Source organism: Choristoneura fumiferana, chromosome 6, assembly GCF_025370935.1.
Source record: "Choristoneura fumiferana chromosome 6, NRCan_CFum_1, whole genome shotgun sequence".
Lineage (NCBI taxonomy): Eukaryota > Metazoa > Arthropoda > Insecta > Lepidoptera > Tortricidae > Choristoneura > Choristoneura fumiferana.
In genome coordinates, this window is record NC_133477.1 from 8,650,763 (window position 1) to 8,786,742 (window position 135,980).

The 135,980-nt window shown below is 36.0% G+C and overlaps 1 protein-coding gene across 4 annotated transcripts; it reads left to right on the forward strand.

The window, feature by feature from the left end:
• Positions 1–38,980: 38,980 nt before the first annotated feature.
• On the forward strand, positions 38,981–89,176 carry LOC141428973 (cell adhesion molecule Dscam2-like). Of its 4 annotated transcripts, none has more exons than XM_074089068.1 (34): positions 38,981–39,191; positions 44,421–44,625; positions 57,454–57,596; positions 67,367–67,525; positions 68,772–68,897; positions 69,580–69,685; positions 71,479–71,683; positions 71,954–72,173; positions 72,269–72,416; positions 72,504–72,670; positions 72,748–72,838; positions 73,284–73,462; positions 73,531–73,676; positions 73,754–73,889; positions 73,986–74,105; positions 74,785–74,967; positions 75,170–75,314; positions 75,723–75,880; positions 76,830–77,064; positions 78,361–78,500; positions 79,139–79,209; positions 79,287–79,533; positions 80,021–80,202; positions 80,295–80,418; positions 80,582–80,711; positions 82,541–82,725; positions 82,952–83,128; positions 83,205–83,434; positions 83,514–83,826; positions 83,904–84,132; positions 85,695–85,801; positions 87,501–87,635; positions 88,118–88,201; positions 89,019–89,176. In XM_074089068.1, the coding sequence occupies exons 1-34, from the start codon at positions 39,185–39,187 to the stop codon at positions 89,042–89,044; spliced, it is 5,259 nt and encodes a 1,752-aa protein (XP_073945169.1). In that variant the 5' UTR covers positions 38,981–39,184; the 3' UTR covers positions 89,045–89,176. The 4 variants fall into 4 exon arrangements, with proteins under 4 accessions (XP_073945169.1, XP_073945171.1, XP_073945170.1 ...); XM_074089070.1 differs by having other exon boundaries at positions 88,118–88,189; XM_074089069.1 differs by having other exon boundaries at positions 88,121–88,201.
• The last annotated feature ends 46,804 nt before the right edge of the window (positions 89,177–135,980 follow it).

Below are 135,980 nucleotides of genomic sequence, written 5' to 3' on the forward strand. Positions count from 1 at the left end.
ATCTATCTATGTTAGTAATCACGCTAAAATTACCTCACAAGTATCATTATATTATTATGTTGCTAAAGAGTAGGGCTCTTCTAACACTAGATCTTTGTGTATTTATCTAGATAAATACTCAAAGCACTAGATATTTATAGATATAATACCTATAAAGTTGTACGGAACCCTCGATGCACGAGTCCGGCCCACACGTGGCCGGTTGTTTGGTATCGAGTTTTTAACTGTGAAATTCTTCAAAGAAAATCTTATTATTTATTATTTTACGATCATCATCTCATCATAGGCTTAAATATAAATTGATTTAGTGTAAAAACAAAATTTAGGGTTGTTCTATCATAAATCATATCAGAGAAGTCTCTCATGAGCCATAAAATTTCACTGGCGCTACGCCGTAGCCGTTATCTACGCCGTAGCTGCTATCTACGCCTCGTAGCACAGCACGTAACGTGTTTAGCCCCGCTTACTGCTAAGCAGGAGATAAGCGAAAATACCAAATTTCATAGCATAGATAGTCAAACGAGTATAATTTTGGCTCCTTTCCTAGGAGTTTAGCTATATTTATTTAATAAGGGGTGGTTTTGGCTAGAGTAGGTTTTTGGAGTATATCCGCTAGCAGATTAGGGCTCATTACAGGGATCCGAGTTGTTCATTAACCCGATTGAGTTTAACAGGGCTAGCAATTTTAGCTTTTTTAGACTCCAAGTGCCAGTCAAGCACTAGCAGATGTTCCTGCGCTCCGACTTCTGGCTGGAAGGTGTGGTGTTCCGTCGCTTTGGGAAACTAAGATAAAAATCCATGAAAAGTGAATTACTTTTTTTATAGTGATTTATACTTTCGTGACTTTCGCTCATAATTAATACCACAGTTAAGTTATTATAACAATCGATTAATTTGTTAACGCGATAACGACCTTTTTTAATTTTAATGCAACTTGTACGTTTTCTTTTGTTTATATTCTTTGTACAGAATCAATATTTTATATACCGGGTGTGACCTGTAATACGAGCAAAAAATTTAACCGTCCGTCCTCGTCAAACAACATTAGTTCAGCGACTTTTAAAAATAATGGAGTCTTTGAATTTTTCTTTTTTTATACAAATTAAACACTGCCAATCATGTACGCCATCCCAGAACACACTCCGACGTCACCTGTCACGATACAAACATCAAGCATTTTGCTTTACATTGCTTCTTCGAATAAACTTTAAAGTGTAATAAAAATTCAAAAACTAATTATTTTTAAAAATCGCTAAACTAATGTTGTTCACTTTGACGAGTATGATCTATGTTTTAATTATTTGCTACACCCGGCCACACCCGGTACCATTTTAGTCTCACCTTGCTTTGGTTTTTACTATTATCCTCTGAAATTTATTAAAACAAGTAAATACTAAGGCATAATAGTCGCCATAGGACTCACGACTGTATAGATTTTAAACATTCTCGTTAGACAAACATAGTCTTCGTTGAATTACTACAGAGTAGTTATAGTACGGTTAGGTATAATTTCACTATAAAATCGGAAATAACCCGTTATTGTAGTATCAATAAACTTTTTTTTAAGTCAATTATTGTACGACGAATATAATGCCAACAGAAATTATATAAATAACGCGTCCAGCAAAAACCACACAGACACGTGCTCGCTGAAATGAGTCCGCATAATGTATGTAGTTTAAGGGTTCCGTAGTATCTTTATGTAAATTTAAAAAAATCTACCAATTTATTTTGTGTTGAATAAGTCCATGCTATCTTTACGTGGGTACGGGGGTCGTAAATTCAAGCCCGCAGCAGTTGAGTTTTTCAGGATTTATGTAAAAAATAAATTTTAATTTGACCATGAGCTTTGCGGTCTCTGTTGATTTTATTTGATTATCAGTTATTGCATAAACGAGTATACAATTTGTCACATAAAATATCAAGAACCAGTGTATAGTGACAAGAAGCCCTTAATCTTTTAAACGAACCCCAGTTAACATCCCGACTTGTTCTTAGCCGATTTTTTATTGTTTATGTGCTCTCTTGCAGGCCATTACAGCACTTTGCGTGTGAATTATTTGGCAACACTTTGCGGCCCATTAGACGATTTATAGACTTGCTAGTGCCGTAGCTAGGTCAGCTATAACGCCCGTACGTTGGTAATAAAATAAGTTTTACTTGTATACCATTCTTTTTCTATATTAGACATAAACATTGACTAACAATAAGCTGCTTCTTAATATTATTAGTTTTTTACTGGGTAGCGATACGTTTCTTGAAAGAAATGTAAGTTTTTTAAAAACGAAACACCCGTTGTTGAACTGCACTCCTTAAAAGTGAAGTGTGTTTAAAAGGAACACGGGAGCCGTGGTGGCCGAGTGGTATCATATGACCTATGGTCTCTCAAGCAGAGGATCGTGGGTTCAAACCCCGTCGCACCTCTGAGTTTTTCGAAATTCATGTGCGGAAATTCATTACATTTGAAATTTACCACGAGGTTTACGGTGAAGTAAAACATCGTTAGGAAACCTGCACAAACCTGCAAAGCAATTCAATGGTGTATGTGAAGTTTCCAATCCGCACTGGGCCCGCGTGGGAACTACTGCCCAAGCCCTCTCATTCTGAGAGGAGGCCTGTGCCCTTCAGTGAAATGTATATAGGCTGGGATGATGATGATGATGATACAGTTTTGAATATGTATATTACTACTGAAGCAAAACGTCGAAATTAGGGATAATGATTATCCCTATAGACTTTTTCGATGTGTGCATTTGGTATTGCACTTGGCGCGTATAGGAAGAAGATGCAGACTCAAAACCAGTCCGGCGCAAACTTGTTTATTATTTATTTTTTATCTACGAAGCTTTTTATTACTAATGTAAATTATTATTGTTTGTATTTTTTTTCCAAAAGCAATATTGGCACTTTATCCGCGCTTGTTGCAAATAACGGACACTATTTTTTAACCCCCGATGCAAAAAGATGGGTGTTATAAGTTTGACCGCTATGTGTGTCTATGTGTCTGTATATCTGTGTGTATGTCTGTCTGTGTGTCTGTCTGTGGCACCGTAGCTTTTAAACGGGAGAACCTATTTAAGTATGTTTTTTTTATTTGATAGCAGTAAGGCAGAATTTATATCAAAATCGGTTCAGCCGTTTTCGAGATATTGGAATTTGAAGAGAGAGACAATGTCGGGGGTTTTCCAAGTTTTTGTTGGTTACGTTATTATTTCGCTAAACTACGGTATACAATCACCAGTGAAATGTAAGTATTCGTTTTAAAATACGCTACTAAAATCCATAAGAACGGCCGCTAAAATTGCCGGCGCATGAGGTGATCTAACTTTTTTTATACTGCGATGGGACTTAAAATGAATCCGAGAAATTTCCTTTCAATCAAATATTCCAATGAAACTCTTTAAAAGGATATCTAGTCAAACTATGTAACACAACCAGCCATCTGCTAGAATATTTCGGATCCGGTTAATCTCACTAAGCAAGTTTATTTATCGAATATTTTAATAATATATATAACAATAAAATTGACACAGTTGTAAATCACCGTTCCTGAATCAACATTCATACAACAAAACCGTGGACACGTAATATATGCTAACGGGCGTAACCGACCAAAATGACAAAACACCCTGCGTCTGTCACATTTCTATCTGACAAAAGTCAAAGATATTTTGGTCGAATATGATAGATTGAGGATTTAGGCAGGGTTGCAACGTCACGGGCGATCAACCTGCCTTGTCACATGACTGACCTACGTGATATTGCAGTGGCAACACTGCAAATGCACATAGGAATGCATATTAACAGAGAATATGCGGTATTCAGCTATAAGTCGTTAGCTGTTGCACTAACGGCCGTGCACTAAAATGCATCGTTAGGAATTCCTAATCTATGGCATCGCTTCGTTATTTCGGCTATATACACGATAACTTTACTCGACATTGTTTGTGTATTAATTGCTGTATTGAAAATGTAAATTGAAACTTTAATTAAAATAAGGTACATTCAAGTGTAAAAATATGAACTTACTAGCATTTGCCCGCGTGGAATTCGGTTATCGCGAGCTGTTCCCTCGGGAACTGTGCATTTTTCCGGAATAAAAAGTAGCCTATATAACTCTTTGGCCCATAAACTATCTCTATGCCAAGAATCACGTCGATCCGTCGCCCCGTTTCGACGTGAAAGACGGACAAACATACAGACACACAAACACACACACTTTCACATATATAATTTTAGTATGGATTCAAAGTTTCAAAAATAAGTACCACAGACCCTTATTGCGATGCAAATAAGGCTGTATTATTTTATTATTTTTGAGTGGTTCGAATAGATACTTATTTTTGCACTTGTCTGTACAAACCATTTTAAGCAGAGTGATCCTATAAGGGTTCCGTCTTTTCCTTTTGACAAGTATAACACAAGTTTTGCTTACTTTGGGACAAGGTCCATTGGTGTCAAGTCTCCCGTGATATTTATTTATTTATTTTCGGAGAACCAACAGCTATAACTTATAGAATATAGGTGATATAGCTATAGTGTATTGTATAGGCCTACCTACCGTTCTCCATCACAAGGATTATTCATTCCTAGTTACGTAGTCCAGTTTGGCACAATAGCACTGGTTCTGCCTCTGCTGGTTACGGAGAGTAGCCATAATCCGTTTTCCATTATCACGCAGTGACCCGAGCAAATCTGATTCCTGATGGACGCTCGCCGTTGTGAATATCCTTTCAATTCGCCAAATAGGCAATTAGTTTGCAAATCTTCCGTCTAAGCTGCACTGCGCTTGATTGGTTGCGACATCGTTGCGCGTTTATAAGCTAAATATATTGAAAGTGAAGTGTAGTAAAGGGTCGTTCATCAATGTGAGCTAAATAAAAACCAAAAGGTTATGTCACTCATTAAATGCAAGTTTGTAAGTATTTTTTTTACATAAAATTTGAACGTGATTGACCCCTATCTCACCTGATCTCCTGATCTGGTCTGTTTGTTTGTTTGTCACCTTATTACGTCTAAACCGCTGAACCGATTTAGATGAAATTCGAAAACTCAAAGATGCGAGCCTACGAAGTTTCGGACCCACGATCCTCTGTTTGAGAGTCCATAGGTCAAAGTCACTAGGCCACCATAGCTGAAGCAACTTAGATTTAATGTTACTAGGTAAATCAAATGTATGAAGGGTAAGGTTCGTCGTTGATATCACTGGGACTCAATCGCGCGCGATGGCGGTTTGGGTAAATTATCATACGTGACTTCGTTACGATTCCCTACTGACTCATCCTCGCTCAGCGCGATTATACTGACGACTTTAATGATGCGGTATGATGTGACATTCGTAGAACTAACTACGTGGTTTGGAAATATAACATTTAAATCTAACATATTAAAAGGTATGAAGGGTACTTCAAATTAAATTACTGGAACATTCCCTTTGAGCATTCAGATCATTCCCTTAAAGATCTAAGAGTATATCCATTTTACCATTGTTGGCATCCCACTAATATTATAATTGCGAAAGTTTGTAAGTCTGTTAGTAAGTTTGCTTGTTATCTCATCACGTCTAAACTACAGAACCGATTTCGGTGAAATTCGGTAAAAAGATAGTTTGAATCCCGGGAAAGGACATACGATAATTATTATCCCGGAAAATTGCATAGTTCCCGTGGAATAGTGATAAATGAATTTTACGCAAACGAAGTCGTGGGGATGCTAGTCAAAAATAATTAAGCTCTTTTTTAAGCTATGTTGTATAGTGTAATCTGATTTTGACAAGGTTCCCACTTAGTTGGAAATAGGTACTATATTATATCAAAGTTAGACATTGTAGTGTTTATGAACGATTTTTTTAAATATCGACTGACTGACTCGTATTCACGAAATAAACGATCATTCAAAATTGCTAAAATTTATAAAGCACATGGCATCACGTGAGGCTTTAACGTAGGTGAGCCAATCATCTTTTTTACCCACACTAATCTGTCCGCGACATTTTTCAAACAATTGCAGATTTTTGTAAGTAAACATTTTTTTCTGTAATTTAATAGATGGTGTACATGAATACATGCCACCTACGTAAGTTCAACCTATTAAACCGTGAAATATCTTGTTGGAAGTACGATTTTTTGGTAACGCCAGAGACAATTTTGGTAACGTAGGAGACGCCCAAAGTATGGGTAAAAAAATAGTTGATTGGCCCAGGTACTACCTACTTTTACTTAGGTATACCTAAGTAAAATATAGTTGTTTGATATCGCAAGTTTATAAAAATATCTCCTTATTTAGATATTTCTCATCTGTAACAGTTGAGATACACTAATCTTTCATAAAATCCGCTCATTTTCAAAGGGTAGCATTACTGGCAATAATAATTTCGCTTCTCTCGACTGGAGTGATTTGACGCAATTTTGGTCAATCTCCCAATTTTCCCGGCCATCTCCGAGGCCCACTTTCCAAGACCCATCTAATCGTTATCCAGGAAACGGTCTCTAGTTCGGCATCTTCGGTGTAACGTGGAAACTTTGGCGAAATCATACTTTGGTATTACATTCAAGGCTCAGAACGGTTTTTGGAGATTTCACACTAAAAGTAATGTTGCTGTTACTGCCGCTCGATTAAAAATGTACATAAGTAGCCTAAATTATTAAAAGCCTTATCTAAAATGTGATAAAATGAATTATTTTTGTGTAAGTAGCTTACGACATCAGATAATTTCTGTCTGTTGCTAGAAAATGTGAAAATAATTCATGTTTTATCTTGACAGTCCAGAAGTTTTGTGTACGTAATTTAATATTTTCTGGAATTAGAATAAAGTGACGCTTACGTAGAAAAGTAGGTACACTGGTAAGCAAGAATACCTGATTACTTTTCAGACAACATTTTGCGAAACATGTTATATTATTTGTGCTAGTCTGTTAATATTTTATACAAACTTTTAAATCAGATTATCTTGCAAGAATTAAAATCGTGAAACAACACATTCGCGTCGTTAAAAGTCATAAATCCTATGTTTTTGTCATGAAGAGGCTCGGCGGAGGCTACGCGGCTGAATAGAAGGGAATCGACTCAATGTCTCATCGATTTCATATGCCCAATGGCTTGGAACTCACCGCGTATTGTTCCACTCACACATGGAAATGGACGAGCATGTGAACACTGCCTGGACTGCTTGTGGACAGATTACGGCCAGTACGGGGCAGAGAGTTTGAATACTTTTATGATAAAAGTTAAATAATCGTAAAGTATTAAATTGTGGCCTTTCGGCGCGAAAAAAAGATAGTCGTTCTCCTCTTCCTCCTCCTTTAAATTATATTGTCTTTGTACTATACCTGCATTCTTCGTCGATACGTTTTGTAAGTACCTACATACCCCCTAACATAAATATCCAGTTTTCTATTCAACTAGTATGAAAAAGTGGATACATAAGTTAGGGAACCGACCGTACCTTGAATTGCAAAATAAGACCTCATAATAATTGGCTGTTTCCATACAGAATGATTTTACAAAGTCACACGTCCAAGAGTGCTTCCATTTTGGGCACAATTTGAAGTTGCGAACAGTTTGGGACAGTTTATAATCAACTGTAAATCCAGGATTTTGCTAAATTCCCGGAAATTCCCAAAAACTACTTACATCATGATACTCGTATTCATGACACTAAACCCAGCGGATGAGATTTCAAAATTTGATCTCGATTCCGTAGAAATATCGGGATAAAAATAGCCTACGGCTCATTCTAGATGTCCAGCTATCTATCTATATACCAAATTTCATCCAAATCCATCCAGCCGTTAAAACGGCTAAAAGGGTTAAAACGTAAAGGAGTGTTACAAACATACACATAGCCATACAAGTTTTCGCATTTATAATATTAGTAGGAGTAATTAGGCACTACATGAAGTAAGAGCAAATGAGTTGTAGGTATCTACAACAAAACAAACAGAACAGCTCTTTTCAAATATTAACATTTTTATACCTATCCTTTGATTTCATTTCATGTGATTAAACATCACGCAGACTGTGATCGAACAATGTGCGAGGGCCATTACGCACATCAAAGAGCAACTACAGCACAAAGCCGGTCGCTACAAAAGCGTCACCAACAAAGTTCCGACGCTATCCCGCAATTATCTAAATGCGTGGCTCTCTGGAGGTGTCCGCACAGAGGCTTGCCGACAGATGCGACAGTATTTTGTTAGTAATGAGATTAAATTCTGTTTTTTTCTCCGATATTATTAGTATCGACGTATGCTCAATAATAAAGCTTGTATTACGAATTATTTGATGACGTAAAAATGACGTAATCTTGCACACAAGATGATGTTTTTATTTAAACTTCCGTGTAGTAACAAAGTAGCATTAATGAAGTAACAAAATAATCGTAAATAATGGATGGAAGTCAGTGAATAAAATAAAATTCATATCGTTTAATAAAGAGGTTGATAAATGATAAGTGATAATTGTTTATGAAAATCAAAAATACTATTTGAAATCAGCCTATAAGTGGTTTGACGTCATCGGCACTTTTTGTCCGACCCTTGATTATTACTAGCTGTTGCCCGCAGTATGAAAAATACTTTACATCCTATTCTCAGACCTACCGAATATACTTACACGAAAAACTTCATAAAAATCGGTCATAGTAATCGGTAGTATATCTTGTACAAAATCACCTAGCTCTGTTTTTTTATCTAAGAACAGCAAACAGATACTTTTTCATTTTAACCTCCAAGTTTTAATGCAGTTAGTTGAGAGAAAAATATTTAGATAAGATATAGGTACATAGTGGTATATAAAGTGTCGCAACTGCCGGTCGCGCTAATTCTGCCCGTGGGGCCAAATTATTCTGGCGCCCTTTTAAAATGTGCTCTTAGCGGTTCCTGTAATGTAGCGTCATTTGCGCAAATTGTAATGGTTTAGGATTATCCAAATTTATGGCACGTTAAGTGTGAAATGTTCTTGAATTAAATTCATCATTGACGCTCATCTGTTTTTGTGACAACTTTTTTTGCATTTATACTTTAAATTCAATATCATTGTATGTATCAATTTGATATAATTAATATTTATTTGAAAATATTAAGATTTTCCTAGACAAATTCTTTGTTTTTGGGTCTATTTTTAAAATAGGGTTTTTTGAGTTGAAAGTGTTTTTTTTGTTGTACCCACGTTTTTTAAGTAGAAACATCGTGATCAAGGGCTTCAATTTACCTATAGTCAAGATTAAAAATAACTTATATTCTGATTTTTGTCTATGTCGGCGTCCGCCATTTCATAACATGCCTAGGAATTTCGTGATCTGGCGGATTTTAAGATCGACCGCTGACATCTACACCAATTGGGCTAACCTCAAATTAAGAACACTAGTTCACACAATGGAAAGCGTTGTTAAAATGAAGCTAGATACCATTGTCTATTTTCGGTCAATCATCATAAACAACAAGCAATACCTACGAGTTATAACAGAGCCAAGACCCGTTCCCAACGGGTTATGCAGGAATTCAGCAGATTAAACCTTCATTACAGATGTTCGCTAACTTGCCAGGAATGCTCGGGCTCAAAGCGAGATTTACGCTGCCTCCATCGAGATTACGCAAATCGGAACTCGTGTAGGTATATAGCGCGGAATATGACTTTTATGTAAATATACTGAGCTCGATTCTTACCTAAGACGAAAAACTAGACGTTGTAGTTAAAAATATCATTTTTAATAAATATAGCTTTTATGCTGACTGTGCTTTTTGTTGACTGTACGTATTTTATTGTTATCTTAGCTACATTATGTTACATTACTAAAACTTATGAATAAAACTAACACTTCTGTGTAACTACTTCTAGTATTTTGGAGATTAATTTCAAACCAAGAAAAAAAAATATTGATAGATATGGAAATACTACGAATAATACCAGGATTCACAGCAGACACATTTCTTCAGGAACGCTGTTTTAATTGACAATCTGTCATAGACAATAAGAACACATCAAATATATAAGTAGGTACTTACACACTTTCTTACTTTAACATATTTACTTTACGTTGTAAAAGGTTGCCCAGAAGATATGGCTCTGAAGCGATAAGGTCGCCTATAATATTGCTTACCTTACGTATTTTTTCATATAGTTACCTGTTTTACTGTTTTTTTTTCTATGTAATGTACAATACCAAAACAATGTATTTTTAAATGTATAACATCAATCATAAAATGAACTATCACGAGCAAGCTTGAAATTTAATGGTGCAAATAAAGCTTCTACTCCGTTTCGGGTACACGTGGGAATTACAGCTCAAGCCCTCTCATTCTGAGAGGAGACCCTATTTTCAGTTGGAACTAGCTCGTTTGAGAATCGTAATAATCATCGTCTTCGTGGGTTTCCACGACACTTATTTCTGGGTTCGGTCTTCAGTCGTGACTATAAAACTTTAAGGGGCTGTTTCACCATCCATTAGTTAGCGTTAACCGACGGTTAAATGTGATGCCGTCTCCGTCTATTCGCACAAAACAAATAGAGACGGCATCACAACTAACCGCCAGTTAACACTAATTAATGGATGGTGAAACAGCCCCTTAAACTTACAAAGCAGCCTTTAAGAGGCCAGCCGCTAGACTGCTTATAAGTAAGAACTCTGGCACCTTCCGCCCAGTGCGAACTAAGCGGCAACTAAAACTTGCGGAGTTCAAGCTCAATAGATATGTCAGATTTCTTGTACATAAATCTTATACGGCTTTTTTAATGTTTCGTTCTTGATTTTACAAGATTTTTTACTTGTGTTAGTTATGGGTCAAATCTTGAATGTTGACATTTAAGCCACTTCGTTTTCGGATTGTATTTTGTTTAAAAATTTATGTACGTAAGTTAAATGACGATGCAAGTACAGTCAGTAAAAAGTCAGTGCGATTTTTAAATTTAATACAATTTTTTATGGCTAAATTGAAACTGATCGTGTTACGCAATATTTTAGTTATATGGAATGGTTAATATGGAATGTTTTGTAAGGCGTACCTAACCACTTAGCGTATCTGCAATGAACTAATTGCCCATTTCAGCTATCCTCAAGAAACTTGATGAAAAGAAGTAATATGTTTTAGCCAGCTGGGTTCGACAAGCTATCATTAGCATTATCTAAGCATAATTACTGAAATGTTGCTAGCCACGTACCTAATCTTCATTAGGTATGTACCAGAGGCGTGTTTGTGTGGGATTAGTGTGGTTTCGTAGCTCAGAGAGATAGATTGCATTCGTACACACAAGTACGTGGAAAATGGAATTACGCTGTGCTTCATTCAATCAGAATCTAAAATCTTATTTTTCTTTGTTTCTGTAGAAGGAAAGAATTTTAATTTTAAAACAAACTTTAGTAAACTACAGTTTTTGATCGTCAAATTTTAAAGCCTGTTTTAAACTTATTATGTCATGTATACCGTTTTTAGGGTTCCGGAGTCAAAATGGCAAAAACGGAACCTTTATAGTTTCGCCATGTCTGTCTGTCTGTCCGTCCGCGGCTTTGCTCAGGGACTATCAATGCTAGAAAGCTGTAATTTTGCACGAATATATAATGTAAACTATGCCGACAAAACGGTTTAGGGTACCTCCCATAGACGTAAAGTGGGGGTGACTTTTTTTTCTCATTCAACCCTTTAGTGTGGGGTATTGTTGGATAGGTATTTTAAAACCATTAGGGTTTTGCTAAGACGATTTTTCGATTCAGTGATGCGAAATATTCAACTTTAAAGTGCAAATTTTCATTAAAATCGAGTGCCCCCCCCCTCTAAAATCTAAACCGGTGGGTGGAAAAATTTGAAAAATATAATATATAATATAAAAATAGTAATATAAATATAAATATTACTTATTTTTTTCGTAATGGCTACGGAACCCTATTTTGGGCGTATCCGACACGCTCTTGGCCGGTTTTTATTCATAATTATACATATCAGTGGAAAGTCACTAGCGTATTATTAAGGCCTTTTTTCTTTGCGAATTTACTATTTTTGCTCATAAATATTCATTAACCTCCTGGGTCCTTACATAAAATTTCTGTTTTCACGATTTGAACCCAAAATCAATCAAGTAAAGTTCAATTTTTTTTTATGTCCTCAAGTGACGACCGAGGGATCCAAGAGGATAACTAAGGTTAAAGTTTCACAGTGTATGCAAGCCACTTCCAAGTTCCAATCGAAGCAACTGGAGATCTATGGGGGAGGCCAATGATGTTGATGCAATGACTTAGTGATTTACCACTTTATCATAAAATTTGCTTAAATAAGTATTAAAACTATGAATATTTTCTGAAAAATTTTAGATTGCTCACCAGATAATTAAATTAATTGATTAATAAAATACGATTCAATTCTGATGCTATTTTCCAGTACAAAGGGTCAATATAACGCGCTCAAGCAGGTTGGTATCCGACGCTTTCAGTTGCTCCTTGGCGATTAACCAATAACGTCAAGCAGAAATTTAATTAATACTCTGTCCGTAATTATACTGATTAGTTTGTTATTAAACATTATAAAACGACAATAAAACACCGCTAAGTTGAGAGAAAGACATCGTTATGTTTACATATCATCATCATGTCAGCCGTATGACGGCCACTGTTGGATATAGGCCTCCGCTATCACGGTTACACAATATAAATCAAATATTATTATATCAATTCCAGTCGAATATGCTATCTGTAGATATCGTTTTAATATTTTACCCGGGATCGTGTCAAAATAAATAAAATTAAAAAGAATAATGGTCAAAATCTTAGAGCAACGCGGGCTTCCTATCGGAAGGGAGCAGCTTTAAAATAGTTCTAGCGTTTGTTGCGGGGGGGGGGGGATGTGCACACAAGTGCAGTTCAGCACACTTACCCATTTATACCCATATAAATCCATAATGAACCTATTCATGGTATAAGCTTTTATGAACGTGTAATCTATACGTACAGATTGGTTTAGGTTTGGTTAGGTTTATTTTATAAAAAATCTGTGAAATTGACAATTTCTGAAAAAAATGCATTATATGAAATGACCATTATTTATTTCCTCCATTATTCTTTATAAACTTTATACATTTTAATACGTACCCTTTGCCTGCCAGAAATGAATTTCACGTCGTTATTTTTTATAGCTCACGTCTCTTAGCTAACCTGCAAAAATGTCCGAATTCAGTTTGTGTAAACATGTTTGTTGACGACTTCGTTCGGGGGGTGTATTCCATTGTCTCTATATCCGTGCTGACGACAATATGAATTTCAAATGAGCCCCTTGAGCCAACTGCAGGCATAGAGCGGGAATCACACACTCAGCTATTCATGCATTCCTTATAAATTAACTATTATTGCCATCTCGCTTATTATATAACAGGGATATTATGTTTAGGGGTTTCTTCCTCGTGTAGTTAGGATTCGAAACGTTGGAGTGCTCCTAATTAATACGATGTGGATGTTTGACAAATACAGCTTAGGTGATGTTGTAGTGTGGGCTTGACTTGGGGTATTAACATAAGGGATTGAGGTGTATATTATTAATTTATGAGCGGAAACTTGCTAACTGCTTCGCGAATACAATAATGTTGATTAATATCTTCAAATTTTATTAGTTTGATAATGGATTTATTTTTTGATTAAACAATGGTATTCAAGAAATATTTTCTTAGTTTTTCATTTAGTTTGAGTACTTACCTCCAAAAAGCAGTTATAGAAATAAATTCTAGGTTATTTTAAGATATTATCTTTTAGTATCGTTCTTTATGAGTTTTATGTGCTTAAGTAAAGCCTTAACATTATTGTCTAAAAATTATTATCATCATTATTATTACTTAAATGCTGTTCGCTACTACAGTCGCTGTACTGAAATATTTTTTACCTTAGTATATTCAAATTATATTTAACAACAAAAAATAATGTTTGAAGTTATAAAACCACTAATTATTTAGGTAGATATTCATTTTTTTCCGACTGGATGGCAAACGAAACACAACAGTGCAAGCACTGCTGCTTCACGGCAGGATTAGCGAGCAAGATGGTGGTAAATAGCAATCCGGGCGGACCTTGCACAAGGTCCTACCACCTGCAAATCAATCTGCAAATCAATGACCAAATTATTTCAAAAAATTATCAAACTAAACAATTACCAAATCTTTATAAGCAAATTAATTATTATTGCGTTGCTCGAGTTGGGTCCAAAGAGTTTTAGTACCTATAGATAAAGTTGCGTCTCTTTTAATAGGTTAGTTTAGGTTAGAGTTCCGTCAAGGCACGAAGCGCCTAAACTACGCAGAAATAGCACCCGTAGTGATTTATATTCTTTGAAATCAAATATACTTAGTGCTTAATTATTATACCAATGAAATAAACGTAAATGTACACTAGCACGCAAACATCGATCGACAACGAGGTGTTCGTGCGTGCACGGCCTTGTTTGAGTACCGCAGATGAATCGATTCAATCGACTGAATGATTCGAATGCATCGCTCGCAGCTATATGGCCGGCCGATTCAATGCTCGACGCTCGGCGAAAAGCACTGTGATTGTGTTTCATTGCGATTAAATCTATCATTCGTCATCGAATTGAAACTTCCGTTATCACCTTCCGGTTTGTTTTGGTTTGAAATGATGGTGTTTCTATCATTACTCAGCATCATCATTATCATATCAGCAGTAGGATGTCCACCCATACACATAGGCCTCCCCCATAGAACTCCAGTTGCTTTGATTGGAAGTGAGCTGCATTCACCGTGAACATGCAGCTTTAACCAGGTCATCCGTCCATCTCGTTCGTAGGAACGCTGCGCTTGCCGATCTGAGAACTTTTCGGCCCCAATGCCCATTTGTTCTCTGTTCTATGTATGTCGATCAGTTTTCTATGGAGTTTGGTTACGCAACACTCGTCGGTACCTACTAAGTCCGATGCATATATGTACTTACAGAACATTCTCTATCTCATAAAAACCATCACCACCAACACCACAACCACATCCAGTCGGCCGGTACAAGCCCCACTGCAAAATTTATAACCAGATTATCTGCTTCGCGCATTTAGCCGTTTGTTGATAAATTACCATTAACTTAATATTATATTCCGTGCTAACTCCGATTCATCATCATCATCATCATGGCATGATGATTTGACTAACTCCGAGTAATCTTCCAGAATTTTTTTGCATCTCGTCGCCATCCAATCATTAACATACAGTCAGTAGAATTTCGCGTTAATTTAAACAATAGGTATAAGAATATTATCTGGTGGCCATTGATTTCGCAACCTAACCTAACCTAATCTTCCAGAATATTCTCTATCGCCGTCTCTCTCAACTTGGTCTTATGTCGATAAATCATGGTATGGGCTTGCTTACTACTGACTCAGGGGCCTCTTGAGCCTTTGTCGCTGCAATCTGCAAGGCATGTGCTCGGCTAATCTCTAGGCTTTTAGTGGGGCCTTGTTTCGTTTAAGAGGCCTTATTTAATTGCTACCACGAAGTTGAACGTTTTGAGGTCGAGTTTGAAACTTCGAACGGACAGGTTTTTTAGCGTTATGATACTTTAGATTTCTGAATTTGAAATTGGTTTGGTACAAAAAAAATAGAGAGGTATAAAAACACATAATACTCCTAGCTATAAATTTAGTCAAATAAAAGTTTTTCCTAACAAAACCTACAACCAACAATTTCGATAAATTCACGTTCTGATAATTAGTTTATTACTATAACTAGTCTTTAGTGTCTTTACCAGTGGCTTCGCTTGCGTAAACTATAAGGTCAGACAATGAAATAGAAATTTCACCTTCTGGATTTTCACAAAGGAAACCAACCAACCCTTAACATAAAAACCAGAAATATATTCGTTAAACGTAAATGAAATTAAAGTGAAACATATTAAAATAAAGTTAAATGCACGAACACACACCACACACACACACACACACAACACACACACACACACACACACACACACACACACACACACACACACACACACACACACACACACACACACACACACGCACGCACGCATCCTGAGATTGGCAACCCAAGTTATTTGTTTATTACGATATTTTAAATTGTTATATACTCATTTTAATTTTTAGTTTTTAAGTGAAAATTTGTGTAAGTAAATAACTTTTAAGATGTGGAAATATATATTTTTTACATAGAAACTTCATTATTTATACATTTGTAATATTATTTAGTTGATATTTCCGAAACCATATTTTTTTACTTTTCACTCGGCCATTCAGTGGCGAAGTTTTAATATTTTTTAAATGGAAAACCCCAGTAGAATGCGCAACTTCTCTGCACATTAACCTGTTAAATATTTTATTAACAACGGTCTGGATTTTGATACAGAAAAATAAAACATATTTAACTTTTATGCTTGAATTCACCGCAAGCACTTAACTCAGTATGGTAATAAAAAGTACCGTAGCCCGACAATCATTAATGGAACAATTAACAACAGGATTGCATTTTGTATGGACAAATTATGCTATGTCAAAAGAGACAACTGCTGAGAAAATGAGCTTCAAAGATTACATAATATATTTTAAATTGTCGCTAAGCCGGCTTATTTCGTGTTATGAGTATAGCGCATACTACATCAATGGGATCCTATGAAGGCTGCATTTGCGTTGCGAGGAATGTGATTGTCATGAACCAATACATAGAATCGCTTCATTTATATTCGCTTCGTTTTATTGTCTTATTTAGGTGTGTTTTTCGCAGGGCTGTATCCTTCAAAACGTAATTGGTAGAGACTATAAAACAAAATCATCTTAACAACAGATTTATTTATGGGAATTCAAAATTTAACGGGATTTAAACAAAAAATATAGATTTTTTGCTCGATCATTGCTCGTACGCTCAGTCTTAATAATAGCAACCTTTGATGTGCCTTATGCGAATTTGTCTCATCCTAAGTCTTTTTCTGAATATAATCTCTTAGACTATTCCAATACAAAGGTCAATATTCATGAACTGGTAAGTAAACGCGTGACAGGCTCTTGTACTGTGGAATTTATCAATCATTATGTACAATGTCAAACTTGTCTGAACTAAAATGATGCGTCCCTCGCTCAACTAAATCAGTTCATTATAATACTCGTATACAACAGCCACCTGAGTCTAACAGGGACCTAAATCCGAAGAAAAGCGGTTATTGTATGATTTGCTGTCTAACTTGTCATAATGAACTGATTCAGTTGAGAGTCGCGTCATTTTAGCTTAGGCAAGCTCTAAATCATGATTGAAACTGAGATTTTTTTATTTTGAGTGGCTGTGTTTAAAAATATGAACTAAGACGAGGGTCTATAATTGCTTATTCCCAGCCTGTTGTCAGTCTCTTGTTTGAGTGCTGGAGTGCGTCGCCCCCGCGTCTAGTGGTCTCTCCGTGCCAAGTGACACTCGCGGTAAACAGCCTGAGTTATAAAGGCATAGTAGACCGAAAAGAAAAAAAAACACGAAAATTAACTTAAAACTTAGCGCTTTACTTTAGAAAGTGGCATCGTGGTATCCACATAAATGTAACAGTACAATACAATACAATTCAATGACTCTTTATTGAACACCAACACATAGTAAGCAGTAAAGAAAACACAGGTATATTATAAGATTTTCCAGGACAAGCATTAGGCTGCCTTATCGCTTCAGAGCGATCTCTTCCAGGCTATCTTTACAATAGACAGTAGTACCGATAGATTTTAGCAGGTGGTGCAATTTACCATAGGTATGTTCCACTCTTCATGTAAAGTTATATTTGAACTAGTCTTGTAGGTTAAGTTTGTACAGTCGAGTTCATAAAGTTGTATGTAAATTTGATTAAAAATATTATGTGAACCACGACTCTATTGTTAACGACGTAGAAGCGTGTGCTGATATTTTTGAATGATTTTTTGCTCACAAGTATAAGAACTAGACTGTGATGATACCTATCTAGATAGCTACGTTTGATATTATTCATTACTAAGCTACAAACATTCGTATTTGTCACATAAATAATGATGTCTGTTAAAGATATTGTTACACGTACTAACACCCTTTGAAACCCGGTTACTTTTTAGGGATCCGGAGCCAAAATGGCAAAAACGGAACCCTTATAGTTTCGTCAAGTCCGTCTGTCTGTCTGTCTGTCCGTCCGTCCGTATGTCGCAGGCATTTTACTTGAAAACTACAAGATGTATATCAATGAAATTTAGAGTACAGATGTCTTGTCAAAATCGCTATTTAGTTTTGTAGTTAAATTACAAAAATAAATATTTAGAGAGGGGGCACTCCATACACGTAACAGAATTGATTTTTTTTAACTCGCATCAACGTGTGGCACATAGTTCGACAGCTCTTTTGAAAAAATAGTAAGGTTTTTAAAAAACTTTTTTTATTAAGTGAAGATTTCCGGATATAATCGCTCCCAAAGCAGCAAAAATTGTGTCCCCCCGCCCTCTATCTTGTAAACTGTTTGTCCAAAAAATATGCAAAAAATATGGGAAGGTAACGCTTAATAAATACTTGCAACGAAAATTAGTTTCAACATGATCGGATATACCGTTTTTGAGTTATTGCCGAAAAACTGCGCTTCTCAACAAAAGAACGTAAGTGCCGTGAAGATACGCTCTTTTTCTAATAATAGATTTTAAGAGTGTAGTAAGTGTTTTAATTGTTTTATATTATAACGCACATAATATTACTTGATTTTTTTCGTAATGGGCGTTTCCGACCCGCTCTTGGCCGGTTTTTTTTTACATTAGGTAAGTCCTTCTATTTTTTAGCACATTCATCGCTCCGTGGTGGTACTCGCTACGCTCGCAACCGATAGCAGCATTTTTCCGCTTTCCATTGAAACTGCCTGCGAATAGAAAAGCCGACTGTTGGGTTCTTGACCTAAATGTGTTTAAGTAAAAATTCTTTGTTGGGCGCCATTTTTGTACGTGCCAGAATGCATTGCTTGGCATGTAGGTACGACCTTGTAAGTAAATGCATGCCCGGTTGGTTCGCGGTCCCCATTTTATGACTTACTGTATAGTAATCAGGGTTTGCTTTATGAGGTTGTACTTTCTAGGACGTTACAATAACTGCACTCTTTTTTATTCTGTGCTTAGTTTTTTAAGGTTTAATCGAATGTCAGAACTACTCAGAACGCAAGCAGGTAAGCGCAGTTATGTTTTTAAATTACTTAACACTTATGTGTAAGTAATCTTCTAACTGAATGCTTTTTTTGTACAAATTAGATATTTTATCCATAAAGATGAACTGCGAACGGTCGAGGAAGTAAGTAAACAATGCAAAACAATCTTCGGGCTTAGTGGCTCTCCAAACAAAACTGATTTTATTTGATTGACATTTCGGAACAAAAACAATGGCCTATTTGATTGGATTCAATTGTTAAATCCGATACGTAGCGAACAAAGCTCTCGACAATCGCTACCTCACGTACACTCTAAGTAGTAACTACAATCAAACGACTATTGAAATTACTTGTGTTTGATTCTTGTGTTTCATTGTTTGTTATAATAATGAACATTTTCAGTTATCATTTTTAATGCAAAAGGGTTTTTACCGACTGCAGTGATACAAAATAAACGTACGTAGTTGTGTTTATTGAGCATTCGGTATATAAGCACATCATAATAATTTACATATTAGGTACATGTCGAAAGTGAATAATTTATGCTAAAATGACAATGAGTAGGTACACTGTGGAAATCTTTAACGCTACCAATAGGGAAAGTACTCTCACTCAATACTATAATAGATAGGGAAAATGTCACAAAATAAATTAAAAAAGAAAACAATTTAAATTAGGTACCTAAATTCTCCGCTAGAATTTGTCAAAACTGAAAAATAAAATTTAATAACAAATAAATTAACCAAAGAAACAGGATCGGCAACGTGAATTTCTAGATACAAACTTTAGATTAAAAATATTACATACCTGCATACTTACACTCTTTCACACACATCTTTCACATCCTTCACTCGCTTAAGCCACGGTTATATAATGTACCTGACGATCGTTTTCCCACTTCCATGTGCTTCCATTGCTATTATAAGGCGAGCGTTTTGGGCGCGCAATGAAGAGAGAAAATGTCACTTAAAAGCGGTGAAAGGCATAGGTACAGTCGGAGTAAAAAAAGGTTCGTCACCCTATGATCTATTTTCCTTTGCTCAGTATGAGCGCTAATCTGCTTTACCGATTGAGTTGGACATACTGCGTCAACCTGTCAACCTGCTAAACATAACTACTCGTGACCACGGCAACTATAACGTTGCCGAAACGTCGAGGTAAATATTACTTGTGCAATAATAGCGTGATAAGTCCCGTTTGTGGTATTTTGACTATGAGTGAGAATCATGAAAGTTTAAAACGTTATAATCAGGTGACCATAGCAATCCTACCATTACACCTTGGCACTGACAAACACTGACAATTAAAAAGAGCATTATCTGATGGAACCTTTTACGAAGTTGTTTATTAAAAAGGTTTTGTATTGATATGAAACTAGATATATGTTAGAGGTGTATAGTATTTTGACCCTCGTCTGTCTTGTTATGTCAAGTAAGTATAATTTGATCTATGACTTTGTAAAGGAATCAATTTAATAACTGAAGAAGGTTTTCTGCCCCCACTGTACGTTAAGTCACATTGCTTGACTGGATAACGGCATAAAATTGTGTTAATAATTTTAGAAACAAATAATAATATTTCATGCAACTGTACTAACTGAATTTAATTATTTTAATTTGTTCTGGAGCTGATTAAAATGGTGTCTGTCATGTGTAAAATTAAAATTGTTTGTACAACAATAAAGAACAGATATATTTTAAAAAATGGCTAGCTTTCTAGAGGAATCATTACGAAATGACACACATTTTTATACAAGTAGCAAAATTAAATTTTGAAAAACATACCATCGTAAAGAGGAACTTACCACAGAATAATAGAATGCCCAAATGTACAACTTTACATATAAATGAGGTTCTGGTAACTCAAATAGAAGAAGCACGAAGTAAGCTCCTGCAATGCTTTTACTTTAACCCATAAACCTAACAAATTAAACTTTGTATTTTTATAGTCCCCAGTGTGTTTAATTATGGGATAGGTATATTTGTTTCTACCTGGGCTGAGCCAGCAAACACTCGACGGAGTCTTATTGTAACAACCGAGAGGCAATTAGCTACCGGCATCTCCTTCCGCTTTGGCCCCGATGTTTGCTTCCCGTGAAATAATTACAATTCTCGTTTAAACTCCATAATTAGATGAATTTTTACTCGCGCCGTTCCGCTTTTACCACGAGTGTTTTATTTTTAGCCAATTAGACGGTTTTCCTGTAGCTAAGTGATTACTGTTTTTTGCTGATAGAAAGAGCGAGCTTCGTGACAGATTGCTTAACGAAAGTGGTTCCAGAACTATCCGAGTGCTGGTTTTTAGGGTTCCGTATCCAAAAAGTGTCAATTTACTGAGTGTAAGCGGTCAATCCTGCTTGTCTTTTTTATGTCATGGGACTTTATCATTTGAATTGTGATAGGTAGACATTTAAATTTTCATAGAGTGTGTATTCTATGACCGCTGTAACACCAATTATACCTACAACAAAATTTCAAAAATCATCAGGGAAATGTGCAGTCTATAATATTATGTACTATCTATATTTATGTCGATGGTATTATTGTGCGAGAAACACGTCGAGCGTAGTCGGACTCGGTTTTTTATGCTAAGTAATTATAGTAAAAGGGTTTTGAATAAATGGTGAGTTTGCATATTACTTTTAGGCTAGGTTCATACGGCGGTTATTCGATTCGATATTTTCTCGCATGCGGTTTTACCGTATACGAGAGGGCCTTTCACACGGTGCGAGGTCCATTCGGTTTTGTCACGTATGCGCCCCGCCCCGAGAAACTAGGCCCTATACGAGCCCCAATGCAAAAGAGTTCGTCTGCAATATTCGAACTTCATATTATGTATGTTGCCGTTCCGCTGACGCTTATTTCATTTAATACGCGAGTAAAAGGGACGGTGCGATACGAACTTCGATTTTCGAGTTTCGTAGTAGCCCCTCAGTTTATCCGTGTGAACGAAACAACACTAAGCATCGCATTCGATGAAATCGTTTCGAGAATCTCGCATTCCCGGTGGCAAGACCCTACGGTATACGGTAAAAAATATGTCTCGAATACGCCGTGTGAACGATGTTCAAAGTTGCCATACATATTTTGTTGTCACTACGATGAGTCCCACTGAAAAACAGCGTTGTGGCTTGCCGCAACATTATGCTGACAGGGACCCAATTTATACTATTCCATGTTTTTTTTTAAATATTATTTCTTCCTAACGTGTTTTTTCTGTGTATCGATATGTGTAAATAAATCTCTCTCTCTCTCTCTCTCTCACTCTCACTCTCTCATTCGATTAAATCTTGTGTACGGTATACGGGTGAAGACCGAAAAGTTGCACACCGTTAAAGCACGTTAGCAGGTAGTTACAATTTCCATTCACTTTTTACATTGTGACACGAAAATTAATCATACATTTGTATGGATAATTTTATTTTTTTTAACTACCTGCTAACGCAGCTTTAACGGTGTGCAACTTTTTGGTCTTCACCCATACGGAAAAAGTTGCGCCGTGTGAACCTAGCCTTAGCGTTTGTTTTAAGCTAACGTAATGTCGAATATGTACATATTAATTTAATGAAAACTTGATTAACTCTATTACGGAATTAAACATGACGCGCTCAGATTTATTAAACTCATACGTGCTTACTATTTTGCTATTGCTAAAGTGGCGATACTTCTAAATACTATGCGATAGTAAATTTCACTTTCTCGGGATCACAATCAAGTTAAGTTTTTTCATACAAACATTATCCTGACATTAGCAAACACAACGATACAAGAAATAGCCAATTAGGCGGAGCCGTTCTGAAGAGTCGCATAAATACGGCGTTTGTGTTTTATCTACTTTACACATTAACTTCATAGATATAGATTAACTTTGTCCTCATTTTTGATGCGGTGTGTAGGTACCAGTCATCAGCGCCAATATCGGACACAACAAGGCACGCATAAATATCTGATACAACTACTTACGAGATAAAAAGTCCCGATAAATTAATAGAAAAAAAAAAAACGGAGCCAAGTGGAGCAGAGTCTATTGAAACGCAACGTGCCGTATCTACATCGCGCTTCGCGACTCCCTGTTGCTGATGCCAATTAAAATTGAAATTATTTTATTGGAGCAAATCAAAGTGCCTTTGTTATATTGCCTTCCACTTCTACCGCATACAAGGTGCTCATTCATCATCATCATCATGTCAGCCAAAAGACGTCCACTGCTGGACATAGGCCTCCCCCAAGGCTCTCCACTCAGACCGGTCTTGTGCTTTCCGCATCCAACGCGATCCTGCGATCTTAACCAGGTCGTCGCTCCATCTTGTTGGAGGCCTGCCGAGAGCTCGTCTCCCAGTCCGCGGACGCCATTAGAGAATCTTCTGACCCCATCGCCATCAGGTAGGTGCTCATCAAGAATCAATCAGTAATACCTACTAATAGTTTAAAGCAAGTTTTGTTTTTAATTTTAATGAACTCTAAATATTTAGGTGCAAAGTACTCCATCTCCACACTGTAAGAACACATACAAATCACAAAACCCGACTATATTTATCACCACATTACACTGACACGTTTTGAACCCAACCACAGTTTATTCTCAGAGCAACACAACCGTTCATCATGCTACCAGATATTAGTATAACACCTAAGTAACGACTTTATTATCATTCAGTCAAATTGAGAAAAATCATTTTTTTCTTATGTATTATAACGTCACAGTAATTTTTTAACGTTAAATTTAAAAAATCATTAACTTGCCGAATGGCATTAACGTTATACATAATAGATAGGTAGATACGTCAAAAAAAACTTTTTTAACGATTTATTGCTGAATACGTGTGATTTAAAAACACTCAAATGACCTCTAAAAAAAGACAAGAACCTTTACACTTTTTCATTGCGCTTTTTAACATAATGAATGATCTTAATTTTTGATTATCATTTTTAAACAGTAAGAGTTAAGACATTAGTGTCTTGGAGAAATTAACTTCATTTCACCTGTTGAATGTTCCCTTAGAGTTAACGGAAATTAAAAATAGCATATCACATTTAATGTGTAAATTACTTTTTACTTCGTATCTCCATATTCCTGTACAGGAGTCAAAGGATTACTTCATGATTACGAGTAGTTCCTGCGAGTTTCAGTACGCTCCTCGAGCACGCGTGAATGAGCCTGTATGGGCACTAAAAGCACCCTTATTACAACTTCCACTTCTCCTAATAACTCCCACACATGCTCCCGGGGTGCATATTACATAATTTTGCATATTTTTGCGGTTTAAGTACTCTTCAAAAGTAATTTATGTGTATTAAGTTTGAGCCGGAAAAACGCTGAATGGCTGGTTTCGTAGTTTTTCAGCGGAGTATATGTATTACGCAATACGTGGCTTTCGTCTACGTAGTACTGTGATGAAGTTGAAATGCGACTAGAGCGGGAGAAAAATACCGCCCCAATCTATTTTTATCACAAATACAGATATTCTTTATTACACTCTACAAATCAGTACAAAAAATCTATATATTACACATATATTCAGGGTAGACAATAGGCAGTCTTATCGCTTAAAAGCGATCTCTTCCAGACAACCATTAGGGTACATAGATCTTAAGATTTACGTTTCACAAACTAAAAAATATAATTATAATTGTTATTATTTTGCAAACAGATTTTTTTAAGGATATCTCCACAGACGTGTTAATAAATTGATCCCCAGAACGCGGTACAGAGTGGATACGCAGAGCTTAATACACGGTATTTTAAAATTAATCCTGAATTAAACAGATGATTGGAAATTTTTCAATATTTTTTATGTTCAAATGAATCCGCGAGACTATAGATTTTGAACCGATGTAAATAACGTTATTATAAAACTTTCCTACCTTTCAAATCCGAACTAAACTTAATACTTAAACTTAAACTCTTATTGTACGATTGACTAAGAAACAACTAAATGTCATCACTAAGTTTTTCATAATTATAATATCTTCATGAGTCTTCGCGTGCTTCACAAAGAACAAATTACTTAACGCTAACAATATTTAAAGCAACTATAAAGCTATAGTACCGGGTGTGGCCTGTAATATGAGCAAATAATTTAAACATAGATCGTATTCGTCAAACTGAACAATATTAGTTCAGCGACTTTTAAAAATAATGGAGTTTTTAGATTTTCCTTTTTTCATACAATTGAAATACTGCAATCAATGTACGCCATCCTAGAACACAACTGACGTCGCCAGTCACGCTACAACATCAACCATTTTGCTTTAAATCGCTTCTTCGAATAAACTTTAAAGTGTAATAAAAATAAAAAACTAATTATTTTTAAAAGTCGCTGAACTAATGTTGTTCATTTTGACGAGTATGATCTATGTTTAAATTATTTGTTCATATTACAGGCCACACTTGATATTTTAAAAAAAAACAAGCCAAATCTAAAGCACAAAATCGTTCATTAAGTAAATAATTTTAAAAATATTGAAATAATATCCAAAATAACAAAGCTGGTGACCCACGTCTAGGTATAATCTGCTAAAAAAGTAAGGATCAGGAGGATATTAAAATTACTCGGATAGAAGAGGATTCCGTAACACTTTTTTTTATACCGTATAGGCTTGAGTTTGGCCACAATCACGCCTGATGGAAAGCGAGGATGAGGCCTACGATGGAGCACGCTTGGCTAGTAAATGCTCATTCACCCTGGACTTGAAAGCGGCCAAATTGTAGTGTTCAGGAAACACAGTCGCAGGCAGGGAATTCCACTCTTAAATAATAGGTTCTCTCTATAATAGGTTAGTATTAAGAATGACGTATGTAGTTATGAAATGCCATTTACTTTTATCTAACAGCTATTTCCAACGTTGCTCGTTGTCAGGCAGCCTAATTAATTCAATTCGCGTTGAATCAAAGGAGCGCCGTTTATTCAGCGTCACGTGGTATGCTAATCGGTCGCTGTGACCCGAATTGAGTATTGTACATCGGCAATAATAGCTGTTCTTATACAATGACATTATTTGTTGGTTGTTAAATATATTTAAATACTAATGCTCAAAAAAAATGTGCCATCGACGACGTGTCGAGCATTTTTACCCGACTGCGAAGAAGGAGGGTTTATGTATCTGCCTCGTATGTACTCGTATGTATGTCTATTCCTATGTCCTCTCGTAACTACTCAACGGCTGAACCGATTTTGATAAATGATACGTCATTGCATTTGTCTTGATGACGCGAGAGACACTGGGTCTATGAAATTCTTGAAAAATCAAAATGGCGGATTTTGGCGCCAAATTGTGAGCTTTCAAAAAAGTTTTTTATTCAAACCTATCAAGTAGGGTACAGAATGAAAGCTAATAATTAGCGCATTCTAAATATATTTGGGTTATAATCGTTTCAATCTACCATTTTCACAAAAAATCCAAAAAAGTGTAAAGTAAAACAATAAATTTAAAAAAATAAAAAAAACTGACTGCCTTAAAAAATACTAAAAAGAAGAAAACAAGTCTAGTGGGCTAGAACTCTATTTAGTAGTTAACTTAAAGTTCAACAGTCGGGACTCATTCAAATCTTGACCAGCTCAAAATACTCTTAGTACCTAATGGGTCACGACTGTTGAACTTTAAGTTAACTACTAAACAGAGTTCCTGCCCAGTAGACTTGTTTTCTTCTTTTTAGTTTTTTTTACGGCAGTCAGATTTTTTATTTTTTAAATTTATTGTTTTATTTCTGTCTGTCATGTTAATACTGTGCGTAGCAGTCGTCGTTGCTGGCTCAATGAACAAAAGTCTCTCGCCGTGCCGTTGGTCGGGCGCAGTAGTAGCCAACTTGTAAGTGATTTAAGAGTCAGCGCATTGTAATATACATACATACATACATACATATGTATTTAAGTATGTATTTATCTATATAAGTATGTTTATCCGTTGCCTAGTATCCATAATACAAGCTTTGCTTAGTTTGGGACTAGGTCAATTGGTGTCAAGTGTCCCATGATATTTATTTATTTAATATGTCTCTACTCTCTAGACAAATACGAGTACAACGTGTTGATTAGGGTATTTCTAATATTTACAAAGCCAATAGCAAAACTCCGTAGTATTAACGGAAAAATTATAGATTTACGATTTAAACTTCAGAACAGCCTGTATGTGGATACATAATAAAATATATACTTTTATATTCATCTAACCAAATAATGTATTAACGCTATTAGAACATTATACCAGAGAAGGAACGCTACTCGGAATTTCAATCATTGTCCAGAAAGTAGAGACACGTTGTATATGGTATTATGATATGAAGTAGGTATATTAGTAAAAATAAATAAATAATGGAATTCAATCTTTTTTATTTTGAACATTTAACATTTCCAGATACCCGATAATTTCACCGCTCTCACGGTGCAAAATAATAGACTAAAAGTATTGAAACAGACGTCTCAATCTACGTACCGATGGTACTTCTAACACACTGCGCTTGCCGACAATGCACTACTCAGATATCGATGTCGCGGAGTTTGCACGGTACTGCACGAATACAGTTTTTTATTTCGCTTTATTTTATTCCTTCGGATAGCGTCACCACTTAAGAGTAGCGCGGTTTTAAGGTACCGTTTTATGATAGGAAATTCTCGTCGGTTGAAGCTCCGATAAATTCTACTCACTAGATCTGCCTTTAGATTTTTCTTAAATGGTACAAAGAGGATATGAATGAAGATAACATATGCACAGGTATATTGCTTTTATTTAATCGTCTTTGAAACACTGACGCAAAATGATGCAAAGCGAGTTAATAAATACATACTCGTATCTGTGATTTGATTTTAGAAAGAAAGATTTCTGTTCCAAAACCTTTCAAATTGTCAACAGAAATAGTCAAATATTCAGTCAAATTATGTTTATTTTGCTACTTTGTACAACTTTATTCTATAAACTTACTATTAAATCCATGATCCCGATATTCCGTAACCTTTCTACGCCCATTCGGGGAAACCTTCAAACTATTTACATGTAAGTTACTTATTGAAACCAAGCCTTGTAGCCACTTGTAGGTTAAATATAACTAACGTGATAGAGTGTAGTAGGTACGCATTGAATGAAAATCGCATATATCATTTCTTTCTGTAAAACGGTAAAAGATGAGAACAAAAAAAAATAACCTACTCCAAAAAACCATGAAAATAAATTTCTACCAGTCTGAAGTCGGTGCCTCAGCACGAGCCAGCAGGAGTGATTAAAACCTTTAAAACCTACTTTAATATGTAGGTGAGGTAGACGATTAAAATAGTTCCACTCCTGCTGGCTCGTGCTGAGGCATCGCCTTCAGACTGGTAGAATTTTTTTTTCATGGTTTTTTGTAGTCGGTTCAATTTTTTGTTCTAAAATATTTTTTTCACGCTTTTTAGTGTAAATGATCTAAGATACAATAGTTTAATGTCAACTGCTCGTTACCTTTTACGAAAAATTACTTTTTCCGATACAGAAACGTTCATTATTGAGGAGTCCTGGTGCTTCTTCACCCGTTTCATTTCACCATTACGATGCATACAGCATTACGATGAGCTTAAATTGCTTAGCACCTGTGTTAAAGTAGTTGAAATTCAACCCGTGAAGAGTACCTGTTATTGAGTAAGCATCATCAGTTCCACTTCACCAAATGATGATTTTCATGAGCAAATGCACTCGTACGTTACTACGTAATACTTATATCAAAATTACAATAGGTGCCCCCTACAATATTTGAAGAAATCATCAGATAATGATTTGGTGCTTATGGGACCTAATTGAAAGCATTCCTAAACGAACGAAAGAAAAAAACTGAAATCGGTTCATAAATGACGAAGTTCTGAGGTAACAAACATAAAAAAATACAACCGAATTGATAACCTCCTCCTTTTTTTGAAGTCGGTTAAGAAAGAGATAGTGAATACATTTGTGCTTTCAAGTGCATTAGACAGCTATAGACAGGACTCATGCAATTCAATGGTTAAAAATGTTGGTTCATATTGCTTTGTAAACTACCCCTAAAGCCTCTTAAGCATTAGGTCTGTAACCAAGGCTCGCATCTTTCACTTTTTCAGAAAATATGTGAAAAATCATATTTTAAATTTATGATAAGCTTTTCGATGTAGGGAAAAAATCATAATGAGACACTGTATATGCACACATTTGCAGCAAAGTATGTGAAGTTCCAAGTCAATGAAGACTTGATTATATTAATTTGGTGGACATATGCATTGATGATGTGAAGGTGCACTAACAAGAGATTTTCGGAAATTTCTGCGGAATAAAGAGCTGGCATTTTATACAAATAGTTTTCGACGGGGGCAAATCTATTTGTTTGCATATTACTCCATGCAAAACCCGGCGCTTTACATCAAAAATATAACAGTTAATAAATAGCGCTCTTATTCATCGTAGCTCTTACTCCGGTAACTCTGTTCAAACCTTTGTAGCAAATAGAAGTATCGATCTAGTATGTATGGCCATTAGGAACCACTTGGAACTCGTGGTCTCACGCGTTGAGGGTGCTCCACTCGAGTGGCACTACACATGTCACGATGTCGCGTCGCCAGAACATGGGGGGACAGATTGACTTTATTGTCATAGTTGTAGTATGAAGGGAGACATAATTGTTTAATATTTTAAACTTTTCCTATTTTCCTTCTTAACTTATCTGTCTCGGGACTTTATGGTGACATTATTAGTGGGTAGTACTGTGCTTAACATGTCCACGTTTGATGCCGTCACCCTATTTATTGGTAAAATTACCTCGACGTTGGACCACATTGCAGCACCCGATCGATGTAATTCAATGGTGGTCGAAATGTCGACATAATTTTAGCAATACAAAGTAGTCGTGATTAAGTCTCGAGATTATTAATTATGATTATAATTAGGTAGCTGAAGTATTTGGAAAATATAGTCGACCGAGAAATATCTTTATATCTCCCTTAGGTTAAATTTCTGATGTACGGTTTAAAATATCAAACGCTTACGCGTCAATGTGACCCCACGTTTTCCTGATAAAAGGGTCCCTAAAACGGGTTAACAATGAAAACATCATTCACGTTGATACTAGAGGTATAATTTGGCACTGGCAGCCGAGACGCGCCACTGTCGACGCCGAGCGAAGTGTTCTCTAAACAAAAGATTACAGCGGGTCACACCGTCGCAATCAGCTAAAACGGGGCCGCGAGCCATAATTTAAACACCTTTTTATAGAGCACCGTTCCCTCATTCCCGAGAAATGTTGCAATGTAGATAAAAATGAAACGTTTTGTGTTATGCGACTTGATTATGTTTACTTCTAGGCGGGTAATCAATCATTTAGCGGTAATTGACTTAATTCTAAGTGACATTTTGCCAGCTAGCAAGAAGGTAAAGGTTCGTGTTACAGTGATGTACCTAATAAACTTTTGTGGTGTTATATTTAAGCCTTAATAGTTAAGGCAATTATGTATAGCAAATACATAGTATATATTATTATCCAGCTACATATAGAACTCATTAGGATTCGAAAATAAGAACTCAATTTTCTTATTACTCAGACAAACTGAAATTTTACCTATACTTATCGTATGTTGAATTAATAATATAGAATTACTTAAATATTGAATTAATAATAAAACAACCAAGGGATATTAAGAATGATGAAGCAAAGGATGAAGCTCAAAATAAAAGCGAATTATTTTACTAGGTACACAAACCTTAATACAGAAGATTATTCGAACCAAGTCTCATAACGTCATTTAAACAATGTAAAGTTTTTTTTTTAGCTTTTGTTTGAGCTTGGATAGTTACAAGTTCTTATTTTCTAAACACAATAACTACAATATGTTATTCTTTATATCTACGAAAAAAGAGCTGCAATCTAAATAACAAGTCCATCTAAAAGTTTAAAATATTCTGTTCTATTAAAGACTTCGCTAGCATTACTACGATGATAATTTAACGATTAATATTGTATCGTTTACTATAACGTTAAAAAAGTTTGATAAAAAAGCAATTAAAAATATTTGTTACACAATTAATTTAATAGCGTAAGCGTTGCATTTTAATCACATAATGAGAAGTTATAATTACTCAGTAACATTAGAAAGCTCAAAAATGTTGACATCTAAACAAACTATGGTCAATTCATACAAATCTAGGTAGTTAAAAATAAACAAATATCGACAACACAAGTGCTAACCAAACTACACATTAATAATGTATTTGATTGTAACTGTGGTTAACATAATAACCAAATAGGTAGATACCTGTAATTGTACTAATCTAGATGTAAATTCGAAAATACAAATTAATTAATGAACAAAACCGGAAATTCGAACATCCATTACTGACCCGAGTAATCCGACTATACATTTCGAGTTTCGCGCTCGTACTAAAAAGATATTAATTGGCAGTATAATAGCCTTCCTGACGAGTTGAAAGTGTTGCATGGTAGATTATTTAAAACAAGGCTGAATGAATGGCTACATGATCACTGAAACCACTGACTATAGAAATAGTGTCAAGGACTTTTTGATTTTTAAATGGTAATACCATTGTAATTTCAAAGAGGAAATGCTGCCAGCATCAAAGAGGAAACGCTGCCAGCATCTGCGGGACCTTGCCTAAGGGGTACTCTTTATGTAATTTGTTTTAGTTTTAGGTTCTATTATTATTGTATGTACTTAAGTTTTTATTTTATTTTATGTAGGCTATGATGTAGGTACCACCCCGTGACAAGTTTGTTAAGTATAGGACTGTTTTTAATTGAATCGTATGTATTTGCAATTTTCAATCTGTTTTATGAAATAAATTGTAATTTGAAATTTTAATGTTGATTTTGTATATCGACTGCATACTGTTCCTGAAGATACTCGTAAGACCTTATGCAGACGTATTCCAGCAAATACATATTTCATTTCATTTCGTTTCAGTTAATATACCAAGAAAGTACTTAAGACACAGATAACTAATCGAGTGAGCATTTAGGATTAGCAATATGAACTTAAACTTAAGTGATATACTTAACGCATTATACTACCCTTAGATCCAAAACTTTATTTTATTGTTTTCGCGCCAAAAGAAGTTAAATATACAGAGAGTGACGAAGACGCTCGAATTCACAGGTTCCAATTTGCGCGCGTCTCAATCGCGTGTATCTGCTGATAAGTGTCTGGCATTTGAATTGAAATTCTGGGATTTTGCAAAAAATCCCAAGGTATGCATTTCACAAAAAAAACTGTGGAAATTAATAAAAATTGTCAAATACGTGAGTGTTTTGCATTTTAATTGAAATGCCTGCATTTTGTCACAATATTTTTGTACGAATTCTCAAATATTTTAGTGCAAATTTTCAAAAAAGTGAGGAAGTTTCTGGCATTTGCATTTATATACTGGGATTTTGCAAAAATTTCAGTGGGAATCCTTAAAAAATCCCTTAGAAATTCTAAAATACTATAATTATCATGGTCTCTGTTAAAATTGCATAAAAAACACCCGTGCCTAATTTCGGTATTTAACGGTTGCGATAATAAAATCGGGATTGCATCCCGATCCCCTAGAAACATCAAGATAGAAAGTATACTTAAACCTGTGTGATATGCCACAAGTGCTCACAAACTTTCACATTTAAGGCGGTAATGAAATTCCATACAACAGGTTTAATTTACTTAAGCCCTTTAGGTATTAGGGTTAAATTTGTACACTTATTAAAGAAGTGTAGTCTAAATGAACATTATAAATTGGACATCGTAATTGGAGCTTATTAAACAAGTACACTTGTCCGGGCACCGGAACCGGCAGCGAGCCGGATTCGGACGCGTTCCGGGCCGTTATCCGCGCGAGCACTTCCGCACGGCACACTGTACCCACTATACGAGTGTACGGTGCTATCGGCCGGATATAGTTGAAGCTAGAGCTGGCAACGGTTATACGATGTCATTCTGAAATGAAATATTAACACTGGCTGCAAGTTGCGTCGGGAGCGTGAACGTTTAAAAAATGTTGTCTTTTATTAAATATTTTATTGACCCGGATAACTCACGTCTTAAATCGAGTTTAGCTCGACATGTTTCGTGCTAATCCGTAGCCCTACGTCGTCGGAGCAACACGACTCAGCGGCTGCTGCAACACGCGGACTTTGCGTGTACTTTGTAGGGCTACGGATTAGCCCGAAGCATGTCGAGCTAAACTCGATTTAAGACGTGAGTTATCCGGGTCAATATATTTAATATGAGTGAGTCTCACGGTAGTTTCATGTTCAAAGTTGTCTTTTCTTTACATAAAATTGTCGTTAGTTTTTTAGTTGTTCGAGTTTCAAATCCGTACCCGAATTTTGGATATTACATTACTCGAAAATGTATTCAAAGTGGTGAAAAATTGTACTGAATTTTAAACTGTACGTTATTCAACGTACGGTCGACCAAGAAAGTGCTTTATCAATTTTAGTGACAGTTCCTACTTCAGAAATAAAACAAGGCTTTGACGTTTTAAGCGCTACAAATGTAAACCAATTTCTTGGTCGACTATACAAAATCATAGCTTTTTAATGTTGTTAACCACTTGAATGTAGTGTAGGGCACCCCGAGTAGCTAGGTGGAGCGATATTTGTAATTTGTACAGATAAAATCCAGGTTTTTTACGACTTGAACAATCAGGCTGAGACAAGTAAAACAAATATAGGCTAGTTAAAAACAATAAAATCGATTTATGTTAATTAATAAATATTCAAAAAATATTTATTTATTTATTTATTACGACCGAATGACAATCATATTTTTTTATAATCAAAATCAACGTGAATTAAATTAAATCGCCAGCCACATTAAACAGTAATTGGTAATTAAACTAGGACCGAGCTTGAATAATATGGCGGACGGCTTAATTTTAAGCGGTGGACGAATTTTAATGAAGGCCAATTATTTTAGCGAGAAACCAACAAACATCAAGCTAACTTCAAGATAGGAGAGACTATGGTTGTTGTAAACACATTTTAATAAAAAAAAATGCATTGAGTCACTTTGATTTTTCTGTAATCTGGACCAGTACAGTAGCAAATTGTGATGGCTGTTCCTGATAGCACAAAAATGTAATTTGTCACAGAACACAATTCTTCTAGTCTATGTCTACAAGATATGTTTTTTACTAGTGTTTACCCCAGGCTTCGCACGCGTAAACCATAAGAACCAGTAGTTTAATCTTAATTTTGTAATTATACTAAATTTCCATTGGAATTCCCAAATTTATTATTTAGTATTAGTAGAACTCTTTTTAAACACACAACGTAAAAATCTTTGAAATCAGAAGTGTTATGTATGTGCAGGAACAAGTGCGTATATAACCTGGAAACTGTAACAGAATCTTCTACCATGTAAAAAATGTGCCCACGAAAAAACTCTTAAATCAATAAAATGCTCTCAAATCAATAAGTTATGCTTTAATGTACGTAAATGTACGCGTGAATAATAGCTGATTATCGATATTATTAATTCCAGAACCTCGTTAACTCTGTTATGTCATGTGAATTTTATGAGGCTGTGAAATGTGGCCGGTCGTTTTAATTTTACTGCAGAATTTTCGTATTGCCTAATAAGTACCGTAATTTTCTTTCCAATAATGCTGCGATGGTTATGGAGGGCTCTATTTTCATTAAGTTATTATTCTTGACCTGTGTTGCTTTTGGTTTAATTATTACTAGGTACCATTAGTCCATGTTTAAGAATATTTTCTTACGTTCCCGACGAACAATTATAATATCAGAATACAAATAATAGCAAGCAATAGGTTCAGCAAGCGCATCGCAGGACGTACACCAACGCGATGGACGGATGACCTGGTTAAGCTGCGGGTTCAAGATGAATGTAGGCCGCTTCCAACTGAAGCAACGGAGGTCTATGTGGGATAGGCCTATGTCCAACAGTTGAATCTTACGGCTGATGAGAGGATGATTATGATAATGATGAAATAATAGCATTACCACGACTAGTAACTTCTAGCCCAGTCTAAAGTGGGTCCAAAATAAAGTTTGTGAGTCCCAAATCGTAACTGTAGCTCTGCTACACATATTCGTAATATTTTGCCACGCTGCTTTACACAAGCACGTCCTAGCACCAGTCCACCGTGCAATATGAACTACTCCATGCGACGTACAAACTGACACAGGCCAACTTTGTTGTTGTATGAAGCGTATGTATAAAACCGGCCAAGAGTACTAAATCCTGAATTTTTTTTTAAATTTTCCACCCACCGGTTTAGATTTTAGAGGGGGGGGGCTCGATTTTAATAAAAAATTGCACTTTCAAGTTGAATATTTCGCAAAAAAATCAATGAATCGAAAAATCGTCTTAGCAAACCCCTAATGATTTTAAAAGACCTCTCCAACAATACCGCACACTATAGGGTTGGATGAGAAAAAAAACACACACAATTTTCTTGTTTTTAAGTCCATTTTGTCAGCATAGTTTACATATATATTCGTGCTTTTGCACAGTTTTCTAGCATTGATAGTCCCTGAGCAAAGCCGCGGACGGACGGACAGAGAGTTTTTGCCATTTTGGCTCCGGAACCTTAAAAACTTTTAGGTTTTTTGTGGCAGTTGGGTTTTTATTGTATTTTTTTTATTAAGGTTCTAACAGGCATATTACAGATCTGGAGAGCGATCTTTGAAACCACGTCAGTCGAAAAAACATCATTCGAAAATTGTGGAAAATTGTGATAAATTTTAAATACGACTTCAGCGAAATTACAGCTATAATTAATCTTATCAACTACCCGAAAAAATAATTTGAGCTACAATAGTTTTGATGGTACTTTCGAATGATATGATTCTGTACATGCTTACATTCTTAAATAGCTAGTTGGATTGAAATTTGTTTATATAGCACATACAATTTGAACTTTTTTTTTATTTTTTTTATTTGGTCTACTTCTTAATATTAACATACTTCTCGTTAAGTATCGCACTAGGCGGATGACATGCATGTACCGCTGACGCGGCCCTCTAATGAAACAGTACCTAATCACTGTAATGTTTAATTGAAAAATAAAAACCATTAGCTGTTCCGTGACAAATCAGCGATCTAGGATTTTAAATATTCTTATTTTATAATGATCCTATTCAGCAAATTAAATTATTAATAAATATTTTTTTGTAATGAAGATTCCAGCTGTACACAGACAGTGTAATACTAAAACGCCAATTACTTAAAGAAAGATCTAAGTTCTCCTACACATACACAATACATACAATTCAGCTGTTTTCATCGAAGTCACCGTCATCGGGAGGACTAAGAGATATATGTGACTTATTTATCTGCCCAGGAAACCAAAAAACTTTAAATTGTTATATAATATTCGCTATTATTTAATAATTTGCATAGAGAATCTTCTGAACTGGTAATATTTAATATGTATTCTGTGCTATTATATAGTTTTGCACAAGCTTTAGTGCCACTGCACTGTATTTAACATTAGTTACCGTAGATTGCAATTGTTCCATAGGTACGAGTATACCTGTCTACGAGATTATTTATTATATTATTCAATTCATCTTATATTCATCCATTATTATTTTACTATGGCTATAGTAAACCACAAAATTATATTTCGCTAGGTAGATTTCACAAAAGCATTGTTCTACCAGAAATTGAACACGTGTATAATAAGAGCAATCCATCCGGTAAGTACGTAAGTAATTTGTTTTCCAAAAACATTGTTTTAACAAAGGAGTTATTAAACGTACTTTGTAATAATGCTGGTAATCCTTTGTAAGTCCGTTAATTTATGCGGCGGAACGAGGGGTGATAAGAGTAATCAGGGCTGTAACAGACCAAAGCTGGAGCCTGATCCTGATATCGCGAATTCAGCGGGACTGTTGCGATAAAGAAACTTAAAGATTTATTGACCCATCTTATTTGGAGATTGGAATTATACGTAACAATATTGCATTATGGTTTTTCATGTGCAGGCACTCAATAGGAAGGAAGGTATTGCTCATCAACATTATTTGCTGAATGATAAAAATGTAGCTAGCTGTTTTTGCTAGGTTTAAGTACTTCTACTTTAATAAACGGATAGTCCAGTGGTTAGAGAACCTGACTACGAAACTTGACGTACCGGGTTCGGTCCCCGGTCAGGGCAGATATTTGTGTGGAAAATACGAATGTTTGTTCTCGAGTCTTCGGTGTTTAATTTGAAATTAGTATAATCTATCTGTTTAAATATATATTTATCCGTTGCCTAGTATCCCTAACCAGCAAGCTTAGCTTATTTTGGGACTAGGTCAATTAGTGTCAAGTGTCCCGTGTTACTTATTCATCTTTATTTATTTTTAATATTTTTAATGAATATATTCGCATTACTAATTAAAACCCCGTGGCGTCCTTTGTAGTATAATATACCTTGAGAACGATTTCCAATTATCTCTCCTTGAATAATTGAATGCAGGTCTGCAGCAATTAAATGTTTCCATTTCAATGAACTTATAGAAGAGCTTCTTTCCTCTCAGCCCCGTCGCGTTGTAAGAATGAAAAACTGGGTCCTTTGTCTCCCGCTCGTTGAAATGCCACGACTTTTACTTTACATAATTTCAGTTCTCGTGAAAATCTAAATGCCTGATTATTCATAAGAATTCCAGCTAAATCAAAGAGTCGCTGTATCAAAGGAAAATTGATTTACAAGGTTTCAATGAGAAGCTTCTAAAAATATTACTAATATATGTAAGGGTAAAAGTTAATCTTTTGGAGCTTGCAGGTAATACACAAATACGCCTACTGATTGAAAATAAAATGATTAAAGACATAATATGAAATGGTTGGTTATTCAGTTCAGTGTACAAGTTATTTGGTTCAGTTGTAGAAGTATATATATATTTTTTTACTTCTTCTTCAACTGATTTCAAAAATAGGAGGTTATCAATTCGTCGGAATTGCGCGGTTTTTATATCACCTACCAAACATGTTTGGCAAATCTCATAAGTGTATGTATGTTTGTAATTTTTTTTATGTTATGTAAGTAAATCACATGTCAATAGGGTAGTGTTCTAAAAAAAAACTTTTTTATTATGAGAGGGAGGCAAACGATCCAGCGGGTCATCTGATGGGAAATAATAATCACTGCCTAAAATATCGGCACATAATAATATGCACTCTATTATTAAGGTACCCATTAGAGTTCATGTCTCGATATTTTTGATCACCTTGGCCGCTCCGAAATATTTGATGGCGACTGTACCAACTACTAAAATCTAATTAGTATCCCTCAGTTAGATTATCAAAAGATATTGGACATGTAGTTTTTCTTTTGTCAATTAAACAAAAAATGATAAAGATAATGACCAGTTAAAATTTCGCATGACGACATTTTTAGCACGTCCAGTCTTCACGAGCCCCCCCTCTCAAACTTCGATGCGCTTCATCTTTGTAATTTTTTATCAGTAAAAAAGCTTAAATTGAAATTGTAAGTTTTAACAAAACTTATTTTATTTAACATGTTCATTTAACATAAGAATGTATGTGTCATCCCAAACACATTAAACTTTGTTACAGAATCTTATAACGAAGATTAAAATTAAAAGAGTTGAAAAAAAAAACTATTTTTTAAGTGTACCTATAATAGAACTAATAATATGACACAAGATTTTTTTCGTAACCCGTTCAAACTTGTTAAGTAGGGTAGGGTAGGGTTGTCATTTATAATCAGTACAATTTGCGATTCCACTATCAGTAGGCAGGTACATGACATGAAGCTGTGTATGTGTTAACTCATTCACTTCATTCAACACAAAGTTCTTTTACTATACATAGCAAATCTAAAGTTATAGGACGGCTTAACAGATAACAATGAGCTACCAAGATAGGGCGGGAGCGGTCGCCGCCCGCCTTCGGTCCTTCAGTGTACGCCGAAACGCCACGCGATCAGCACGCGCTCTCTTCTCCGTCTATTTGGAGGGAAAACTTTCATAATACATCGTTAACAATAAAAAAATGTTTTAATAATAGTTTAAAGTTATGGAACTATGCAGTGATGGACTGGTGGCGGGATGTGTGTGAATGAGCCTGGTTATTCAAAGAGAATGGCGTAAATACCTTGGTGTGGTGCCGGAAAAAGGATGAAAGGTTAGATTTGATTTAGCTTAACTGGATGTTACCAAATGATGTGATGATACTTAAACAGGTAATAGTGTTGTTTTAAGCCGAACAACTTTCTCCAAGGAACATAGGATGAAAAACGAACTTTTTTTTCGCTTTTCCATAGTCGGTCAGCTAACCAATACATTTTGTACGGGAGCCTGAATTTTTTTTTTCGTTTTTGGAGAAAGTATCATCACAACATTTTGGTACCAGCCTGTACTATATAAATAATTTTAAATGAAAAAATTAAAAATGTTTTAACATTTCTGCGGATGCTTTATGCTACAAATAGAATAATTTTCTAGTAATTAATAAATTCAAATGAGATTTATTTTGATGTCACAACTTTTACAAGTTGAAACCTACCAACCCTCATTGTTTCGTAAAAAGTTAAAAACCTGTCAGAGCAAAACGTGGGTTTTTCTTGTCTAGTAAAAGCAAATATGTCAAGATAAATTGATATAATTTATAATGACTTTCGCAATTGGCACTTAAAGTTACTTAAACGGCACTCAACTATGACGATAAATTGTTCTAAAATTACTTCGACATGTCGACGATAATTCAGGGTATTCAGCGAAGTACTTTTAATCGAGTCATTTTACTAATATTTTACTAGCTTTTGCCCGACATCATCTGCAATAAATTCGTTTATCGCTGTCCTGAACCACATAATTTTCCGGGGGAAAAACTACCGTACGATATTACCAGGATTTCAAACTATCTCTACACCAAATTTCATTTAAATTGATTTAGCGGTTTAGACGTGAAAGGTAATGACGACGAACAGACGGAGTTACTTTTGACTATGTACTAGTATATTAGTTTGGATTAGGATAATAAGGTCTGTATCAATATTTTTGAATACGGCGACGTGTTTAATAGTGCTATTCGGTAAGTACATTATTTGGTCGTGAAACTAAGTGAGTGATTTACACATTCTCACACGCTTCCTGTACTTGACCAAGTGTTACAATAACAGACGTCTCGAGTCAATCACTCGGAAACAAAAGTGTTATTTCAGGCGAGTTTGCCCAGTTTGGTTAACTTTCCATTATCTTCATATTATAATATAACCGGCTATAATTTATTGAAATAAAAATCAACTATAAATATAGATTTTTAGGGTTAGAGTAACTTATTTTTAGTTCTTTTTTTAAATAAAAACTAAACTGTATTTGTGACGTTAAATCTTGTATTGTAATATAATGCCCGTGATTTATCCATGCAAAATACAACAAATGTTTAAATGAAATTGCAAATAAGAAAAATGGCGAATTCGAAAACAAGTTTGTCTTGAGATTAAGTCATGAGCGAAAATAAATTATGCTTTGAATTTGCCTTTTGACAGTCGACTTGCTTTTAAATAAATGTTTACTGCAAATAAAATATGCACTGGCATCTTGTCTAATTATAATGGACACGTTTAGCTTTACAAAAAATAACATCGATGTACTATTTTAGTAATAGGATACCTTTAACTAAACATTTGTAGTTTTAAAACACGCTTTTGTTGGCGGTACATAGAAACACTTGTATTCTCAGACTCGATACCATTGGATATAATATGTAAAAGCAATTGTATTGCAAGATTTGTGTAAATTTTTACTTAGTTTGTTCATTCGTTACAGGTAAAGCTAATATAAATGTAACCTACCTTGGGATATTTGGGTAATAAGCATCTATAATGGTTAATCTGATACATTTCTGATTTGTAGGATCTGTAAACACATTTGCTGCCACGCATTGCTACGTGCTACGCTCGTAACCATTAGCAGCGTTTATCTGCTTTGTAACGAAAATTGCCTACGCATAGACAACACAACATAACTGTTGTGTTCTTGGCACTGTTGTTCTTGGCAATTATTTTTTATTTGACGGGATGGCAAACGAGCAAGTGGGAATGTTTAAAAAGTAAAAAGAAGTATAGTCATTTGGCTAATTATCGCCTAAATAAGTATAAAAATGGTGTCTATAACAACGTATCTCGTATTTTAATCACCAAACATATTATATCGTTAGATACTAATATCATGCTGTCATTAACAAACAACATTGTTATCAAAAAATATTGTTAATAAACCTCACACCAAAAAACATATAGCATACCATACTTTCATGAGAAAACGAAAGGGAGTTCGAAGAAATTACTGCGTTGGTTCGTAGATTGCTAGTTGCGTTGGAACGAATGATAAATGATCAAATAGCGTGGTTCAGTACTAAGTGGATAGGTACTTATTAATAGAAAACAAATAACACACAAGGGCGCTGTTCAATCTTTCATATTAAGGGAAGAATAAATCCCAATAAGTGTACAAATAAAATTATAATTTATGCAGCTCGCCGCGCCATCTCCATTCCTTTCTTAACGATACGCTTCATTGAAATGTTGTAATTAAATTTTTAGTTACGAGTACTAGTTAAATTTAAATAATAATCAAATCTGTTTGTGACTAGGGTTTTTTATGAATATAAGATATTGAGCGATACTTGTATTGATTAATGTAAATAAGAAGCTATGAACAGCCATCAATTTTTCAATACAATAACACTATTTAAAAATGGCTTGAAGCATTTTTAAATGTACCTATTCGTGGATGTATTTTTTTAATTATTATAATTAGTACTTAGCAAAGTCGTGGCATCGTAACAGAATTGATTAGAATCCCACTGATTAATAATGAGAGCTGTTTGTCTTTATTTGTGATTTAAATATGTTGCCAGACTCAAACGAAACAGAATTTAATTTAACGTTATTGAAACATTTTGTCAGTTAGAGGGTTATCTAAACAATCATAGCTGAGTAAGCTAAAAAATCTTCAAACATATTTTAGATTTAAGCTTCCTCGCAAGCCAGTGCAACTTTTATGGCTGAAAGTAATAAATCAGTAGGTAGTTTTGTTTTCGATTTGTTTGTGTGGCGACACTTTGTTTTACATGAAAAGTTTTGGAAGACTTCGCAAAGAAATAAAAGAGACATTTTATGGATATGGATACATTAATTTATGAAATCAAGTAGTAACGTACGACTTGAAATACAGTTAAAAAATACCTAAATCAACTACTAGAAAGAAATGATCACCCACCTACTGTGTCGTAACCATTTATGTTACTATACGTACTTATTCAAAACAAAAAAAGCTACGCTATAAGATTAATAAAACAATTATTTGTCTTAAAATATGATGCCTTTTTTGTTACAATCAACTGGCTTCAGTTTAAGAACATTTTTTCGCATGTTAATAGTTAATTGACATCTAATGTCCATTAATAATATTACTTAACAGGAATAAAATATCATAATTATAAATAATTTATTGAATCAGGCGTTACTTTGCGGTGGTCCATATCAATGAACTAAAAATAATTTCCTTGCTCACCGCGACCTTACGATAGCTAAGCTTATGCAATATATGCGTGTTCATGCAGTTCCTCACCTCCACACTGTAAGAACACACACAAATCACACAAACCCATCTATCACCACCACCACACTACACTGACGCGTTTCGAACTCAACCAGAGCTCATCTCAGAGTGACACACCCGTACACCATGCTACCAGTTGTTAGACTAACGAAACCACAACCACCGTTTTAACTTGTCACTGTAACTCCCAAGTACCAACATACGTTTTATGAAACAAAACAAAACTACCACAAATTATTAATAAATTTTTAACCGTCCTTCAAAACTACCTTGATTTTATATTTACTGTCAGGCATGTTTTATTAATACCATTTGCTGAAATTAGATCCAAGCCGTAGCAAGGGAGATGAAACTAAATTTACCTGCTCATTAATAATGACCCCATACTGTTGTATCTAATTATCCCATGCATTCTAAAACATTCGAGACGAAACCCCTTGCCACAATAATGTAACACTTCATACGAATCTGAGTCCGATAAAGAATGATTTAGTTCCAACAAATTTTTGGCAAAATTCGACTTATCAGGATGCTCATTCCTATATGCCGAACATGCTCTTTAAATCTAGCATTAAAACTGCGTTCCTGTCTGACCAACATATACTTTACTGCAGTCATTACAAGTGAGCTTGTATACACTCTAGTTCCTTTATCTACCTTCTCTTTGTGGTTACAAAGTTTAGAGTACAAAGAGTTGTTAGTCTTAAAGGCTACCTTAACATTGTTTGATTTTTAAAATACACAAATTCTATCAGACAAACTCTCTTTGTGGTATTTTAAAATCAAACAATGTTAAGGTAGCCTTTAAGACTAACAACTCTTTGTACTCTAAACTTTGTAACCACAAAGAGAAGGTAGATAAAGGAACTAGATCGGTGTATACAAGCTCACTTGTAATGACTGCAGTAAAGTATATGTTGGTCAGACAGGAAGCAGTTTTAATGCTAGATTTAAAGAGCATGTTTCGGCATATAGGAATGAGCATCCTGATAAGTCGAATTTTGCCAAACATTTGTTGGAACTAAATCATTCTTTATCGGACTCAGATTCGTATGAAGTGTTACATTATTGTGGCAAGAGGTTTCGTCTCGATGTTTTAGAATGCATGGAGATAATTAGATACAACAGTATGGGGTCTATTATTAATGAGCAGGTAAATTTAGTTTCATCTCCCTTGCTACGGCTTGGATCTAATTTCAGCAATGGTAGTTAATAAAACATGCCTTGACAGTAAATAAATAAAAATCAAGGTAGTTTTGAAGGACGGTTAAAAAATTTATTCATAATTTGTGGGTAGTTTTGTTTTGTTTCATAAAACGTATGTGGGTACTTGGGGAGTTACAGTGACAAGTTAAAACGGTGGTTGTGGTTCGTTAGTCTAACAACTGGTAGCATGGTGTACGGTTGTGTCACTCTGAAGATGAGCTCTGGTTGAGTTCGAAACGCGTCAGTGTAGTGTGGTGGTGGTGATAGATGGGTTTGTGTGATTTGTGTGTGTTCTTACAGTGTGGAGGTGGAGGAACTGCATGAACACGCATATATTGCATAAGCTTAGCTATCGTAAGGTCGCGGGTGAGCAAGGAAATTATTTTAGTTCATCATAATTATAGCTGCTAGGTTCAGAAAAATATTAATTATTTTGAAGTATGACAGATATTTTTAATATCAAAAGGTTATAGAAGTACCAACTTTGTACATTTCACTATGTTTCTCAGGAATCTGATTTTAATAATGGTCGTATTTTCTCAAATATTTACATACCGTTAAAACAGCCCGTATCTTAAAGGTGTCACGATCCTCTTGGCCGCGCTGGCAGCGGCGCAGGCGACGGGCGACAAACGTCCGCACTTCGTGGTAGAGCCACCGTCGCGCGTCCTGTGGCCAGCGACGCGCGGCGCACACGCAGTCTGCCGCGCCGCTGGGCATCCTCCTCCGGACGTGCATTGGGTCACCGCCGAGGGACAACTGTTGACTACTATACCTGGTTTGAGGTAAGTACAGTCTACCGAACAGGCCCTTGTACTAGAGGAAATAATTATAACATAGATCGTGCTCGTAAAACTGATAATGATAATAATTAAATAATTGTTTTTTTTTAATTACACTTTATTTTATTTCACAAAGCAATGTAAAGCAAGATTTTTGATGTTTGTACTGTGACAGACTACGTCTGTTGGGCTCTAGGATGGCGTATTTATTTTGAAAGATAACGGGAAAGTTCAAGGAATCTAAGTATTGTTTTTAAAGGAGCTGAACTAATGTTGTTCAATTGGACGAGTACTATAATATGTTTTAATTATTTGCTCCTGTTATAAGACTACACTTAACAGCGTCGAAATAACGAAAATGAAGGTTCGTTCGCTCTCACCCACGCCAATAAATGTGCAGCGCAGACGCAAGATGGGACCTCTTCCTAGTAGAGCTACAGTAATGCATTTAGTTTGACATATAAATGGTTTATTCAGCCAGGTCTGCATGGTCTGTAGTAAACCGTTGATGGCTCTTTTTCTGCTACTACCTACCAGGGCTTTCGCAAGGACTTAGCGCCGCTAGAACCATGTATCACCCGTAGATGTACAGTTTAACAGAAATTGATTCATGTGCCATGGAATATTTGTGCCACTAACGTGTCCCATACTTTTGTCAAGGAACTCCTTGAAATTAGTTATCAAAAGGTGCCACCCTGGTACACGAATCACTTTGTTTTGCAAATGATTTCGTACGCCGACAGGCACATCATACAATACAATACAATACAAATACTCTTTATTGTACACCAGAAATAGTAAGCAATACAGAAAAACAGGTCTACAGATCATAGTTGGCTCTCTTGTTTGTTTGACACCTAATTATACGTGTGCTGACGAAATAAATGGATTTGCATTTAAATGTGTTCGACTGCACATTTTGAACGTAATTTATCGTTCTACAAACTGCGATCAGGAAGTCCTAGTCAGCAGTACGGTGAGTTAGTTCTCTTCTTAGAAGATTGAACAAGTTCCCAGGCGTCTAAAATTACCTACCTGCCACTCTCAATTGCATTATGGTATATATACCTAACCTACTGAATATCATGTTCTGAAATGGTTAATTATAAATTAAATTAATAATAAGACTTCTCTTATTGGTTGTACATATTTAGGTAAGAACTAACTTCATACCAAATTTCAAGTTTCTAGTACAGCCGGAATAAGGTTACTATAGGCTTCTCGATTACAACAATTTGTATGTAAAAACACCTTTTTTAATGACTGCATCTTTTTATTGCGTTGACTCAGAAGTTGGATTTTTTCACTGTTTCAGGCAGACCTGAGTATTTGATTGCGTTCCTGAGAAGAATGTTCAATAGACGGACAGACAGACAAACAACCAATCCGTCCGTTTTTTCTTTTTGTCATACGGAACCCTAAAAAACTTCTATATTCATCAGAGCGTAGTCTTCGAAGGCGCTTAAAATATCAACATCTTAGTTTACCAACAGAATAACTTTTTCTTGTATCTCAACTTTGTAACTGCGAAACTCATCTACTGATCGATGTCTGAGAGATTATTTCAGTACCGGAGTAAGCAAAGTTATTAAGTCGTCGACGTATCGACGTATCATTAAATGAACTACCTACTCGAACTTTGCCGATATTTTACATGAAACGCGATACAGAAGACGTATATTTACCAACAAAGGCGAACTCATTATTCCGTTAAGCGAATATAGCGAGTGTGTTTCCTTTTTATGTTGGGTGTGACCGGGTGTCGCTCATTTCCTTGATTCCTGACACGAGAAGGTATAAATTTGATTGAGGAAGGACTCGGGTTGCTCGGATTTCTTTTATTTGGAGACGACAAGGTAAAATATCCAGATTGCTCTGCAGTCGCCATTAAATATGACGAAAATGTTCACAAACACGGTTTGATCTGGCGCTTTGAAAATAGCGATGCCTACATATTTTTGATGATACTTATGTTCAGATATAACATTAATGGTAATTTATTCCATAGCCTAAAAAAGATTTTATTTTACTGGACACCATGAACCCTCCATTTTTTAACTTCCAGATACAAAAGGTACAGAATGTTTACTTATTTTATTAGTGTCAGAAAGTTTAGTTCTCATAACCTTAACTTTATAATTCGCGGCGTCTTGCGCGGTAATTAAGAATTTCTAAAGTATTTTAACGACCCTAAGTTTATAGAAAAAGTTACAGAAGTAAGTTTGCTACACGTATCTGTTTCCAGTTCTATTATTAGAATTTCCTTTACAATAAATAATCAGTAAGTAGCTGTAATTTTGACTAACCTACACGTTAAACAAGATAATTTTACAAACGTTGCCATTCTAAATTAATTGCTAGTCTATGTCTAGTGTCGTTAACTGGATTCATATTAGCATTAAAATAATGTTGGCAAGACAATATTGCAACCTGCAACACCTAGATAACACAATTTTGTTGTATCTCTTACACTACTTACGAAGTTCAAAATGCAACCGATTAAACAAAATAATTGACATAACATAGAACACATGACTGCTACTGCTAAGCTGAAATGGGACTGGGTTGGACACGTCGGTCACAAGCAGCGGGCCCACAGAGGTGGGCCGACATAGTCACTTGGTGGGCACCGGAGGACGGCCATCGACGGCCAGGTAGACCGAGAAGATGGCGGGATAATTTGGATGCGTACGCAAGTAATGAGGGCTAAAAAACAGGCGAAAAATCGCTAGATGGCGTTAGTATCGTGAGGTTTTTTTGACTTTACGGTCTTGCTTGCAATTGGCTCATTTATTTATTAAAATAGTCAATTGCAAGCATAACCTTACGTCGCATAAAACTTTTTAGCTTTTTCGCCTGTCTTTTAGCCCTCATAAGCTTGACATTGCGCCAGACCGGGAGGTCTGGAGATTAAGAGGCTTTTATCCAGCAGTGAGACACTTTATCTGGCTAATAACACAACACGGTAGTTTTACACAAATCATACCGAAAAATGCTGTGCAAAGGAAAACTTCTTCCATCTTTCCAGTAATCCTTTAAAACATTTATAGAACGAACAAAAATAAAAGTAAACGGCATGAAAATTTAAAAGAGCCACTTCATTGTTAAACACATAATTAAAAGAGCCAAATCTCTCTAGCTATTGTATTCAAAAGCCCAGTGCTGATTTCTCCATAATGATCTTTATAACTGCATTAATGTAAATACGAACTTTTTAATTGAAACACAGCTACTTATTAACTTTATCCCCATTGTTTATGCAAGGGCACAATATTGTAACCAAAACAGCTGCCGCTTTCAAGTTTCGTACAAGTCTAACGACCAACAGCTTGGAGTAGCTTCTCGACAAGTTTTGTAATTTTTAATAAGACCCGGTATTACAGTGAGCCAGCGACACAAAATAACTTTAGAGCGAGCAAAGTTTGGAAGCCGCTTGTTGAAGTGCTTATTTTTTCTCATACTTTTGGATCTTTCACAGGTAGAAAATAAAGTGAGGCATCTGAAATTGCATATTATTTTGGACCGTTCCTTAAGTAATATAGACCAGTCAAGCCAGTAAGTACATTTCTTCATCATCATCATCATCGGCCTATCTTAGTCCACTGCTGGACATAGGCCTCTCCAGTTGCACGCCACTGAGCACGATCCTCGGCCAGTCTCATCCAGTTCTTGCCAGCTAACCTGCGAAGATCATCGCTCCACCTAGTCTGAGGGCGTCCTACGCCACGCTTGCCGATTCGCGGTCTCCACTCAATAACTCGTTTGCCCCAGCGGTTATGGGTTCTTCGACTGATATGGCCGGCCCACTGCCACTTCAGTTTGCTTATCCGGTGAGCTATGTCGATGACTTTAGTTCTGTGTCGGATCTCCTCGTTTCGAATTCGATCCTTCAGAGAAACTCCGAGCATAGCCCTTTCTATAGCTCGCTGAGCGACTTTAAATTTGTGGACCAGCCCAACCGTGAGTATCCACGTCTCGGCACCATATGTCATGACAGGTAGGACGCACTGATTAAAGACTTTCGTCTTCAGGTCCTGTGGAAGTACATTCCTTACATTCTTAATATAGGATTGGCTTTACACCCGTGGTAGACACACTTATCTAACTACTAACGTTTGTGCATAAATGCGATATTATCGATAATACTGCAATGCCGCGTAAGTATATGAATATCTGAACGCGACTCTATTGTTAACGGCGTAGAAGCGTGTTCAGACATTTTTGATCAAATTTTTGCTCACAAATTTATGAACTCGACTGTAGAAAAATAGCAGTGAAGTAAACCTGAAGATATTTCAATTTTAACGCTCTCCTGAAAAAAAACATCCCATTATTAGTTACGATATAGCAAACAGCTAGTCAAATTTATCGAATATTGGAATAAACCAAATTTGACCCAATACAGGGGCGTTCGAGCGGCTATGATTTAGTTTACCCAATACCTCTACATACAATACGTTGGTTAATTTCCTTCTAGCCAATAAATTGGCTGAGTTTCGGTAGGTATATCAAAGTTCGGGCGAGGATGTGTCCGTTCGACGTATCCCATCCATCTCGTTTAACTTCGGTGTCTGATAGGACCTAATAGGATGTAAGGATCATCAGCATCGGCTTTAGCTCAAAGTAACCATCGATTATGTTGGAATGTTCAACCACACTAACTACGGAAAAGCGAAAAATATTGAACCGACTTCGAAAAACCATGATAATTATTAATAATTAGAAAAAGTGAAAAATAATTTTAGTCAATGGATATATGTATTATATAAATAAATTCAATTAAGTTGCTATCTGATAAAAAAAAAATATTCACTTCTACTGATCATTTTAAAGTCGGTGTCAAAATCATTAGATAAGGTACTCGTATATAAATAGGTTTCTTAGGTACGCATACTAAAAAGTATGGCTTGATTTCAATAAGAGCAAAACGAACATTTGTTTCAAATGCATAATTGCCAATAAATTAGATTTAATAAAGTATTACACAAATATATAAATCCATACTAATATTATAAATGCGAAAGTGTGTGTTTGCATGTTTGTATGTATGGATGTGTGTGTATGTATAGTGCGACGGATCGACGTGATTTTTAGCATAGAGATAGTTTATGGGCCAGAGTGACATAGGCTACTTTTAATCCCGCAAAAATGCATAGTTCCCAAAGGAACAGCGCGCGATAGCCGAATTCCACGCGGGCGAAGCCGCGGGCAAAATCTAGTTTAAAATATTTTATTTTACAAATGTGATGATACCTGATGTTTTTAGTATACTTATTTACATACGCGTAGGTAAGGTGAATCAGTTTAAATACGAATGTTTGAACACAAATTGCGTAGGTGTGTATTGATATCAAAGGAAACATCGAACATTTATAGTATACAATATTTATACTCCAGTGGATTTGGACTTGGACTTATACAAACTTGGGTATGTACAAAGTAAGCTCAATAATTTGTATCAAAATCTGCTGAAAATGTTAGTCGAAGAATAAAGAGTCACTTCAGTCACCTAAATAATGCGACCACTGAACTTGTTTCAAAGTATTTCGACCAACGAACATCGTGTTTACATTAGTCTGTTTTCTGTCTGCCTACTGCAGTACTGTAATAAGTAGTTGCACCTGTCATTAGTTGAATACGGCAGGCTCTGGTGTCCTTTTCTTTACACTGTTGCGGTGACCGCTTGCAGCATGATGCGGGCGAATTAATGTAACTGCCGCTTAAGTAGGTAGATATATTATAACAAAATCAAATCATTAAGATCAGGGTTTCATATCCTTTGACTTTGTAGGCTTAATATATTATAGGTAAGAACTAACGAACTTTCAGTTTAATATCCCCGAACTCCCTATACAAAATCATAAAAACGAACGACCCTCCCAACTATTTCCGTTAAAGTTCGTGTAATTCAATCAAACTTTCGATCTTGGGTCTACTTATACAGCCAATAGAAGGTTAATGAAAAGGGATCTAATAAATTAGTCCCTGTCAAAGTTACTAATAGATAGAACTGCGAAAGTTCGGCTACGAGTTGTTACGGTTACTGAGCGGAAACTTTCGCCATTTCACCAGTCGCACGGCAAAAGTAACAATGGTGGATTGAATGGAATGGCAGAATTTCGTACTTTAATGGCGCTTTCCTCGTTTAATACGTGTTGCGCGTTTTCAAGTTATGCTTCTTTATCGTTCGACAATAGAATAAGATTGACGGCGTCAGGTTTTTTCGAAAAGTGAAATAAAAGTTTGCGAATCAGGGAACTTTTTTGTTGCTGAGCAAATTTTGTACTTAACTGTTATTATTAGAGGTATGGATACTTCTGAATTTTAAATAGGCAACTAGATTGGGTACTCTAAGAACATTACATTCCATTTTATGACCATGGTCATATCATGACGAAAGTTAGTCGTACATGTAATTGTATGCTATGACATATATTTTTAGAAAAGTAGCAGTGTAACACTTTATTTAATACTCTTGTCAGTGATGGTCAGTAACCGCTTATTATATAAAAAAAGAATATTTATTCAAAAAGCGAAAAATAAATCATAACAAAATTAAATTAAATAAACAGATAAAACATTATTTGTGAAGAGGTAAAGGACTCAGCAGAGCTGCTGGTAGTGCTGGTTTTCAGTCCTAACCTAGAACAAGGAAATGGATTATGACTATCAAGTGAACATTAAAAGCCATACAACAGAGCTAGGTATTCATAAAATAAAAGGAATATAATTTTAACGTGCGCATCATTTTAATTTCTCTTAATATTACTAGTTCTGTGGCATATACGCTCGCAAATCTCCATTACTTCCTTATTATTTCTGTCGCCGAAATCGTAAAAACAAATGAAAAGGCACTTACTGGAATCGACCATAAAACACCGTGAGTATGAATATTGATTTCAGATTACGCATAGCCATTATTTATCAGGAAAATATGGTAAACGTGTGCCGTGACGAGCACGCCGTCGAAATTGCTCGTTAAAATTAAATTAAAACCGTGCACCGGATCCCGTATTTACTGCCGTCTGCCGAAAAGCCGGTGTGTGTGGCTAATGGCTTGTCCTTCGCCCGAGGTCTTTATTATGGTGGCTAGATGAGTTTTATTTTCAACTCTTAAAAAACGAGGGATGTTTTAAGACTTATGGCTTAAAGTCAAGCTTTAGAGTTTTTGTTTCTGTGTCTTATTTTTTACTACGATGATTTTTAGCTGACTTTGAAAGAAATAGCATCAAGTGAAGCTTTTCCGACTCACGACATTGGCAATTTTGGAGATTACAGAAACCTTACTGTTTTCATTTGTTTTAAGCTAGCAGTTACCCGTGACTCTGTGTGTGTCTGTCTGTGTCTGTGTCTGTCTATGTTTAATACTACATATCCCAGGTCTATTATATCCGGGATTTAAACAATATTAGTCTTTCCCAGGCGCTTAAGTAAAAACCTCCATACCTAGCTACCAAATTTCAGCTAAATCCAGCGGTTTAAGCGTGAATACAGGTAACAAGGCAAGTCTACCAACTGGTAGCATGGTGTACGGTTGTGTCACTCTGAAGATGAGCTCTAGTTGAGTTCGAAACGCGTCAGTGTAGTGTGGTGGTGATGATGGATGGGTTTGTGTGATTTGTGTATGTTCTTACAGTGTGGAGGTGGAGGAACTGCATGAACACGCATATTTTGCATAAGCTTAGCTATCGTAAGGTCGCGGGTGAGCAAGAAAATTATTTTAGTTCATTAACAGACAAGGATATAGACAAACAGACAGAGTTAAGCATTCATAATATTAGTATTGGATGGGTTTAACTTTGTACGGTGTCACCTCTAAAATATACCTTAATGAACGAAAATTCATCGACAGGTTCATAAAAACACAGTCGAATTTAAAATTGTTTCCTTGTTTGAAATCAAAATATATTTTAATTTAATTTTTATATTTATTTAAAAAGATATGAAATGGTAAGTATACTTGGCAGCGTGTAAGTAATTTTGTTTTCAACATTGTTTGAGTTACCTTTAACGCTACAATTCAGACTGACGCCAACCTTATTAGTAACGGCAATTAAACTGTAAATACATTAATTTTACTGTTCAGATCGCATAAATTCTTAGCCTTTGATCCTGCTTTCGCCGTTTTCTGGCCAAAAATAGCAATAGGGTCCCGTTGGCACCCTTTCGGTACGGAACCCTAAGAATGACTGAAGAATCAGAGATTTTAAATACAAGCTTTTTTGCTGACTATACTTTTTGTTGGCTTTACTTGCATTGTCATACCTAATATATATGTACACGCAAATTTGAAATCGAATTTTTAAATTTTAAGATAAAATTTGATATGTTAAAGAAGACTTTTTATGACGAATGTACCTAATTAATTTAATAATTTAGTTTGTAAATAGAAACATCAACTAAAAGCTGAAGTTAAAAAGTAAAAGCTGTTAAAACCACATAAAGTATTTCAACTTTCTGGAATATTATTTATAATGTTCAACCGTCAAGTGCAACTGAGACATTGTGATTATTTCGTTCAACATTCTATCAAGGGTCTTTATGTAAGGGAAACATAAACATCTTAGGACGACGGAAAATAACAGCCATTCCAGTAAATAAACAACAGAGTTACCCTCATAATATATTCAAATTACAAGAAATCCAGACGTAGTTATTTGCTTTAAGTTTCTTGTGTTCTATTCAAGACATCATTGCGGTTTCACTCGGTTTATACTTTTGAGATATTTGAATTTAATATTACTTAGAACTAAGAGATGTGAACAACTTATTTTAAATTTAATGTATTATTATTAGCCTTTTAATATATGTAGTAAATATAAGATCAACGGGAGGGTTTCTACGTATCTCCTTATTTCTGATTCGATCCCATAAAGAAACCTATGGCTCTATATTATATTAACTCGTTGAAGGGGCAATGGACAGTTCCTTATAGCACGGAGAACAGAATTCCATTGGGGCCGAAAAGTTCTCGAATGGAAACCGCAAAGAGCAGCGCAGGATGACCGCTAACGAGATGGTTGCGAGACGAAGTGGATGTGGGCTGCTTCCAAGCAAAGCAACTGGAGGTATATGGGGGAGGCCTGTGCCGAAATAGTGGACGCCCTACAACTTAATATGATGAAGATGAAATATAAAATCGAAAGTCTCCTGTATATTTTGTAATAAGGTAAGTTCCTGCTCGTAAGGCGTATCGTGTCACCCAAGTTTTCTAATACACAATAGCAAAAGACCAAGTTAACCTTACACGGCTATCTTACATTTGCATTCTCTTGAAACTGTACCTCATTGACATAGAGGTCGTTTCCATTTAATGTTCAAAGTTTTCCCGTATGTGCCACACAGTTCGTTCCACTAGGCTAACTAACAGTGGCAGTCTCAGGAGTCCCTAAGCTATATTACTATACAGGTCATTCTCGTTTGATTTCAACATAAAGTTGGTTTATATCTCGCTTATGTCGTGCCAATCGTAACTCGTAACATAGCCGTGTTGACTGGAGACCAACCTAAGGGTAAACTTTTGACACCTTTACCTGTGAAGTTAGCCCAAGATTTATTTACCTGGTACACGTAAAGACAACACGAACTAAGTTAAAGGAGGGCCAGCCACGCGTGAGGATTTAACTTTTAATTGAGTTATTAGACCAAATTGACAGAAGCGCAGAGGTGGCTTCAAACATTTACAGACGTCTTTTCTTGAAAACTAGGTAAGTTTTTATCATTTTAAATAGATTCCTACTGTAATAGCTACTTACAGAAACATTGTAAGTAACGTTACAGCAAAATTAATGTAAATAGTTTATGAGTATTTCTTTATATTACTGAGCTGGATGGATAACGCGTAGCGTATCGCACACGAACGTTGTGACTATTGACTCATCCATATACATACTCGTACGATTATAACATAAGAGAAGAATGTGGCAATTTCACTTTGTGTATGTCACTTTCCTCTTGCTTTCCTCGCACGCTGTCACGTCACTTTCGTCAACGTACGTATCGAAATCTAATACAAGTTAGATTTGAGACATATTTGGGACGTCTCGCTATCACGTGATGTCGAATTGCAAAACATTGGAGCAGAAAATTAGGTTTATGTAAATATGTATATAAGTTTCAATGGGATGTGAATGTCGCTGGAAAATTGGCAGTGATCGAGTATCGCGAAAATCTGTAGATAACCTGTCACGAGGCGCGTGATGAGGAAATATTGAATAATCACGTATGAAGACGCCCATTTATATGGAAACGGGTGATATTATCGAGAATGGGAAATGACTAGGAAATGAAGCGCATTGCAAAAAGTACGATTGAAACTTAAGAGAAGTCTCTCTTCGTTCATACAAAAGTAGTCCCGGTCTCATTTGAAAACTAGGCAACAGAAATAGATGAAATTTTGTAAGTATGGACTAGACGTAATTATCTATGCCTGTGGTTTTTCAGATTTTCATATAAATGTGTACCTAATATCAGAATTACAGGAGCTCAAAAGTCGACAAAAAAAAGATGTCAACTAATAAAGTTTTTTTCAAAAATCGAAAAAGCCAAAGGCATAGAAAATGTAATGAATATCTTGATTGTAAAATATCATTGCTTTCTCTGCTATACTTTTCGTATAATATGAGGACAACGAAACCCAAAATTCAACTGCCCAAATCTTCAAAAGCTTACAGCTATCTCGATATAAATTACGGACGTCTTTGCGGAAGGCATGGGGGGACGGCTGCGAGCGCTTATGTCACGAGCGATAAAAACAGCAATATCCCAAACGAATACCTAACGCGGCCGCGCGGCCGGCAGGGAAACTTCTCTTAACCATAATACAAATAGTTATTTGTGTCACAAGGGAGCAAAATGATGTATATTTACGGCGATGGCGGTACATTAAATCCAGAATGTAGCGAAAGATTCTACAATGGAATCGTAAGCGTAATAAGGGATTCAAGTGTTAACGCCCAATATGAAAATAATTTTGCTCCCGAGTGACTCATACTCGTACAACTTTTCACACCGAGTATGACGAAAATTGAAATAAAACTAGTTCTAAGTATATAATTAAAAAACAACCAGCATATAAAATGGCGTGGTTTTACAGTTATCAACTCCAAAAAATTGCATTTACAAAAAACACTTACCTAGTCGTAGAAAAACCTTGAACAGAAAAGTTGCACTTTGATCCCGCTCGTCAAGGAGGAAAACTTACTTTTCTGAATGAAAGTCATGTCATTAAAACATGCCCACTAGAATCTATTCATACTTAGTAATTAATATTATAAATGCGAAAGTGTGTGTGTTTGTATGTTTGTGTGTATGTATGTTTATCCATCTTTCACGTCGAAACGGAGCGACGGATCGACGTGATTTTTGGCAAAGAGATATTTTATGGGCCTGAGAGTGACATAGGCTACTTTTTATCCCGGAAAAATGCACAGTTCCCGAGGGAACAGCGTGTGTTTTTGCGAATAGCAAATAAATTATATATTATTATTCTTATTCTTACTATTCGATAACCGAATACCACGTGGGCGAAGCCGCGGGCAAAAGCTAGTATGCAATAAAGTGAATAAGTACAATGAAATATATATTATAGGACACGATCGAAGCAAATAATTGTTTTTTTATGGTATAGGGAGACAACGAGCAAACGGATCGCCTGATGGTAAACGATTACCGTCGCCCATGGACACCTGCAACACCAGAAGAGTCACAAGTGCGTTGCCGGCCTTTTGTTATTTATTATTAAGTCTGATTTACTACCAAAACGGAAAATAAATTCTAATTCTTTTGGAATACATTATCATAAACATCCGAATGGTTTTCTTCATTCAACAGAAAAATTTGTAAGACGGGTGACGATTACGTGATAAAAGCAAAAAAAAATCGTGACTTCGTGTCGTGAGGTAACGTGTTTCAGGAATCAAATAGGTACAGACTGACCAACCTATCTGTAAATCAGACCAAGCAATACTATAGTTTATAGGAACGACATTAAAACTTTTTGATTCACAGATAAGATGGTCACTCTGTAGCTTTACTGTACGTAGCAGAGTTTGCTACAACGGGCTTAGCCAAGCATCTTTTTATTGCTGGGCTCAGAGACGTCATGTTTTAAGCTTTCGTAATTTTCACTCATAGTACTCATGATCACGGCCACTGCAATGTGGTCGAAACGTCGATGTAAATATGTCTAGCGTGATAGTCCCGTTTTAGTATTTAAATTATCAGAGACGTCAGTTTAAATTTAATCGTATTTTTGGTTACGACAAAGTACGCGCTGTGGCAGCATATGCGGCATCTTTCACGGTCGTGCCGTGATAGTTTAATACATAACTGTACAGTTGTGTCACGCTTGTGAAATAAATAAAAATATGTATCTTATTTTGGCGACAATTTTTTTATAAAATTAAAAAAAAATTTAGATCCCCTTCTATTTAGTTGAAGTTTCTTATCGACACCTGCAAGGAATATCATCGTAACTCACTTTTTGTCAATTTTGTGTTACAATCATGATTTAGCATGAAATAAAATTATCTTTTTTTAGCTCTTATTCTTGTATCTCAACTCCTTTGCGTTTAAAAGTTAAATCATGGAAAACAATGTAAGTAAGGAGGACCCCAAAGTGAATAAAATACCAACTTTAGTTATGCCATAGTCCTTTCAAACTACCTTTGTCGCAATGGCATGTTTTTTTTTAAATTACTATTAACATTTTTATTCCTCGACATAACTCCTTATTAAACTAACATTGAATACTTACAACGTATGTCTGAGTTACAACAAGCGGAATAAGATCGCCAACTACTCAATATAACCCTGGTAATATGTCCACAGGCACGTTTTAACCGATGGCCGGCTAGTGTTGGGTGCGAGGCGGTCGCTGCTCGACGCAGGCGGCGGCGGCGGCGCCGTGCTACGCTGTCGAGCCGCCAACCGCGCCGGTGCCGTGCTATCCCGCCCAGTGCTTTTGCAGCCAGGTCAGTTATAACCCATTAAGCGTGGCATATCGCGCACGTTAAGCGACGCGTCTAGTACAGACATCTGCATTAATATCTGCCACAGCGGAGCATGCAAAAATATCTGTCACGTCCTGCCGGTCGCCGCTTTTTTGCGTCAGATATTGGTGGTGATTGCGTACATTGCGTGTTGCTACTTGATCGTTGTGCGACGAGCGTCTCAATACAGCATTTGACTATTTTGTATATGTTTTATAAATTAAAACTACACAATGCCTGTTATCGAATAGAAAAACAATTTTTAAGCTACCTTTAAAAATAACAAAGTTATAAAGGTTTTAAATTCAAGATTAGACAGGGAAAGACATACTGGCATGTGACGTCACACGCCAGTACCGCCATACTTGCTGCATAGAGAAAAGCGTTTGAAAAAGAGACAGGTATATAGATTTTTCAAAAAATCACTATAAATCCAATTTTCAACCGATTTAAATTTTCTCTTCGCTAAACACTATCTGTATATCTATATTTTCATAATAATATTAAGATATGGCAAAATCAGGAGTTGTCAAATACCGTATTGTACAAAGAACCGAGAAATTGCTCGCCATGCTTCCGACCTATTAAAACTGACTTGAAATTCGAAGTTTACATCAGAGCCAGACCATAGAATAAGTAATATGGCCAGACTAGCAATTTTGGCAATCGAGTATTTTTTTCCACATTGAATGCGATATCTACGAAATAGAATACCTACTTCGTCACATAAGGTATTATTCCAGACCATAGAATAAGTAATATGGCCAGACTAGCAATTTTGGCAATCGAGTATTTTTTTCCACATTGAATGCGATATCTACGAAATAGAATACCTACTTCGTCACATAAGGTAATATTCCAAATATGTATATATCGTCTTTTATCGTCCGCTCTTATCCTACTTGAAATACAAAGATTTGCAAGATCGTATACAGTCGTAACGTCAGAGTTAGACTGGAAAGTTACTTTTCTCAAAACACGTTTACATTGACAGTATTATTTAAATATCAGTAGGTGAAGTGCATAGTTTATGGTCAGCGAAAAATTAAAAAGTTAAAAAGATTGCAGGCACGCTAGCTCGACAATAATTTATTATTGTCGAGTCATAATTTAAGTTAAAATGGCCATGGAAATGACCGGTATCAGATATTTTGTTGGAACTCCGGACTTTTTTTCGGGTCTGAAACAGCTTGTGGTATTTTCGGCGGAAAATACACCTGCAGTTTATTTTTAATGAAAAAAAGGCGGGAAAGTATAAGAAAAATATTGGAATAAAATTAAATGTCAATATATTTTGAGAAAAAGTTTATTCTATTTCAGAATTATTTACCATTTTTGAGAAAAGCTTTATATAGTCTCGGCTGGGATAGCAATTGCTGTCTTCGTATTAGTTAAACGGACTCTCAAGCTGGTCCATTTAATACTCATGTTCAGCCAGCAATTGCTTACTTCCAGGCCACGTCAATAATCTACTATAGTAGTCCCATATGCACTTTGGCAGTTGGCGCAATTATAACGTTGACTTTCTGGTCTCCACTACGACTGAAAGATGTTTTTACAGATTCTGCACATTTTTAAGGTACTTGGGAGCACCTGAATTGAGAGATATTTTGGTTTGAACAACATCTTTATTTAACTTGGAAACCTTATTATGCTAACAAATAAATAAAGCCCCGGGGCAGCATTGAGAAACTTTTACGGTTCTCCGAAATAATAAAAACCTTTAGAAAAAAAAAGGACTATTATAATATAATATGCTCCAGAGACAAATTGAACTTACAATGAGTCTATTCAAAGTAGAATATTTTTTATTTTCATAAAAAGGGAAAATTAGTTCTATGATTTCTTCAACTTTGCGGGGTCGTGTAGCTATAAGAGTGCCTCAAGAGGAAGCAACTTAAATGAAGTTCATTAACTTAGGTAGGTAAGTTAGGCCACCGCTCTTGTAGGTACTTCTTTATAATTAGTTCCATCTCGTTAACGGCTTAAAAAATATTTAAATATGTAACTTATTTATCTTTTATTTAAATCATTTATTCAAGTAACATAAAAAAAAACTAAGATTGGTTTTTTTTTGGAATCTTTTTGTATTTTTTATTTCAATTCCTTTTACGGTCATCCCGTAAAACCTAAATTGAAAATACAAACTGAAATATAGATGCACAGAAAAACCAGAAAAATAAGACCATCACTGGGAATCGAACCCAGGTCCTTGGTATTCCGTACCGCGTGCTATACCGCTACACCACTGATGGTCAACGGTACCGACACGAATTTCCCCTATGCACCTCATATCTCAGCTTGTTTGTTTCTTACTTAGCCACTTAAGCAGTGACGCTAGCGACATCTATGCCGTAGCCCTCATCGAGAAACTTTTTCGGCACTCCATTGGAACTAACCGCTCACCCGGACAAGAGATATCGTTACTAAGCAATCAAATTAAGATTGTTTTTTTTTGGAATCTTTTTGTATTTTTTATTTCAATTCCAAATTTTTACTTTTCCGGTCATCCCGTAAAACCTAAATTGAAAATACAAACTGAAATATAGATGCACAGAAAAAATACTCATATAAAAATACTCCTTAGAAACTACAGTATACAATAAAAAATATTATTATTATTATTTAAATTAAATTTCTATTTGCCATTTGTAAACGAATTTTGATTTTTAGAACGAGACTAGTCTTTATAGGATCATTCAAATAATAATTTATTACATTAAAAAAGTAAAACTTACATCATTATAGGCTAGTTTGTGAATCAGGTTTCAAATGTTTGATTTATACAATACACTGTGTGACATTATTAATAACTTAAGTATTTATTCATTTTTAATTGTTTTTCGTCTTTGTGCATTTTTTTTAATAATTATTTGTTTATTTACCTAGTTAGTTGGTTTATATATTTAAATATACAAATTTTATTTATGTTTCCGTATTATAGACTTATTGAAATACGGCAGTCCGACATTAGACCGATATACATAATGGAAAATTATGGAAACTGTAAACAACAGACTTGTGTAATAAACAGACGGACGAGAAGAGGGCAAAACAAATTACAACTTCGAGTCGAGTTGGACCAATTAACTTTCCGTTACACAGCGGGGAAATATGGAATAAAATGAAAACAGCCCACGGCTGCGCGAGTTTTTTACGCGGAAAACTTTTAATTAAGGGATCAAATGACATTAGAGTGAGTTCGCAATAAGGTAACTTGTCTTTGTTCGCAAAATAACGGCAGGGGAAAAAATATGATTCTAAGGCCGAGAGAAATTAACTTTTCGCGCGCTACGCGAGATTATAAATAAAATTAACATAATAATGGAGTATTACGAAGCAGTGTTCGGGCACGCCAACAAGGGTTAATTTTTTTGCGATCCATGATTACTGATGAGGAAATTTCAAAAAGTGTAAATTAATTCCTGATACATGATTTTATTTTTAAATAAGTACAGTATATTTTATAATTTTTACTTTATGGATTGAATTAGTTTTAAATACAGTTAACGCACTACTTTCTATGTTTTTTTGAATTTGAATTGATAATTTATAGAGTTACGAGTATGTACTCAGTCCAATTACTTTTGTACAGCGAGCCTGAAAAGTTTTAATTAAAGATTGAGCGACATTATTCTTTCATCTTGGGAAGAACTTCGTTACAATACGAGCAGCGTTTCTTTATTGAAAATGGCTTTATTGTTAAAATGAAGACGCCCTTCTGGGACAGATATTGTAATTTTTAAGTCTCGTTTATTCTGTGGCTTCTTTTTGTGAATCTTGAAAAAGCAATAATGTTACAGGTTGAATCGTTTTGTAATCCTGCTAGAACATTTTGTCGTAGATTAAAACGGCGGATATTATTAGGGTCTTGGAGCCAAAATGGCAAAACCGGAACCCTAATAGTTTCGCCATGTCTGTCTGTCTGTCTGTCTGTCTGTCCGCGGCTTTGCTCAGGGACTATCAATGCTAGAAGTTGTAATTTTGCACGGATATATATATATAAACTATGCCGAAAACTTTTATGGTACCTCCCATAAATGTAGTGGGGGTGATTTGTTTTCCTCATCCAACCTTATGGTGTGTGATATCGTTGGATAGGTATTTTAAAACCATTAGGGGTTTGCTAAGACAATTTTTCGATTCAGTGATTTGTTTGTGAAATATTCAACATTAAAGTGCAAATTTTCATTAAAATCGAGCTTCCCCCCCCCCCGTTAAAATCTAAACCGGCGGGTTTAAAAATTTGAAAAATTTCAGAATGGTAGTAAGTATATGAAACTTTCTAGGAAAACTATCTACTATAAACTACGAAATCAATAGAAAAATATTACTTATTTTTTTCGTAATGGCTACGGAACGCTATTTTAGGCGTGTCCAACACGCTCTTGACCGGTTTTTTATAACGTCATGGGTAATTTTGAATATATCTAAGCGATCGAGCTCAGCGCAGCATCTTTCGAGTTTTCTATGAAGATTTCATATGGAAAAAGTTTTTTCGCAATTAAAACCTTTTTAGATCAACTTGGAAGGCAACTTTTCGCCGTACAAATTTTTATCCTAATCATTTGAAGAGTTTTCGAGAAACCAATTATATAAATTATTAAAGATTTTTTCTGAACTTTTGATGTGTTACTTAGACGACCAGATGGCCTATAGTAGTTAGAGCAGCTGGCTACGAAGCTTGAGGTCCCGGGTTCGATTCCCGTGTCGGGGCAGATATATGTATGAAAAATACGAATGTTTGCTCTCTGGTCTTTGGTGTTTAATATGTATTTAAGTATGTATCTATATCTATATAATTATATTTATCTGTTGCTTAGTACCCATAACACAAGCTTACTTTGGAACTAGGTCAATTGGTGTGAATTGTCCCGTGATATTTATTTTAAATTTACCCGTTCTGGTTCGATTCGATGTAAGTAATGTTCAGTGCACTCTCATTATCAAAACTGGCCAAGAGCGTGTCGGACACGCCCGAAATAGGGTTCCGTAGCCATGAAGAAAAAATTAAGTAATGTTTTTCTATTGATTTCGTATTTTATACGGAATCTACCATAGTTTAGGTATATTTTATACCTTAGGCTGCTATTTACTCTTAAACTACTAATAATTCTCAAGCAAACTTAGCCGTTACAGTTTTCTTTGAAAGTTTAAAAGTTTGATATACTTACTACAATCCTGAATTTTTTCAAATTTTTCTACCCACCGGTTTAGATTTTAGAGGGGGGGACGCTCGATTGTAACGAAAATTTGCACTTTAAAGTTGAATATTTCGCAAACATATCACTGAATCGAAAAATCGTCTTAGTAAACCCCTAATCTGTTTAAAAAATATATATATATCTCGGTGAGTTTCTTGCCGGATTCTTCTCAGCAGAGGTTTTTCGGAACCGGTGGTAGATTTTTTTTTGACATTCATAAGTGCTTGTTATAGCCTAAATTGAATAAAGATATTTTGACTTTGACTTTGACTTTGAATGGTTTTAAAAGACCTATCCAACAAAACCCCACACTATAGGGTTGGATGAGAAAAAAAATCACCCCCACTTTACGTCTATGAGAGGAACCCTAAACAAAATGTTTTTAATTTTTTATTGTACCATTTTTTCGGCAAAGTTTACATATATATGCGTGCAAAATTACAGCTTTCTAGCATTGCTAGTCTCTGAGCAACGCCGCGGACGGACAGACAGACAGACAGACAATGACATGGCGAAACTATAAGGGTTCCGTTTTTGCCATTTTGGCTCCGGAACCCTAAAAACGACTAAAAACGACTTACAGAATGTAAGAAAATAAATGAAAAATATTATGCTGCCGATTATTCAACTTTACAAGTTTCGGCTTCTGATATCGCCAAGTTTGAAACGAACACGAAGCCTATTTCTCGAAGTGCGCTAAACTTTTTACAACGAGTTTTTTCCTCTATTATGTAATATAAAAAGATTCTGCGACTTTTTGCCTCGCTATTGTTCTCGTAAGGATGACCTTAATTTTTCTTTTACCTGTAAGAAGTGATTATAAGTTAAGAAATACAGAAGTAGGTAAGTAGGTTGGTATACCGAGTATTTTTTAACAACAATACGAATATTAATAATAATTGATTCAGTTTTGAAAAGGAATTTTCCCCCATTAAAATAAGACTTTTCTAATTGGAAGTTTTTTTGGTTTCGCAGTAAAGACAAAAAGTTTGTTATATAAATATAACTGCATAGTTGCCATAGCAACTTACTTTTAGACCCAAAGTGCGTACTTAAAAAGATCAATGAAAAATTATAAGCAGAATTTACGGGTAAAAATGAGAAATATGTATACTGTTAAAACGAAACAAGGTGAATTAAGACATCAAAGTGTGTAGCACTTTCTTCGGAGCTCATTTGAATGAGAATAAGCTACAATGTTCCCATTTGTTGCTTTTCGATTCTTCCTTTGTAGTCGACTTCATTGTAGGGGAAAATATTAAAATATGGTAAGTTAAAACGGTAACTTGAGCAAGTTGGTGGCGTAATTCTCGGCGTGCAAGTAAATGTCGCAAGGCCTATAGATTTTTTTCCTGTTAATTATATTTTAAGGCGATTTTTTTTTTCAATTTTTGAATGGTTTTAATTTGATCTCTCATTTTAATTACTAAAAGAAGCTCTATTAGTTTAGATTAGATGAACATTAACTCAAATGAGAGTTTTGAAGATACGCGGTTAATCCCGTAGGAAATATATCCAATCAACTTAAATGTTTTCATCACAATAATTTATTTTACTTTCTTTTATGACATACTAACCATACTATGAGAGGCTCCGAGTCATGCAATGAGAGATGAACTATGCTCAGAGTTCCTTTGCACGATAGAATCCGAAATACGGAAATTCGCCGAAGAACTAAAGTCATCGACATAGCTCGAAGATGCAAGTTGAAGTGGCAATGGCTGGGCCACATCGCTCGAAGAACAGATAACCGTTTGAGGAGAAAATTACCTACTTGAGTGACAACCAAGAACCGGATGAGGAAGCGTTAGCAGACCTCCCACTAGATGGACTGACGACATTGCGAGAGTTACGAGCAACCGATGGATGCAAAAGGGGATTTGTCGTTCTTTGTAGCATTTAAATGGGGAGGCCTTTGTTCAACAGCGAACGTTTTCCAGCTGATTATGATGACGATGAACCAACCTATGATAATTAACCATAACTTGCGATGATTGCATCAAGCAAGGCTATATTTCAGCGAGTTACTAAAAGACACCGTGACATAACAAAAAAGTTTACTTAGTGACTACTTTAGAAGGTCCTTCTAAACAGATAGGATGTTACCGTCTTGCAACTCGATCCTAAGGGTACTCAAACTCGTTTCCTCAGCTTTCCCATATCGACATGAACTCAATACTCGAGTGTTCGACATTGTGTTCGAAACCAACCTAATGATGTCTGAAATTGTAGGAGCTATTTTTTGTACATAAATATGTCAGATTAAAGTGAGGTTAGGTTAGGTCTGATTTTTTTCTCGGTAGTAAAAAAAGCGTGTGCTGGACTCTTAATTCTGTGTGTGTGTGTGTGTGTGTGTGTGTGTGTGTGTGTTTGTGTGTGTATTTTTGTGTGTGTATGTCGCTTTGGGAATTCCCATGGGAATTTTGTAAAAGTGATACAGATCTTAGTCTGTTTTTTATTGAATCATGAATTTTAACGCACGCCCAAATCGTTACTTCACTCTTCAGCTCATTCCCGGTCCAGTAGGTATTTGCATTTATAAAGATGACCGCAGGGCCTTTGACTCGAGGTCAATGAGGAAAATTTTGGAGACAATTGTGAAGTTAGTGGGAATAATTCGCATTAATCCAGGAAACTGATGAGAATTTCGGAAATTTAAATAAGCACAAAAGAAGGGTCACGCCGAGTAAGGAACTTTTTCTTTTCACTTTATACCGCAGTTTGAAGAGCCAAATTAATATAAAAAATAAAGACCTTTTTAAAACTTTCGTTGGTGGTAATTTTTGCGGCATTGTACTTATTTCAGGCGACATTATTAAATATTGTCAGTTCAAAAGCATTCATAAAAATATAATGGTTATTGAAATGTATTGTAACCATTTTTACCAATTTTGATTAAAAGAGAAATATTTCAGTGATATTGCGTACAAAATGGTCACTTAAACATCTCTTTTAGTTCAATTTGGCAACAATAATATAGGTAGTTACTGTTTTAAATCTACGGGGGGAAGCCAAACGAGCATGCGAGTCGACTGATGGGAAGCAATCACCGCCGCCCATGGACACCTGTCAACACGAGGGGTATCACAGGTGCGTTGCCGGCCCTTTGAGAGACTGATAAGCTAAGCTGTACCGCTCCGGAAACACTGTCCCAGGAAGCTGTACCACTACCATGAGTTTACAGTGACCATACCTACTCGATAGCGACAGCGTAAATTATTTGTATGGAGAATTGTACAGCGCCTCTACGGTAGTAGTGCTGGTTCCAAAATTTAGTCGTGCGTGGAAGAAAGTTTCGCTTAAAACGGACGGTGCTAGATTGCCAATCATCAAGGTAAATGACTGACGCCTGCGCGAAGTATGGTATTGAAACCTAGAGAAGCTGCAGGCAACAATCCAAATAATTCATCTGAACACTCCCCCACGGTAGAACAAGATTCAAGCGTACTTGTAGAAAATAATAACAGTATACTGCAGACATTTTTTTGAAAGAACCTCCGTTAATATATAAATTTGTTGTATATTGACAAAGTCAATAAGAGGCTTCGCATACAAAGCTTGTCTTTCGCAATTATTCTCTTATTTATTATTCAATTTTATTTTTTCGATTTGTATTTCTTTTGGCGGGTATTAAAATAAGTCTCTAGTTACCAATTACTTAAATGATTGCGACGTTGTACAGCTTCTTCAAAGGCCGTAACTGAATAATGACATACCATTCCCATAAAATGGTACACAAAAACGTAAAAATTAAGTTACGAATTTTGGCCCTTAGCGCGGCTTTTAAATTACTCCGTCACTTACTTTATAGGCGCGTCAAAAAGCCTAATTTTTAATCAAATACGTTTTGTATCTTTGCTATTGTAATTTTGATAATGATATGATCTCGGAAAGGTTTGCTTAATAGATTAAAATAAAATTTGTTTACTACATTAACAACAAAGGCAGCCAGGCAACAAGGCAACAGTGACGAAGCGTCCCTACAACCCTATTCCCATCGGCTTGCCCAATATTTACAAAATAGGACTACAGGACATACTGATTTATGAAAGATATACGCCACTGCAAGGCAACAATGGCAAAGGCAGGCAACAAGAGAAGCCGTGGTGGAAACCTGCACAAACCTGCGAAGCAATTCAATGGTGCGTGTGAAGTTCCCAATCCGCACTGGGCCCGCGTGGGAACTATGGCCCAAGCCCTCTTGTTCTGAGAGGAGGCCTGTGCCCAGCAGTGGGACGTATACGAGTACAGGCTGGGATGACTAACAATAACACATAAAAACAGTCACATAATAAACTACTCACTTTTACACACAATCAGTGAAAGATGTAACGAGTAATATCACAAAAGACCAGATTTTAACCCAATTTACTATTTATATTCATCTATCTCCTATAAGATCCTAGGTTCGGTTGTTTCTGAGATGTCACTACTTTTTATATATAATTAACTCAATGGAGACTTGGCACGTTTTCTTCAGCATGTTTTCATCATCCCAGCATCCCACTTGCGTTCAGATAATAATAAAAAAAAATGTTTTTGCTTTAGTGGAAGACAATGTGCTGTCCCATACGGCCCGTCAGCTCACTCCAGCTAGAGTGGGCGGTTCGGTGGTGCTCCGATGCGAGGTGTCACCTCAACTTGGTCTCGTGGACATAACGTGGCTACAAGACGGTCTGCCACTGAACCCTGGCTACCTGGGACCTGGTAAGTGGTTGTGAACCATACCTGTTCATACCTGCATACCTGTGGTTGTGAATAGTACCCTATTGATTGTATACCAGTCACCTAATCGCTCTAAGTAAAATCAACATTAATTCAAATAAGCAATATTTACTAGTTTTATTTATTTTCTTTGTAACACATGAAAAATCCACTTATTTTTTTAAAGGAACTTAAAAAAAGGCTTCATATTTTCAAAAGTAAAAATTGGTTACGATAGTGGCATAAAAGGTAAGTATAGTTAAGGTTTAGGTATGTATTTTGAACGTGCTTTGAGACTTTTTGTATTTATTTTTGCTGCTAATATTATATCGGTTGAAGAAAATACGTAATTTCCAATCATATATTGTTGCATTTTAAATGATTATTATTTAAAATCCAATTTCTTGATAATATGTGACTTGAAAAATCTTATTTTATTTGTTTCCTAATAGAAATTAGACGTAAGTAAGACGTAAGTCTTGTGGTTTTTTTTTTCTAATTTCCTGTTAGATATATTGGTGGATTCAGCTTGCGGGTCTAAAAACTGAATTATTCAAACATATTTTCACTGTAAATTTACTGATAATATTTTTGCTCAAAAAATCACCTATTTTAGGGTACAATTTTTTTACCATCTTCCGAAACCAAATTTTGGTGGATTCGAAAATATAGGTTCTTAAAATTACACGTAAAAGCCGTACCTATACCAAAAATTAACCTTATATCGAATTATTTCCAAAAAAACTGTAGAATGACCAGATTATTGATAGATATGGATGTGATTGTGATAAACGCTATCGCTAATCAAAGTAATTCATTAGATCGATAACCGGTAACATAAGAGAGAGAGTGAATTAGTAGCATACGCGTATGTTGAAGAGAGATTGAGATATTAAACTACATATTTCCCTTATTTATTATGGGTTATGTTATGGGTTTGTGTGGGCATGGTGACACTCGTAAACTGATTTTTTTTTGGTGTCGTCCATTTATATTAAGCACAGAATAAGTAGTAATCAAGTGTTTTAGATTACTTGAAGACACGGTCCTATTCAAACTCGTGACCAGCTTATACATTCCCAGTAACTACCACTTACTAGACTTGTTTTCTTTATTATTTTTTATTTGAAGTTTTTTAAGGCAGTCGGTTTTTTTTGGATTAAGACAAAGGACTTTTCTTCTCTATAAAACTCTTTTGTAATGTTACGCTATCCTCGACTTGATAATGATAAATAATGATTTTGAACAGATTCACGTTGGCTATCTGGAGCTGGCATCCTCTTGGGCTTGGATCTCATTCAAGCAGATATTCAAGCTGAATATTCCTGCGTGGCTCTCGACACCCCTAGCCCTTCGCTAAAACTGACCACTGATGGTAAGTTTGTTTTTTCAGATTACTATCCTTACCAATAGTATAAATGCGAAAGTGATTTTGTTTCTTACGCTTCGTGCTTCAAGTACTCAACGGATGGTATGAAGATAATTTGAAAACCTGAGAAGAGCATAGTAGGTATAGTTCTTCCTAGAAAATGGTATACATAGTTCCCACGGGCGCATTAAACTTTCAAAGCAATCCCAACGGCTGCGTTCAGCATACAGGGTAAAGCCGTTCTGCATGACAGGGTTTCTTTGGCCGATAAAAATGGTCTCGCCGGAAGACCAGCGCTGACTCCACTCCAGGAGTCCGCATTTATGCTGAGGCGGGAACTTTTTCTTTCGCATTTTCTTTGTTTTCTTGTTTTTGTTGTTTGATATTTTATACTTTTATTTTTTAGTAATAAAATGTATGTATATTGTGTTGTGTGTGGAATAAACTTTCCATTTCAATTCATTTCAAACGAATTATTCGCAGACGCCCACTGACTGTTTTGTGCCGAATATCGATTCCTAGAAAGCTTCATTGTTACCTTTTAACGTCCAAACCGCTGAACCGATATACATAAAAAAAATATTACAGAGATAGTTGAATACAGGAAGGACGTAGGACAGTTTTTATCCCGGAAAATTGCAAAGTTCCCGGCCGTTTTTGATATTTTTTTGTTATTCGTTACAAATAGATAGCAGTTGGCTGGAAAACATCGAACTGAATTCCATAGAGACGCGGGCGGGTGAAACCGCTGTTCTACCCTGCATAATAAGACATATGACCGGACACACTATTAGGTAAGATTTCGTGTTTATGATTAAAAATATACTCGTGAAATATTAAAGTATTAAGTAAATCAAGTTTTTTCAAGCAGCATTGTTTGTTTTCTAAAGTACTACTCAAGGAGAGTCATTGGTCCGTTGCCGGCCTTTTAAGATAGTATAAGCCCTTTTCTTGCAGTCCCCAATCTAGTTATTTCAGGAATCTTAAATTTTATTTGAATATTTGTGTTTGCTATATGTGTTTGTAAGTTTCAAAAGTGATTCAACCGCCGTATCTTGAGTGTTACAAAAATCGACGAATAGATCCATGACCTAATTGTAAGTACCACCACTCTATCGCCACCGCGACATTGGTTTTAGTGCATGGGTTCGATGATTTTAGTAATATACAAAAAATTTGGGAAAATTTTGGTAGCGTAAGTCACGCCTTTCTTTTTTATATGGCCATAGATTTTTACTACGCACAATAGAAAGATTTCTTACGATAAAGTGGAAACAGCAAATATAAATCAATCATATCGAAAAGGGAAATGTGAGGCACCAAATAAATTCAATTATACCTTGACCCAATTACTTTTTACTCCAAAATCTAACTGGGAGCGAACAAATTGGTAGTGAACGAGATCTTTAGGAGTTTAGTTTCAGCACTATTTTGGTCTTGGAATCTTGTTGACGAAATACCTACTCCCCACGTAATGTAGTGTTCAATTGCGTAAAAGCGATGTGTTCAATATTGAGTAAGGCACAGAAGCGTTTCGCTGAGTCTTGTGTGTTACGAAATCGAATATCTCCATGAACTAAAACCAGCCACCGTTACGAATAGTATGATGTGTGTGGTAGGGCAGTAGCAAAGTAATTGGGTTTTTTTATTAATATTTCCAATATTTGATTTCGTAACACACAATAAACTGCGTTTGAAACACGTTTGCGCCATACTCAATTTTCATTATACTCCTCTGAGTAGCTTACCTATATAAACATAAAAATTCTTATATAATGTTTCGTTCTTTGACATTTTTGAACAGTGTTGAAACATATCAAACTTCTATCAGTACGATAACTTCATATTTCTAGCCTCGCTCAGAGCTACCTACTTTGGAATTGGTGGATTTTTTCTACGCACACTGTTCCACTTTCTCGTAGGTGCATCTCTTTTGGAAAATTACAATTAGGTAGGTACTTATCTTAATTTAAATGGTTTTCCAGTTGTTAAATTTAAATCAATTCTATTGAAATCCATCCAAATAGAGCCAGCCTAGTCGGCAAATTAATTATTCAGCTTAAAAGCTCGCAGTTTAAAGTATTAAAAACCCACCTCGTTAAATTTATCATTTAATAATTTCCCAGGCGAGAAGTAATTTTACAAATGAGAGCCTCGTAGAATATTGTTCATGACTGCGGAACTTTTTAAATTGGTATTAAAATGTTAAGAGTAAAATACAAATGTACATAGTAGGTATGCTATGTACCTATGTATATTTATAGCAAAGCGTTTAAAATTTCACATTGATTACAATTTAAATAGATAATACTCTATTATCATTTGTTTGAAACTCGTTTTAATCTGAATTAAAAATCAAATAATTGATCAACGATATGATATGAAAAATACACTTCTAATGTTACCAATCCTACGCTTTATCACCTATTAGCTCTATTAAGTAGGAGAAGATAAAAAATTGGTCATCTACTTTCTGCCTGTATTTGTTTAAGACTGGAGTATTAAAGAAAGAAATAGTAGATCACCTCATTACCTTTCGTGGAAGTATGTTGCACATACCTATAGTATATCAACATCAAATCGTCAGTTGGCAGCGGCAAGACACTGGCGGGCTGTGGTCCGCGGTGGCAGGGGATGGAATGGTCCGCGGCGGTGCGCTGGTGCTCCCCAATGCGCGTACGCATCACGCGTCGCGATACGCTTGCTTTCCGGGAGGAGATTCATCGCCTAGGGTGATGATGCGGCTGGTTGTGTTCGAACCTTTGACTGTCACTGTATCGCCTAATCCTTTGGTGAGATATTTTTGCTAAAAGGGAACCGTTACTAAGTACATTATTGATCAACAACACCAAAGACATCTACAAGACTTCTGATTTATTATCAGTCGATGGTATCCTTAAATTCTGTCTCATTTCTAGTTTTGTATATTTCCACAATTTTGAGAATTTAGCGGAGAAGTAAAATAAATGAGTGTAGCTACCTAGTTATTTTTGAGAATATGTAGAAACTCCAAAATAAATGACGACATCATCCCTGAAGCTAATGCTAACATCTGTCTACAGATGCTTGGGACCGGTAGCAGCGGTCACTTAAACTGCTCAGTAACTGGTGGTCGAGGAGGTGGAGTCACTTTAAGCTGGCAACACGAAGCAAGGCCTCTTCATGCACCCCAAGCGCGGCTAACCATTGGCCCAGTCCGATCTCACCATGGAGGAATTTATCAATGCACTGCACATGATCATTCTGATTCTGCCGTCTCTGGCGCTGAGCTTATCATTGCTGGTAAGAATGACATCTTAATACTTAATTTTATGTAGGTACCTATGTACTTTATTTTTCGGAGTTGAACTTCTTTCAACTCTTTAACTGGGTTTCAGATAGACCACCAAGATTAGTCTCTACGTTCAGTGAAGCAGTTACCAGAATAGGTCAAAGCATAGCTTTGAGATGTGCCGCTACAGGTATCCCACCACCACGGATAACCTGGACGCTAGACGACAGACCACTTCCATCAGCTCCGGACAAGTAAGAACTTGTACCTACTGTGTATCCTAAACTGTTTGATTTACCTGCACCAATGCACCTTATATTTACGTGTCTGAATGATTTTAGATATAGTGTTAATACAAGAGCGGAAAGTGTCCCTGGTAATGAAGAAGGAACGATTGTATCTACTCTTAGCGTGACCATTCGCACGGCTGATGAAGGAGGCAGATATGGATGTAATGCTACCAATTCCCGAGGTTCGCAAGCACATCATGCCAGATTGAACGTATTTGGTAAGAATTTTAAAACGCTTACGTCAATTTTGTTAATTTATGAAGATTACCTTTCTTAATATTTTTTTCCGTTTCAGGTCCTCCAAATATTAGATATTTGTCATCTTTACACGTGAAGGCTGATACTGATGTAATTTTATACTGTCCCTACTCTGGCTATCCAATTAAGTATGTATTTTGTGGTCCGTTTTACAAATTTGCAGGTGCGTTTTGCAGGTGGTAGGACCTTGTGCAAGGTCCGCCCGGATTGCTACCACCATCTTGCTCGCTAATCCTGCCGTGAAGCAGCAGTGCTTGCACTGTTGTGTTTCGGCGTGGAGAGTAAGACAGCCGGTGAAATTACTGGCACGTGAGGTATCCGCTTTGGTATCTGCTTTATGGTGTGCAATAAGAATATTTGTACTGTATTGTATTGTATCCCATCTTAGGCCTATAGGTTGGCAACGCGTCTGCAATACCCCTGGTGTTGCAGATGTTTATGGGCGGTGGTGATCTCTTACCATCAGGAGACCCACTTGCTCGTTTTCCATCCAGTCGAAAAAAAAAACAAGCTGTGTTTTACAATGACAGGTGATTAAGTTAAAAGATATTAAATAAATGCTATTATTTTTAGAGAAGTGCTTTGGCGTCGAGAGGATGGAACCGCAGTAGATATAGCTGTTGATTCCAATGATGAGAGAGGAATGTTAAGACTACCTTCCATTCGAAGTACTATAGCTGGTGCTTATACATGCGAAGTTAAAGCGGAAAGTGGCGAACTAGCCAGAAGAACTGTTCGCATTGAAGTTCACAGTAAGTTAATAACATTCGCAATTCTTTCGTTTTTGTAGTGTTTTTTTAAGTAATTTATTTTTTTACAGAACCTCCAAAAATAGCTCCTTTCCTGTTTCCCGAAGAGCTCGAAGTGGGTGGCAGTACACAAGCTACTTGTAGTTTGGTTTCAGGTGACAAACCTATTCAGTTTACGTGGCACAAAGACAATTTGCCCATTCCATCTTTATTAAAGGTGAATAGTTAATTCTGTAAAATAAGGCATTTTCTTTTTAAAGTATATATTTAAGTAATCGTTTATAAAAATTTTAGGTTGAGCAGAAAAATATGGACTTTTTTACTATATTGATTATACAAGACCTTACCTCAGCGCACAGTGGAGACTACTCGTGCAAAGCATCGAATGAATTTGGAAGTGTAAGCCACTCTGCATCTCTTAACGTTAAAGGTAAATAAAATTACTGAAAACATCACGTGAATCCAGCAAATCTATCAAATTAAATAGTTAATGAAACATAACATAATGTACAGTTGTATCGCGCAGAATCTCCGTCGTGGGTTTGGCGTACACAGAACACATCAGTGTCAGCTGGCGCTTCTCTGTTGCTGCCTTGCTCCGCTAAAGGACAGCCAGCTCCAAGAGTTTCTTGGGAATATTCTTCTGGTGAGATTTCGATACTGAAATCACAACAATTGCTGATTTTGTTAGAATTGTATACCTAGTGCCATCCACGAAGACGCTTGATTTTATCAAAATTAGCCATTAATGACATTGTAATAAGAACCACGGCACGCGTCATCGTGAATGACTCTACCTATAGTTTATCATCATCGACATTTTCCTCAAGACATTCACTGTTGGACTAGGCGTTGTTCTACAAGCATCACAGTGAACGTTTGCAGCCCTTATTTACTAACTATGATCCGCGGCTTAGACCGTATCATCATCAGTCTATCGGGTGGGGGTCTTTTCAGTGCTCGCACCGTAACGGTTACCACTTGAAAACAACTTGGCAGGCCATCTTCTTTTTCTTTCTCTTTTTTCCTGTTTTTTCTACTTATAGTAGGTATGATTATAATATAAGCTAGTACAAACCAGCACACGGAATGGCAGATTTATGTATGCACATTCATCATCCGGGGAAAAATCTGCTGTGAGTCTGAATTCGGTCTCAGAACATTAAAACGTAACTATACCTTATTCAATGAAAATTACATGGACTATAACATTGACAAATTGAATAATTTCTGCAGTCTCACCTACTGGTGGTTTGCGTTAGCCCTAGTATGTGTTAGGTGGTTAAAGTGAGTCCAACACAATAAATGTGAAACACTTTCCATAGATGGAGAGAACTGGCGTCATGTACTGTTTGGTCAAGATGCAAGAGATTCTGATGGAGGTTCCATTCTGTTGGATGGAACTGTTTGGCTCAAAGCTGCCGTTCCGGAGCATGAAGGCTGGTATCGATGTACTGCTCGGGCCCAACGTGCTTTTATACACCATAGCTTCTACTTAGACGTAAGAGGTAACTAAAATAATTATTATTGATTTTTTCGGAAACGAAGTACTTCAAGTTTTTAAGTACCTACCTAACATTAACATTTTTTTTATTTGCCTAGTTTACACAATCACTATTTTTTTTGCAGTTACAGTCAAATCTCATCATTTTCATCATCACCGTTATCATTTTCATGGAACTGTAGCCTATTTTTCTTTGTTTTGTATAGAACCGCCTAGACTTCATAGAGGTGGAAACGGAGGTGAAACTAGATGGGTGGTGAGAGGTTCTACGGCGAGACTGTTGTGTGTGGTTAGTGGAGAGCCAGAAATACACCTACATTGGACTCATGACTCGAGACCTTTAGCTTTGCAGTAAGTTTTTTATTTACTTTTCTACAAAATAATAAGAACTATTAAAAATAATCATGATTTTATAATCATTTCTTTATCGCATTCCCTCTCTATTTTACTGCCTACCGATTTAATTATGTAACGTGTGCGAGTGTTTCTAATATATGCGTATGATTCTTCAGGATTTTTCTACCAAGTAAGGTCTTTATACTCATGCAAGCTACTATCATGACGACAGAATTGATTTAGCTCTTCGAATATATATCTCATTATAAGATCCAGTTTACATAAAATTAAATTCCTTTATTCGTAAATACAATATACGAATATTTTTGCCCCATATGTCATAGCTACGAGCCAAACATTCCGGATGCCATGCTCCGAGTCACATATTTAATTATTCCTATGTATCTTTTCAACAATTCGTAGCGGCGCCGGGGGCATCGAAACAAGAGACACTGGTAATGGAGGGATGGTGTCAGAAATAACAATAACGCATGCGGGACCCGAGCACGCGGGAGAGTATCGCTGTCTGGCGAGGAATCTCTACGGCAACGACGAGTTGATGTATCGTTTATATGTTAAAGGTATGTAATATATACTTATTAAGAAAAAGAAAAAGCTGTTTATTTACCATAAAGTTAAGATTGAAATTAATGAAGTTTTACGTTGTGACAAAAATGAAATCACATTAAAAGTAAAAAAGGATATAATTAACGAACGCATTCATTTGCTTCATTATGAAATAGAAAAAAACATTTTTTTTTAAATTTGCAAGTAATTTATATGTTGTTTTAGAATAGCCTTTCATTTTTTAGCGTAGAACTGTAATATAAGGAGATGGTACGTGGTGGTCAATAGGGCGATAGCTGTAGGTGTGCGTCAAGAGAACAAGACCCCATTCATTAAATCAACCTTAGAGTATATACATTACGATTGTCGCTGATACGAGCAATATGCGTTTAAGTAGCAGTAAACTATTGTGTTACTGCTAAACACTAAAAGTGGCCAATTGCCATACTACAGAACTATCGCCGATAATGCAATCATAAAAAAAACGAAACCAACGAAATTATCAGGACTACATTTTGATAGAATTCAAAATTGAGTAAGTAGGTATGGAAAGACAATGATATTGCAGGTGTCATGATCAAAACGTACTACACGTCACTTAGCTGTTTTACCCATCAGTGTGTGATACTTTTTTATTCGTATTAGCCAATAAAATATTTTGTATTTTTTTTTTGAATTTCCATCAGTGTGTGATACTTTTATTAAATTCGTACGTGAACTCATCATAAAACTAAAGGTTTTTTTTTAATTTTAGAAAGAGTTATCAATGTTCATGGTAGTCACTGTGTGTACATCATCATCATCATCATGTCAGCCATAGGACGTCCACTATTGGACATAAACCTCCCCCATAGACCTCCAGTTGCCTCGGTTGGAAGCAGGTTGCATTCGTGAACCCGCGACTTTGTCATCCGTCCATCTCGTTGGTGGACGGAGAAATGAAAAATCCCGTTTGTGACACAGAACGCCCAAATATCCCGGAAGAAGTGCGTATATCGGAGGTCTGGTCCCGAAGAGCTCGTGTCACGTGGAGACTAGCCCGGGGAGCGCTAGTGTCCCACTACTCGCTCCAGTACAGAGCACTAAATCGCGACTTGAAGGCACCACTGGATACGCCACTGACATCGCTACTTGACAACTGGGACTTGCCCGAAGTACTCAATCTGACCTTGGCTAACTCCGACTTGCTCAATGTCGCGTAAGTAGTAATTAAAGCCCGGAATACTTATGTCTATAGCTTACACATTTTTGTGCCTGTAGCTGGCAAACGTTCGTCAAATTTCATACAAATATGAAGTAAGCCTACAAGCTACTTGTAAAAAATGCGCAAGCTACTGGCATGTGTATTCCGGGTATTAGTTGCAGTAGTGAACCATATTTGTCCTTATTGTCATATGTAGAATTAATGAAGAAACTACAAAAATCTTTGAATATAAAGAAAGGTCTATCCTGGTTTGAGATATCGTAGATTTGCTTTAAACCTCAAAGTTCAAAATGTTCAACCAAAGTATCCATTTTCAATGCAATAAAATAGGTAAGCTTTAAAGTTCTGATTTATTTTAATGTTCATTATAAGGTTAATTGATTGTTTCGGACAGGACACGTAAATAATTCACAGCAGTACCTATCCAATTTGGTAATAAATTAATCACACAATTCATCCAAATACATGGATCACACAAAATAAAATTTTAGGTTAAGAGTCTTTTTTTACTATTTAAGACAAGTAGAAGTAGAAACATCCTCTGTATTGATTGTCGTACCAACAAAATGGATCTTTTTAGTACTAACTGAAGAAAATTAGTAAATAATTGACATAACCTTGCTTATTGAAAGTGGCCACTTTGTTTGAAAATGAGGTATGAGATCAAAAGCTGCCTAATAATAGCATAAAGGCACATTAACCGTTTTTATTAAAATAACGCTCATTTAATAAGATTTAATAAAAAAAGTTCGGCTGAAGAAAAGTTGAGTTTGACTTTCTGATCTTGGCCCCGATTGCTTTGTTTTACTTTGATCAACAATGTCTTTATTAGTAAAGATATCGCTTTCGTTTACATAATAAGCTCAGCAATAAAGTGTAATAATTATTCCATTAACAAATAGCTTTGGTAGTTTTGGTAGTATTTGTATCATCAGCACATACAAATATCGTTACAAGCATTGCGAAAATGCAGCAAAAATATTTATATACATCGTGCTTTTCTTCATTTCCTTTTCGTTAATTATTAGAAAGTATTACCTGGTATTTAAGTTTTTAGCCAAATCGTTTTTTTTTTTTAATGTATAAATATCCTTTGATTGAGAAACTAGAGGCCAAATCACTGAGCTACCATGACTTTTCAGTAGGTAGACCTTGTTACTTCTTAGTAAAATAATTAAGTTTTAAATTGGCTGTGTAGTTCCAGAGTTCAAATAACCCCTATAATTATCTTGGTAGTATAGATTTACTTTAAAACTTTAAATAGAGGCTTTGAGCGCGTATGTCTATCAGGTCGGAAGGGCCGGGTCGTGCCGGCGCGTCCGTGCCGGGGCTCTTGCCGGACACCCGATACGCTCTCAGGCTCGCCGCCTACAATGACGTCGGCGCCTCTGCGTACACGTCGCCGCTGCATTTCACCACTAGGGAAGAAGGTCAGTTTGTTTAAAGATTTAGTAAGAAAGTGTACTACCTGAAAATTTTGCTTGAAAGCCGTTCATCATCCTGAAATTACTAGGGTTTTTTTATATATTTCCTCAAAACAATGAGTACCTCATTTCGGAATTTAACGAGGTCATGATGTCTATAGTTAAATAATGGACTCTATGTGGGGTCATCCAATTTTATGTAACGTCTGTAACCGTTAATACGCCGTAAAGCTATTTTATGAGCCATGGTGGCCTAGTGGTTTGACCTATCGCCTCTCAAACAGAGGGTCGTGGGTTCAAACCCCGGCTCGCACCTCTGAGTTTTTCGAAATTCATGTGCGGAATTACATTTGAAATTTACCACGAGCTTTGCGGTGAAGGAAAACATCGTGAGGAAACCTGCACAAACCTGTGAAGCAATTCAATGGTGCGTGTGAAGTTCCCAATCCGCACTGGGCCCGCGTGGGAACTATGGCCCAAGCCCTCTTGTTCTGAGAGGAGGCCTGTGCCCAGCAGTGGGACGTATATAGGCTGGGATGATGATGATGAAAGCTATTTTATGCCCTACATGCCGTTGTATTACGCGCTCATAAAATGTAAGTGCTGAAACATTATTTTGACACGGCGTTTTGTTAATTGCACAGCTCCGGGCGGCGCGCCGCGTGAAATCACTGTGCGGTCACTTAGGGCGCGCGAACTACACATAACGTGGCAGGTAACGTGAACAAACCATTTCATGCAGGTACCAGTGCAAATTGTTGAACGTAAAACAACTTGTATAAAATTTTGCAGCCGCCGCCGAGAGAAACGTGGCACGGTACGCTTTTAGGCTACACGATTCGGTGGTGGGTTTCCCAGGAAGGACAGGGCACTCTTAATGACAGTCCAGGATCGGAAAGCGGAGCTAGTGCGGATGCAACTAGCACGACTATAAGAGGACTCAAGCCTGCAACTCGATATGGTGTCACTGTCCGGGCTTATAATGCAGCAGGGACTGGGCCAGTTTCCCCGACCCACTATCGTCATACTCTTGAATCACGTAAGTAAATGTACGGTCTATATTTTCATGGAATATTTTAAGCCGATTTCGAGTAAAAGCCGTTAAAACTCCGCCCAACGTTTACATAATTTCACCAGCATAAAGTTGATTTATGAAATTTAAGCTGTGTCGTTATTATGCGAATTCAATCCATTAATTTGCGTAAAATTAAACTGCTTCGTCCACAACGGAAAAACTTAAGCGGGAACGTTGCCTTTTCAAGTTTTGTTTTAAACTTTTGTCGCTGCACTCGTGAATAAATCCGCATTGCGCTGTTATCGACGGGAAGCGGCGATCGTAAATTTTCGCATCAAAATGCAAAATGGCTTAATTGGAGCGTACCCTTTCCTATATAGGTCAAATGGTTCAGATCAAATTGATGGCACTTGTGAACGCTGACTTTGTTAGCATTTTTGGCGCTCAAAAGGAATACTCGAAATGCTCAGAGCTCTACTAAAAGTAAACTTTTTTCTGTTTGATAATGTAGCTCCGACGGGCGGCCCTGAAGGACTGAGTTGTAAGTCAAGTGGAGCGACCTCACTTAAGGCTTCTTGGAGGCCACCTGACGTAGATACTAGAGGCGGCATTATAACCCATTACACAATACAATATACGAGATTCGATGCAGATCCATTGCTTCCAACCCAAGAAGCATTTCTACGTGTTCAGGTGAGTACATGTAACTTTATGGCTATTTACAACTGATATTGTGACAGATTGGCATGATAAAGGAGTAATTTATCTCTTCACTGTTCAATTAGGGTGAAGAAACGACCATATCACGTTTGACTCCGTACGCTGAATACGAAATCAGGGTTCGGGCGCATAATGCGGCTGGAGATGGTCCACTGTCAGCTCCCCAAGTGTGTCGGACAGACGAGGATGGTTAGTCAAATTTTTAAAAACATAAAAACCTGACTTACGGTTTTAGCTATGCTTTGCTAGAATGATGAACTTTGCTCTTTAAACTTTTCACTTCTTGCATCCATATCCTTGGATTTGTTCTATAAACTCAAAATAAATTCCAACTAGCTTATTATTTTGGCAGTACCGAGTGCGCCTGGAGGTATGAAACTGATTGCACTGACGGAGCGGTCGCTGCGAGCATCGTGGCTGCCGCCCCCGGAACCAAACGGAAGGCTCACGCATTACATACTATATGTAAAAGACTTGTCTGGGTAAATTCAACAGCACAATAATAATAATATTTACAAGACGCCTCTGACCATGCTTTACTCCTCCTGCCTCTGACCGGGCTTTAAATGCAAGATTCGATTCTACTCACTTAAGTGAATTACTTTTGGTCTAAAACTTTTTAAAACATGTCCAGTGTGGTAGAGCCTTAATGTAACCACTTGCTGGCTGCAGTACGAATGGGCCGGCTTGACCGGGTTAGTACCACACTCCCACAGCATACAGGCGCGAAATAGTAGTTTTGCTACTGTGTTTGTACGGTGAGTGGGGGATCCGCAGCCCCCCCTTTTAGTCTGGCAGCGCACCCGCAGACCTAATAATGCTGTAGGTGTCCATGGGCGGCGGTGATCACTTCCCATCAGGTGACCCGCATGCTCGTTTGCCAGCTATTTGACATAAAAAAAGTGTTCATTTAATTTTTTCATGTAGATCGAATGTAATTTTCGATGTATAAAATACAATACTAAGGGGCTGTTTCACCATCCATTGATTAGTGTTAACTGGCGGTTAGGTGCGATGCCGTCTCTATTTGATTTGTTCGAGTAGACGGAGACGGCATCACACCTAACCGCCAGTTAACACTAATCAATGGATGATGAAACAGCCCCTAAATTAACAGCATTAAGGGGATCCCATGCCCCAATGACCTTCAATATGAATTCCTTAGTTTTCTAATGTTTTTTGTAGCTTATTACATTAACAACAACGGCTTTAAGCAATATAGTATCCCATATTTACTTCAAAGTTCATTGTCTTCGAGATCACCATCCCAGCCTATATACGTCCCACTGCTGGGCACAGGCCTCCTCTCAGAACAAGAGGGCTTGGGCCATAGTTCCCACGCAGGCCCAGTGCGGATTGGGAACTTCGCACGCACCATTGAATTGCTTCGCAGGTTTGTGCAGGTTTCCTCACGATGTTTTCCTTCACCGCAAAGCTCGTGGTAAATTTCAAATGTAATTACTCACATGAATTTCTTAAAAACTCAGAGGTGCGAGCCGGAGTTCGAACCCACGACCCTCTGCTTGAGAGGCGATAGGTCAAACCACTAGGCCACCACGGCTTCAACTAGGCCACCACGGCTTCTTTTTGTAGCTTATTATATTAACAACAATGCGGCTTTAAGCAATATAGTATCCCATATTTACTTCAAAGTTCATTGTCTTCGAGATATTTGGCATCAAATTTGAACAATTTTAGGCCAAAAAACTGGTTTTCTCGCCATAACTTTTGTGTTAATTAGTTTCAAATGAAAACCCTCGACACGTTTTTAGAGACGTCAAAGACAAACCCAAATATGTAGATTTAGTATATGTTAGATCTTTCACGTCAATAAGTGTTTTTTTTTATTTCATACAAATTGAAGTAGCTATTCATTTTTTTTCAAAATCCGGTACACAAAAATGGAGATAAAAGGTTGATGAACCGGTAGCCGTTTGACTTATAATTCAATCTGTAGTGCAAAAGAAGGTACGAAAAGGAGATACGATTCAAAACTTGTCAAAAATCGATGAAAACCTCAGGTAGCCCCTTAATAAAATAATGCTTAGAGATTCTAAATGGAGCAGATTTTTTTAAAGGGCGCCATACCAAGGAAATTTTGCCCTTGTACCATGAGACAGCGATAACACCAAATGTCCAATCTTTGAGGATCAATAAATTATCTAAATGTTAGTTTTTTAAAAAGTTACAAAATCTAAAGTTATGTACACAGGGTGTATGTCAGATACACCCTGTGTACCATAGAGTTTTCAGTCCTTTAGTGGTTTCTCACGTGTTGATCAAATAATACTAATAGTAATGTTCTTTTTAGATCTCAAGAGCCAAATTCGACTCGTGTTAATGCATGTTCCGAAAGCGAGGGTACATACACTGAGTGCATGAGAACCCTTCGAGGCTTAAGAGCTGGACGGACTTACGAAGCATGGGTCCACGCCGCAACTATTGCTGGGGAAGGGCCGCCATCACCTGCTGTTGCTTGTCAAACCAGTGCTTTGGGTAAGGAACAAAGCAACAGAAATTACATTCGTCCTCAAATTTTGTTTCGTTATGGCCACGTGTTATCAAAAATTATCAAGTTCAGTTTAGTAGTGTCAAAATGCATGGAATATTAAAGGTTTAACTACTTAATCGGTTTTTTTACAGAAAGTAGCCATAAAGAGTCTAAACAATAATTTTAGTCTATGATGCATCAATCACAAGCATGTTTTTTTTTCTCGTGTAGCTCCAGCACGTATATCTTCTTTTGGCGACGTGGCAGTAGGAGCTGCTGGCAGCTCCTTGTCACTAAGATGCGTTGTTGGAGGCACGCCACCTCCAGCTAAGAGGTGGCTGCGTGGCGGAAGCCCTCTGCACCCTCGGTCACCTTTCCACCTCGATGGAGACGCTCTTTTGATAAGAGGTAGTCGATCTTGAATTTATAGTTTACCAAAATTAACCTAAATTATGCAATGAAAATAAAATTTGTCTTTTGTTAGGTCTAGAATTATCACACGCTGATAATTACACCTGTGTTGCTGAGAATCCTCATGGCTCTGATTCAGCTACGTGGAGAGTTGTAGTACTACGGCCACCTGCTCCACCAGCCTTAGCCTTGCTAGATGCACGCTCAAGGGAATTGGAACTTGAAATACGCCCTGCTGCCAGAGTTTCTGGGCATGCTGTGCCTAAGTCGTATAGTTTACACTGGAGATTAGCTGCTCCTGAGGTACCTACCAGACTTCCCTTGCTAATATTTTCCATCATTCTATATATGAAGTTTGTTTCTCAGTTGAGTTTTATTATAGGGTGAATGGAGGGTGCAACCCGCCAGTCCTGGTCCCTTGACATTACCGGGTCTTCGCTGCGGTTCAGCATACAGAGCTTATGGGTCAGCTGGGGGACCTCCCGGGACTGAGATAGCAATTCGTACCACTGGCGGTCCCCCTGTCGCGCCTTCAGACTCGAGGTGGATCAGAGTCAACGCCACTCATGCCAGATTCGATACGAGCATTTGGGGTGACGGCGGTTGTGGACCAGTAGCTTTGAGATTAGAATGGGCCGGTTCAGGAGTTGCCGGTGCTAGAGATGTGCCTGTTGGAGGTGAAGTGATTCTAGGCGGTAAGTTGGAAAACTAAAAGTTATCTCGATATTTAAGTAAGTATACAATGAAGTTGATGAGCTGTTTTTTTTTGCAGGCTTAACGCCTGGTTCGAGGTACCGTGTAGCAGCCCGTGCGTCAAACGAAGCGGGCTGGACGCGGGAAGTATACGAATTTACCACGACCCCGGCCGATGGTGGGTATGCCGAGGAAGTGGATGCACCGTTCCCTGCCACCGCTGGGGAACTGGCCTTACTGCTAGCCCTCTGCGCAGCGCTGTCACTTGCTGCACTTACTATTTTAGCTATTCTTCTTAGAAGAAAAAGGTGAGCTGCCTAACGTGCGCCTCTGGCAATCAACAGTATTATCATTAGATCGATGTAATGCTATTTCCGTCAATACAATATGTTATTGGACTTTTCAAAATAATTAAGAACCAGATTTTTTTTTTAAGTTCGATAGTGAAATAACTAAATACCTACTATCTCTCTGGTTATAGCGAACTTAAGTGAAGAACTGAATTAATAAATATTTTTTCTTTCTTTCTTTAAAGTTAAAACTGCAGATTTAATATCTACATAATCTCTAAATGCATTTCCTTAACGATCACTGATTGAGCAGAGAAAGCAAAAAATATTCAAATCAGCGTAGATTCGTTAGGCATGGTGATCTGCGGGTGACAAGGTGCTGACACAGGCCTCTTTGCCGACAATTAAACGGGTCTACCTCCATCGACCCTTTTCACTCGTCGCGCGTCTGAGCGCTAACGATGTATGACACGAGTTTTAATATCGCCTGTCCTCCAGAGTACAAAATATTAAAGTAATAACGACGCTATACATCACGCCGTATTTTTCTCTAATATACGGTTTGTGGAAAATATGAGTTTGTTTCGGAAAATGCTAAATCTTTCCTGGAATTCTGTTGCTATGGCGGAAAGTATAAACGATATAGACGATAGGTGCCTGTAAGAAGTTAAATTGCTTTTAAATATTTTTAGCATGTTTTTTAAGACAAGGCTTACGTTGCGTAATTATACACATGTCAAGTAGAGGCTACATTACATACATTGTGACTTCAATATGAAACAAGAATTTGGTTCAATGATATTTTGATAGACAAAGCAACATTTAATTTATTCACAAATAAACTTCAGCGCCAATAAGTTAACTTATAGTCAAATATCACATAAACCTACCCATTTTCAGTTACGACTTCAACATAACGGGGCTACTAAGATGTAAAATATATTCCCTTGTGGAAAAATAGTGAGGTTAAGCGCGCTACAGAAGGCACTTCGCTATCACAAATAATTTATAGCTACGAGCCAGCACTCGGGAAAGTCTTCTACTCGCCTATTTTCAGGTTTCACACTCCATAAAATGTGGAGGGATTTAGTACATTTTCAATTGGAATGTAGCTTTGATTATTTATGCAGTAACAGAGCTAATAGTTAAATAAAGTACAATTTAGTAGGCATGTAACGTTTAGTTAATAAGAGTGAATAAATGAGACTGAACGATACCTACATATATATCACAAAGTTCCATTGTTGTAAATTTATAGTTTCCTATTTCATGATCACATATCAGATGACAGTGATCTGTCGTTCTTAATTTTATTACATTGGTACAAACAAATATTGCTAGCCTGTTTACATGTATATTAGGCTGTAAGTAAGCTTTTTTTGTTTGTTTGCTTATTTAGGTATTTATTTTTCTGCCGAATTTCAAAGTTACGATATTCCAGATAAACAAGCTATTTTTCATCCCGACAAAGTGTATATCCTAGTTAACTACCTCTTACAGGACTCGGTGCACAACAGCTAGTAGCTTATTTCTCTTAAGTTGTTCTCCAATAGACATTTAAAGAGAGAGATATTTTATAGAAGCGACGGTGGCGTCGCCAGAGTGACCACTAGCGCCGAGAAACCAACATGCGGGACGTATCGGGCGCCCCCGCATCAGACTCCCAAACTGCCACCGGACCCTCCAGGTAAGGCAAAAAATTGGCGATCAAGTACAGAACTTTAGTACCTTGTCGCTGTCACTTCATGTTTTTAACTTAAGTATAAAATTGACAGAAAGCATACAGTGATAAGGTACTAAAGTGTAAAGATTTTTTTGTACTCAATTGTACTTCACTGTGCATCAAAGTGCACATTCGCTCGCTAGGCTCATGAGACATGACAAGTAGAAACATTTCCCGCTTTGTAGTAAAAAAACGAACAGAAAACCTAACTGTTCGATTCTTAAATTTTCGCTGAATTTTTTCAAATCTTTATTCTTCTAATATTAGGTATTCGCTAGATATGCTACTCATAGGCTTCCTCCATTTTAGATTTATAAGTTTTAATTTTTTCCTATATTACACTGAAAAACTTTATTTACACCTCAATAAAATGTTTAAAATCGTTAACATTCTGATTAATGTTACAGTTCTTTAAAATTTTACTCTGACCAATGGTGTAACCTTTTACGTAAGCTTCAGTGTTTATAGTCGCGCCTAAATCCAGTTTGGCAAACGTTCCATGTAGCTACGCTTCGGACAGCAAACATCTCAACCACCGACGTTACTCATCTCAATGGTTACAAAAGCTATTCTACTTTATGCAAAATACGGTTTCAATTTCGAACTAACATAAACTTACGTACGAGCTTGGGGACGTTACAAATTTACGTGAACGAGAGAAATAAACCACGTAAACCACGCTTGACCGTTACAAGCTCGCCATCCATTTATGAATGGGATTTCACGACCCCGTTATGAGGTCATTTCACAAATGAAGGGCTTATGTGACCTTGATTTTAATTACAGTCCCCGAAACATCAGTGGATTTATCAAGGGACTACACTTAATAACGGGTAACACAATGTTATTTAGATATGCTTTATAAACTTGAACTTTTATTGGGTAATTAACCCTTGGCGTTTATTATTACATTTTCGGAGTTCTAGTTTTAAGACAGACAGACATGGTGAAACTATAAGGGTTCCGTTTTTGCCATTGTGGCTACGGAACCCTTATAGTTTCGCCATGTCTGTCTGTCTGCCTGTCCGTCCGCGGGTTTGCTCAGGGACTATCAATGCAAGAAAGCTGTAATTTTGCACGAATATACGTACCTATATGTAAACTATGCCGACAAAATGGTACAATAAAAAATTTAAAAACATTTTTTTAGAGTATTTCTCATAGACGGAAGGTGGGGGTGGTTTTTATTTCTCATCCAACCTTGTAGTGTGGGGTATGGGGTATAGTCCCTGAGCAAAGCCGCGGACGTACAGACAGACAGACAGACATGACGAAACTATAAGGGTTCCGTTTTTGCCATTTTGGCTACGGAACCCTAAAAATGTGTAGGTCACTGAACAGCTGGCAGTTACATAGGTGTACATCTCAGCGGGGTACCATAAAATAATAATTGACGCGACTCTGAAAAATATACACTTTTTCTAACCCTGAAAACCAGATAGTTTTTCCATTAATTGGAAAATTACATTTTTAATCGCTGTGAATCAAATAAATTTTTAGTCGTTTTAGTTGGCAAATAAAGCAATAGTTAAAGCAAATAAAGAGTTCAAATCTGAAAGTGAAATCACACACACATTTTGGAATTTCTATGTATTATACTCTGTTATTGTTAATTGATCTTTGTTATATATTCCCAATGTCTTAACTGGTCTTCTCGTTATAGATGTGTACGAGATAAGTCCGTACGCGACGTTCGCGGGCCCGGCGGGCGACTCACGCGCATACACGCTCCAGCTGCGCGCATTAGCCCGGCACGACGACGACGCCGCGCCGCCCGCCCACCCGCCTTGCTGCGATGGTAAGTTGTACAGTATACAATACTAAGGGGCTGTTTCACCATCCATTGATTGCGTTAACCGACTGTTAAATCTGATGCCGTCTCCGTCTATTCGAACAAAAGAGACCGTGGCATTTTACCAGTACAGAGCACTAGTCTTAAATGGAACAGTACCTGTGGCAGAGTGGTTTGACCTATGGCCTCTCAAGCAGAGGTTCGTGGGTTCAAACCCCGGCTCGCATCTCTGAGTTTTCGAAATTCATGTGCGGAATTATATTTGAAATTTACCACGAGCTTTACGGTGAAGGAAAACATCGTGAGGAAGCCTGCACAAACCTGCGAAGCAATTCAATGGTGTGTGTGAAGTTCCCAATCCGCACTGGGCCCGCGTGGGAACTACTGCCCAAGCCCTCTCATTCTGAGGGGAGGCCTGTGCCCTGCAGTGGGACGTATATAGGCTGGGATGATGATGATGATTCTATAACGTTATTATCGTGTTTCAGAAGAAACCTGCGTGGACGCGTGTGACGCTCAGCGACGGCGCAGGCGCCGCCGCCATTACTGCCCCGATCACGGTAATTACAATGGTAATTCACAACACTAAATACGAGTATCTGCTGAAGTTCTATCCAACTATTGTAATTGACGAACTTAACGACTCGAAAAGGTCGATGTGCTTTCGTAACGATGAAATTGATTTATTGGTTTTTAGATTAAAATTTTTGATCGGCTATTATTTTTAAATTGAGACGTTAAGTTACTAGCTACTACTGTTTTTAGTGATATAGGCATTAGGTCCCGTTAAATATACATTAGTATAATAAAAATAATTTTATTTTCAGACCAGGTCCATACAAATAAAAAAAATAAAGCTATGCTTAAATAATTTTACGATCGCCATAAGTCTTATAAAGATATCTCTTATAGAGTGATGGTAAAAAGATTTTTTGACGAAGGAAAAGACAGATCATCCTAAAATGACTTCACTATAGTACCTAGTGATAACATTTTTTTATTTGATATTATTTGTTTTTTTTTTTAATTTGAAGAAAAAAGTAATGTAATTATACCTCACACAGTGGTACCGTCGAGGTCTATCTAGCAATGGTCTAGCAGATAACTCATGTTTTGAACTTTTGTATAAAACTGACACAATTGCATACCTATTAGTGACAAAGGTACTGAAGTATAAAAATATCTTTTACCTCAACTGTAGGTACATTTTAAAGTAAAAAGAGCCACCAGTATTTACATTTGAAGTATGTACTAAGTATATAAAAGTAACAGTGAGATGCGATTTGGCTTAGGCACCTACTTTATTTTCCTTCCACAACAAAATTATGTTGATGCAAATGCGATAATTATATACTTAATGAGTTTAATCCATTAATCTTTCCTCGGCAGGTTGTTCACAAGATTCAGGGAGTTGAGGAACGAAGTCAACAACTGCCAAATTATTTAGTTAAATAATAAAAATATAACTTCGGTGTAATTAGTAAATTCGATTAAACATATTGATATGTATACAAAAATTTATACAATAATATTGTTTATTTATATTATTAAGTTTTTTATTCAACCCACACGTAGGCACAAGCGTCAATTCAATAGGTAGCTATTTGAGAAACGGTCACAATAGAAACCTATATTTAGCTGACAAAATATCGACGCTGTTACCTACTTGTTATAGACCAGAGGCCGTCTTGCCTAACGTTTCTGGCGCTCGTGATCGCAATCAAATGACAGATTTCGCATACAAAAACTGTCATTTGATTGCGATCGCGAGCGTCAAAAACGTTAGGCAATATGGCCTCTGTTCTAACCCCCTTATTCATAAAACTTAACAAGCCTATGTTAACTAACAAATGCTTTGTCCCTTCCTAACAAATACAAATGTCGAAGTGACAGATAAGGACAAACGAATTTTAGCGGCATTTAAACTAAAATAGGTTTGATTGTCGTTTATGAATAAGGGGGTAAGTCTTTACACTGTTTAGCAGAGTGGTCATAATAATCAGTAGTGAATCTTCATGACGACATCTTGGGAAAGTAATGTGGTGGTTTTCCCTTCCACACTCCAGTGCTGGAGTCCGGAGTCCATAGCTGACAATAGAGCAATGAGAGCGGTGCTGTACACTCTCACATCAGAGGCCGTATTGCCTAATATTTCTGACGCTCGCGATCGTAATTAAAATACAGTTTTTGTACAGGTTGGATAGCAATATAAGGCTCTGCGGGACTTCCGATTTCCATAGTTTGTACGAAACGTAACTACGTATACAGTCAAGATCATAAATAATGTACGTTACATAGACATCAAAAATATCTGTAGGTACACCTTTATGCTACTAAATATAAGGTCACCGAAACATACTTGTCGCTACGGCTGTATATATATTTATGCCCTCGACTGTACATACCAATCCCTTCCTATAGCCTGTAGCATGTGCTTAAACCTGCCTGTTCTTAATTCTTAATTAAACAACATCAGACACCGACACACTGATATGGAGTATATATCGGGGAAGGCTGGTAAAATAGCCTGCTGGACTAACTAGCGTACTCTTCTACAAATCGTGATGGTAATAACTTAAAAATACTTATAAGTATTCTGTTCGTAGAACGCACTGCTGCGTTTGTATTGTAAGTATTTATATATTTTATTTATTTGTTTACTTCCTACAACAAGGTCAAGCCTATAAAATATAAATAACACAATAATAAGCTTTAGATAAGCTATACTCTATATTTATTAAACCGAGATACTAAAATGAAGTTTCATGTGTTACCTGTTTTTTTACATCTCATAAATAGTGATGTGCCACAACCGGTAATCACCGAAAGGTTTCGGTAGGTACCTATGTTATACGTATAAAATGTTAAGATATGAACGGATCTGTGACATACTAACACACGTAGGGCACTTAAGACATTCTAAAAAAGGTAAAATGGGTCCAATGAAAATGCCACCGTTCGGGAGATATTTCGGCTTTTTGTAGATGTTGATGTTTAAATTTCATTTGATTCTAAGCAAGTTCTGCCTAAAAGCTCAATGCTTATGGAAAGTAGAATATTGAATGCTTTAATTTTATTTTCGTTTCCATAAAATATTATGTTTTACCGATTATTTGCAATAATGTCGTAAACCAAAATCAGAGAGCAGCACTATTCATATTATTCTGGTCATTTTTACATTTGACATTTCATACTGTCAATTTAGTATCTTGGTTTAATAAATAGAGTATAGAATAAATCAAACGTATACATAGCTCATTCTTATAAACATGTTAAGTACGCGACGCTGAATGCACTCTCTCCGCGGTGTCAGATAGCCTGCCGCAAAACCTTAGCATTTCATTCGTTATAAAGTTTTGTTAATAAATAGTGTACAAATAAATCAAACGTATAAAAGCTCATTCTTATAAACATGTTAAGTACGCTGAATGCACTCTCTCCGCGGTGTCAGATAGCCTGCCGCAAAACCTACATACATTTAAACGTACATTTTCCTTTACACCAAAAGCACCGTGCCTTAGTTTTGAGCTACAGAACATAAAAATAACATATTTTGTTAAGTATTAGTGTACAAGTAACAAAAGTCGTAAAAGTTATAAATTAAACTTTTTAAAATCCAACATGTTCAATTGTTTTTTGTTTCATAAGTTGGCAAATATTTTTAACATTGACTTATTGAAGCTTGCAAAGCATATCTTGCGTTAACATGGTCCTTGTCTTAGTGTAGTATTACAGAGTTCATGAAAATAAGTCACTTCAACTGCCACATTAGACAAATAACAGCAGGTGCCATTGTGCTTTTATTTTTCAATTAAAGTTTATATCATTTGTCTTACCGTTTTATTTACTATAACTGTATAGGTAATATCAGTATGGTGCGAAAAAATCTACAATACAAAAAGAAATCAAAAAGAAGAATATAGAAAGAACCTTACAAAAACAACAATTAGGTATATTTATATAATTAATAACATGAACATTAAACGGTCGAGATTTCTTCTTCACTTTATATGTGGTTGGCTTTAAATTTACCTCATTTCAATCTATCTATACATAAGTAGCTCTTAAATTAGATTGCGCGACGGACTGTCGATTATTCAAGCATTAAAGATTCTAAGCTGTAGTTTACTGAACTCCTTAATAGTCCTATAATGACTTGTCGAAGTTTTGGCCTTGAGATAACCGCGAAACCTGTAAAGGGTTCGAGACATCGGGACTAAGTTCTGATTTCACCAACAATTAAACAGGTGGTTAATATTTTATCGGTTGCTAAACAGTATTTGACAAATTTTAAACACAACCGCCAATTTAATTGTAAGTGAACTCGGTTCTTGGAGACTTACAATAAATGAAAAGTACAGAGTGCAGCAAACGTCAAAGGAAGACAGTTTTAAACTACGACTAGCCTTATGCGCGTGTATGTAGTTCAACTTATTTGCTTGCGAAGTTTGGTTGCACTTGGAGACACGTGCCCAGAAATTCGTCTCCGTCTTTATAAGATAAATAATTTATGTTATTATGTTCTCGTCGAAGATTATTATGCCTTTTAAATTTCTCATTAAGAAATTTCACTTCACAAGATAATTTAAACAAGACAAAGGTGAACTTTATATCACACAGCTGAAAAATTATGAATGATTTTTCCAAGAGAAAGCAGTACTTATACTGCTAGAAATTTAAAATTTTGAACTTACAGCTTTTAAAAAGGACAAATCATGAGATTTGTTAATGTAAGTTAAATGTTAAAAGAGTCTTTATTTGCCTCGTTACATCGTTACAACCTAGGTTAATTTTGAGGATAGCTTACTGACTCGTTTCGTCTGTACTGCGGTCGCAGCCACTCGTTATTCCCCAAAGGACTCGGCTGTAACACTAACTTTCACTTATCGCGTTACCCAGGGCTCGCGGTTGACATAATTCCATTTTATTTAACACGAATTATTCGCAGCGACGCAACCAAATACCACTTTTATGTTTTCAACATTTTTAAGTCTCGCTGGAGTTTGTTAGATTTGAACGACTCTGACGACTTTTTAATTGGAAAACCGTCTGCACAACGTATTAATTATGTAGTATATGCATGTTAACTCTGTCACGGAAATAATTTTCGTAATTACTGTCCAATTTTGCAATTTTTATCATACACCCAATGAAGGTGTTTTACTTTGAACTGAGTATTAGAATTATGATTGAGAGATCAAGGGTTTTAAAGCAAGCATTAATTTTCGTAGCATTAAAACCTGCGTGAGTAATCTCCGTAGCCTTATAATTACTCAAGTGGTTTGAACATATGACAAAATCTCTATTAAGGATTTGGCCTTCTAATCTATGAAGTTAATAACGTGCGACAGTTGGCTTTCGCGTAGAACTTCAGGTCGTTTACCCGTAAGGATCGTGAGGATCGATTTACAGAAGCTCACTAAAATGTCGACGAATCAAGAGACCCTTCTCTAAGTAGCCGGTTTAACAGTTGGATGGCTACATCTCACTGGGGTTTATTATACGGGTCAGAGACAGAAGACTGCGAATCGGCTCGTTACTACTTCCGCGATTATTCCTTTTATGGTTCAGTTAACTTAGAATCCTGTAAGAACGGCAATATTTAAAAACTTTTGTTTTTATGAAGCTGTTTAGTTTTGTTCTCACTTTCAAACTTTTCTAAAACGCATTCGCTCGTAATAGTTCCACAACGAGTTTCGCAATATTACCCCGCATAACACGTTTGTATGCAAATTTTATTCGCAAAATCCGGACTGATGGGGAGCGGGCCTGCAAGTGTTATCGGAGCGGACAGACCTCGCAAACTTTTGGGTCGACTTGATAACACGTCCCTAAATACAAGCTCTATGTCGATTACCTTATCATATAAAAGAAATTATTTGAATATTGAATTTACATCAGACTGGCCTTATTTATTTTAAATCTCCGAGGGATTTGATTCGAAATTGATTCGGTACGCCGAGGGCTGGAACCAGATTTTTTACGATGGATTTAGGTCAAATGGAAAACAATCAGAGTGAGTGGACATTAAAACATGCGAAGCCGACCGAGATCGTTTAAATAAATTAGCCGGCGGGAGAGCGCTCATGTGCCTTCCTAAATCAATATATGGACCACTAGGTATGTTTTTTTAGCTTCGCTTCGTGTAGGTACGTAATAAGTAAACGATTATTACACCTGAATGTGCTTCTTTGAAAAAAAAACTGAATTACTTTTCTTTTTAATACAGTCCACATCAATAGGATAGGTTCGATAGTAAGTAACTTTAAGTAAAAATAGGTATGAGTACTCTACAATTTATCCACAAATAAATAAGTACGACGGTGAGTTGACTAGCGTCTGCACTATTTACAATCTTTCTCGCTGCCAATCTTAATCCTACCGCCAATAAGCAGTGCTTGCACTTGTGATTTTCGGTGTAAAGAACAGGGCAATCGAGGGAAATTACTGGCACTTGACACATTGAGGCATCTTAGGATTAGAAGCTAACAACGCGCTGCTTATGAGAGTGTTGTGGGTGTCTATGAGTACTGATGGTCACATGCCTTTAGGCGAGTACTTGTTCGCCACATTATGCCGTAATTATTGCATTTATCACAAGAAACTACGACCTGCCTTGTCATTTCATTACGTCTGTTTCATTTCTAGGTATTTTGTGTAATACCACGTATAGGTATTAAAAGAGAAAACTAGCTTTTTTAATTGTCGTCGTTGGTAAATACATTTCATTTTTTCTTCAAACTTATAACTAGATATAAAAGAGCTGAGCTAGCCAGCAAATCTCATGGCAATCATCGAAAAAGCTAGCATACGCTATCGTGACTCGTTTTTGCCGCCCAACTAGTCCGATAGGACAACGACATACTTAGCCATGAACGATGAAATAACAATCGTCCCAGCGATGCTTTTGTTAAACCTAAACCCTTGGCTTCTAATGCCGTCTCTTGCGTCCTATCAAATAATGTTTTCATAAGTTGCAATCCCTTCGGATTCCTTTAATACCTTTCAGCAAGTTTCGAATTTAGGAACAACGTAAATAAACAAGTACCTAATAGGTTATGTCATAATGAGAGCTAAAGCTTTTTCGACACTAGAGTTTACCCGCGACTTTTCTCGCATGAACCTAGTGGGATCTAACAAGCGTATCTAGGCTAAGATGAGGCACTTGCAGTTCTAAAAACATGTAGAACATGTGATGTGGTGTGTATACGATAAAATCCGGGCATGCCTGATCTGGTGTATCTTTGTAATGAATGCTAATTTTCAAGCAGCACTTTTTTGTAATAATCAGTGGTTATGAAACTACATAATAATCGATATTTTCCACGGCACACTTTGTATAGGTATTGACCAATGGACACAGCTATTTGTCAATCACATATAAAAATCCTGAATAACATTTACAGGGGTGTTTAGTCAAATAAGTCTACTCAAATATTCGTGATAAATTTTAGAACACCATTTATTGTCAGATTTCAAATTTTAACAGTTCTGGTATAGAAGTGTTAAAATTGGAAATCAAAGTTGGAACCAGACACGACGTTAGGGCGCTAACATTGCTTGCTAATTAGAAAAGTCTATTACCATGGGACGGAGAACAGGGTGAACTTTTCTCGTTACTGTATTTCAGCTTTTAGCTTTATAGAGATATTCCAGTGATGCAGTTTTTATGAAAAAAAATCTACATTAACTTTACGTTTAGGGACCCAATTCAATTTGCAATGAGATACCTACTAGTGATGTAACGAATATTCGCATTCGCATTCGCGAATATTCGCATATTTTTGCATATTCGCATTCGCATTCGCAAAATTTCTGCGAATATTTTGCGAATATGAATATCGGAAAAAAATACAATTATTAGACAATAGATAGGTTAATAAAATCAAAATACATTCATTTCTTATGTTTTTTTTATACAAAAAAATTACTTAATCTCGTAATTACATTATCAGTCTTTACTTAATCATTTGGTATTATTTATTTATTTACTTTGCGATGCGTTCGTATAAACTGGGTAATTCTCGGAACAAAGTACAAACGGAACGCTCTTCGTTCGAACGAAACTGCCATAGACAATTTGGCGCCAAAACGAAAAACTGAATATTCGCATTCGCGAATGTCGGTAGCAGATATTCGCATTCGCGAATGTTCAAAAAATTACATTCGTTACATCACTAATACCTACTACCATTTTTATAGCTAAGCTTTAGTTTAAAATATATTGGGACTGCAAACAATGAATTTTAGAGGTATTATTTAAGTAAAGATCTCGCTCCTATTTTCTTAACCACCGACAAAAAAGAAGGATTGTTATAAGTTTGACGCCAAGGTTTCAATGCAGTTTTTTACGTTCTTAACTAAGTATAAACAAAATGTGTTTATTTGAAAAATATTGTGTGTGGCAAGAATTAGGTACCAGGTTTGGAGATTCAGATTTTGAGTTCCCCTTCTACCCCTACAAAATTACAAATTAAATTGGCTACAGAATTCAAGCATTTAATAGTTGTCGGTATCGTATATGTCGGTACGTATGTCGGCGGCCGATCGTAAAATCCGCCAGATCACGAAATTCCTAGGCATATCATGAAAAGCCGCCATTTCATGATATGCTTAAAAGTTGGCTAGGCATATCACGATGTTCCTGAGAAATAATACGGCAGATCGATTAGAGCACAAGATATGAAATAGAAACCAGAGGTTATGTTAACCCTTTTCCAGGCAAAATACATAGAGCGACCACATAAATAAATGTACACAAATATTCGACCTTACTTTTACAATATGGTACAAAATCAAATGAAGTCATAAAAATATTATTCGTTTTTAATTAATCTGTGTTGTAGGTAAACAATTGAAACTATGATATATTTTTTTAGTACCTTATCTAAATTGGCGGGGCCTGGAAAAGGGTTAGTGTTTTTTTATAGGAATTTAAAGTGCTAAGCAAGTAGTACGAATTATCAACGTCCCCTAATACACGTAAAGTTTCAAATGAAAGATCCAACAGTTGGATGTTCATTGTGACAAATGATTCGGAACAGATTAGAACAAATAATACTTTTTTCATAAATATTAATGGCCAAACACTGTGTAACATGACATTACACTTTTTCAACTTGCTTCCAAACAAAATAAGAAATCATTTAGAAAGATTTCTTAAATTCTGGAAGTTTCTTCATACTATATTAAACGGGACAGTGATAAAACGGTCAATTTCCAGAACGATACATTTTTAATATAATGTTCTGGAGTCAGTTTTGTGAAATGTGGCCCCGCAGTGTACACTGGTTATTTGCTCCGCGAATGTTTTCATATTTGATGGCCGTGTTGCGGTGTGGCGGCGACACCTACTATTTTGTTACCGTGTAAATAAATATAAGAGAATATCATTTTATGCTGGTTTGAGAACGTTTGATAGTTACAAGTCTTACAGCAGGGTTATGCGAGTATTTATTCCGTAATAATTTCCGTGAGCTCATTTTGGCAGATGATTCTGATACAGTTTCTGAGTAGAAGTGCAGGATGTCTAAAAATAATCGTAAATGTCATCAAATTCTATAGCCCATTCATAAAAATATGTGACCACGAAAATGAGTCGTTTTAAACGCTCGCATAATAACCCTATGACGTTTTACTGCAAGACTAAGGTTAAGTTCACTGAAATGTTGTTATTTTAAACGTAGCTCATTTTATCTTGATCTTGTGACATTGGTGTTTTAAATCAATAAAGATGAATACTTAAAATTTGTTACAGAGAAAATACATTTATTAAGAAAAAGTAACCATAAATAAAACTTAACTATTAACTAACTACCGTAAACTCAGGTCTCTATAGTACAAAGCGTTCATCAATAGTCCAAACGTACTTTTTAACATTTCAAACAATTACAGAACTGCTAACGTTTACGAGGTTCCTAGGCTGCGATGAACCTCCTAGATGACGGTAGCAGTTCCGTTATTGTTCGAAATGTTAAAAAGTCCGTTTAGACTATTGATGAAAGCTGGGACTATAGAGACCTGAGTTTTAAAAACTTAATACCTACTAAAATTGGGCACCAAGAGAGAAAATAAAATAAACATTGTGCCGAAAGAATTAAAAAGGGTCATACTCAGCGTATTGAATGAATGAATTAATGAAAGATTTATTAGAAACACACAATGCAACAACATTTTTACAGAAATTACTTAATATAATAGTAGGTAAGTATGTTATTGCCTAATAGAGTGTTGACTGTGGTCTCTAAAAGTAGTCCACTCAGCATGTGTCGCCGCAGATAGTGCAACGACGCTGATTTTCAGTGAATCCATATGACAATCAAAACATAAACGTAAAAATAACTTGCAAGAGAGAAGTGAAACACAACAGAAAGAGCAGTGTCTAAATAGCAGTATTGAGTTGAGTTTTAGTTTTATTATAAATAAATAAATGTACGAAAATACGAATACGATTATGAATGTATAAATATAAACATAAATATAAAAATATGTGGCACAAGTCCAAAGAATTATTAAGCATTTATTGCTACAGCAAGCCGCAGCGCTGGTTTTAGTTCATTTGGTGGATTGGTTCAGTTTCTCTCTCTCTTCTAATTAATAAAATTAATTTAGAAATGAAAAGTATCTGTAGGTAATTCACTAATAATTCTTTTTTCAATACCCTCTCCCTTGTTCTAGCAAATGACTCTTAACGTACTAAAATTAGTGAAATGTTTTAATGAAATCAGCCCACCCCTCCCTCAGATTGTTAATGTCACGGAATAGCATTGAGTATTTTTATCATGCAAAATTGTACAACTCCCGAGGGACCGGGGACGGACAAAACCCGATGTAGCTATACGCGAACGAAGTCTGCCATTAAAATTGTGTTGCCATCAACCCAGCCTATATGTACCTATTTGTGTATACTGCTAGGCCTAAGCCTCCTCTTAGGATGAGAGCCCAGTGCGGATTAGAAACTTCACACACACAACAAATAAATTGCTTCGCAGATTTTTGCAGGTTTTCTCACGATAATTTCCATCAGAGTAAAGCTCAAGGGGAATTTCTAATGTAATTTCGCACGTAATTTCCGTACCTTCTCTAAGTTCTTCTCTAAGTCTGAGTCCTGATTGGAGCCCACGATCCACTGCTTGAGAGGCCATAGATCAAACCAATAGACCATCACGGCTTAAAATTGTGAAGGAACTGTTTATCGCTTGTCATTTACTCCTTCAGTCAAACTTACCCAAACTTCTGCTGAAATATTACGGATTGATATAGCATTGATATGACACATTGCATAACTTATGCTGAAACGAAGGTTTTGGGTCTACGCTAGCTGACGAGGTTTGCATACTTTTTTTTTGCTGGCTGTACTTGTATTGTCATCCAAACTACATTTGCATACCAAATTTCAAGTTGATGCCATTAACCGATGAAGATTCCGTCCTGTGGAGATGATCCTGGCCGGACTACCAGGATGTCACTACCAGATTATTGTATTGTCACGCAATTTACATAAGTATACTTAATTTCAATTTTTATGGAAGTGGCTCGAATTTAACTTGCAAGATTTGATTACAGACAGACAGACAGACAACGAGACAGGTAAAACTAAATAAAAGCTTGTAAAATAGACGAGCAGCGCTAGCTGCATGCGTCGCGTGCGACGGATTTTACCTGCACCCGCTCCCGCTCCGTGCACCCCGCACCAGCAGGGCTACTACGAAACTCCAAAATCGAAGTTCGTGTCGTGCGGTCCCTCTGACACTTATGCTATTCAATACGAGAGCGAGAGGGACGGTACGATACGAACTTTGAATTTCGAGTTTCGTAGTAGCCCTGCAGGTAGCGTAGGCCCTTAGGAGTATTCCTTTTGGTTCTGCGCTTAGTATAAGCTTTGATTAACTTTTGAATGTCTCGTCAACAGTAGCAATAGAACTGCTTTAGCTTTACATATTTTGTACAACAAATACCAAAAAATATGACTGATAAAACAGAGATGCAAAGCTTAAATCTATTGTCAAGAACACATTAATTTCTAAGGCGTATTACAAAATTATTATAATTATGGATGTTTAGAAATAATGCCGATTGGCGATCCCTTACTTCAAATAGCGAATGTACCTACTTATACTGTTGTGTTAAAGACTTGTGATGTTAATCATAAAATAACGTTTTAAATCTGTTTAAAAAAATTATCTCGTTGAGTTTCTTGTAGGATTCTTCTCAACAGGGGTTTTTCCGAACCGGTAGTTGTTTTTTTTTTAACCGGCTTCATTAACATTCATAAATGCTTGTTATAGCCTAAATTGAGTAAAGAGTTTTTAACTTTTTACTTTGGCCTTAGTACTATGTGCAAAAGTACATAGTACTAGAGCCTCGCAAAAAGTTTATGGCCACCACTGGCTGTATGTTATCACGTCCCAGTCTAACAATGAGAGACGGACTTTGCCTTTATGAGAAAAGTTCTCATCTCGAAAACTGTTTTGACTGGACAGAATTATCGACAGCATACCACAGAGCTATAAGAAAACTAAGTGGAATTGAAACTGTAACCCATTCAAGGCACTCAGTCGCCGCCGGCTGTACAGTGATAGTCGAGTTTGCTAACTGGATCTTAGCCGAGCCGAGACGAGTTCTTTAACTGCATTGTACGACTTTAACGTAACACCCGTATAAGTTAGTTAAGGCGGTAATCGAGCAGAGCTTTTTATTTCTATTTCTATTTTAAGGAGAATTTAACAAGCGATTTATTTTATAGTTTTGTGAGCATCACGAGTGATATTTTTTCTTTGTTTGTTAACAAAACCAATGATCTCGTTCCCCATTATGGTTAGGCCATGGGGAATTAGATCATTGGTTTTTTTCCTAAATAGAAAAGTTGAAAACCCTCGACATTATTATTTCAAAGTTTAATCTCATGAACGGCTGACTCGATTTTTAATGAAACATAGCTAGCAACAAAATGCTCATTCACATAAAAAAAACCCTTATCGAAGTCCGTCTATCCGTTTGAGATCTAGGATGCCACAGACCGACAGACACCAGACAGACGTTGTCATCAAAATTATAACGCCCTTCTTTTTGAGGGCTAAAAATGGTTTGACTGAATGAGATACGGTTGCTGCAAAAGATGGTTCATCAGTGATGTGATTGTTCTTAAATGTGTATTTATATTAAGTCGTCATAGGGCGCCGCAGTTGAAAATTTTCAAACTTAAGGCCGGGTGCACAACTTCCTGATAAGTTCCAGGCGTATTACAAATATCAGTGGTTTATTTGAACAAAATACGTACCTACGTCATTTGTATCCTTAGTTAATATTTGTGTTGTTTTAGCATTGAAAATGAACTTGGAAATTATTCGAAACGTATTAGCATTTTGTATTGTGTTTGTGATAGGTGTGTCTGTGTGGCATATAAAATGTGTTTAATACCTGGAAGTGAAGTGGACGGGTTACATGAAATAGTAATAAATAACGTGTCGTACAAACACCGCTGTCTTAGTAACACGTGTAGCAATGGAGTAGTGAGGTAAAAATGTTGCAGTTCTGAAGTGCTATTCTGACTATCTGAACCCCTGATTCTCTGTGCTATCGACATGAAAGTACCTAAATTCCAAGCAAGATTCCAAAGTACAACGTTTGATACAACGTCACGATCGAGATTGGTCTCGATGAAACCGAGAAATGAGACTCTGAGCAATAATTAGATCTGTAGCCGACTCCGGTTGACGGTACAGAGTCGCGATCAATTTGCTGCTCTTTTATTGGTTTTTACGAGATCCTATCGGCTTTTGATATTTTTATTACGTTTCAAGAACATTGTTACGAAGCAGAGTCAATCAAGAGACGATCAATTGTTGTTGTCAACTAATTCTTTACACGCAACATTTATGTATGTACCATCAGCCAAATATGTGGTCTACCACCCTAAAGTTGATAATCGTTTGCATGTCAAAAATAATAATAGGTCTCTGTCAACATGAAAGTTCGACTTTACCGACATATTCGTTTGATAGGAACTTGTTTAAAAATTGATAGACCACTTATTTGGCTGATAGTACTGTAAGTACATACGCATTTGACTTCAAAAATATATAGGTACGTAATATTATTTACTATTTACGATTCTATAAGATTTTTTTGTTATACAATATTATGCTAGTTTACACTTATTGTTTCGCACTTATGGAAAAAAAATCTACAACGAAGAAATTTTTGAAAATCTGCGTGTCTATGTCTAATATCATAAAGGTGTCTATGAAAAATTAGCTTCCCAATATATTTTGCCATTCGGTAAAGAGTTCTTTAAATAATCTTACTAAAATGATTTAATTTCATAAAACTAAGTATCTCTGATACCATAAACCAAAACTCACACAAATAATTGATCTCGAACATTCACAAGGTAGGTAACCAAAAACTTTTTCTCAAATATGTAAGTAAATAATTTATAAAAACTACTTACTTCAATTTTCAAGTTTACTTTGATAAAAGGAGACTAAAAAAGTGATTTAAATAACGTGAGTCAGGAGTGTTTTTAAGTAGGCTCTCACTCCTTGCGCTGAGGCAGAAAAGATTAATTGCAGAATCGACAGTTTTAATTAGTTTCGTAATTAACAGGCTGGCGCCTTCCACGCGAACTAAAATAAATTACCTTTTAATACAATCACTTCAGCGGACTTTGATTAAATTGTTAGTCTACGGCGACACCGCCTGTTTGCAGATTCTTTGAGATTTTACGAAAATTAAACGCATACTTCTTAAGCAGGAATTTATCTCTGACTGAGCTCGGAATAGACAAGATTTGGGTACGGGGATTTTTAGAATAACAGACGATGCTTTTCATAAATATCTCTTAGAACTGCGGAAGTATTCTACAGTTTTCTTAAAAGAATGCTACGTATTTACTTATTTCAAAAATGTTAGATATTGGAAAAATACCTATAGCTGTATAATACTGGTGACTTGGCAGTGTCCCGGCGCATTTCGTGTCTAGTTTCTGTTTCTGTTGCCGTTGTCCGCGTTGCAGAATTTAATTTAAAATAATTATTAGTTTGACATTTTGACACCTTATACATCTCCATTTCTTTATTTTAATATTTTTTATAAATTTTTGACCTTGCAGGCTTTTTACACCTCTAAAGATTGTTTAATTTAATTTAATTAATTTAATGAGTTTACTTTGACATTTAGAGACTATATACATCTCTGAATTATTTAGATTAGGAATTTTATTATTAACTCTGGGACTTTATACATCCCCTTGCTATATTTAAGGCTGTATATTGTTAAGCTTATGGAATTTAAACTTTTATATTTTTAGTTTAATTTCTACTCACAGACTCGCGACGTCGAAGTTCCAAGACGATCCCATGGAGGTTATGGGAACGGAAGCAATACCATGCCCTCGGTACCGCTCTGCTTTCAGAGCATGACATGAGTGCGTGTGAGCTAACTTTGGGGGCGGCAGACGTGAGCTTGCCTTCGGCTCCAAAAGCTTAATGGTTACTTGACCTGAAATGTATATTTCAGAATCAAATTATTATTATTATTATTATTTAAAATTTATGACTGCGAAATGTAAGCATATTAGATGTTTAGTTTTGTAACTAAGGGACCCCATACATCCCTGTATTATTATTATTATTTTTTGTATTTTTTTTCTTTGATTGTATACTGTAGTTTTTAAGTATTTTATTTGTAATTATTTTATTATGAAAAAATGACTTTCTGCCAAGTTTCTTGCGGCGCATTCTTCTTGGCAATGATGGTCTTTCTGAAAGCGCTGGTAGTAAAAGTGCTCATTGCGGCCTATTTACTAAATAAATGATTTGAATTTTAGACTTTTATTAAAAAGGTACAATTGAAGTTACACTAAACTATCCTAAAAATTTGATTTGAGTTTGATTTGAATTTGAATTTAATAATCTGCTGAAATTTTGATTGTTTGAGATTTTTGACTTAAGCTGTCTTCTATGTTTAACATATTACATTGTCCATACCTACGACGTCTCATTTGGTAATAGCCTTAGTATTTGAAACTTTTAATTTAATCTGTAAAATTCATTCATCCATTCATAATCGTTATAACGACGATGAAGTCCCAATACCTCCTACCTAATAGACCTTTGACATGTAATTCAGGGTCTTAGCATCCCTAGCCAAACCTTTAAGTAGTATGTTCCAGGTTTATCAGTTGGGTGATATGGTTCTTCATCGTCGATAACGGAACTATTGTAGTTATTAACAATAAAAAAACAAATAGACTGTTTTAACTGCCGCTTGATTGTCAATACAAGTTATTAAGTATACATCCATTGACAGCGCAAGCCAGATCCGTTAAAATCCATTTTATTTAATCCAAAAAAGAATGCGGCACATTGTACCAGGCGTAATTCGTCACAATCGGAATGGTGACAATTCCCTCGGGAGAGCTTTGAGAAAAATTGTCGCTAACGAGCTTGTTCCCCCCACCCCCCTCTTTTAATCCACGTCCCCTTTATCCGCACCACTTTAAAACCCCTTTGCTATTTTCTGCACGAGAGAATTATCAAGAAAAAGTAAGAGAACGTTTAATCGTTGTCTACCTATTTTTCAATTAAGCATTATTAATTTGTTTTATTTTTCCCGTTGTTGTTCCATTCTTTAAGGCTTAGTGGCTCATTTCATTTCATTTACTTTAATTTACATTTACAATTTTTAATTTGTATTTTTTTTAATGAGACTGATTTTTCTACATTTCACAAAGGTGGTTTTTAATAGCTATAACTCTTAGGGGATGTTTCACCATCCATTGATTAGTGTTAACTGACGGTTAAATGTGATGCCGTCTCCGTCTATTCGAACAAAACAAATAGAGACGGCATGACATTTAACCGTCAGTTAACACTAATCAATGGATGGTGAAACAGCCCCTTAAGCTTGCAGGGCAGGCCCAGTGCAACAGGCTAAAGGTGCCGGTTAAACAAGGTAAAACCAAAATTACTCGTTATAATATAACAGTGCAAAATAATTCTGTTATACTTCCATGAAAGTTTTTTTATCAAGTATTTTTTATTATGGTAAGTATAACCTGATAAAGAACAATTTGGTTGCGACATACACTCCAACCTATTAAAGAAAGACTAAAATATATTTTATTGTTTATATATCATATTTTTGTACTTCATGTTTTTCGCAGCATTAAAAGAATATCACAATCTTGAACTCGATCTGAAAGTCTCCGTCGGAATTATGAAATTATTTAAACCTTTCAAAGACAAGACCACGAACGAAAGACGTTGGAATAGGCAAATTTGCTCACCGAGTGCGCTCTTTTCGATAGAATTCAGCCTCATTAGCGATTTTCCATTCGAACGAGTCGCCAGAAAGACGGGGAAAGATGCTGGCAACTCTTATTCTCATAATAAGACAGCGGATGCTGGCTGAATTGGAGAAAATGGTATCCTACCTGCGTTTTCAGTTCGATCGGAAAATCATGTGTCTATTGTTAGGTGTTCAGGATCTAGTTGAGAGAAGTAGCTAAGCTACTATTCTTTCATTTTGAAAATAGGAACTGAAATTTAACTATGGTTACTTTTGGTTGTAAATTACTCTAAGTTGCCATCTACGTTTATCTCAATCTATTTGCATGCAAAACGCTGGACAGATTAAATAGTTAGATAATAGATATTATATGGCTTCACAAAACAGAAAAAAAAATCGCACAAGTGCAAGTTGGACTTGCGCACCATGGGTTTCGTACAGTTTTTTAGGTATTTATGATTATCCAGTGTTAACAGGACCCTGTTTTGAAGCAAAATGTACGTAGAGTGGAATAATTTTAGATTGGTTACTAACATGCGAAAGTTTTTTATCTATCTATCTATCTATCTATGCACAGATAAACATACAATTAGGATTTTCAGACTGTCCTTTTAGGTTTTGATTCCCTGGCAATTTGTATGGAAACTTCTTGTTTAATGACTGTATCTTTTGATTGCTTTAACTTAGCAGTTTCATTTTTTTTAATCCGAGTGTTTAATATTAATTTCAACTTCAGACCTCTAGGCGCTTCTGAAAAAAAAGGGTTCTGATGGACAGATAGGCAAACGGACAAACGGACTTTTTGCTAAATGAGGTACGGAACCGGAAATACGCTAATCATAAATAGGTTCACTGAGCATAATTAGTCAATTTCGTTATAAAATATCACTGACATTCTGCCGTATTGAATCTGAATGCTCGTATAGAGCTCATTTTACAAACATCTATCCGGTATGGCTACATTTTTTTATGAACAGTTGTCAATTATCTTTTTACTCTATTCCACGCTAGATGGCAGCACAGCACATACTTGTGCATTAGATTCTCAACGGTATAAAAATGTCGTAAAGTTTTCGTTATGCTACCGTTTCAAAAGTAGGTAATTAGTTATTTTTTTCATAAAGAAGTTACGACCAATACCCTAATCGCCAAGATTTTAAAGTATGTACTCGTATTAATGGCCATATGAGCATTTCCGACAACAACGGTTACGGTACAAACCTGGATTTATTGACATTTCTTCATGTTTTATCTATTCCGTGTATACGGTCTTCTGCAATATTCAAAGTCAAAATATCTTTATTCAATTTAAGCTATAACAAGCACTAATGAATGTCAAAAAAAAACTACCACCGGTTCGGAAAAACCTCTATTGAGAAGAATCCGGCAAGAAACTCAACGAGGCATATTTTTTAAAACAGATTTACAATATTATTAAATGATTTACATCACAAGTATTTTACACAACTTTATTTTTTTAACTCAGTAGGTTCGCTTTTTGAAGGGATCGCTAATGCGGATCGGAATTATTTCCAAATATCCCTGTCCATGATTTAATCATTAACTTTATAATACGCCTTTGCTATTAATGTCTTCTTGACAATATATTCTTAGGTATAACATAATTTTGTATAATTAATAGGCAAATCAATTACTTAGGTACCAATAATTAACTTCAAGAAGCCATCCATTGCGTGGGTAGGTACAGCATTTTTAAGGCGGAAGAATTCAAAAGCAGATTGAAAATCAAGTACTGCTCCAAATCTATTTCACCGAAGCGACGGTCGGAAATAGACCACGCGCCTTTTCCCATTTCGTTTGACGACCGCGATGAAAAATGTCCAACAAAGGATTTTTAATCAAGTAATCAGCGCTCTTTTATCTACAGTTAGTGAGGCCATCAGCGCTAGTTAATCTCCGGCTTAAGCCGACTACCCAGGATATAATCATAAAAGCTCAACTTTCCACTGAGTGGTAATTGTAATCGACCACTTTCCATCCATTAGCTGGGATAGGCCGCGGGTAGCCACGCACTGCAGTCGGATTAATCCGAGACGGATTTAAGAATTTGGTTATCTCAAGCTGGCAGATACGCCGGAGGCTTGGAAATGAGACATACATAACTACGTACCTACTGTACGAAATTATTCAAGTAAGTCCTTTAGTTAACCCTGATTTAAGAGGGAAAGTCGTGCACTGAAACCTAACTATCATTAAGCAGAGTTTCCACCAGAGATGTGTTGCAAGGAATATGTTTTTCATTAACCAATGGAAACGCTTCATTTACCTCGCCTCGCTCCGCTCAGCTGTTTCCACCAGAGATGTGCTGTGCGAGGATGTGTAAATGAAAAACACATCCCTCGCAACACATGCTCGCACATTAGTGGTGGAAACGCTGCTTAATCGTCTTTTCCAATATCTACCATAAAAATAGTTGGGAGGGCAAACATTTTCGACAAATCGGCATATTTCGAGGATTTCCACGATTATTTTTGTTAAATAAGAGGCGAGCGAGGTACATTAAATGTATGTATATTTTAGAAAATTATTTTGTAGTAGGTATATTTTGGGCAGGCTCAGAATTTTTGAATTTCCACGGGTTGATATGTATTTTCTCGTATTTAAGTGAATTTGCTCTTTTATTCTTAAGAGAAAATAAATATCTTAAAACTTAACGAACTAAATACGTGTGCGAATCAACATACAAGTTTTGCTTAGAGCCTTTTCACACCGGCGATTTTCGGGCGAGTTGGAAGCGAAGCAAGCACGCAACGGTTTCGTCGCGAGCGCGCAACGATTTCGCTGCAAGCGCGCAGCGAGTTAGCTGCTTAAAGCACCAAGAACGCCATAATTTTACTTACTTTTATGTAGCCGATCGTTGTACGTTAAACTAAGTCGTTAATGAGTCTGCTCCGCTCGCGGTGCAAAATGGTTTTAAGTTAAGCATAGATATGGATATGCAATGTAAACAGTTTTGCAGGGTTATGTGCAAAAAAAAACTATGTAAAAAATAATGTCAAATAAATACTTACATTCATTAATTCAATGAAAATAATGATATTTTTGAGAATGTTCTGTAGAACGTAATAACGTGGACTCAATGTTATTATACTAATTGATCTTAATACATATAACAAAGTACTACGCAATTGCAAATTAAAGTGTCATTAATAGTACTGTAGTAATATTATTTTTGTAAACATTCTATAAATTAACCTAAATTGTTAAACTGTTTAACAGCGCCATCTAGTTCATTTCTCGTGAACACCTAACAAAATCGCCACCTCTCGTGTTCAAACGATTATAGAACGTAAGGTGTCCATCCACTTATGCAGGCCATTGTACAATGTACATTGATACCTGTGAGCAGTGTACGCTGTCGGTAACGGTCGGCCGGATAGGCCGCACTTTGTTCGAACCGAAGCCGTCGCGGCGTTCTGCGTTCTGCTTTCACCCTTACGGAATAATTTTAAAGTGTACATTAACATTTTATGCACGGTTCGTTTGGTCGTTGCTCGATAACCGCTGAGAAGGCTATTTGGTTTTGATTATAATATGATATTTAGTTTACGGTATCGCAAATTAAAATCAATAAGTATGGAAAAATTATAAAAGAAAAAATAAGCACGCTTTAGTGGGAATGTCTGGGTTTAATAATTATTTAAATTAAGTATATTTACTTGTCCAATCTAATCTAACTAATTAATCAAATATTAAACGAGCCAGTCTTGTAAGTACCTATATTTATTTCTTCCGAGGAGGAATATGGGGGCTTTCGGTAGCGAACAATCGATAAATTCGACCAATAGTTGCAATAGCCCTGTCTCCCACTGTACTCGTATCCGCATCCTGGTCTAAGATCCGAACTTGAAAATAACAGAATGATACCTATTTTATAATAAATTTAGTATATTAGAAAAAATACATAATATTAGAAATGGATTTGCTAAGAAAATTCTAGACAGGCTATTTTTAATTATTTAAAAGAAATGATATTTAAGTAATACATTTTTGTTGCATCATCGAGATAATAAAAAAAAATTTTATTGACTTAAAGTATAAAACCTATAGAATATGTAGACGTTGGCTTTGCTATTGTTGACCAGGACGAACTACTGGATTGCCAGGTATATACTTAAACAGTTATGTCGATGCCAGTTACATTAACTTGATTAGATAATATAACAAATTGTATATCAACGTAAGCGCTATTTTACGTTGATATAGGGTTTTCTGCATTTAATTAAATATTGTCTGATTACTGATTACTAAATATCATTAAAAATTATTTAAAAAAAATACCTGTCCAGGACTTTTTTTTTAGCAAAACCATTCCTAATATATTTTCTAATATACTTGATTTATTATAAATACATTTCATTCTATTATCAGACTGGTGCAGATCTTTTCAAGTTCGTATCTTATATTATTGGTAGGTATTTTGAAACCCCCCCCCCCGTGCTGTATGAAATCTCCCTGTTCATAATAAAATCCAATGTCATAATGCTGGTCATCACCTATGGTTTTTGAACGCATAATTGAGGATTTACTATATGGGTGTAGATAAACTATTTTATGTTCTTCTCAGGTTCTCAAACTTTCTCCATACCAAGTTTCATCACGATCGGTAGAGTACTTTCAGCGTGAAGGGGTATTAAACAAACATACTCACTTTTATAATATCAATAAGGATGGATCATGGGACAATTGACACCAATTGCGTGGTTTCTAATTTTTTGCTTTGTTTTTCAACTGTTTTATATGGACGATGTTTTTTAACTGTATGTTATTCAGTATTGTTATAAAACTATCCTAATCTAACCTATAGGGTTCTACAGGATAGTCCTGTAATATATTTTATCCAGTATAGTCTTAGATTTTATATGACTAGTATAGTTTAGAATTTTAGAATTAAATCGTTCGCCTATATGAAAAATCAAAATGAATCAAATTGAATGGTCCTATCAAGCACTTAATTCATGAGCCGGCATGGAACCTTTTCAGGGGAAAGTCATTATGATTTTCGTTGTGCGATCTCACTATGACGCTTACTGTGAGGTACTTCCATGGTGTCTCATCAATTAAAGTCCATGACCGTACTCCTGATATTCCAACGTCCATTTTATCTTAAGCACAAATGCACATAAATCCGCGTGTGTGGTGTAGTGCAGGCATTCCGGGGCGTGACGCTTGGCGACCGCAAGTGTCAGAGCGGCGTTTGCCGTTTGTTAACGGTGCTCGCTTCACGCTCTCTTGCGTGCCTGTGACGCCTGTGCGGGTTCCCACCCGAATCAGCACACTCATATTACAGACTTGCATTAAGAAGCAGGCCCGAAGTTTGATACGAAGTGCAAAATTCGAACTTCGTATTTTACCGTCCCGCTGATGCTTCTATTATTTAATTGATGTCATGATTAAAAATCAGAATAGATCGAAACTAATCGGATCGTTCGTGATCTAAAGATTAGGAATAACAGTTCAGAGAGGTAATGCGGCCAGTGTCTTGGGGTCAATGCCTGTGGCAGAAAATATTGACGACATTTTTACTTTGTAGTTTAAGTAGTTTATATTTCATTTTAATTTTGTATTTTTTTTATAATATTAATAAAGTAAATATTTGTTTTAAGAGTTGTTAATTAGGTAAGTTTAATGAAAGATTATTAGCCTTCAAACGGGTGTACTCGATTGTACTTATGTCAAAATAATTGTGGTTTTAAGTAGTACTTTTAAAACAACAAATAATATATTTTATTTTAATAAATTATGTCTCACGAGATCTTGAGTAATATCTGCTTTATTATTTTAATCTTCAATAACTACCCTTTTTCCGATTTGAATTGATGTTAATTTTTTCAATCAACTTAGCAACTTAATAAAGCAAATTTAAAAAATAGTTGATGTAGAAAATAATTGCGTATTGTGTACGTGATAAAATTATTCAAACCTTTTTTTTTAAAGGTATAGTTGACCAAATAAGTAATTAACCTTTTTAGTGACACTTATACTACTAATCAGAAAATTTACAAGGCTGATGAATACATTGATTAGGACGTAAAATTGTCTTTAATATCTATTTTGAATAAATAAATTATCCTTTGCACAATAATTATGACTAAAGTAAGTGGGTGAAGACTATACAATTTAACCTCGCTAAAAGGTTGACTGTACGAAACAAAAGACTGGAAAAAGTTCCACAATGACACGAAAATTACAACAACATAAAACTTCCATACTAATTTTAAGCTACCAGCTTTAAAAAGTCAAAATCACCATCTTATTTTTACCATGTTTGAGCAAATAAATGACTGATTACAAACTTCTCAAACACCATCCAAATTATAGTTAAAAAGAAAATAAGTTTATTAATTTACCGTAATCTCTAAGACTTAAGTCTAATATACCTGACAATATACGGTAGGTTAAGTAGGTTTAAAAATAATTATGCACTTTACTAAAGAAAATTAAATTATACAAACAATGACAACTAAAATTAAAATAAACAAAATAAAATCAACAATCAATTAAAACAATATGCAAATCTTAATATTAATATCCACATGCTTCGTCAAATTATTAAAAAATAAAATATAGAAATAACACATTGATACATCCGCAACAAGCCTCGCCAAACCTTATAAACTATACATATAAACAAAAAACAACAATTTTTAACAAACTTATACAATCCCCGCCAGTGTCCTGCCCGACCCAAAGGTCCCCATTACACCCGCGGCGTTGCCCCGCTGTCACTTCATGTTCACAAGGTAGTAGTGTGAACTATTCTTGATCTCGACGTACACTACATACGTCTAATTTGTCATATTTTGTTTTTAATTTGGTTGAAACTTTACATATTTACCACCATATTACATCAATTTAATAAAATTAATAAACGTTGTTATTGCGGTACCATTTAATGAGATAGGAACCCAGTCAAAGGCATACAAGAAGTTTGTTTGTCCATGCCCATTTTCTTCTACATACACTTAAAAGAGCTTAATCTTAAAGCTGTAAGTATTCCGATATTCCTACAGGATTGCGATAAAATCCCAAAAATTTAACCGTTAGGTTTAGTGACATTAAACTAGGCACCCATGTTAATTATGCAATATTTATGAAGACTACGGGGTAATTTTTGGTAATACCCACGGTTTTTTTCCAAGAGTTTTTTCCAAGGTTGAGCGCACCACTGTGATCCTCCAGGAACATCTCTACCACATTTCTGTCAGTTAGTCATGTTCCTACATACTTTATACAAATAAATAAAATCATCAACAAAAATACAAGATAGCTTAATAAAACAAAATCATTCTATCAAAATTATGCATCACTGTTTATTGCTATGCAATCATCGTCATCCAATTGACGCTCAATCCTGCGCGTCATAACGTGATTACTTAACTGAAAATTGATTGCGTAAATGAATTGTAATACGCGATAATTCCTGATTGGACCTGAGGGATTGGACCACGATAAATGGGATTTGACGATTAGCTGCATGTTAGTAGGTATCAATAAAAACTCTGAATAATTGTGTAGTTTTCTGGGTAAAAAAATGTTATTCTATTTAGTTTGTCAGTTTGACTATCAGAAAATATTAAACACGTATTTTTTTATTTTGTCAATACAACAAAAAATTACAAAGATGAAGCGCATCGAATTTTGAGAGGGGAGGCTCGTGACGTCACGTCGTGCTAAAATTTGTTAAAATTTTTAAACTCATCTTATTGGTTATGCTATAAAAACTACCTTCATGCAAAATCATCATCATCTCAAGCCTCTCTCAACCAATTTGGTGTGGGCCTCCTTCAGCTTTCTCCACGTCGCTCTATTCTGAGCCGTCTGCATCCAGTTACTGCCCGCAACTCTCCCGATGTCATCCCTCCAAAGCAAATGAATGAATCCCATTTCAGGAATGCCGAGGGCCTGGGTTCGATTCCCAGCGCTGGTCTTATTTTTCTGGTTTTTCTATGCATCTATATTTCAGTTTGTATTTTCAATATGCATTGCATTTTGTAAAAGTAACAAAAATTTGGAATTGAAATAAAAAAATACAAAAAGATTCCAAAAAAACAATCTTAATTTGATTGATTAATAACGACATCTCTTATCCGGGTGAGCGGTTAGTTCCAATGGGGTGCTGTAAGTTTCTCGTTGAGAGCTACAGCATAGATGTTGCTAGTGTCGCTGCTTAAGTGACTAAATAAGAAAACAAACAAGCTGAGATATGTGGTACATAGGAGAAATTCGTGTCTGTATCACTGTCCAGTGGTGGTGTAGGGGTATACTCGTAAGACGTGGCACGGAATGCCGAGGGCCTGGGTTCGATTCCCAGCGCTGGTCTTATTTTTCTGGTTTTTCTATGCATCTATATTTCAGTTTGTATTTTCAATATGGGTTTTACGGGATGACCGTAAAAGTAACAAAAAATTTGGAATTAAAATAAAAAAATACAAAAAGTTTCAAAAAAAACAATCTTAGTCTTTCAACCGGTCTCTTGCACCCCTACGGCCTCCATTCCAGTAAAGCCTTGCACCACGAGTCTGTTTTTCGGGTAACGTGACCAGCCCATTGCCACTTCAGCTTGGCTACCCGCTTTATAACATAGGAAACTTTGCTTCATGCTAAATAAAAAGTTTGATTTTCCGACAAATTGTATGGTTGGAAACACCTTTTTAATTACTTTATTTTATTTAGAAGAAGAAGTTATCTTTTTTTAATGTTCCAAGAAATAGAATACAAGGATAATACAGTTATTTCTGCTCAAAATAGATCAATGGAATAAATTAAAAGCACCCGCGTAGGTGGTACCTAAAAAAACCTAGCGAGACGAGGTATACTTCATCTTGGTCTGATACGTCATTATTACTATTTCGCTCCCTTTCTGTCTCATAACATAATTTGTCTCGTCTCGTTGCTTTATATAATACAGGGTGTCCCAGACTAATATGGGGCTTTAAATTCAAAGTTCGAATCTACTCGGATAACTATTTGCTTTGTAACATTTTAAAATAACTTGAATTTAGATAATTTATTGATCCTCAAAGTTTAGTTGCTAAATCAGTGTATTGGACATGGCGGTGATATCGTTGTCACTTGGTACGGAGGCCTTCAAACATTTTTTGACATTTAGTTGACATCTCACAGACAAACATTTAACAAAGCGCTGTCAATTTTGAATTGCATCGCATACATTGAAAATTGCATTTAATCTGTCATCTCCCAGTAACAATCAAAAAACAAGTTTGTGCCTCTGGCAGAGGACAGGTTAATCTGTGTGAAAAAAAATAGTGATCATATTTTTAAAAAGTTGCAGAACAAAAGTCACTCAGTTATGTGAGTAGAATCAAACCTTGGATTTAAAGCCCCATCAAGACCCGACTAAATACAGGGTGACTCCTAAGTGGTGAACAAATATTACTTATAGTTTCTAACGCAAAGCTTATCTAGGCAAGTTAAGTGCATTAGCTCTTATAGCTAAGAATCAAATTATAATTAATTAATGTTACTTAATTTTTGATAGTTAAAATGAAGGATTATGTGGTCACCCTGTTTTACATTTGAGATTGTCAAAGTTATCTTTTTTAACGTTTTCACTCATCAAATACAAAGAGGTTGATTAGAAACATGCCGTGCCTATGAACTCTAACCACTGGGAGGCCTGCCAACGCTTCGTCTTCCGGTTCGTGGTTGCTTCTCGAGGACTTTTCTTCCCCAAGCAACGGTTATCTGTTCTTCGTGCGATGTAGCCCGCCCATCGCCACTTCAACTTTCATATTTTTCCAGTTATCGGTGGCTTTAGTTCTTCGACGAATTTCCATATTCCGGATTCTATCGCGTTAAGAAATTCCAAGCATAACTCGTTACGCACCTATTTAACTACCTACGCAGGTATTACTTACCTGATGCTTTTGTACTCGAATTCACATTAGTCTAGCATTAAGGTACTTAGTTCAGAAAAAGCAACTATGAGCGAGTCGAGAGGGCGGGACGACGATAAAATGAAAATGAGGGGGTGGGGGGCTCGTTAGCGCGGTCTTCTCAGTGCGCGATTGTCACGAGCTCGATGTTTACCCCTTAGACAGAAAAATGAAATGAACCCTACCTCCATAAGCGTAAAGTTTCATCCACTTTGGAAAAATATTGTTAAAAACGCTGACGAAACAAAGAACGCATAAAATTCTGAAATACAAAGGATTTTCAGAAATGAAACAGACGTTATATCTAATTAGATGATTCGTTCGTTGCTTTAGTGGAATCGACGTGCGGTTCAGTAGCACCTGCATCCGTTCTGTTTTAAAGGTAAGTATACCTAGTGCCATCCACGAAGACGCGTGATTTAGTCAAAATTAGACATTAATGACATTGTAATAAGAACCACGGCACGCTTCATCGTGAATGACTCCACCTATAGGTAACTACTTCCAATAACACTTGATTTTTTCTTGAACTTATAACTAAAAAGTAAACTTCTTTCAAATTATTATAGTCTTTTAAGATGTTTACGAGTAGCAGCCGTATGCATCTTAATCTGTTATTTTTTTCTTACAAAAGTTGCCTGTGGAGATCCCTCTGGAATGTAAGTCTCCTTCTATGACTTATTTATTATGCGACGATACATACAGTCACTTTTCTGTCAAGCATTAATAAGTAAAAATAAGATAAAAAGCATTACAAAGTGGTTTCAAAATGATAATTGTGAAAACAACTCAATCGAATAAAGCGTTAGTTTTAAGTCGCTCTATTTTATTAATTGTCCCACACTATGTTCAACGTTCCTACAAATTTTCAGTTGAGCCAAATAAACAGACGATTATTTTAATTTATCTTTTTATTATCCTATTTCTACTAATTTAAAGTATAATTTAAATGTAATTGCTGAAATATTTGGTATTCAAATTCTGTATCAAAGTCAAAGTCAAGGTCAAAATATATTTATTCAATTTAGGCTATAACAACCACTTATGAATGTCAAAAAAATCTATTACAATCTATAGTACAAAACTAATTGCTAATGAAACCAAATTAAAGTAACGAATAACTTGGTCTCCCGTGCCTTCACTGGCGCAATTTCATCTCCGAGGCAACGATGTTATCTGTATGCTATCTGTGGTGAATGGCGCGAGCAAACAACCCGCGAGATATCACAGGTGTCGACGCACACAGGGGTAAGCTCGTCGTGACACTGAGCCATGCCATGAAGCAGCTTACATAGTTTAACATTAAATAGTTTTTAAAAACCGCTCGCTCTATTTTTTTTCTATACTACCTATACTACCGGGGATCCGACCAACTAGCCGAAAATCTCGATTGCATAGGCCAATAAAAGTGGCGTAGCAACGCCACCTCTGCCGTGTAAGGCTACAGTAGTAGGAGCAGATTCGAATTCGCCACGGCGATCTAAAGATTTATTTCGTTTTTTTTTTTTAATAGTGGGGACTAGGTACCAAAGTAAAACGGGATGAACGTAAAAAATGAGTTTCTAAATCCGAATCACATTTATGTAAATGGCTTTAATCATCGATAGACATATCATACAGATATTTTTAAATTATAAAAAAGCCGTGTTAGCCTATAGCGGGTGGACAGGTGCTCCCGAAATTTTGCCTTAGTTGCTTTGCATGCATCATGATTACGTAATGCACACCAACATTGTGCTCCAATAACATCTAATCCATAATAAACGAACTTTATCTATTCATATTAAAATAGGTTCTAAATTATCATTCTTACGCGCTCTCTAATAAAATAATGAGTGATTTTTCGAACCCTGGTAATTTCAATGAATAGTGAAACGCGAGACAACTGCTAAAAGCAAAAAAAGTGTCTAAATAGCACTTTGCCACCTCCTTTCTTCTTAAGCCACGTCACACATACACTCCTGGCCGATGAAAGAGCTCTCTTGGGGCAAACGTCGGACCTTTTAATGGTAACTGCTCTCTCGCTTGTCGAACGAACAATAACAGACGTTCTCGCAGACTTATGTTTTAGCTACTGAGAAAAACGGCGGCAAATTCAATCCGAGATAAGCTTTTAGCTTAATTATTTTTGTAACTAGAGAGCTTAAACGCAAAGAAGTCGTATAATCTTAATAATTAGTAGTTAAAATTGAATTATCTCACAATTTAACTAAACATATGGAGACCATTTTACCTATGGAGATAAATTTAATTACGAGAAGTTAAAAATGAAATTAAAGTTATACATATTTATGTTTATAGGTATTTCTGGAGGGCAAACGGGATTGCGAGGGGATTTAGCTTGGTCCTATCTCTGAAAAAACGCATTGTATATTGTATTAATTATACTGGGTTTTTTAGTGAAAACTGATTCAATAAGATCGATAATTTCGATAGCTCTGTCATCAGCGCAATTTACTAGTAATCTCATCTGCATGAACATAGACAGCACAGCATGAATTTTGCCTTGAAATGCTGCGTTAGAAAAAATAAATACAAGTACAAGCTTTGTTTAGTTTGGGACTAGGTCAATTGGTGTCAAGTGTCCCACGATATTTATTTTTTATTTATTTTTTAAATATTTTTCACGAATTAAAGTCATCAGTGGCGTGGTCTCGTAACAACTCGATTCCTACCGAGCTGACTAAATTCGGCATTCGCCTACTACTCAAATTCACCCTCTTTACTCACCGCTTTAAGGGCCGGTGCAGACGGACAGCACTCAACTGCAATACGGCTGCACTACGACCGTGCAGCCAGCTTGCAGCCGGTGTGCGATTAACAGGACTGCACGGCAACTGTAAGCGGACTGCACAGTCGGTTTGTAGTTTCGATGCAGTTACACTAGCTGCAGCAATACTGCACTCGAACTGCCATTTTGCAGCTAGGTTGCAGTTCAAAAGCTGTCCGTCTGCACTGGTCCTGATATAGAGTCCTTTCTTCTCTGGGCTGTATACCAAAAATGTTGATGTGACGCCACTACTTAGGAGTCACTCTGTATATATCTGTCTGCCTTGGAAAAAGACCAAAAAATTATATCGGCAGCAGATTTTATTTTATTAATAGCATAATGTCATCTCGTTTTCCCGTCTGCGTCATTTTAACCTGTCAACTGAAATTAGGTTACTGCGTCGTGTGAACGAGTTATGCAAATACAGTTATCTGTTTTTCAACGTCCAGTTAATTCAGTTCTTTCCCGTTTGGTTGGCCAGTGCAGGAAAATTGCGCTGTTTTGCATTTTGATGAACAATTTCGCCTCTTTCGGCCATTTCTGCGTAGAGAAATCGATAAAGTTTGCTTGTCAGAAAAAAGTTATCAAGTTTCGTTTTCGAATTGTATCAAAATTGATTTTCGAAAGAAGAAATTGCGTTAATCTCTATTGAAATATAATTAACTAGCTGTTTCCCGCGACTCCATCCGCGTAGAATTCGTTTATCGCTATCCCGTGGCAACTTGCTCGTTTGCCATCCAGTCGAATAAGAAAAAAAAAAAAAAAACTATGCAATTTTCCGGGATAAAAATTGTCCTATGTGGGACTCAAACTATTTGTATTCCGAATTGCGTCTAAAACGGTTCAGTGGTTTAGACGTGAAGAGGTAACAAACAAAGAAACGTACCAACTTTCGCGTTTATAATATTAGTGGGATGTTAGTTCACTGTAGTTGGACAATTTTATCAATTAAATTTAGAGTAGGAAATTTATTTAATTTTTAGGTTCAAATAATGGGCAAATCTACTTCTTTAAATTAACTGTCTGCTGTAAATAAATTTTATTAACACATAATATGTACAAAACAACTGTGTGCTTGCAAATTTTTATTACCTGTAGATAGACGATATTTTTTTTCTTTCTTGCTCTCTTCGAAAGAAAATAGAAACAAGTTGTAAAATAATTGTGGTCTAAAATGTGTTTTCGAATAACATCAACGCTTCATTAACAAGATGTATTTCGCTAACGAATTTTTCCATTCAAAACATTTTCTTAATTCCGCCTTTGTTTACATAAATATCCTATCAATCACGAAAATCTTCCAGAGTGTAAGTATCTCAAACTATTAATGTTTAATGAAACTGTACAGAGATGATTATCCTAAGTCATGTTTATTAAAATTGCTGTGTGAAATTTGATAACAGGAGGAATGTTCTGGCATTGAACTCGATTTTCTGATGGATTTACGTACATACCACTGTACTATTACAAGATTATAACAAGCAAATTTATATAAACTGTTGCCCCCCACGACTTTGGAAGAATTCGTTTCTGCACGTCGCGTGAACTACACAATATTCGCGACAAACTACTTCATGACGATTGACTGAGTATTTTAAGCGTAAAAGCATAACAAGCAAATAAAATATATTCACGTTTGCATTTATAAAATTAGTTAAAAATAGTTAAAAGCACCCTGTAACATAAGTAATATAACATGCTATGCATATAATATGTTTAAAGAGGATTTTTTTATTTTGATTGTTGAATTAAATATCTACAGAATGGTAATTTTTCTTAATCGATTTCATTATAATAGTAGTATTTAGTATTTTTAACTAGTCGGGGCTAGTAGGTGCGGTAATTAGGAGGACGTAGTTAACCTAGAGGAGGTTAAGTTCTAACTTAAGTATTATTTTTGTCCAAAGGATATCGATGAAGGAGAACAGTAAAATAGAGCGCGTGATTCACACGCAGCGTGGAGGCGTCTCAGTCTTAGTCACGTTGGCCACTCGCGACACCCAATCTTTTACGACGTCCAATATCGCCGCAATATGTCGGTTATTCCAACGTGTTCGACATAAATCACCGCCGGCTCGTTATTTTATAGGTTTTAATTTCGGCGTTTTATATCGTGATAACATCTGTGGTATAATGGCGCTGGTTTACGAGGTCGGGTTACGGCCGGCTGTTTACAATATAGATACATTTTTTAATTGTACATGTAGCGTTTGTGACGGGTTGTTGCAGGAAAATGGAGTTGAAAATGTGTGATTCATTTTTTTTAGCCCCACACACACATACATACACCCATGCCATAATAGGAAATGAATAAGTAGGAACAAGTGAACTTGCTGCTTCTTGTGATTTTAATTTTCGATAGTCATCTTACTGCGTAGCAATAGCTACGACGTAGCAGTGCTACGATTTATTTGTAGCAAATTCTACGCACGCCTTTTAGCACCGTATTTGAATAATTACTTAAATAAATATGATAAATATAATTTCACTGACACATACTGGTATTACGATGTTCCGTAGTCCTAGCAAAGAACCTTACTAGATTCGCTATGTACGTCAAGGAAACGGAATCACGTATCAGGGTGGAACCTTTGTGTTACTAATGTCATGTTGAAATCCCATACATCTACCAAATAAATCATAGAGGAATTGGTTATAAAAAGGTTCCACCCTTGTACGTGTTTCAGTTTCTTCGACTGTACGTCCGTCCGTCGGTTTAGTTTAGAAATTGTTAGTTAGAAAGCTTTTATGGATGTACAAAATTAATAGTGATGTGAACAAATCGATGCAATAAAATTTTGAAAAATTTGTGAAAGTTTCAGCTCCGACGCATGACTGGAATTCATGACTGGAATTCACTTATTAAGTACGATGACCTTTTTCTTACTGAACCGTTAAAAATAAAAGTAACAAAATAAATACCTAATTATATAGCGACGTTGCCAATTTCGATTTTTTATAGATACGAGTATGACTCGTTGGTGTGTCGCTGTCACAATGATTTCTAAATGAAAGTAGGAAAACGTAACGCTTGCTTTAATTTCACTTCTCAATAAGTTTCCAAATCAAAGGGGGGATCGAAGATAACTTATAGAGTAATCCAAAAATGTGAATACATCTAGCTTTTAAATTTAGTTTTAGTTCCATAATCATTGAGCTACCAAACATAATAACGTAATTTTCCCCTTCGTAATTACGCCGATGGTTACCTTCCAACTTTCACAAAGTTAAGGGTTAAGGGAATTTGCAAGTAAATTAGCAGCTCAATACGTCGACGATGCGAGCTTGCGACGCCAACTCTGTCCCCTATGGACACCGCGGTTTCTGATACGGAGGACCGTTCACACTAGTTCCATTAGTAACGCAGTAGCATAGATAGTTACTGTTACCATTTTAAAACTAGTCCTAATAATCAATACTTTTCCTCGCCAAAAATTTCATCAGTCATCCTCATCCACCTGTGCACCAGTCTAATTGTCGTGCCGCTGTTTTACCGCACTAGTGACACGGTAATTAGACTTGAGTGCACAGATGAATGAGAATGACCGCCATTCTTTTTCCCTCGCCGTGCACTTAATCTCATCAACGTGTCGCTTTTACATGAAAAAAAGTGAAACGGTAATTGGACGGGTTTATAGTAGTTTGGGTAATCTGTTAATCAAAGTTAGTGTTGAGAAGGGAAACTGCCCCAGGTCTTGAGTAAATTGGAGAGTAATATCAAATAAACGTAGTCATATCTTTCGAAACGCACCCACTTCAGAAATCTAGAAAAAGATGGTCCTAAGAACAAACACTTTAATACCATGATGTCACAACCGTTATTACATATTTTTTTTTACATCAACACGAAGCAAAGCCTACACATGAGTAGATGAAAAAAAATACTAAGCTTTTAAATTCATAACAAAATTCCAATAAACAAATAGCGCAATATTCCGCAGAAAGCAATATTATCTTAATGAATCATTCTATCAAAACAATAAAGAAAATTATCGTCGCAATTAATTAAGAAAGTTCGAATATCAATTTGCTCTCAGTCCCTCGGTTTTACGATTCAATTTATTTGACGGATCATTACTGCATCCCTCCATCACGTCATTATCGTAAGATTTAAGCATCTAATTATTCTGCCTCATTGTGATGAAAGACGTGCAAATGTCACGGTAATCTCGTTGATAGTCCTTCAATTTAATGACCCACATCACCATGTAAAGGTATGTTCGTATGTACATACGGTATTGACTGGCGATATGTAATACAGTGTGCAGTATGGCGTAGACTATCGGATTTGTAAAAAAATGTGTTACTTTTCATCGAGCAGCAAAGTGAAAGGTATTTTTTTTTCATAACACGTTCATTGCCTGTTTCTATTCAGTACTCTGTACTATACTAACCATAAATGCATAAATTGACGTATTTATTAATAATTACATTTAAAATTAATAAATGTTATTGATGATGCATGGATCCGAAAATGATGTATATTGTTTTGAGCTTGTTTGGATTGCGGATTTATTTATTTTCATTTCTCGATATTAAATTTGAATTTCCTGGAGATAACAATTTAATTTAAGTAGTTATATTTATATTTTTGTTTTAAATAAACATATATTTGTACATTGAAAATACAAACTGAAATATAGATGCACAGAAAAACCAGAAAAATAAGACATCACTGGGAATCGAACCCAGGTCCTCGGTATTCCGTACCGCGTGCTATACCGCTACACCACTGATGGTCAACGGTACCGACACGAATTTCCCCTATGCACCTCATATCTCAGCTTGTTTGTTTCTTATTTAGCCACTTAAGCAGTGACGCTAGCGACATCTATGCCGTAGCCCTCATCGAGAAACTTTTTCGGCACTCCATTGGAACTAACCGCTCACCCGGACAAGAGATATCGTTACTAAGCAATCAAATTAAGATTGTTTTTTTTGGAATCTTTTTGTATTTTTTATTTCAATTCCAAATTTTTACTTTAACGGTCATCCCGTAAAACCTAAATTGAAAATACATTTTCTTATTTCTTATTTTTCTGGTTTTTCTGTGCATCTATATTTCAGTTTGTATTTTCAATTTAGGTTTTACGGGATGACCGTAAAAGTAAAATTTTTGAATTGAAATAAAAAATACAAAAAGATTCCATAAAAACCAATCTTAATATATTTGTACGCCTAACGGCAAAACATAGAGAATCCCTTAAATCTTAAAATCTCTGTAACTTCCCTATATTATACAGATGAATCATTCATTCATTCGATTTGTTTCTTAACGTTTTGCATTCACGTTGCATCGTATACATGTTCGAGAATCGTGTTGTTTAGGTTATATGTATGTGTACGTACACATACAACAAATTAAAATAAATTATGACTAAATAAAATTAAACTAAGTGAGACTTAGATTACACAATCAAATGCACTCCTTATGAGCAAATGATGTGCATTTCGTCTACTTTGTCACAAGTCAATGTCGAAGTATCTTTTCTATACATATAGATCGACCTCTTCAGAGTACGCATACTGTTGTTCAAACAGTCCTTTTTCGGAGCAATTTCTCAGTAAACAATATATTGTGTAATAGTATAAGCCCCGCTTGTCTAAATGAGCTCGACAGTGAAATAAAGAAACCCTTATTGTCTTGAAATCAAAGGCTCTACAAAATAATGGGAGGTAAATCTATGGACGCAAGCTACTTAGTAAGTACTAACTAAACTTGTGCTATCAAGTGATAGCACAAGTTTCCGTTCAAGTGGCTGGAACTAGGCAAAGTAGTAAGGCATATAGAAGCTACTCATCCGGGCGAGAAACTTTCACCCTGATGGGAACCACCACCGCAACGTCAACTCGCTTCTACTTTGCGAAGTTAACGTTTGAGGCACAGACCTTATATCGAGATAGACGATAAGAACGCTTCAAACTGTATGAGAACCTAGCTTGACGAATATATAAAAAAGTATTTCTCAAACAACGCGCAGCCTGGCTTTATGATGCACATGGAATGATTTTTAACAACTTTTAATTAGAAAATCCACAGGAAAAGACATGCAGAGAATAACATTGACACAATTGATGTTGAATGTCATGCTCAAATATTAAAATGGAAATGGGCTGGACATGTAGCACACCCTCAAAGACCACAGAGAGAGAGAGAGAGAGAGAGAGAGAGAGACCTGAGAAGGGTTCCTATTTCTAAACACTAAATAGGTACTTACTAAACTAAAATATTGCACTTTATTTTTATTGAGGCACGAATTACTTAAGTTCAAAATAATAATAATAATATTAATAATTTGATTGTTAAATTCATACAGGAAATAAAAGGTTTTTTATTTTATTTATTCAATTGCAAATTGTAACTGTAATTTTAGTTATATTTTCAGGTTTATCCGTTTAATATTTCCAGCATTTTAAATTAAAAGTGCTAGCACGAATATTTTTTTTTCTTTTTAACGCTATACATCCGAGAGCTAATTTACATAATAATATGCATTTTTCTTGTGTACCATGATACTTACTAATTGCACTGAGATTTTTTCTTTAATCCCTGAGGGTTGGTTGATTATTAGCCTATTTTTAATTTTTCAACGGGGGCGTAGTCGTGGAATAATTCTACATAAAAAAGTAATCCGTTTTAGGATAATATTATACGTATTGAAAAAGCTTACTTATTATCTCAGTAGTTCGAGGATTTTTTTTTTTATTTTTCATTAGAAGTTGACCGAACTACAAAGTCAAACATAAGTAATTCCTTATTTTTAATGAACATGTTAAACAAGGAAGGCGGGCAATATAAACAAAGAGCCCCTTAAATACACAAGGGTACATTCCCTCACAGAATAGTTGGCGACGTCAGATTTGGGTTTCGCCTCAGTGAATGGCCTATTCACGTGTTTAGTATTGCTCCCTTGCGTAAAGTTGACTCGGTCTTTGCTTTATTAAGCAGGACAAAGGTCTACAGGGCTTAGACAAAATAATATAAAACAACGGTAGCTACGGTAACGGTTAATGACATTTTTTCAGGAAAAAGAGCAAGCATATTTTTTGAAGCGCATGGGACTCGGACACATTTCTACCTATAATATAGTAAAGTGTCTTTATTAAATTTAGGCTATAACAAGCACTTATGAACATTGTGTCTTAAGGGCGGTAAATAAGGAATTACGAACGAGAGTCTATTAGAAGCCCGAAGTCGAAGACTGAGGGCTTTAATGAGTCGATGTTCGTAATTCTAGTACCGCCCGTGCGACATACAATGTTTTTCATCACATTTGCAAGTAAAATTGTATATTTGTAAAACAAAAACTAATATTATTTCAAAAATTGCCGATACCGCTAACTGCGCTCTTGGCAGCGCCAGATCCCCGCCGCCCTCCTCCTCCGCAGCATGTGCATGGCGTGCGTGTGCAGCGCGCGCACGGAGCAGCAGCACACCATGCAGTCAAACTCATTTACCGACCTTGGGCTTCATGACATGAAAATTAGTACGGGAAATGACTCATTTACCGACCACGGGTTTCATGACAAGCACATTAAGGTCGAGGGTTTTATTTGGGGGGGTTGCAACCAAGGAAGCCTGCACGTTACGACACTGTTTACGAGCAAGTGTGATGAAAAAAATTAAATGTACCTATAACCGGTTTTGAAAAACCTCTGTTGAGAAGAATTCGTCACTAAGAGTAATTCTAAGGAGTTCTGGCACAAGCAAAGTAAAACAAAATTCGTTCTAGCAACCCTAAAAATCAGTTCAACAGGCATCAATTTAAATCGAAATTGAATTGGCAAATGTAAAGCAAGGTGTTCACATTTGTATGAATAAGTGATCAGATCAATTAAAAATGTTTACAATAAAAGGACAAAATAAAAAAAGACGAAATCTGAGGAACTTGAACCATTGCCTCATCAATGTTCGTGATGGCAACAGTTATAGTGATGAATCATTTTGCAGGCTTTGAATTCTTGATCTACAGATTGCCTATGGCTAAAACCGTTCGAAATGAATTAGAATTGATATTTCTACGAATAAAATGCCTACGATTATATTAAATATTTGCCCGCATGTGCGAGCCCCCTATTAATCCTTTTTTTTTTTACTTGGCGCCATCTGTTGCTGCCACAATTCGGTGAGCAGATTGTAGACTTATGTAACTTATGTATGATAAAATAAAATCACAAACTAAAAATGACTAGCGAGTACAATTAGCGTAGCTAAATAAAAGTTTCATATACTTGTAGGTACAAAATGAGGTAACTTTATAACGTCACTAGAGCTGAAAATAATCCTTATCCGATTGCAAAACATATAGGATTTCATTTCCCCCCGATTAAAAATGAAAACAGACTAGTTCCCTATTCCACGGGAGTTTCGGAAATCCCTTCCTAATGGATCTCTTACATACCTGCTCAAGGCTTTGCAAGGCGTTACATGACTGCCAAATTTCAAGTTTTTTACTCTAATTGTTTCGGTTTCACATTTACAAGTTATAATATATGTATTATTATTTTTTTAACGTCTCGCGTTAGCTAGCTTCCTACAAACGCATGAGATTCCAAATTTCAGTTTTAATATCTATTTACGAATTCATATTTACACCATTTACTGTTACAAAAGCGTGTATTGTTTAATATTTGTGTTGTCCATTGAATTATTAACCGTTTAAAGGAATAAAAATTTCTCAATCATAATAAAAATGCTGTGTAAAGCTCCGCCAAATATTTTACGCGCATACCATGCCACATAACCGACGCCACGCGACGCAACGGGGGCAAATAGCCGTGAACAGACGAGGCAATAAAGAGCGTACAATATGACGCGATGAATGTAATGTCGCCGATGCATTCCACGCGGGCTCTCGCCACTTGACGTATTTTATTTGCTGGCTGTTTTTTTAGGGATCTGCAATGATAGATGACAAACGGCATGTAGATACACTGTCCTTCCGTCAATTTTTTCGTCTGTCCGTGACTCAGTACCGACTCATTTACCAATCAAAATGACCACGACTTCAGATGGTCTAAAAAGCGCATGTCCAATTAAATATGTCCCTAAATTGACCATTATGTGAAGATGTCGTACTAGATCTTTAGTACTGTTTTATAGGCATCAAATAAAAATAATTTACAGCCTCAATAAAAACTGAAGGCATATTCTTGCAGTTCTCAGATAGAGACTGAAAAAGAACCTTTAAAACTCTCCGTGAAACTTATATCACGGCATCGGACGCTACGTACTCATATGAGCCGAGTCACGTATTCCGGTGTCCGTGACAGACTCAAGTTGAGCTTATTTCTACGCCATCAGAATCCTGTAAAAACATCAGCATAACCTTTTCATTTTTCTGCTTCTGTCTTAAATTGAATTGGCGTCGTCTTTTGTTACTTACGTAAGTAGAAAACAATATATTATGAGAAATAATCGTTTAGGTACTTTAATAGTATATTATGTATGTACTCAAGAACATATACTGTCTAGAAGAAAAACTAGGTATAAAGGTGGAACGAAGAGAAAACATAGTGCTTTTTATAAGCTTACAAAATCTAATTAGATTTCTAAAAATATAGAATTAAACCATAATAAGTAATAAACTAAACATGAAACAAAACATTTACAGAACAACTAATTAAAAATGAATTAGTGAATTAGTTCATTGATTTGGACCTCCGCAAAGTAACGCCTGATTCAATAAATTACCTAATTAACAATCAAAAACAAAAAATATGTTTGAAGACATTAAAGTAAAATAAATAAATTATCACAAAAATATTTGATACGTATTTGTTCCGATTATAGCACCGCTAGTTCTATTTTCAGGCTATAAATACTGTTATTTTAGGAAACCCTAGTTTTAGTAATATACACCTATGTATGAATAATTCGTTGTTCGGAGCTTGGAGAACGCTGTATAGATTCAAGCGTTATTTTTCAGAGGTTCATGCTTTAGTTAGAATAGCGCTGGCAGTTTTAAAAAAATGACATATGTAAAAGAGCCTTTTGCTAGGGACTTTCAGAATAAACGATTTGAATTTTGAATTTGATTTTTAAATAAAGCGATAAATTTTATTTGCGCGTTTTTGAAGAAGTGTGGTAAAGATAATTATGCAAAACAGCCACTATCCCTCACTCAGCTTGTGAAAATAAAATAAAATATACAATTGAGTCCAAAACCAAAACCATCACTTTTTTTAACACTGACACTATTTCACCTTTCTCTGGAGTATCTTCAGCGGATGTTGTACTACGATGCGTCGTTCATCGGTCGAAGGAACAACTTTTAATTTTTAACGCTTTTAATTGTTTATAATACTTAATATAACTTTACCTATTCTTAACTTTTAGTTTTTTTCTAACAAACTTAATCGTAAATTGAGTGTACGCCATCATAGAACCCAACTGACGTCGCCTGTCACACTACAAATATCAAATATTTTGCTTTAACATTGCTTCTTCGAATAAACTTTTAGGTAAAATAAAAAAACTAATTATCTTTAAAAGTCGCTGAACTATAATGTTGTTCAATTTCACGAGTACGATCTATGTTTTAATTATTCACCCGTGTTACAGGCCACACCTGGTATTACCCGAATAACCTCACATAACCAATATCCAAGACGTCAGAATTTGATGATGACACATCACAATACGCCCCACGTAGGTCACAGTTTCCATCAATCTCCATTAAAAAGGGGATTACCTGATGAAAACCTTTCACATTGTTGCAAACGCATACAGCCAGTGTTGCCAACCCAACAATATTCGAAAGAGATAATTTACCAACTTTTTAAATAAGTGAAAAAAGTAGAATGGTTATAACAAAACGTGAACGCATAAGGCAGTTTTCATATAATATTCAAAAAGTGGTTCCTATCAAAAATAGCCATTTTTGGCGTATTCATTTGTTTTTATATAATGCAGTGTATATTGTAGTGCTTAGATCCTTAAATTAAGTATAATCTGTTGCGTAATTTGGATTTCAATCTATTTTACATACTCGTAGAAACACCCTAATTTTTCTTGGTTTGTGGGCGCTTAATAAAAACTGAAACTCTTCGGTACGGAAGAGAAGGGATTTCTACGTAAATACGGAAGATATACTGCTAAAACTGTAAGGTTGGCAACACTGGCTAGGATGTTAATACGGTCCTGATTAAATTGATACCCTACAAAGGTACCTAATCTCTGGAACGCCTCTTCGATGGACTAATGAAATAAATGCGGATATTCTGCGCATGGACGCAAATCATGATTGATGAGAGATACTAGTAGGACCTATTAGTAATCGGATAAATGTAAGAATTTTCGAATTTTGACAATTTAACTAGCTGTTGGTCGGGACTTTGTTTGCGAAGAATTCGTTTAAGTCACGTCGTACCAAATTTCATCACAGTCGATTGAGTACTTTTATTAGCATGAAAGCGTAGCAAATAAAAAAACCTATTTACATTAGCATTTTATAATACCTATTAGTTATGATAATATAAATAATGGTATTATTTTTTTTTTACTATTTCTGCAGCATAAAATCAGTTTTAATATGTTTACCTTCGTTTAATTTTAGATCACAATTTCAATATTTTTAAAATTATGTACAATTCAATTACTCTACCTACATTCTAGTCCACATTACTTTTAAATTGAAATTGTTCCACAATGGAGCTACATCAATGTCACACTTCAATTATTTTAACTTAACGTAGGTAAGTACCTATTATTTTCCAGCACAGGTCTCATCTCCAAGTTTTTCAGATCCCTTCCATAGCCTAGCGACTAAGCTAGATCCATAGAAGCGCTAATGAATAACGATAGCTCCGAGCCATTTCAACAGACCTTGATTTAATTCCAGCAGAGTGTGGAACGTCGCTTGATATAATGCTCAACTAGATAATGCGGACCATCCCTCCCTTCCCCCCCACGACCCCACTTTGAGATTAATTGCCAACATACCTCAATGTCAACCGCTCTTGCAAATGACGCAAAAAAATAGTGACAAATAACGGTAAATATGAAACAGTCACTCGGTTTCGAAATCACTGCCGTTTTATTATGCCGGATTTATTCTAATAACGCCGACATGCAAACGCCATTACGACCCCCAATGGTTATACTTGGTGTTTATTATGATGTGGTGTCATCAACGTTGTTAAGATATGCGCGTGGGAATTTCAGTGTATTAATGGGCATGGATTGTTTTGCAATTATTAATTACGTCTAATTAGTAATATTATAGTACATTATGTCTTAAGGGCGGTAAATAAGGAATTACGAACGAGTCTATTAGAAGCCCGAAGTCGAAGACTGAGGGCTTTAATGAGTCGATGTTCGTAATTCTAGTACCGCCCGTGCGACATACAATGTTTTTCATCACATTTGCGAGTAAAATTTTATAATTCTAAAAGAAAAAATACAGTTGTTCCAAATGTTGGCGATACTTTAGGCTGCGCTCTTGGCAGCGCCGCCCTCCCCCTCCCCTCCCGCAGCACGCGCCTGACGTTTGACGCGCAGCAGCATCAGTACGGGCTTTGACTCATTTACCGACCTTGGGCTTCATGACAAGAAAATTTGTACGCGCAATGACTCATTTACCGACCTCGGGTTTCATGACAAGCACATTAAGGTCGAGGGTTTTATTTGGGGGGTTGCAACCAAGATAGCCTGCATGCTACGACACTGTTTACGAGCAAGTGTGATGAAAAATTAAGTGAAAGCGCTAAGTCACACTACTTGGACACAAACAAATTATTAATATTACAAATTGGACTACATTTAAGGGGCGAAAAACGTTATCGCTTTTTGTATGAAAATGTATAGCTACACAATCCTCTTAAAAGTCTAACTAACTTTCTGTCTGATTGCGGCTTACTCAAAAACCCTTCTATAAATTTATAATTTAACTTGGTTAAGTACATGAAACTACCGTGAGACTCACTCATATTAAAATGATATTGTCGCGCGAGCAGAGCGGTGGCGCGTAGTGCGCTTGTTGCGGCAGCCGCTGAGTCGCGTTGCTCCTGGGAAGAAGGGCTACGAATTAGGCCGAAACATGTCGAGCTAAACTCGATTTAAGACGTGATTTACGACATTACAATATCATTTAATATGGTTAAGTACTTATACATACTTAAATAAAGTAATTTAAAATATTTGCACCAAGGAAACCAATTTTTCTAATAATTCTATGATGACATACATAAGTCAATGTACAAATAGAAACACGGAATGCTTAAAGCTCTATAGATCAAGTGACAGGTACCTGCATTAAGGGGATCCCATGCCCCAGTGACCTTCGATCTGAATTCTTTAGTTTTCTAATGTTTTTTTGTAGCTTATTATTTTAACAACAACGCGGCCTTAAGCAATATAGTATCCCATATTTACTTCAAAGTTCATTGTCTTCGAGATATTTGGCATCAAAGTTGAACAATTTTCGGCCAAAAAGCTGGTTTTCTGGCCATAACTTTTGTGTTCGGTAATTAGTTTCAAATTAAAACCCTAGACACGTTTTTAGAGACGTGAAAGACGAACCCAAATATTATGTAGATTTCGTATATGTTAGATCTTTCACATCAATAGAGATACGAAATAAGTGTTTTTTAGACAATGTTTAAAAAAATCATACAAAATTAAGTTTTTTTTTAACATCCGGTAGACAAAAATGGAGATAAAAGATTGAAGAACCGATAGCTTTTTGACTTATAATTCTATCTGTAGTGGAAAAGTAGGAGATACGATTCAAAACTTGTCAAAAATCGATGAAAACCTCGGGTAGCCCCTTAATATCTGTCACAGCTGAGTGTACATAAATATCTGACACGTCGTACCGGCCCTAGAAATAGAGTTGTATCAGATATTGGTGTTAGTGACTGTACTTATGCGTAACAATAGTGTTAAGGTATGTTCGAACAATACGTACGAATCAAAGGAATTTTATTGAAAACTGCAAAGCAGCTTTATTTTTATCGTTATTGTGTTTAATTTAGTATGAAGTGATAGTTGATGTGTTCCAAGTTTGTTTATGTATGTATTTACTTATGTAGCATTCGCTCCAAAAATAAAACTGATGAAAAATTAATCATGATATAATTGAAACTCGACACCAATGACGTAATATTAAGGGGCTGTTTCACCATCAATTGGTTAGTGTCAACTGACGGTTAAATATGATGTTTTGTTCGAATAGACGGAGACGGCATCACATTTAACCGTCAGTTAACACTAATCAATGGATGGTGAAACAGCCCCTAATACGTTCAATATTTTTAATATACTCGAAAGAAAGAACTACAAATGCTTTAGCCCGAGAGCTAATAGATTTTAAAACTTGCCTTTTTACTTTGTCATTTTTGTTAGATAAAGAGTTTACATACATTGATACTTTTCGGATTAGAACTAGATGTTTGAGGAAGTGTAAAAACTTGTAAAACATTACTTTTATAATAAATTAATATATACTTGAGTTTCTAATGCCATGCAATCTTTTTTCAAGAAAAGAGCATACTACTCAGAAACATTTCTTTTTGTTCTCGGCAAGTTCGTTTTTTTAGTTTGTTTGGAGACTGAAAACCAGCGACCTCGCTGAGTCACATTTCCATTTGGCCACACTTAATTACTTAATCTATATACATATAATACATCTGTAGAAACTCGGTGTCTGTACATTGAAAATATTTGAGAATAACTGTTACTAGGAGCCTATCTGTATACTGTAATTTATATTTTGTGATGGTGAATTAAAAAAAGTATTATATTATTATTAAATGCGAGCCCGGGATCGAAGCCACGACACTGCTTGAGAGGTCATGTTACATAAAATCACCATGGCTTTTTAAACTCCCCTATTCCTAAAATATACGTAACCTTGTACAAGTATCTCAAAGTTTGTCAATTGTATTTTGTTTCTTTTCTTTTGTACAATGAAGAGTTTACAAACATACCTTCGCAGTAAAATAATTTCTACAATACCAAACGTTCTTAATAGTCCCCACCATTAACCACTGATAGCTCCGCCGAACACACGCGTAGGCCCGTTTGTCGGTACAGTAAACTCGTGCCGAGTGTAAATAATAGATAACCGTCGCCCAATGAGCTGTGGATGAGCAAAACGAAATCAATGTTAGCTATTTTGTTCCAGGCGTTAGTCTGCAGCCTAAATAAGACGCAGAGGACTCATTTCTAAGGTTCCGTACCGCAAAAGGATCTGCGGATCGGCAAGCCTAAGGTAGGACGTCCACCAACGAGATGGACGAATTTATTTATTTATTTTATTTCATTTTATTAATTAATATAAGAAAAAATACAATTTATCATTTATGGCATCGTTAAACCGCATCACGAATGCTATCGATGCTGCATTCCGCAATAGTTATAAATAACAATATTGATGCTTACTCTAATTTACATATTGTACTAACACACGCAACAAACCACAATTCAGACACACCATGAGGACGGGCCGGCTGGCCGCGGCGCCCAAAACCGGTCCACACGCTCTCAATAGGAACGCGTGAAGATAGTCAATCATCAAGCTGAAATTAAAATCCAATACTCAAAAGTCCAGAAGCTATGAGAAATTCAAAGAGTTTCCATGAAAACGCACCTATTTCCATATAAATTGTCGAGGATTGAAAGCCTATAGGGTAATTCCAATTATCCTTGAAACTTGAAATTTTATACTACAGAAGCTCTTATAATACAACTACTTAAAAAGAAAAATCTGAAAACCTTTAAGATAAAATTACTCTAAACTGCGTAAGTTTTGTTTATGAGACGGGTTCTGCTAACACTAGATTTCATAGATATCTACAGCACGGAAATATTTGCACAACACAATACAATACAATACAAGAACATCCACCACATAGTAAGCAGTACAAAAAACACATGTACATATATAGAGATTCTTAAAGTAAGCAATAGGCGGCTTTATCGCTTCAGAACGATCTCTTCCAGGCAACCCTTACAATAAACAGAAGTAACGAATAGATTTAGCAGGTGATGCAATTTACAGTAGATTAGAGCAATATCAAGATACATAAGATGACAGATAGTGCTCCCTAAGCATAGACTTAAAGATAGGCAAGGCCTTTTGTACAAATTGAAACGAAACATTTGTTTTAAATGTAGCAACAACATAAAAGATTCACATGAGTATTCCATAGAAGTGGTGCCGTTGTTGCAACGCTAGTCTGCGCAGCCGTCGATATTCGTCGGTCGGCATTCGCGCCGGTTTGACTCGACGCCAGACCAATATTCAGCGGAGCGACAAATCAGCACTTCGATATTGCCTCCATTTGCTATCCAAATCAATATTATGGAAAATCGGATTTTTCATCGCACGCCAAACCGCGGTACTAACTGAACCGAAAAAGATTCACGTTAACACTGCCTAAATATGGGGAAAACGTCAATTAAATTGCTTTAATAAACCTGGTAGCTACTTAAGAAGGAAAATGAAATAATTCGTTAAGATTGTAACCGATCAAAAATAAGTAAGGCAGTATCATTAAATTTTAGTATTAGAGTAAGTACACAACGTTTTATAACCAACATTTTTTTTCTTTCTTTCAAAATTACAGAAAGAAAGAAGGAAGAAGACATTAATTCACTAATACGGCAGACACATAAATAAATAAATAAATCATTTATTTGTTTACCAGAATGTAGTCTTTTACAATGAAAGGTGGTAAATTAAATATTTTATGTCCAATACATTCTGCTTTAGCCTAAGCATGTAAACATTTAGACAGCATGCTTTTATCTAATTGCTGAAACAAATATTGCACACAAATACAATAAAATTTATCTACACAATCACACACAAATAAACAAAAAAAATCAAACTAATCAATTCAAACTAATTAATGAAAACTTGTACTATAGGTATAGGTAATAATTATAAATATAAACAGATAAATACGTACTTGAATACATTAAAGATCCAAGACCCGAGAACCATTCATTCACATTCTTCAGTAATATCGTCACTACTTTAAAAAAAAACTCGTAGCTCAAAATAGATATTTTTTCTGAGTGAACTTTATACACATTTCATCAAGGTTCAATTTTGTTGACATATTGATTTTAGATACGAGATTTTTTCAAAGTAGTGACGATATTTGCCCAGACCGGGGATCAAACCCAAGGTCTCAAACTGCGTAGTCACCAATAGGCTATTTGATCGTTTATTTCCGTACATCCTATTACTGTATCTATTTCAAGACAAAATAAAAGCTGAAATAATCCCGATGAATCTTGCTATTTAAAATAAATTAAATAATTGTAGGTGGTACATAGACTCGTAATGTAAGAAAAATATTTCATTTAAAATATGTGATAGGAAAGTATTTGTAATGTTACAACCTTCGATCAAACATTTGTACTAATTCGTACATATAACTATTAACATGAACGACAGTAATTAAAATGAGAACTGTGTTATTGAAAATTCATAAAGGCTTATCTCTTGAAAGGAAATTAATAATTCAGTGCTATTTTCAACCCTAGCACTGTCGAATTGATAATTTATACAAAATAACATTTCAAATACGAACAACGATTGTTGGAGAGAGCTCGTTACCATGTACATAAACTTTGCTGTAATAACAGCGTTTGGAATATGTGTAAAATCTTGTTTTATATGAAAATTTAGTCGAGTCACATCACACTTGTTTTTTTTTATACATCCGACATAGTAAATCATAATATATCTTTAGCATAACCACAAAGTTATCTGTTGAAAAGCATAAACATTTAAATTTACATAAAACTCATTTACACTTACTGCACAAATCTTTCGCGGAATCGAATGCCCCTACTAATTAATGAAATACTTCTTCGTGTAGATGTTTTATGCAACAGCAGGATCGTCCATTCACATAATGGCAAGGTATTCCGATTACTAATAAAGCTTAATTTGCTTCTAAAGTAAGAACACGTGCTATCGTTCTCGACAAAACAGCTACGGAACGCTATATTGTTCGCCAAAACGTTTTCTGATAATCAACGTTTGTAAGAGTTCCGCCTTTATCTTGTCGTTTGCAATCCCTGCTTTTTTTACATCACTGTGCTTTTTATTTAAGTAAAAAATCACCCAATAGCGTGTCTGCAGGGCTACTACGAAACTCGAAACTCGTAGTTCGTGTCGTGCGGTCCCTCTTACACTTATACTGTTTACACGAGAGCGAGAGGGACCGCACGACACGAACTTCGAGTTTCGAGTTTCGTAGTAGCTCTGCTGAGCACGCACAGTGTAGGATTTCGAATCAATATTGCGGCAAATATAGAACATTAACTTTTGGTTGACTATTAATCGATATCTTGCAAAATCATCATTATTTTATAATATCGTCATGGGATAATTAACACCAATTGAC

Excerpts from the sequence above, each read along its gene's own strand:
- LOC141428973 (XM_074089068.1), top strand. Across the intron at positions 72,839-73,283 it reads TACTCTGGCTATCCAATTAA|AGAAGTGCTTTGGCGTCGAG; the intron begins GTATGTATTTTG and ends TATTATTTTTAG. Across the intron at positions 80,203-80,294 it reads AAGCATTTCTACGTGTTCAG|GGTGAAGAAACGACCATATC; the intron begins GTGAGTACATGT and ends CTGTTCAATTAG.